Source organism: Amblyomma mixtum, chromosome 2, assembly GCF_055824585.1.
Source record: "Amblyomma mixtum isolate Tamu chromosome 2, ASM5582458v1, whole genome shotgun sequence".
Lineage (NCBI taxonomy): Eukaryota > Metazoa > Arthropoda > Arachnida > Ixodida > Ixodidae > Amblyomma > Amblyomma mixtum.
In genome coordinates this window covers 132406482-132550660 of record NC_143013.1, presented here as the reverse complement: position 1 = coordinate 132550660, position 144179 = coordinate 132406482, and the positions used below count along the sequence as shown (strand labels likewise).

Below are 144179 nucleotides of genomic sequence, written 5' to 3'. Positions count from 1 at the left end.
AGCAAAAAATTACGATAAAATAACAAAATGAAAGCACGGTGCCGGGGGAACACTGAAAGAAAAGAGACATCGTGTACTGAAACTTACTGCAAAAAGAGCTTTGCAAGCTTGTCAAGGTTAAGAGCAAACAAATAACGCGGCAAAAAGGGGATATAAAAACAGATCGACTAAAAGATGAGGGGAGTGTACAAGGCTCCACACTAAGACAAGCACGTGGTGAAGAAAGACAGAATGACAATGGGGAAACTAAATTTAAGGGCATGGCAATGGAAGTAAAAGATAGCAGAAAATTAGGCCGAAAACAGATAAGGGCTGTGATACTATACATAATCAAATGAAAAAAATGAAAAAGTTTAAAACTAGGAACCTAGGACACAACGTGAATGGTTGCGACGTGAATGGTTTTTCAATAGACATAGAAGACCTTTATTATTCAATAGACATAGAAGACCTTTATTATTCAGTACCTAATGGAGAGTTGCTCTCGGTGCTCCGAGAAACAACATGTGAAAGTGGGGAAATAGCCTTCCAGAACGGCGCGGGAACCAGCAGCGATTCTTTCCTGTCTTTGGTGGAATTCTACCTTGCGTCCACAGCTATCTTTTCAGAAGGACATTTCTATATTAAAAAAAGAGGCATTTGTATAGGTTCTTCTGTTGCGCCTGTGTTATGTGACCTATTTTTATCCGCGATTGACAAACGCATTCAAGCTAATCTTTCTTACCTTCCTGTTTTAAAAGTGTTCAGATACGTTGATGATTTCCTTATTATTTTTAGAAAATGTCATGGAAGAAATTGCGATGATGTCAAGGAAGTGTTGAGAATTTTTTCAGAGCACGGTGCCGGGTTAAAATTCACTTGGGAATCACCTACAGATGGCCGCATTCAGTTCTTAGATATTAAATTAGATTTCACCAACCTTAATATCTGCTGGATGTACCATCCACGAACCAAAAAACGTCTGTTGCGCTTTGACAGCGCGCATTCTAAAGTTGTTAAGCGGGGTATCGTGTCTTCCTGTCTCCACGGAGCAGCTACAAAATCCTGCACGCACCGCATGGCCGCCAGCATCCATGAGCAATCCAGGCGCCTACAGGAGGCTGGATTCCCCGTAGACATTCTACTGGCAGTGTGTGAAAGCCTTCTGCAAAAGCTGAAAGCCCCCAAGGTTTCCTGTAGTGAGCAGGGGAGTGAAGGATAAAAGGCAAGACTCCTGTCCGGGTAATACCTTATTATCATAGGTTTTCACATAATTTCAAGAAGCTGGCAGCGCGTTATAATGTACAAGTAGTTTTTTCTGCCCTATGTAAGCTTTCCAAGGTCTGCACAAGAAAATGGTAAAGCGAGATGACTGCACGACGAAACATCACACAAAGTTTACGGAATGTAAGGCGAACGTTGTGTACAGAATTCCTATCAGTAGCGGGCGTCATTACATTGGGCAGACAGAAAGATGCTTCAATGACAGGGCCAGAGAACATAGATTATGCGTACGCAACAAATCAGGAAGTAACCTGGCCGACCATTGCCAAGCATGTGACACAGAGCAAGAGAGCGGATGCTATCCAAAAATAGATAAAACAGAATTCTTAACATCAGCTAAAGGAAAAACAGAGCGTGAAGTCATGGAGGCGTATTTTATAAGAAAAGCTGGGAAAAAGTGCGTCAGCGCACCTTCTATTCAATTACTGGACAGTGAAGTTGAATTCCTTGATGGCTATCTGTAGGTGTGAACCATGTGTCAAGAATGCTTATGGTAAGCACCCTTTCTTGCTGTTGTGAACTGGAACGGTTCCGCTTTTCCTTTGGGTTTTCCTGCTGCTTTTATTCCTTGGCATTTTATTGACTTTTACTTCATTTGTTATTTCCATTTCTCATATTTGCATCCCCCCTCGTTGTTTTAGCGTGGAGCCCTCTACACTCGTGTTTTATACTTCTGGTTTTATGCCTTTTCTGTTTAGGTCTTTCTCTATCTTTTCATATATATTTCATTGTGTCCTAGGTTCCCAGTTTTAAACTTTTTCATTTTTTTCATTTGATTATGTATAGTATCACAGCCTTTATCTGTTTTCGGCCTAATTTTCTGCTATCTTTTAATTAAATGTAGTTTCCCCATTGTCATTCCGTCTTTCTTCACCACGTGCTTGTCTTAGTGTGGAGCCTTGTACACTCCCCTCATCTTTTAGTCGATCTGTTTTTATCTCCCCTTTTTGCCGCGTTATTTGTTTGGCTCTTAACCTTGACAAGCTTGTAAAGCGCTTTTTGCAGTAAGTTTCAGTACACGATGTCTCTTTTCTTTCAGTGTTCCCCCGGCACCGTGCTTTCATTTGGTTACTTTATCGTAATTTTTTGCTTATTTTTCACACGCTGTAATCCTGATTGTGCTCTTTGCGTATGCTCATCGCTTGATGGTGGTGATCGGCTCCTATATATTAGACGTGGTGGCTTTTCGAAAAATAAAGTTGCAAGTTAGCGCCTGTCCTGTCCACTTCTGTGTAGTCCGTGTCCTTTTTGCGCTATGTTTTCTAAGAACTGTTACCAACTAGCCCAAACCAAGCTACTGTTACATCATTATACGGGCCTTGGAGTACTGGTATATTACTTTGCACAATGTGGACGTAATAGTATTTTTTATTCCATAGCTTCATAATTAGCGCATTAAGGGATATAACTTCTGTGCCCTACTGTAACTGGTACTGAATGGCTAACTGGCTATGACATGCATGTCAAGAGTTCTTACCTTTTCGGATTAAAATTCGATTTCAACGAATGCATTCGGCATACATGTATCGACGTTTGTCGGTTTAAAACGAAATGTGCTACCACTAGTTAGAACGAAGTTTATTTATAGATACTGCGATCTTGTACAGATCATAGCAGGGTGGGACAAAACAAAATACAAGCATATAAACACACACAAATTCACAACATTTACAGGCACTTTTCAAACAGAAGTAAAGAATTTTGATTAACAGTCTCGCTATTAAGTTTGTTCCAATCAGTCTTTGTCCTCGGAAAAAAGAATATTCAAAGCAGTTATTTCGCGCGTTCAAAGGGGTGATTGTTAGCGCATGTCTTTGTGTCGTGTTATAACCTGAGGAGTAAGAAAAATAATTAGAGGTATCAACTTTATAATGTCCTTTTACAAGCTGGAAAAAAAACTTTAATCGACAAACACGATTGCGCTCAGTGACGGGGGTAACCCACTTCGCCTCACGAGCTCACTTACAGATGCACGGCCATATGAGTTAAAAACAAATCTAGCTACTTTATGCTCTATTCGCTCTAATTTCTGAATGTTTATTAACGTGAAAGGGTCCCAAATGATTACGGCATATTCTAGTAACGGACGGATGAGGGAATTGTACGCCAATAGACGAACACTACGTGGGGATGACTTCAGGGAGTGCCTCAAGAAAAATAGTTTCCGCATTGAGTTTGCTACTACAGCGTCTATGTGTTTTGACCACGAAAGGTTATTAGTAATCCATAGGCCCAAATATTTATACTCTGTCACTTCTAATAATGATATGCTGTTAGTACCGTACACAAAATGAAGAGGCATTTTCTTGTTTGTAATTTTCATGAAAACGGTTTTCTCAAAATTAATGCGCATCATTTGTTGCACCACGCAACCACCTTCGCTAGGTCATTATTTAGACGCACCTGGTCGTCAACTGAAGACACCATTTGATACAGGATACAGTCATCCGCGTACAGCCTCCCGCGAACTGAAAGATCTGCCACAATGTCATTAATAAACAAAAGAAATAAGAGTGGTCCCAAAACAGATCCCTGGGGAACGCCAGACATAACCCGGACACTGCTAGAAGAAATATTGTTCAGAGTGACGAACTGACATCTGTTCGAGAGATAAGCTTTAATCCATGCAAGTATCCTGTCGTTTTTAATGTAATAACTTAATTTATGAATTAGTTTGTTATGTGACACCTTATCGAATGCTTTACGGAAATCCATGAATATTGCGAAGTTGGGAGGTACGTCCTGTTACAAAGAGCTTTCATAGATGGTGAGGGGCAGGTTCACCGGCGAAGGAATGAAGCTGTTGTGCACGAAACAACGCGCCAGGAGGCCTGGCGCGGGAATTGGCGCAATGACGTAGTTAGGGACGCTTAACGCGTGTAGCCTACCCTTGAGTGCCAACAAAACGTATCGCTGAATGTTGTGCTATACGCTTTGTCTAGCAGCGAAAGCACCGAGGTACGCTCAGCGCGCTGGCAAGCACGATTTTAAAGGAAAGCAGCGGAAAGGAGTGGCACGTGACTAAAGCAGGCAGCAGCCGGATCGCGGCGTCGAGCTTGGTGAGAAGCTGGGCAAAGTGGGCAAAGGCGGCGGCACATTTCATGGCCGCACACCTGCCCACTGCGAGAAGGTATACTGACTTTTACAGTTTAATGTATTGGCATTCCTTTTGGAATGTCAGTATATTTGGGTGTCACACACGCGCACACACGCACGCACGCACGCACGCGCACACACATACATACGCACGCACGCACACACAAACACACGCACACACACACGCACACACACATGCGCGCAGACACACACACGCACACACACACACGCGCGCACACACACACACATGCACGCACACACACACACGCACGCACACACACACACGCACGCGCACACACACATACACACGCACACACGCACACACACACACGCACACACGCACACACAAACACACGCACACACGCACATACACACGCACACACACACACACTCACACACACACACACACACGCACGCGCACACACACACATGCGCACACACACATATACACGCACGCACGCACGCACACACACACACACACACACACACACACGCACGAACGCGCGCGCACACACACACTCACACACACACGCACACACACACACACACACGCACACACACACGCACGCACACACACACACACGCACGCCCACACACGCACGCACACACACACACACGCACGCGCACACACACACACACGCACGCACGCACGCACACACACACACGCACGAACACACAGAGAAGAAATAGCGTTTCAGTTAAGGAAAACCGAGCTTTAAAGGCGCGCTTAATGAAGTTTCAAGTACTGCGAGGTGTCCTTGTTGCTTCGCGCTGCCGCTTTTCTCTACAAAAAGAAAGGCGTTGTATGTCATCCGAGGTGAAATCAAGAGAAAGTGATCATGGGCAGGGCATCTAATGCGAATGCAAGACGGTAGATGAATTTTTGGATGAGTGAGTGGATGGCGGGTGGCGCGTACGTGTGTGTGCGTGTGTATGTGCGTGAGTGGAGGCAGTTGGTCTCAGAACTTCCAGAGTTATCAGACGTGTCGCGGCTGGACAGCTTATTTCTGCTTACATCCGAATACACTGCAGCATTATGATGCCAAAAAAAAAAAAACTAAACTCCTTTCAACATTATGGAACCTTCGTCCTGATCGGTAGACTGTATTTTTTTTGCGACGTGTGCAGCCAAGTTTCTTCAATCAGGGCGTGTTGAACAGGCTAACGTCGAAGCGTGAGGATGTGTCTTGCAGGAAATTTTTTTTATTTTAGCTGAGAGAAGGAAATCATGCAATATTTACTTTGAAGAATGGGATTTTTCTGCACTTTCTGTAACGTTTGCGTGCAAACGCTAGCGATTTAGAAAAATTAAGGTTTGCTTATGCACCTTTGTAAAGGGCAGCTGAAATGTTTTTTTTTTGAATTCGACATTATTCAAAAATTCAAATGTTTGTAGATAAATCATAGCAAGTAGTTAATTGGTAGCACTGAAAATGTTGCGGTAATATCCGATTAAATCCCCAGCGATGTTCAGGCTTCTCCTCACTGTGACAGAGAAGTGCGGGGAAACTGGTGATGAAATTTCAGGTAGCCGCTGCCTACGCCCGATTGCTACCCTTTGTTGCACGATGCTGCCAAATATCGCTTCATGGATTCCGCCTTCGGTGGCGTTGGTTTCCTTGGTTGAAGCGACCTTTTCATCGCTGAAAACGGAGCGCCACCGTACGCGACGTCATCACTGCGTCCTCTGCCCGTGGCGTGCACTACAGAGAAGCCTGAAGGCCGACGCGACTTTATTCGGCGATCACTGACGATATTTTACCTGCAAGATTCACACATCCGACTCCTTTAAACTCGTCAAATTCGAAAATGTTTGATTTGCCCTTCAATTACCAAATTGCACGCATTTCAAAACCAATGCGGCCAGCCTGAAGCGTGCTTCTACACAGCTGTAACGACCTCTATATCCGACAAGCGCGCTCAACACGTTAGCGCGCATGGCAGGGGTGACAGCGTGAGCTCTGCCGCCACTCGGTTTAGGCTTAGCCTGACATTTCTTGCTGTACGGAGCCGACGAAAAGAGAGTTTTGAAAATCTGAAAATTGGAATGGATATTGCAAGCAGTGAGTTGCTTAAGTAAGATCTAGATTTTAGTTAAGCAGCTTGCAGCTTGCGGCGTCTTTATCGAATCCTGCGCTCGTGTGTTATTTTTTGTTCCTCTGCACCTAATTGCAGCGATCACACTGCAAAATTTACATTTTCGCTACTTCGACATCACTCCTTCTGGTAGTTGTCCTATTAAATATATCTTGAAGTTAAGACGTTCTAACAGTGAGTGTACGTCCGAGGAAACACATAAGAAACTTTTTTCATGGCCAGAAAGGTGTTGGCTTTTTTTCTTTTTGAAAATCTGAAATGCTTTGCTACTTTCACTCAATATGCTGGCAAAAATTTCTAACAAAATGCGACGCACCGTTGTTTTTTGAAACCAAGCAACAAATCATGGTGTTTCCACAATCTTCTGAAAATTTTAGGTAGGAAAACAGAGTGCATGCAAATATTTCAAGTGGCACTGGAATGATTAAAAATGTTATTTTTTGCCAGAACTAGAGCAGTAAATGATACTGTAAAGTAGGCTAAATCGCCATGAATATGCAGATTTTATTGAAGAAAACAATTAGTGTTGAGTGAAAACTTTCTCATGGGATCACCGTTTTTCGACCGTTTTCTGCAGTAGACATAGCAACGTCTTAGGCAAGTCTTCCACGGTAGCGCGCAGGGTTGCATTAGATACACTGAACTGAAACTGCACAGACTACATGCCAGTTAATGTAAGGTTTCACAGAAATCCGTGTGAGGGAAAATTTTAGCGAATGACAAAAACATGCGCTCGCCAGCAGATGCGGAAAACTAGAGAAATTGAGGCTTCGGTGCCCTTACGGTGCGTTGTTTGGAAGAGGCAGCATGTAGGGGCGCCTAATGACCAATGGTTCAAGGTTCAAGGTTTATTTTCAGTCAGGTACACGGCTTAGGCGAAGGGAAAAAAAGCCGCAATTGCGGCTTGACAAAGCTCCCAACGCCTATGTTGCTTCAGTAGCAGTTGGGTGGAAAAAAAGAAAAAGGAGAAAAGTAAAGAAAGAAAAACGAGACATTGCGCAGAAAATACAATGACCAGCACTTTTGGCTCCTTGCAATTCACAAGCTATAGGGCCAGACACGAACGAACTAAATGCAAATGATTTGTAAGGAAACAACATCTAATCGTGGATGAAAACAAAACCATTTCGCAAACTACGCTGTAAACACACGCAAAAACAACACACTGAAGAAACAGATTTCATATGTAGTTCACCATTACGGAGCAAATGGCACCATTAGTGAACCCAAACTTGTTCAGTAGAGAAAGAAGGAGGTATCGTAGAGACTGCGGACCATAATCATGTTCTCGGACGCAGTACGTGCCAGTGTTCATGGTGTCTTGTTAACCGGGGCACTGGGTTGACACTCAGATTAGTCATATTTAATATTTAATATTTATATTTAATTTTAGTATTTCATTTTTAATTTTAATTTTAATATTTAACATTTATTCATGCAACATACGCCAAGTGCACGTTTTTCCCCATTCACTACATGACATTCTGTCATGACATCAACGCGTGAAATCTGTGCCAGTTTCGGTCACTTTGTTTGTCGTCTGTCTTGAGTCCTTTTGCGAACTCTAGCACCGTTGACAGCGAGTGCAAGCCTTCCAAAGAGTTACGCAGACACTTCATGACCGGTCGAAGCATTTTCAAAGGCTCTCGTGCATCAGGGACACCACATATTCGGACTTCATATCTGGTAGCGGATAGCTATGCCCTCATTTCCGAGAAACATCTTGGAAGGAATCGTGGCTAATTCGCTAAGCTGACAGTAAGTCGAAAACTGGTTACTATCACACGGGGCACGTCGAAGGACGGATAGCCACAGCGGCAGCAATTGTGAGATTGAAATCATTAAGGGTGAATGAGCATGCGCCAGCACACAATGTAGAGAAAATGAGAAGCTCAACGACCACAACTTATATCATTTACACCTGCTGGCTAGTTTTGAGCAGTGATGCGGATGGGTCGTTAATGGGCCTTCAAATGCCTAATGAATGCGTAAAAAATTCCGCATGCTCTTTCTTGCCAGACATTGGTTCCAGGATAGAATGCTTTATAACGTGTTGGGCGCAGCCTTCGGAATCTTCGGCCGGAGACTTGGCCGTCGGCTGCACTTCAGCCAATGTCACCTATGCGCACTTGTTCCGTGCTCTCCAGGCACCCCTAGAGCGTCAGAAGCCAGGAGCCATCTACCAAGTGACAAAAGGAGGGTGGTAGTTTGGTGCCCAGCTTTCGCCGGTTGCATGCCAGAGAATGGGTCGGAGTCAATGTTCACAACCAAAAAAGGTGTATAAGCGAAAAGACGATACCGAGGAAATTAGAATCGCTCGTTAGAACAACATACAAAGTGGGCTATAAAACAGTGCAACACCTGCAACGTAAGACTTTACTGAGGCTACAATACAAAAGATAACTTGCGACTAAAGTGCACTTATACAGGAGAGAAGCAAGCAAAACAGAACACAGTTTTTTCACCGGACAGTGCCACAGTCCGGCGAAAGGAGGGTCACGATGGGCAGTTTCGAATACTCCCTCGCAGGTGTGTGGCTGGCCGACAGCGCTAAACGTCCTTCTTATCAGAGTTGTACGTAATGCGTTACATATAATTGATTGCTTGTGATCAATTACATTTCCTTGTAGTTTTGTAAATCAATTACTTTTTCAAAGGTTAACGTTCTGCTTAATTTAAATACTTTGTCTAATAACAAATTAATTACAAACGAGCGCCGTTTTTTGTGACCGCAAGTTCGGGTAATTTTGAAGTGCAACACTATTAACACAGCGAGCCCTTTGTGCAAGTAGGTGCGGCTTCATGATAAGCGGACAACGCACCTCGCGATTTTATTTTCCACGATACATAGAGCTAAGCCCGATTATTTTACAATGGTGCTTCCGCTACAACTCCACGCTGGCTAGCAGCATATGGGCATGCCAACTTGTAGCGAGCCTTGACTAGGAACATTATGTGTGCTATCTCGACGGATGATCTTTTTGATGTCGTGCCAGATATTATACACGCTAATTGAATTCGAGTGGTGGAGGACACGTCTTGCCGGTGTTTATTTCTCTTTGTCTTCAGAGTCGAGACACCATAAGGGGCATCTTGTTTTTTAAACAGCCACACGTAGCCTTTGTAGAGCTGTGATGGCGAGTTCTAGTTACTTGTTGCCAGATTTTTGACTGGGAACCACCACGTATGCGATATCGAATCTTGGTGCTCCGTCAATAAAATTGGTGGACAGCTAAGTGTGGGCTATAGTTTGCATATAGCATCAGCAGCTTTTTACCAGAATTGGTTCAATATGCAACTGCTTCAGTTCCACTAACATCTAGCTGGAAGCTGAAATGCAGCACACATGGTCTTTCTGCACGCACATTTGCAGGCAAATTGGAACGCTGGAGCTAATCGGTGTGGAATTAGACATATTAAAGCCGTATTGCACACTTAATGATTTCGAGTACAGAGTCTTCTGTTTAATGTTCGCGAGTGTATTAAATTGCGTCTGGGCTAGGGCAAAGGTGAATGTTTATAGCCGTCCACCTCCGCGTGTGTACTCTCACTACAAAGAACGAGTCTGCACAAATAAAAGTATGAGTACTTAATAAATACTAGGCTGCACTACGGTGAAAGCACCAGCAAACAAACGCGAACATTGCAAACCCTGCCCACAGCATCGTCCAGAAACGGCCAATTTCAATTTCGACCCATGCGGGCTGCCATATTGGACCCCCACTATGGGCTGTTACTTTGGCTGCTTGGGCTGCGCATGAAAGGAAAATTTTCTTTCCTCCATGGGGCTGCGTCTCAGCGTGTGTTGGAGTGTAGCTCGTCGATCTGCCGGCACCCGCCCGCAAACCAAGGCTGCCGAAACGTAGGAACGGTTAGCTTGAAGCCGCAGCCATATGCATTTTGAATGGCGCAAGTGGCTAGAAGTGCAGGTGGCCAAAGCAACCATCCGGCATCTACTGCTTCCAAGAGCAACCGATCACAATCGGTGAGTGCCAGTGCTACTTACTACTAAAATAATGAATAAGCGTACTAAATAAACAAGTATTGTTTGTTAACGGCTGCCTAGTTTGTTATGGTCTCTGCAAGTTACTGCGGGCCACCTGACGTTGAGTGGAATGAAGGACCGGTTGGCCGTTGATAGAGGCGTCGTTGGAGCTGCGCGCTGCCTTCTACCCCCGATGAGCTAGAGCTCCGAACTTGCTCGCGAGGGATCCGGCAATCTAGACCCGCGCAATTCGTCTTTGGCCGCATGTGACGTGTACCGTACGTGCTATCACTTGCAAATCCTTCGAATTAGCTTCATCAGTACGCAGGCTCTTTCCCATCGGTGGCCGCATCCCGCATAGCCATACCACTACACTGTGGAAGTGACTCGGTGCGCCAAGAAACGCAAAGCTGGAAAGAACGAGATTGGTAGACCCTTCACGCCTCTTGCGTAGGCAAACACGATTCCATGCAGCTGTGAGAGCGCAATTTGATTATGGGCGAGTCAGTGTTATTTGACAGTCTGCCCAGTCACCTAAATAAATGTGCGGCCGGCAAATCCTGTCGTCTCAGAAGTATTTTGCGCAGCTAGATTGGCTTTGCGATCGGATTTGTGGGGCTTGTGTTCGGGCAATTAACCAGCATTATCGCGTCTGTTGAAGGCAGAAGCAACTGTGGGACACATTTTACAGCAGCACTACAGTGAACTCATGATGGTACATATCTCCTTAAGAGCTGTGGCGCTCAATGCATTCCTGCCGGTCTTTGAAGGAATCTTTAATTTAATGCCCTTTTGCATGCTATCTCTTTTTGTTTCTCACATGGTGAGATTGTTTTTCATATCCTGCTCGTGTAGTAGTGGACAGATGACACCAAACTCTGGTCAAGCACAACAAGTGCCCATATTGTATGCTACTTCATTAGAACAAAGGCCTCTGATGTTAAAGAGGCAGAGGCGTGCAAAAGCCAGGACCCATATAACGAACTGCAGTGCAGTTGGTGGACCAGGTGCTGAGTCATGAAGCAGCTGCTAATATTGTGTATGTGAAGGATTTCGTACAGGATACTCGACAATAGACCACATTCACATTATCAATCAGATGGTAGAGAAATGCGCAGAATATAACCGACCCCTGTATATAGCCTTCATTGATTACGAGAAAGCATTCGACTGAGAAGAAACCTCAGCAGTCATTGCGGAATCAGGGTGCAGAAGAGTGTTATGTGAAAATATTGGAAGATATTTATAACGATTGCACAGCTACTATAGTTCTCCATAAAGTGAGCAATAAAATTCCAATAAGGAAAGGTGTGCGGCAAAGAGACACGATCTCGCCTATGCTATTCACTGCCTGTTTACAGGAGGTATTCAGAGGCCTGGAATGGGAACAGTTGAGGATAAGAATTAATGAAGAATACTTAACTAATCTGTGATTCGCTGATGACATTACCTTGCTAAGTCACCCAGGACATGAACTGCACAGCATGATCAATGAATTAGACAGCCAGAGTAGAACGGTGGGGCTAAAAATTAATATGCAGAATACCAAAGCAATATTCAACACTCCAGCAAGAGAACAGCAGTTCGCAATTGGTAACGAGGTGCTGGAAGTCGTAAGAGAATATGTCTATTCAGGGGAAGTAGTGACCGCTGATCCGGATCATGAGAGGGAAATAACTAGAAGAATTAGAATATCGCAGGTTCTCCGAGATCATGAATAGCAGTTTACCAATATCCCTTAAAGGTGCACTGAAGAGGATTCTGAACTTGTCTTTTTGCCGCGGGAACTCGATCTACACGTTCCTAGCATTCTTAGAAACTGCAACTTATTGCCCTGTATGGCCGATTTCCCTAATTAAATCGAATTAACGTCCGGCTCCCGCCCTTTTTTTAATTCTGCCTCGTACGATGGGCGGAGTCGACCAACGCGTGAAGTTCCTTTCAGCCAGCTCCGTGGAGGCTTTGCTTTCGCTTTATTTTGTTTTTTAGGTTTTCATGAATAAATAGTTTCATTCGCAGATAATATAGCCGCAAAATAAGCCCGCAGAAATAAAAATACGCGCGGACTATTTGCGACTACGGACTACTACGTATTACTCCGCCGATGACAGATCGGCAAGCCGCCACGGGACTGGGTGAAAGGCACTCCACGCGTTGGTCGACTCCGCCCACCGTACGAGGCAGAATTCAAAAAAAAAGGGCGGGAGCCGGCCGTTAATTCGATTTAATTTGGGAAATCGGCCATACAGGGCAATAAGTCGCAGTTTCTAAGAATGCTCGGAACGTGTAGATCGAGTTCCCGCGGCAAAAAGACAAGTTCAGATTCCTCTTCAGTGCACCTTTAAGAGAAAAGTATACAACAGCTGTATCTTACCGGTACTGACCTATGGGGCAGAAACGTGGAGGCTAACAAAGAGGGTTCAGCTTAAGTTAAGGACGACGCAGCGAGCTATGGGAAGAAAATGATAGGGGTAACGTTAAGAGATCGGAAGCGGGCGGAGTGGGTGAGGGAACAAACACGGGTTAATGACATCCTAGTCGAAATCAAGAGGAAGAAATGGGCTTGGGCAGGGCATGTAATGCGAAGGCCAGATAACCGCTGATCCTTAAGGGACACGGAGTGGATTCCAAGAGAAGGCAGGCGTAGCAGGGGGCCTTCAAAATTAATGCCGGCCAAAGGCCGATGTTAATAATGTGAGACGTTTGGGCTCGTTTACGGAAGCCTTGTTCACTGAACTGAAAGCCCGAAGCGCGAAGCTTTAGTTCGTCGAAGTAACTGCTGTAGCCGTCTTGCTTGCTCAGGAGGGAAATTACCGTCGTTGCGATTTAGGATTTTTCTTCCGTCTGGATTATCAGCGACTCCAGATATCGACATTACAGTCGATCACCTTCTCTAGTGATGGTTGATGCTTCGTCCCAGGCGACCTTGTGTGTCGCGGTTTCTACGTGTTGCGCAAGAACGTTACATGCAATCTTCTTATACTCGACGTCGTTCTTGTGATTTTTCAATCGTGTGCGGAAGTTTCCGCTCTCTCCGATGTAGGAATAGTGACAGTTTGCTCACAGCGATTGTATATGCGACACGAGGAAACTTATCTTTCTTTAGTTTGCTCTTAACGCTTACCAACTCATGCCATAGCTTGCGCGCTGGAACTTGTGCGACATTTCTGAGGTCGTCCAGTACTAGCTTGAGCACGAAAACGGCATGGCTGCACCACTATGTTCGTGCATGTGTGCATCAAAGCGAAGTGGTAGACGACGAGAAGCACCAGCTCTAGCCCCTCTACACCTATGTCACTTGCTTTGACCCCTGGCACAAACCACACAAGATTTTGCCTACACAATATGCAGACGAATGTCCATGGTGTCAGGATAATCCTGCACTAGAACATGTCACATGGACCTGCCCTAAGGCAGACTTAGAGCCAAGAATAAACAACCCGGGTGTGATGCAGTGGGAGCACTTGCTGGCCAGCGAGGACGAGGAAGCGCAACGATTCCTTGTGCGCCGAGCCACGATGGCAGCAGTCAAGTGCGGCATTCTGGACCAAGGATCGATCACGGCGCCCAGTGACCCGTAAGGATCAAGAACACTTGAAATTTGCCAGCAATAAAGTTTTTTCCAACCATACATCCTGGCCGTGTCGGGCGCACTGGCCATCTGAGCGCAGCCACACCACTCGAGTGTGAGTGGCCGACCCTTTACATCGTCAGTGCTTAGAATGTGCGCCAAAGTCTCGCTCTCGACCGGCGCATAAGGAATAGAGGCTCGGGCTCGGCGAGAAGGACCAACCGGTCCTGACGGCCTAATGACCGTCGTAGAGCGGATTCCGCGAAATGCTTGGGGTAGCCGCACACGTTGAGTTCTCGGCGCACTTCGCGTAGGTCAGAAGTCCGATCATTAGCTATTGAGCAGAATTTTCTCGGCACGTAGGAAGAGGTAAGCAGCGGCGCGCCGTGGTTCGTGCTTTCCATTTAGCGAACAAGGCTCGTACGGAAGCCGAAACGTCTGACTTTTTCAACAACAACCTTTGGGTTACGTTGCTTTTCCTTTTGACACGAATCCACTACCCGACCAGACGACATGTCGTCAACCTTACGAGATAATTAAGGGGGGGGGGGGGGGACTTTTTCACCTGGTGTGGCATGTGTCTTTCTACAGCACATATCAAAGAAACAAACTAAAAGACCGTCTTTAAAAATTGGCTGAGCAAGTATGTACGCATAACAATAAGCGGCTATATAGAAGCCAAGGCAGCTTGTTACGCATTTTATACACATTTTAAGCCGCCGCGGTGACCCATTGGTTATGGTGGCTTACATCGATTATGGCAGTTTCACCACAAATTGTCACTTTATCTTGTTAGGGTTTTCAATAGCAATTTGAAGTTATAAATCCTGGTTTATTCTATATGACAGTGGTCTGCTCCTGCATGTACATTGAGGCAAAATCTTTTCGTCTCAGTCATAATATCTTAGCACATTTTGGTGAGTTTTCGGTCCCTCTAAAGTGAATCTTAAGCCTGGTAGGCACAAGTGTGACGAATATTTTTTTCATTTTGGGGCTTTTTGCCGTTTTATTAAACCTATGTATGCTTTTAATGGCTCCCTTTGTCTGATACAATGATCTTAATCGACTGCGCTCGAAACTAAGCAGTCGTTTTTTGTCGTAAAATTCTTCATGAAAAATTCTCAGAAGTTTTAGCTGCCTTGAGGACATTGTCAGACGTGTACTCTTGCTGGTGGCACTCGCACGTTTTCATTTTAACCTACTTCCGAACGCGCCATCCGACTTCTGTGACCCGCTTAATACTTAGAGTGCAAATAGCAAGTTTACGCTTTTAACACAAATACGCAGGTTTAGTTGGTCGCACGGAGCGCTTTACCGGGAAAGAATAGGCATGCGCAGAACGCTACATACATCACGGTGTCTTGCGGGCGTACGCACGCTACAAATTAGAGTGCGCACGCAGTGCACACGGTACGGGCTGCGTTGAAAAAAATGGCGGCGCGGTGCTCACCTGTTTAAAAAAAAAATGGAACTCGCTGCTGCATTCTTCGAAGTGGTAGCTAGCTCTGAATGGTGGCGTTCACTTTAATTTGCCGCATGGTCGCCCACATTACGGTACAAGCAGCATGCAGCTCTGTTTTTTCAGATAACTTGGATAAATTCGTCTGGTAAGCTTAATTATATGCGGTGTACGTTCGTCATAGCCGCTATACCTGATTAAGCAGTATGGCAGATTTTTGCCAGGTTTTTGATTTTCTTGGATTTGTATACTTTTTCTTCTTAGAGCAAAGAAAGATGGTAACGCTGTGAAACCACGAGAAATTACACAAGGCGATGTATATACACTGTTTTCTTGAAAAAGTAATCCAGCGCTACATTTCAAGACTAGGACACATATAGAAATAGACAAGATGGGTGCTTTTGATTACTTTTTCAAGAAAATAATGCATCACCAAAAAAGTCCCGGGACGCGTTTTGTTAAGGTATTTACACAATGCATACAGATAGCAGGTGGAGTCTCAGCGCGCTGCCCATCGCTAGGCAAGAAAGTGCCATAAAGCACTTTCCTAGCCTTTTTAAAAACTTATTTATTAGATAGACATAACGTGGTGTTCGTGGCTAATGCATTTTCTGATTTTACGGTTACTAACATAGGTGTCCCTCAGGGATCGATTCTTGGCCCTTTGCTCTTTTTAATCTACATTAATGATCTGCCTGACGCTCTTACTAACACTCATTGTGTATTATACGCGGATGACACTACAATTTCTTGTGATAAATGTATAATCTCGCTATCTGCCAAATTAAATGCCTCTTTGGTTAGCATTATGTCCTGGTGCCATGATAATCACCTAATTATAAACCCTGTTAAAACTAAGTTTATGCTTTTTCGAACAAAACAAAAAATCACAGCACACTTGCCTTCATTATCGCTTGGTCATGTTTCTATTTCCCCTTGCGACAACGTGACTTTCCTGGGTATTCAACTCGATTCTCAACTGAAATTTCATCATCATTTGGACCATGTGAAGAAAAAAACTGCATTTGGAATTCGTGCATTAATAAAAGCTCGTCATTTTTATCCATCATCAGCACTCTTATCACTTTACTTTGCTTTTATTCATGCTCACATTAATTACGGCATTGTAGTATGGGGGAACACATACAACTGTCATTTGCACTCTATCCAGCACATTCAAAATCAGGCCATTCGTATCATTACCGGCAGTTCATACCTTGATACTGCTATCCCTTTGCTTCGTCAATATAATATCTTATCCGTTAGAAATTTATTTGATTACAACCTAGCCATCATGTTTTTTAGATTAATGAACAAGCACTTTCTTTTGAATTTATCGACAAATGTTTTTTGAAAAATTGTAACCCTACGAGATTTGCGCCTCAAAAATTTTTTTTGCTTCCCCAAGTTTTTACTAATTATGGAAAACGTCATTCTCATTTTGCATCCATTTCCCTGTGGAATAATTTAACCCTGAGTTTAAAATCGCCTATGTCTTTGTCTATGTTTAAATCGAATTTAAAAAGTTTGCTTTTGCAGCAAAATGTGGCGTGAACTGCTTCTATTCCCTTTAGAAAATTCTTGTCTTTAATAATTTGCTAAACATTTCCACTTAGTTTTTTTTTTCTTGACAACTGTATCCTTGTATTCTCAATTGTTTCTTTATATGTCTTTTCACAACGCTGTATTTTGTACAATATTGTTTATAGTGGGTTGTTATTCTTGTTTTGCTTGTCTGTTTGTTTTTGCCCTGCTAATCTATTTCATTCTCACTATATAAATGTTACTTATTTAAAATACCATTGTTATTACTGCTAATTGTACCTGTCTGTGATGCTGCTTGTTTTTTAATCAAGTTAGTATTAATCTACCGGGGGTCCCGTGACAGTCGCTTGACTTTGGGACCCTCGCCTGTATACTGAATTTATGTAACCGATTTGTACACAATAAAATCTTATCTTATATAAAAAAAGAGGGAACTGGCAGGAAATATTTTCATGGGGATAAATAGGTTCAGGTGCATGCACGTATATACGAAATCACAACGGTGGTAGGCAGCGAAAATACACAGTTTTAGGAGCAAACGGTGGTGCGCTTTCGCTTTATACTTTTGGTCAGCTGTTCTTAGGCTTCGTTGACTGCACACCGCTAAACATTTTTGTCGCTTTTTCAAAGATTTTTGCTTTCTTCATGCCGCTAAAGTGATCAGTCACTTGGCATTGGCGATGACAAAGAAGAACACCGTCTCAATATACCGCTTGCATTTTGCAGATTGCTCGAGCTTAATATTTAGACGGACGAAAGTCCTGAACGTGCCAAAAGAGGCGATGGGAAGACGCCATCAAACACCAGGAGGTGTGCGCCAACGATACCAACGGAAAGCCAATGTAATCAGCTCTGAAGAAGTCACAACGCTGACGCTACATAACCCGCCACCGACTGCCAGAGGCCCTCACTTCGCATTGGCGACGGTGAAAAAGAACACCGTCTGAATATACCGCCAAGTTGATAAAAGCTGTGTGTATCGCTGTGTGTGTGTGTAACAGGGTGTGTGTGTATCCTTATCTGCAGTAGCGAGCCTAGTCCCGATGGCAAATTAACTAGCCAAGATAAAAGAAGAGCTAAAGCAAGAGTTCGCTCAGCTAAAGAAAAACTTTAAGCAGTAAATCAAAGCTGCACGCTTGTCACTCGAAATGGACGTACGAGGTGATATGCGAGAGCTTTGGAATGAGCAAAGAAGCTTGACCGATAGCCTTGATTTTTCTCATGCTGAAATTGAAGCGCTAATACAGCAACTTGCAAAAGAAGTAAAAAAAACGCGAATCTGAGCAGTGATTAAGAAAATTCTGAAGCAAGGTGTGCGATTCTAGAAAAAAGAAATGAGGAACTTGAAAATGTTACTGGAACAGTACTCAAGGAGCACAAACCTAGAAATTCAAGGAGTAGAGCAGCAAGCAGCCGAAAGGATACCACCAATCCTTTCCAAAACTGGAGATGCCATCAGTGAAACTATCACTGAGAATGATATCGAAAGATGTCACCGTGACCCCGCTCGTTGCAACAGCAAAAGAGAGAATATAGTCATTCAATTTAAGTGTCATGCTAAGCCCGGCATTGCATTCGCAAAAGCCAAAAAGACTAACCTAATGAATAAAGACCTAGGATTTCATGACTGAAACTGCGTTTATTATTGAGCACCTCTGCCCTACCGCGAAGAAGCTCCTTACCGTGGCAAAAAAACAGAAAAAGGAACACGATTGGAAATTTGTGTGGGTTCGTGATGGAAAAGTATTTGCGCGGAAACATGAAACATCAAAAGTTCTTCGTGTCCAATGTGAAAATGACATTGAAAAGGTTCAGTAGGGCCGAAAGTACTGCCAGCCTGTTCTACTTCAACGTTCGAAATGGCTTCATAGCCTGCTGAGATTGGCGATCTTATCAAAACTAGAAATATAAAGTTTATCAAGTACTTTCACTTGAATACTAGATCAAGCCCCAAGAAAGAAGATGTCCTGACTACATTTCTTGCTCAATTTACGTTCACTTTCGACGTTATTACGCTAACAGAAACGTGTTCTACTGCAGACTGTGATGCCATATCAGACAAAAATTATCAGATATTTGCTTGGAGCCGCTCAAAATCGCGGGGTGGAGGAATACAGCTGAAGATCAAAAAATACATTCAGTGTGACCTACTTAAGCAGTTCACAGTGATTAATGACTGCATTGAATGTTTAGCTGTAGTTAATGAGCCCTGTATTTTTGCTTTAGTGTACAGGCCGCCACATGGGTGTGTGGGGGATTTTATAGATCGCCTTGAAGCCTTGTTCCAATTCACTAATAAAAATAACCGCGCACTAATTCTAGGGGGAAATTTCAACATAGACTTACTCAACTCGTCTACCTCGGAACACTTGTTCCCAACAGTACTCGCCTCTCATGGCTTCAGTAACATGGTTCACATGCCCACAATGATAACAATGAACTCTTGCACACTAAAAGATTTATATATAACAAATTTACCTGAAGGTGAAATTATAGGAAAAGAACTTTCGTGCAATATCAGTGATCACTTGCCAATATTCTTATTTGACAAAACGTCACCTAAACGCACCCATACCATAACCTTTCCAGTCAGGAAAATTTAAAACGTTAATGAAGAAACAATCGATGCTTTCCGTTTTAAATTTGCACTCAAACTGGAGTCAAGTTTACAGTTCGTCATCACCGGATGATGGCTATAATAATTTTCTGGTATCATACCAGAATGATATTCGCAATCATTAAATCTTGTTACCGTAAGAAGCGCACAAAGACACTTAAGCCATGGATTACTAAGGAGTGTTTAAAAATGATAAAAAAGGAAGATAGACTCTTCAAAAAAATTTTAAGCACACGAGACACTGAGGATTGGGAAATATTCAAGAAATATAGAAATAAAACAAATGCCATGTTGTGGAGTCAAAAACGGCAGTACCTATATAACTTTTTTGAAACCGGCCATAACATGAAATCAAAAATTATGTGGAAGAGGCTGAATGAACTGCTTAAACGAAAATGTTCTAATCAGGATCCCCTTGAAGGAATCTTAAATGGGGAAGTTATTGATGGACAACAACTAGCTGAAGAATTTAACAACCATTTTGTAAATCATGCAATCAGTGCCCATTGTGCGGAGCCGTAAGAACTGTGACTAGGAATCCAAATAGTGTCTTTCTTTGTTCTGTAGACGAGAGTGAAGTATTTGAAACATTCATGTCCCTATGTAACAGTTCTGCATGTGACATTGATAAATTTCAAATAAGGCCTATCAAGTCCGCACTGGACCTGCTAGCTCAACTTCTTACCTAAATCTGCAATCCAGCCCTCGCCACAGGCATTTTTTCAGCTAAGATGCAAATTTTCAAAGTAGTCTTCAAAGGTGGAGAGCTACCGCCCGATCACGCTGCTACCGATTTTTTTATAATGATTAGAAAAAATAGTTCACAATCGCATCACCAAATTTGTCGAAAAGTACAACATATTAACATTACAGAAATTTGGCTTTCGGAAATGGACATCAACAGAACTAGCCTTACTAACGCGGAAAGAAATAATATTAAAAGCATTTGAAGAAAAAGAAATCATAGTTTGTATATACATAAATTACTCAAAAGCCTTTGATTGACTCAATAACCAAAGATTGTTAAAAAAATTTGAAATATGTGGAATAAGAGGAACAGCTCTATCCCTTATAATAACATCATACCTTAAACACCGAATGCAAAGCGTTTCATTAAATGACTGCCTATCAGCGCGCAAACCAATTAATACTGGCGTACCCCTGGGAAGCATTCTTGGGCCTCTCTTGTTCAACCTTTACGTGATTTACATCACTAAAATTAGCCCTCTTGCTCATTTCATATCACATGCAGAGGACACCACCCTATCGTTTCGCAGCAGTAACTGTCAACTGTTAGAGGCAGAAACAAACAACGTCCTGCAAGATCTTCATAAATGGAGCACTGCGAACTCCCTCGAAGGTAACGCAAAAAAAAAACAAAAGCCGTCATTTTTTCGCCCAGGCAGTTTCAGAAACCGCACACATTGGATATTACATTAGGATCAGAAGCAGTACAAGTAGTAGACACACTTAAAACATTAGGGGTATATCTACACAGAAAGATGTCATGGGACAACCATGTCAATTATATTTATCAAAGATATCTAAATCGATTCGATTCGATTCGATTTGTTGGAGTTTAACGTCCCAAAGCGACTGAGGCTATGAGAGACGCCGTAGTGAAGGGCTCCGGAAATTTCGACCACCTGGGGTTCTTTAACGTGCACTGACATCGCACAGCACACGGGCCTCTAGAATTTCGCAGTCATCGAAATTCAGCCACCGCAGCCGGGATCGAACCCGCGTCTTTCGGGTCAGCAGCCGAGCACCGTAACCACTGAGCCACCGCGGCGGGGCAAAGATATCTAAATCAGTTGGAATATTGACAAAATTTCACTCGTTCTTACCGCAAGCCATGAAACTGCACATATACAATGCATTATATGTTGCCATATAAACTATTGCTTTCTTGTATGGGGGACAACAACCTCAACTAATCGAAATCGCATACATATACTACAAAAAAGTCTTTCGTCATATTGTAGGGGCCGATCCAGAAGCACATACGGAACAATATTTTACTCACCTGAAGATAACAAGTGTGCATTGCTTATACTTACAAATATTGGCAAAAAAATACAAACAACAACTCCGCAATAACCAACAAGAATTTAATGCAATAGCACAAATAAGCAAGTCAACAAGTTGCCGTGACTTGCGATTTTCACAACCTTGGGAAATTCCTTTTTCCCGGACAAAGCTAGGTCAACAGAATGTTGCACCACTCATTTTCAACAATAGTAAACACACTTCACTACAATCAACTTGACATCAATCTCACTAACATTTAAAAGGTAAAGCCTTTCCCTGAAGAGCTAGAATCAAGCCACTGAATGCATTAACACTTTCACAAACACTACTGTTTACTTTTAACAGATGTGATCATTCTCAGGGCCTTAAGCTTATGTTTTTGTTGCGGTGCAATTAATTATTTCACTGTTATTGTTATTTCCTAACTTACATTGTACATATTCCACTTACAATTGCACACTTTCACTGTGTGAATTGTTTTGTCGAGCTTGTTCTGTATAATTAATATTTATTTTGCTTTCATCTACCCGCATTATTTTCATACGTACTTATTTCTATGAACATTGCACTTAGAATTGCATATTGGGATTGTGTAAATTATTTTGTCAGATTTTCTGTGCATTATTAACATTTTTTTGTTATATTCTACCATGTGTAAATGTATCTATTGTTAAACTAGAATTTTGTCGTCACCAAATGCCATGAAAAGGGGGCTCGAACATAATGAGGTGGACTTGCTTCACTTTTTGTTCGAGCCCACTCCGTTGAACGGAAAAAACTCAATTTGAATTTGAATTTGAAATTTTGCGAAACATGCAGTCAACAAATAAACTGAAAGGTGCCACACAAGTCGTATCTCAGTCTGTTGGAAGGTTAGAATCGCGCCGCAGCAGAACCTCGGGCGTTCGTCTCTGCAGCATGCATATTTCATCGAAACCACGTTAACCTCCGTCTGCTGCTCAGTCGTCTAGCCCGTAACTTATTTATGCACTTGTAACTCACGAGTCTGAGATATTGGAATGCTGGGGACTTCGTACTAAATCCGTCGATTTGTCGTTATCTATATTGTACTGACAGCTCAAGAACGCTAATAGCCATGTTTACATTTCGTGCTGGTTTAAATGTCATCATGCCGGCTTCTTCTGTGAGCCAGTTATGCGCACTTCCTTTCGTTAAAATGGCAGAACGTTGTCAATGCCAACGCATGCAGCGCACATCTGTCACTACCGCCACCTATCATAAAGTACGATTGAGGTGTCCATATCATGAATAGGCTCCAAATTTCGTCTTCTGTTATTCTGACTTGCCATTCAATGATTCCTTGCAATGATATACTGAAATTCTTAAGTGAACTGCGATTTGCCGCGCACCTCTCAGTTTTTGTTGCTTGACGCGCAGTGTTTTCTTGCGCAACTCTTGAATGGAGTAGCTCAATGGGAAGTTTTCCTCACGGCTACTAATAAACACGATTGAAAGGTTGGTTATACACCGTCGGTTATACACCGTATATTTGAGCTTTTAGCTGGGGGACTAACCAGTATACCGCGAAGGATGTCTCTCTCAAGCACTGCACTGGGCTGCTCGAATCCATCGCACCGTAGTCCCGCTTCGTGCGGCTTTGAAGGAAAGCGGCAGAGCCGAGCATTGGAATTGTCATCTTGTTCTTGACAACCAACGACGCAAGCAGCATTGGCGACGGTGTTTCGAGACGGAGGGCTGCGTGGCAGTATTAACGTCCCCTCTTTTCAATGTTTAACCGGAAAGAAACCGCGACGCTTTCTTTAGTTATGTTACTACCAGCTCACACGGAGGTCCGCGCTATATGTCGAGTCTTGCCACGCTCCCGAAGCCGACAAGACAAAGACGTGGTAACAACCAGACAACATGTTTTGCACCATGAGCCGGCGCTACTGTACATAAAAAAAAAATCCAGCTCAGAAGGCCTAAACCATTAGCTCTCTGGGATTTCGAAAGTGAAAAGGAACGTTCAGATGGCGTAAGCAGGTCGCTAATCATGTGAGCGCTGCCATTTCGTGCCTTGAAATAAATTTCGCCGCAGTGCGCAAAAGTGATAAAAACACGCGCGGAGCCTCTGCAATAAGCACTTGGGGTGGAAGGCACCTCTGAAGTTACGGAACAGTCATTGAACGCTAGAACACACGACAGCAGGAACAGTGTGCAGAGAGTAACTGTTTGCAAAATCATTGCCTTCAGGACATTTGCTCATAGAGCCGTGTGCTCATCAGTCTAACTGTGTGCTGCTCCCAAGGACACTTGGCTTCTCAGTGCCAAGTGTATCGATGCTAAAAATTTGTACTTCATTCTAAAAAGAAGAAACGAAGCAATTTTGGCATGCTCCGCACTAAGGGGAGGTTTGCTAGTGTTTTAGTCTGTGATTTTCGCACATGAGTGTAGACGTCTTATCTCAATTTGGGTAAGAAGTACCGCCTGCGTCAAAAGCGCACAGACAAAGGGGTTTGCTTCTGAGCGGTTTTGCGGGGTTTGGGAGGATTGAGGACGCGATGCCATTCCTCTTTCGATAGGCTGCTGTCGCTGAGGATGCAAAACGAGGCATGCAGCAGGCTTCACATGCAAACTCCTTGGGTCGTATACTTTCGACCGGGGGGGGGGGGGGGGGGGGGTAATTGTGATTGGGGCTAGTCGGAATTTCATTTTTACGAGAGCTGTGCTGCTAAAATTGACTGCTAAATTTGACGAGTACACTAAGACAAACAGGAAAGGTTGCTATTAACCTTTCGTGTTTGCTTTCGTTAACTGTGCCCATGTGAATTTCAGCAGCGAAGCTCTTGTGACAATGGGTATTCAGACTGGCCCTTTCATACACGAATCTTGTAGAGATACATTGTTAGGCTGTTATTATGTATTACGGTGGAATGTTCAGAATTCTGAACATCTAAGACTTCTGCTGCGCCAAGGGACTGGAGGTTTTTAATTTGCGTTTGAAAAGCGACGATCAACATGGGTTAATTTTAAATATTAAAACAGGGTTCCGGGGTTTCGAGGCCGCTACAGTACAATTCTTATCTTCAGAGCTGCCATTGCACCCGGTTTAAGCATTCAGTAATAATATACGGCCTAGAACGACGCGCGCAATACATGTTCAGGTTGCACACGTACAACACTGAGCGTGTGATTGTTCTGTACTGCGTGCCGTCCTTCGCGCTGTTTAGGCATCCTGTAATACCGATGCCCCAAAGTGCTCAATTTAGCTACAAAACAACGAAATAGGAGCACAAATCCGTTCATTGCTAAGACTGTCAGAGACATAACGAATGCAGTGTCAAAAGAGATGCGCTGAGATTCAAATGCACAACTAGTAACTAGGCGCGGGAAGTGGTAAGGCAATACGTCTACTTAGGGCAGGTATACAGTGAACCCTGATCCGGATCATGAAAGGAAAATAACTAGAAAAATAAGAATGGGGTGGAGCGCATATGGCAGGTACTCTCAGATCATGAATAGCAGTTTACCAATATCCCTCAACAGAAAAGTGTCCAGCAGTTGCATCTTACGGGTACTCACTCACCTGCGGGGCAGAAACGTGGAGGCTAACGTAAAGTGTTCAGCTTTAGTTAAGGACAACTCAGCGAGCTACGGAAATAAAAATGAAAGGTGTAAGGAGTGTGTTGTTTGTCTTTCTGTGTCCTTGTCTCTTTGCGCCACGTTTTTACCTTTCAAAGGTGTAACGTTAAGAGACCGGAAGCGGGCAGAGTTGGTGTGGAAACAAACGCGGGTTAAAGACATACTAGTTGAAATCAAGAGGAAGAAATGGGCTTGGGCAGGGCATGTAATGCGAAGGCAAGATAACCGCTACGTCCTTAAGGGCGACGGAGTGGATTCCAAGAGAAGGGAAGCGTGGCAGAACGGCAGAAAGTTGGGCGAGCGGATAAGTTTAAGAAATTTGCATGGATACGGTGGCCGCAACTGGTGAAGCACAGGGTTAATTGGAAAGACATGGGAGAGGCCTTTGCCCTGCGGTGGGCGTAGTCAGGCTGGTGATGATGATGGCGATGAATGACCACTGGGTGATCGCAAGCAATTAGGATACTTAAAGTATCCCATGCTATACAGCCATAAGGGTTGGTTTGGCACGTGAAAATATACGAGTGGGGCATGAACGCGTGCCAGCATTAAGGCCAAATCATGGGCCCTTCAAGAGGAACCTACATCTTGTTAGCACAGTCCCAGAATATTTCCAAACTTAAGCAGTTAGCGAAACTTGTGATTTGCTAATCGTTTTGCTCGCGTTGTTCTGCGAATGAATACGCCTTTCAATACCAAATTCATGCATAGCTATGCACTTATGCACTTGTTTTGGTACGTGTAGGGTAGCAAACTGGGCACCACCTAGTTAACCTTCCTGCCTTTCCGTTTATCTTCCTCTCTCTCTCTCTCTTGACAATTGTCCGCTGTCTCGTATTTGTGATGCCCGCCGCGTGCACTCAGGGAAGCCAATTCGAAGTCTGCGCTTTTGGCCCCCCTGCATTTCCTCCGATTGCCGTGAGTAGGTGACACCGTCGGAAGGCGGAGGCCTTCCGCGTCTTACGCGGTTACACTCACGTGCCAGCGCGAGCAAAAACAGACCGAACGGGTTTGCCACGCGAGGAAGAGGGCTCGGCCGCCGACGGGCGAAAGTGGCCCTTCCAGGTTCTTCGCGGCGCGCACACACGCGAGCCGGGAGAGGAAAAAAGGAGCGTGCCTGACCTTGCTGCGCTCAGACGCCTCGTGAGTGCTGCCCCAGATGAATCTACATGTGGTAAGTTCGTCCCTCTCTCGATCGCGCGCGTCGTCCGCGGCACGTTGGCTGAAAACTGCCCCCTGTTTCGCTCCGTTCGTCGAGCTCTGGGAGAAGTGCCGTTCACGACGCCGGAAGGCACTGTCTCGCAATAGATGCGGCACAAGTTTGGCACCGAACGCTTATGAACGACGGAAAGAGCGCTTGTGGGTAAAGCAGTCGGTTGTATGTCTTGCGAAATCTGCGCTATGTCTGCTGCCCAGGATGGCCGTCTGCATCCGCGCCTTATTCGCTCACGCAACAAATATAACATCAGGACATCCTCTTACGACTACTATTCGTCCCGGGTCGTTCGACACGATCCTACCATTCTTTAAAAGTGAAGGAATACTCATGCCGCACTGAAACATACAAGAATTCTTTCTTCCCCCGTACTGTGCGGGAATGGAATGTCCTCAAAGCGAATATTGTAGAGGCTTCTACTGTGGAGTCATTTACGGCGTCGCTTAGGAATTCGTAACAATTTTGCAGCATTCAACAGTTCCTTTTTTTTCTTTCCCCAGTGTTCATTTTGACGCGAGGGGTCGTCTAATATTGTACAATGTTGTTTCTTTTCGTCGTTCATTTTTTCGGTATTGTGTGCTGAGTTGCGTGTACCTCAAGGAGGTTTTCTTTTTGTCAAGGTGTATTTTACACCCACTCCTGCTTAAGGCTTTGCAATAAAGCCAGCAGTCTTCTGTAAATAAATAAATAAATAATTCAGAGTTGCGATAAGTGGATCTCTTTATCTCAGTACCTGTGTCAATGTTCCCTACTGGAAGACGGGAAGTATGCCGCTCTTTAGCGGCATGCGCAAGGTTGAAGCATTATTATTTTTTATTTTTCTCATGGACTCATTATTTGTGCATCGGGAACTTCCCGCGCCGCCTTTCGCTTCAGCATTCGCGCCCCGCGCGAGATTGGCACTGACGAGCGTTGTCTCCTCTAGGCTGCGTTCAAGAACACTGCATGAGATGCCGCCAGATCTTTGCTCGTGTATCCTGGTTTATGCAACGTTTACGTCCGAGTGATGCAGCCTATCATTGGTTTTTGCACCGTATGCGATGTTGTGTACGTCCTTAGTTTGCTTGGCTGATATAAACACGTGTCCTGTAGCAGGCACAGTCGGTTATAATAGACGAGGGACCGAGACGAAGATACGCTTCTAGAGTTATACCGATATTTGAGCTAGTTCGTACAGAATCTTGGAAGTGAAAAACAGTGCCGAACACGACGATCTGCCCCACGGTGTGCGCGGAAGGTCACCGCTGCAAAAAAAAAAAAAAAAAATCAGTCTCTTTCCCAGCACCTTGCTGCAGCCTGCGTTGTGTCCAACAATAGAGATATATAGTGCTTCTGGCATTTAGGATGAACCTCGTTCTTGCACGCACTTCAAATTGCAATCATGCAAATCATGCAGTGCCATGCGCGAGATGCTGGATTGCGATCTCTTGCCTTCTCTCTCCGAGTTTCCACTGTCTGGCAACACGTGAAGGTGTAGAGGTGATAAGCGCAGTTATGGCAAGCGTCAGATGGCGTTAAGTTCGCATATATTATAGCGCATGAATTCGTCATGTTTTGAATCCTGAAAAATTAAGATGGATAAAGCAACGAGAGCAGCCGGTTGCTGTAAACTAGCGTGCACATCTGGAAGAAAAACTTTTGAGCTTGGAGTAACTGCGCGATTGCTTGTAGCATCGTAAGGATTACGGGTACAGCGTTCGAAACGTGCTCATACGTAGCTGGGACGACTACCACCATTGGCCGCAACAGCTTGTGTGACACCTTTCAGTGAGCAGAATGAACGTGTTGTTTGCCTCAGAAGCGAGGCCCACGAGGCTGCCTGCACAAAAGCCGACAGGTCTCAATGCCAGCGGGCGACTGCACAGTTGCGGGTTTTCGGCCCTCTCATTGCTTCACGCACTCTTGCAATGCCTGAACAGTGCCGAAAATGCTATCGTAAACGATGGATACCGCACATAGGGGCCGAAAGCCTTTGGCTATCGGCAGGAGAGTTTCATTAACAAACGGGTGCACGTGGCACTTAACCTTGCGACGCATGCCGCCGAAATGGAAAGAATTCGGCTCGAAGAAAGAGAGCGCTAAAAGCGCTTATCGATCTCATAGCTTTCTGACTGAGCCCCGGGACTGCCTGCTGACCGTCAGTTATATCGGGCAAGGCCGACGGGCGTGCAGGGCGGCGCGGAACGAACGCCAGGCATGCCCGCGGTGCTTGGTGCGAGAGAATGCGTGGTGCCGATGCCGCTCCTACAGTGCAGATGGACGACAGACACAAGGAGTGCACTCCTTAGTACAAAGGCTGCAATGTGGACCTGTGCACAGAGTAACTTAGGGGTGTGGCCCGATGTTTAGCTTAGGTTTGCCTCTCGCTTCCTGCTGGTAACGTCGGCCTGCTGAGAGTATCAATGCGCCACAAAGCTTCTAAAAGAATTCTTAAAACTCTGGTTCGTTCACGTACAAAGCGCGCATGCTTACTTGGTAAAAGCTGGTTGCTGATAAGGCTCGCCCTCCGTTGTGTCGCAAGCCCCGACTGCAGGCCTCGACGCAGTTTAGCCAGTGGCGTGACTGTGGTGGAATGACAGAAAGATAGGCGAGAGTCACGAGTGAGCAGTCCTTGAAGGCCCAGCTTGTGAATTGAAATTTCTTTGCTGATTCACAGGCAGGAGCTTTAGAGCCCATGTGCGACCTAATTTGCGTCGGAGATGATTTCTAGACCTAAATAATTTTGGTTTACTTCGCACAGTGCTTTTCTTTCCATGATGAGCGACTTACAGAGATTCTTCCGGGTCCACAAAAACACCTGGGAGCTGAAATGAGGAACGGGTATGAACCTTACAGCCAAAATTGCGAATGCTTCCTCATATCTGATACGCTAGTTAGGCTGCACGCAAACAGGCGCGCGTGAGAGAGAGAGAGAGAGAGCTCTTTAATGAAGAACACATTTTAGGCGGTGTGCATATTCGCTGGCATGCTGCTCTGCGTAAGGTAGGGAATAGGGGAGCAGACATGGAAAAACGATGGTGGAAAACAGTGTGGTCATTGAAGAGGGTTGCAACGCAATAGCTCAGTGTATGAGGGCTTCCTTGGATGAGACCAAAGTGAAGTTCTGTGCATGTACAGCGGGGTGATCAAGTGTTCGGCAATTTAGAGTTTGTCTAAAACACCAAGAGCCTCTAAATAGACAAATAAAAGTAACGTTGCATGTTGCTGCTGTCTGTAGCAGCCTAAAGGACCGAATACGGAGTCAACTGTGAGTGGTGCTTGTGTGACGGACTGCATGCATTGTTCGTAGTGCGCACGTTCTTTGGCTTACGCTGGACATTCAAGAAAATATGAAATACAGTCCCAATTCAGCCGCTGTTGTCACAATACGGACTGTCTGCTTGCTTGACACAGTATCGTAGACTGTTCGTAAACGCAATATTAAGAGGAAGGCGATGGTAAACTGTTTCTAGATGATGCGGAACCCCGAGTGGTAGTCTTGATTTGAGATTTGGGTCGATGCAATGGAGAAAAGGGCAATGGTGACTTGGCGAGTTCCAGAGGCGTTTCTTTTCATCCTGGGTACATCGTTTGGCGAGTTGGGACGCATCTGAATTTCTGAAGATATGGGCTTCCAGTTACGGTGCTCTAGACCTTTGCGGGCCGATTCGTCTGCTCTCTCGTTGTCCAGGATGCCGCAGTGATCTGGAATCCACTGAGAAATTGTACAGTAGCATTCAGCACTGTAGTCCAGGCCGTCGCCATTCTCCAAAAATGAATGTTGTATTCGTAAGCCATTTGTGATCCTAATTAGAAAGCAGACAGTGCATTCTGGCCTGTTTGGTTTGTCTTGAAATTTGTCTTCTTCTCGTCCTTAAGGTCAGCATGTGTTATGTTTTCCCTGTCCTTCTCGCCCGTACTTCACGAAGTTAGCTTGGAATGATCGCGTACCTTCGTATACACAAGCGTCAGATTTGTAAACAAAGGTGGCGCTGCGATCGACAGTGATGCGAGATGTAGGAAAAAACACAGCGTGCCAACACTGCGCCAAGGGGTGCTGCCTTCGAAACCAACTCGCGTAACGCGAGTACTGGAAAGCAAGTGCGTCGCTTCTGGTTAGAAAGAAGTTTGTTCATGCCCGGAGAGTAGTTTTGCACTTTTCAAACTGTTCGCCAGACGGAATCATGAGGCGGAGCCCTCCTTCAGCTTCCATCTCCGCTCCTAGTTTGCATAAAGAGCACAGCTACGGTGGGTGAGATGCACATGGAAACTAATCGTCTGCAGTCGCAGCTTATGGGCCGACACAGATACCCGATGGCTAAGTGAAAGAAGACGATGTGATGCATGGCGCGGAGCAGCTTTTTCTCATGACGAATCTTGGGCTACGGTTCCGGTTTTCTCCGAGTACCTAACTACGGAAAACTTGGGACAACACTGGCAAAGTGTCGAACCGGAACCGCAACCTAACCTTATCCGAAAACCAGAACCGAGCCTGTATTTTCGCCCAGAATAGAAACTGATTCGGCCCCGTACTTTTTTCGCCGTCTAAGACGGTATACGCGGCCGGGCGCCCTACCCCGGCCGATCGCGCAGTGTGCCGCGCACGATTTTCTTGTAGAGAGGTCGCTGCGTGCGCACGGCTATGTATGCACAGTTAATTTTGCGCTCTGTAAATGATTGTTCACAGTGGCCGCTTGCGCCCAATTATTTGTAGACAGAGGCTGGACATTTGCACGTGAGCGGAGCGAACTCGATTACTTTTTGTATTCTGCAAACAGTGTACGAAGAAATGTAGCTCAGTAAGGCATGTTGACGGGCTAGTTGGTTTTGCGTCTTGAAACTTGGAAAAAAAGACCACCTAGGCGCAAATAATTTCACAAGCACAAAAAGAGACGAGGAGACAGGCGCCTGTCCGTTGTCTCCTCGTCTCTTTTGGTCCTTGTTAAATTATTATCGCCGAAGTGGTTTTTTGTGTTTTTATTTTTCGAAGTTTCAAGTGTGCAAAGAAAGGACCGGGGAGCTCCCCTGTCCTCTCTTGCTTTCGCTCCCCTCTGTACTTCTGCTTTGTCTCCTGTCCATTTCCCTTTCATGCCCGCTAACTGCAGCACCGGTGCTTAAGATATGAGATAGCAATTGCCGCGGCCGGCAACATTCTTTTCCTTCACTTTTATCTTTTTTCTCTTTTCTTTAAAATAAGCCACTCCCACCATTACCATTAAACCACAAACACACGCACGCACGCACGCACGCACGCGCGCACACGCACAAACACACACACACACACACACACACGCGCGCGCACACACACACACACACACACACACACACGCACGCACGCACGCACGCACGCACGCACGCACACACACACACACACACACGCGCACGCACGCACACGCACACACACACACACACACACACACACGCGCACACACACGGAGGACCGATCTTCTTCGAGAGTGATTTGCCTTCGCTGATGTTTCCCCTTTTATAGGGGTTGGAAAGAGAACAGGTGAGCAAAAAACAGACAGATTGCACAGAATTAAGTAAATAGAAGTGAAAAAAATATCGATGTCAAAATAAAAAAATAAGCATCGATAGGAAAAAGGGGAGTGGGATCGCACGAAAAAATGAAGACTGCCCAGAACATGTACGGAGTAGGAAAATAGAATATCCAGATGCGTCCTCTCCTTTTGTTAAGCACCATATTCTTGCTTATTAACAATCGTGTCGAGCAGAGCTGAGATGGTCGACAGGGTGCGTGGCTGTGCAGCAACCTTCGTGGAAGAATGCGGGAACTTGTGGCTCCTCCTGGCCTAGAGGGCGGGGGGGAAATGAATCGTGACCCATCAATGAAGGGAGCAGAAAAATGAAAGAAAAAAAACTAAAGTTCTGTTTTTTTCTTCGCATTCGGCAATAATGCACCCGCCGCTGGTTTTGCCGCGGACGCGGGACTTTAACGACTACGTTAATGTTGTTTTTTAAAATATCCTGCAAGCGATCAGCATTTTCTTAAAAATCTTCGATTGCGAGCAAATTAGTTCGACTCTTATGGCCATCAGATTCACACGATGCCATTAAAAACCAGAATCAACTAATCATTAATACGTATTTGAGGAATCTCAGCCAACATCAGATCGCTGTAGTCTCATACTAATGTTCACAAAGAACCTATCGAACATGTACAAAATCCTAAAAAACAACTCATTCTCATAGAACAGAGCGACCGGCTTTCCAAAATTTCCCCAGGTAAAATATAGGAGGCCAAAAAATTTACAAAACCATGTTTTCCATTCCACAGTCAATAAACCCAGAGCTGTTGGTTGCTCACCATGCCGAAAAAAAAGCCAAATCTGCAAACACATGCAATCCACAGCACTGGCTCAAAGCACCCATTCCAATTTCAAATATTCTATCCAGGAAGATTTAAATTGCGATCCCAGCAACATTGTTTACATGCTGGACTGTGACTACTCTCGAATGCAATAGATAGGCCAGATAGACAATTCCTTCTGATTCAGGTTTAATAACGACCGCACACATACTCAATCCCTCCCCAACCTCCCTCTTTCGATACACCTCCGCGAGAAAGATCACGAGTTTGATAAACTTAAAGTAAAAATGCTACAGAGTTTTGGTTTGGTTTTTATGGGGTTTAACGTCCCAAAGCGACTCTGGCTATGAGAGACGCCGTAGTGAAGGGCTTCGGAAATTTCGACCACCTGGGGTTCTTTAACGTGCACTGACATCGCACAGTGCACGGGCCTCTAGAATTTCTCCTCCAAAGAAATTATAGCCGCCGCGGCCGGGATCGTACCCGCGTCTTTTGGGTCAGCAGCCGAGCACCATAACCACTGAGCCACCGCGGCGGCAAAAATGCTACAGAGTGACTTCAAAAAAGACTCGTGAGAGCTAAAAACGAGAATAATATTTTATTTTTATATTTAACGCTGTCCAATAAGGCATTAACTAAAGCCACGGCGCCCTCACCATTCTTCCGAGGTCAGAGGCCTGCGAAAATACAAAAAGCATCCCAGATTGCGTCGTCCGAGGTCATGCCTGTTTTTGCACGCCACATTTTGGGGATAATTCACCCCCAGTTTTTCTCGCGAAGGCCACATATGACTTTTTTTCTCATTTATACTTTGTGACTACTGTATAAGCTTTTGTTTTTACCACTGGTAACATTCCTTCGGGTGCCTCACCTTCGTCCCCGCCCCCCCCCCCCCCCCCTTCCGTCCCTCCGCCTTTTTGTTTCTCTTTCATAGTCCAGCCTTAGTGGCTAAACCAGCGGCGGGTGCACTGTTGCCGAATGCGAAAAAAAAACACTACTTTAGGCTTTTTTTCTTTTTTTTCTGTTACCTCTCTTGTGTCTAGGTTCTTTTCCTCCCTGTCCTCGCGGCCTGGAGCCAGAAGTTCCCGCATTCTTCCACAAAGGTTGCTGCACAGCCACCCACTCTAACGACCATCTCAGCTCGACACGCCTGTCAATAAGCAAGCATGCCGTGCTTAACAATGAAGAGGTCGCATCTGGATATTGTATTTTCCTACACCTTACATGTTCTGCGCACTCGCCATTTTGTCGTTCAGGTCTTACTCCCCTTTTTTCCTACCCATGCTGATTTCTTTATTTTTACTTGTATAGATTTTTACTTCTATCCACTTATTTCTGCACTAACTATCCGCTTCTCACTTACCTGTTCTGTGTTAAATCCGTATAAATGAGGAAACACCAGCAAAGACAAATCCCTGCTGAAAACGATGGGTCTTCCAAACGAGACCTCGAGTGAAATAAATATGTTTCCTTTAACAAAGCGTAGAAGCACTTCATGCTCTCGCAATTACACACACGCACACGCACGCGCACACATACACACACACGCACACGCACGCGCACGCGCACGCGCACGCACGCACGCACGCACGCAAGCGCACACACACGCACGCACGCACACAGATGCACGCACGCACGCGCGCGCGCGCGCGCGCACACACACACACACACAGGCGCGCGCACACACACACACACACACACATACACGCACGCACGCGCACGCACACGCACACACACGCACACACACACACACACGCACGCACACTTTTAGAGCGCAGCTCTTAGGCGCCCGTTTCTGTTTCGCGGCGTCGCCGTCGTCGTTGTCCGTTGTAACCGGCAGTGGAAAGCAATGGAGCGCGAGCTTCGAAAGGCGAAAGTAAAAGCCCAACCTCCTCCCCTCCTTAGCAACCGGCGCGCTGGTGGGGGCGCGGCTGTGCGTAGCAACCATGACGTCACACAGTAGCGGTAGAACCAGCCACCAGCGCGCGCTCGTGGGCGGTGGCAGCTGCACCTCCGCTCTTTCGCCAGACGTCTCGTTGCAGTCGGGTGAGTGAGACGCACGGCTCCGAAGCGGCCCAGAGATTCTGCGCCAGGCGGTTCGGGGAAGCGGCAATGGATTGACCACATGGCTTTCGCGAAGCGCACTTGAGAATTTCCAGTGTCTTCGGTATTTTTTTGAGGAATGGAAATGCGCAGTATCTGTCTCGCACATCTCGGTGGACACCTGAACCAGAGGGAAGGCGCTTAACTGCTCTCTTGGAACAGTGGACACCTCAATCGTGATTTAAGCTACGTGGCGGTAGTGACAGATGTGCGCTGCATGCTTTGGCATAGAGAACGTTGTGCCAGAAATGTTACCAGCTTTCTACCACCAGGCTTTCTTTACTTCCTCTTTCGTTACTGGTGGGAGATCCCATTGGTGTGCTCTAACGGCCTCTCTCAGTAACATTCTAATTGCAATCGCTACTATATAGATTTGTGTAGAACTCTTCGGCTACTATAAATATCTTATCCATATTGCTAATGACATTGCCCTTTTTGTCTCATATCGCATACATGTGGTTTTTACCTATGCCCAGTTTTCTCTTCACTGCTTTTAGGCTACCTCCGCTCTTTACAGCATGCTCGATTTTCTCCATGTTAAACTTTCTGATGTCGGCTACCTTGCGCTCTACATCTCTACTAGTTCTATTCTGTCTGTGAAGTTAGACGCCTTCATGTTTTGGTGTTTCTTAATCAGATCTTCAGCATCCTGAGATAGCTTTTCGGTATCCTGTCGAACCATCCTACCGCCTACTTCTACAGCGCACTCCGTAATGATAGCTGTGAGATGATCGTTCATTGTTTCAACATTATGGTTGTTACGTAGTATGAAGTCTATTTCATTTTTATTTCATCATTGGGGCTTTTCCACGTCCACTTCCCGTTGGCTCGTTTGCGGAAAAGGTATTCATGATCCGTGATTTATTTCTATCTGCGAACTCTACTAATAACTCTCCCCTGCTATTCCTAGAACCTATGCCATAGTCACCTACCGACTTCGCATTGAAGTCGCCCATCAGTACAGTGTACTGTGCTTTTACTTTGGTCATTGCCGATTCCACGTCTTCATAGAAGCTTTCAACGATCTGGTCAACACGGCTTGCTGTAGGCGCGTACGCCTGCGCCATCTTCAGCTTGTACCTCTTATAAGGCTAATAACGATAGCTGCCACCCTCTCATTAATATTATAAAAATCCTCTATGTTGCCAGATATATCCTGATTGGTGAAGAATCCCACACCTTCTTCTCGTCTATCTTCTAATCCCCTATAGCACAGTACGTGCCCCCCCCCCCCCCCCCCCGCCCCGTTTAGTACTGTATACGCCTCATTTGCCCTCCTAACCTCATTAAGCCCTATGATATCCCATTTAATACCCGCTAACTCCTCCAACAGCACTGCTAAGCTAGCCTCACTGGATAAGGTTCTTGCGTTAAACGTTGCTAGGCTCAGTTTCCAAAGGCAGCTTTTCCGGAGCCAGTAATTCTAAGCACCCTCCGCTGCGTCACAGGTCTGACCGCCGCCTTGGTCACTGCAGCCACTGGGGACTGAGGGACGAGGGTTAATTGGGTTGTTCATGGAAGGTTGCGGTTAAGTACTAGACCAGGGTGGCCAAATCCTGCTTCGGTTCTATTCACCGAAATCAGGCCGCACCCCAGGCCTGTTAAATAGAATTCAGCGCAAAAAAAACGGACAAGGGACGAAGTAAGGGACACAGAGACGTTCACGAGCGCTAACTGCCAACTGTTTATTCATGCCGAAGTAGAGGGGATATATAGGAAGGAAATGGCGAGCATGCGCGTAGAGAGGTACAGAAAATGCACATACGTCAAGCAAACAAGTTAATCAAAAAACGAATCTAAAAAAGCTTATTCAGCTGAGTATATGTATACAGACGTGTGACTGACACAACGTTCGGACAACTTTTTGATATAATAAGGATTGATAGGAGAAGGATATAATAAGGATATAAGGATAAGGATATAATATCCTTACTTTGTCCCTTGTCCGTTTTTTTGCACTGAATTCTATTTAACACGCTTCACCAACTTACGCGGCAGCTTGCTCTCCTGAACCCCAGGCCTGGTTGTACTGTTCCATCGACACACGGAGTGTCCTCTTTTTTCTAAAAAAACAAAAACCACGGTGCACGTGGAGAATTGCGATCTCCAGGGCCTGGGCCTTGCTAGGGCTAAGCCTCAGCGCGAGGCCGAGAGACCCAGCGTCGCGAAAAACGCGACCAAAAAAGCCAGCGCCACAGAAAAGTAAGCCGGGGAGGGCCGCGAACGCGCGCGGAATGGAGATGGAAGGGCACACCTGAGTCTCCCAGCACCGCAGGCCGGACATACCGAGTCGGGGAGGCGCCGCGGCCGACCACAACTGGGTAGACCGCTGGAACACGGCGGCCAGGCAGATGTCGAGCCGCAACACGTGGCGGCTCTTCCGAGCCCTCATCAACCCAACACATACCCGCACAGAAACGCAGAAGCAACTACACAAAGCCATGCACTCATTCCAAGGAAATACAACGCAGTTGGCACAGGCGCTCCGGGATCGCTACCTGTGCACAACTCAGGACGCCCGCAGATCGGCCTACTCCTACGCTCGCAGAGAAAACTCGGAGTTGGATAAGCCTTTCCAGCTTCACGATCTGCGGGCAGGTCTGGCCAAAATGAAGAGGGGCACCACGCCGGGCCGGGACAAGGTCACCGTCAAACTTTTGGCGAACCTTCCTGATTCAGGAGGAGGATGCCCTCGAGGTCATCCTCCGCAAAATCATGAAACGAGCGCTGGACCTCCCGGTCTCTACCTCTACCAGCCGCCTTTTGGCACTGGGGATGGTTAACACTTTTAGGGAGCTTCGGGAGGCCCACCTCAACAACCAATACACTCGTCTCACAAAGACAGGGTCGGGTCGCCGCCTTTTAGCCCGACTTCACATCCAGCACACTCAATTCATAGAGGAGAGATGCCGCCTTCCCGTACACTGGAGACGCGCCCTCCACGTGCGGCCTCTCCCCACCAATATGTCCAAAGAGGATCATAATGGCAGGCGCCTGGCGCGGGCGGAAGCCTTGGACCGCCATTTTCGGAGCAAACCAGGAGTCTTCTACGTGGACGCGTCCGGCCCGGACCCCAGGGGATGGTACACAGCCGTGGTTGTCCACGAGGGTAAAACAGTAGACGCCCTTACTTTCAAGGCCGAGTCAGCAATTCACGCAGAAGAGGTTGCCATCGCTTTGGCAGCCTCTCACACCTCCTCCAAATACATAATCACCGACTCGCGAGGGGCTTGCCGTAACGTCACGCAAGGGTGGGTTACTCCTCTAGCTTATCGCATTTACCAAAATTGTAGCCGAGACTCGGATCCCGCGAACCGATCTCTCGTTTGGGCTCCAGGTCACCAAGGCGTCCACGGAAATGAGGCAGCCGACGCCGCCGCCCGCGCGCTCTCTCTCCGGGCATTTCCCACGGGACCCGACGCCGACCAGGACACTGATTTCAATCCGATTTATACTTTTAAAGAAATATGCGAGTATTACAAATCCACGCACCAAACTCTTCCCACCCCGTGCAAAGGGCTGGGGAAGGTCAACGAGCGGGTACTCCTGCGCCTGCTCACCAACACGATGTTGTGCCCGGCAACTCTGAAACATTTCGATCCTCAATTCGACGGGCGGTGCTCACACTGTGGGGAGGTGTCTGACACTTACCACATGGTGTGGGCCTGCCAGCAGAACCCATCCCTACCCCCTATCCCAAACCCCAACCGAGAGGACTGGGAGGCGACCCTGTCCGGTTGCTGCACCCTCGAGGCCCAAAGGGCCTTAACGCAGCGCGCCCGGGCTGCGGCAAACGCCAATGGGGTACCTGACTAGGTATCCCACCTAGTGGTTGTAAGGGCGTGACCCTTCAAGTCACGACCCCCAACACCTCTCCCTATGATTTAATAAATGTTTTCACCACCACCACCACCACAGCAGGGCAGTGAATCGACAAAACTATCGAACTTGGATTTTGCCGGTTTGGTGCCTCAAATATGTGGACAGACTTTGCAAGGGGTAATCCAAATAGGTGGCAACCACCCCAGGTACCGTTCTTCTTTGTTTTCTCATTGACAAGCAGCTCTCTCTAGTTCCTGGCCTTGCGTACGCCACTCGTGGTGGTTTCCTGAATATTAGTGACAACCTATTACTGTGTCTGATTAAATTAAAATGACGGCTTAGTATGTTGTTTACCCTGCAAGCCGTTGCGGAGTAGGTAAGGATTAGGTTTGTTTTGCTGTCTTTTTTCACCTTGTTCTCTGCCAAGATGGACTAGCGGTCTAGGTTGCGAGCGCGTTCAATCGCGTCGTGGACTATTTCCCCCGGGTATTTATCCTTGAGGGACGCCATTTTGTATTTTCATTTTACTGGACATATGGCTGTTTTTCATTACATGCTGGGATCTACCTGTCGGATAAGTTTCAAGAACTTTTAGCGCAGTGCACCGACCCACAGGTCTCTATCATTTTTCATCAATATATCATACTGCAGAGTGCCAAACGCGTTCCTAAAATCACTAAATAGACCAAGCGTTAGGAGTTTGTTTTAGACGTTTTCGTTTTCAATGATTTTATCTTAAATATACAGAAGTGCTTGTTCAGATTTTTTTTGCTTAGAATCCGCACTGAGCGTCTGCTATTTTTTATGTTTGTGAAAAGCCTGCATGTCTGTCATTAATAACACGCTAAAACATTTTATAGAATATAGAATATTCTATAAAATACTTTAAATATAAATATGTTATGAATTATATAAATATGAATATTCCATAAATTATATACGGAAATTAGCCTCTAGTTATTGATATCTGCGGCGTCAACACCCTTATACAAGGGGACAACGTTTGCTACCTTAAGCTCTTCCGGAAGATCTTCGGAAATCTCAGGTTCTGGCAGACTTGATGCCATAAGAAACATAAGAGGGTTCTCACACAGCTTCCACCCTCGTAGTTCGATGACGTTTCACGTCACACCAGCGGTAACTCAGGACGTACAACGTCCGCTGCTTATGAACTTGGGTGGCGCTGATGAAAACTCTCAAGGTTAGGTCACTTGTAAACATTAATACCCCCGAAACTAGATCTGACAGCTGTCGCCGTAGCTGAGTTGGTAGAGCACCGGATGCGTAATTTGGAGGTTGCGGGTTCGGTTCCCAATGGCGGCATGTGGTTGTTTTAGAGCGCAGCTCTTTGGCGTCCGTTCCTGGGTTTCGCGTCGTCGTCGTCGTCGGCGTTGTCGTCGGCCTCGTAACCAGCTCCGCCCCCCTTTCATCCCCCCAGCGCTATCGGCGTCAGCGGCATCAGTCAGTCGCTGCTATCTCTTCCCTCCTCCCTTTATCGTGTTCTCCGCTTGCTGCGCGCGCTTCTGCCCCCATCGTTTGCCGCTGGGTGTACACGCCGCCCCCCTCCCCCCTCTTCCTGCGAGTCTCCGGTTGTTAAAGCGCCGGCTCGAACTTAATTCCTTTCTTCGCTCCTCCTCCAATGCAACCCCTGTGCGGTGGCAATCAGAGAGCCAGATTGGTGGCGGCGGATCTGTATATGTGCACCGCCCGAGCCGAAATTGCGAATACGTGTGAAAAATAAAAAAACAAATTCTGTGATAGCGCATACATGTGTTGCTCGATTTCTTTGCCTCAATCTATCGAAAAGGTGAAACAGCTTATTTGATGCGCTCAAATTTCGCATTAGGAAGTAACGTAATCGTCGGTAATTTTTTCTCTTGCTTTTCTAATCAATTATCCTTAAGCGATAACATATTCAGTAATATTCTCCATTGAGCAACACCATAAAATAAATCAATCTATAAAAATCCCTTGTGTTTCTTGGTTTCTGTGGCTGTTGGCTTCTCTCATATTTATAACGAACCCCTCATTCCCTTTCCCTTGTCTGCGTAATTGCTTAACGAGGGACTCGGTTCTGCCAGCCTTGATGCCATAAGAAGCATAAGAGGGTTCTCACACAGCTTCCACCCTCGTCGTTCGATGACGTTCCACATTACACCAGCGGTAACTCAGGACGTACAACGTCCGCTGCTTATGAACTTGGGTGGCGCTTATGAAAACTGTCAAGGTTACGTCACTTGTAAACATTAATACCCCCGAAACTAGATCTGACAGCCGTCGCCGTAGCTGAGTTGGTAGAGCACCGGACGCGTAATTTGGAGGTTGCGGGTTCGGTTCCCAATGGCGGCATGTGGTTGTTTTTCTCTTGCTTTTCTAATCAATTATCCTTAAGCGATAACATATTCAGTAATATTCTCCATTGAGCAACACCACAAAATAAATCAATCTAAAAAAATCCCTTGTGTTTCTTGGTTTCTGTGGCTGTTGGCTTCTCTCATATTTATAACGAGCCCCTCATTCCCTTTCCCAGGTCTGCTTAATTGCTTAACGAGGGCCTCGGTTCTGTCAGCCTTGATGACATAGGAAGCATAAGAGGGTTCTCACACAGCTTCCACCCTTGTCGTTCGATGACGTTCCACATTACACCAGCGGCAACTCCGGACGTACTACGTCAACCGCTTATGAACGTGGGTGGCGCTAATGAACACTCTCAAGGTTATGTCACTTGTAAACATAAATGCGCCCGAAAACAGATCACACACAGACACGCACATACACACGCATATATTATATGTATATATATTATGATATATCTCTATATAACATGAGTCGGTTTGGGATGTTAAACGCTTGTAAAGAATCAACCATTTTCTGTCACAAAAGGAGTGATAGGACGTGCTCCAGACTGAGACACAGTTTGGTGTACCTAATTTTCCTACAACTTGAAGACCAGCGTGTCTTTCCATTAAAAACTAAGCAGTTGTGTCATTAGGTACTTGAAATATGGGTGGGTGCTGTACGCCCTCGATAGTAGTAGTAAAATTAAGCATCCGTGTCAACATGGTTTTTCAACGTTGATTTTAAATTAGGAAACACAAGGTGCATGAAGTTGAAGGCGAAAGCGGGATGAATAGCTGGAAAATAAACGGACGCGAGTGGGGGTCATAGCGGGTCGACGACCTCCATGTACACAACGCGCAACGCATTGCGATTTGCTACACTATTTCTCCTTTGCGCGAACAAAACGTGCGCTGATGACGAAATAAAGGCGTTAAGACGAGAGTGGTTGCCCTCCGCAAGAGCGCCAAGGTCGGCGCTGATGTCGGCGAGCGGGCCTCCGCTTCGCGCGGCAGTCATTAGGGGACCTTGCCTCTGACCTTGGCCGAAGACGCGTTGTTCGCTGCGCTGTCCTGCGCGCCTTTCTCTCTGCTGTTGTCCGAGTGTTTTGATGCAACGGGGAGGTGCCACAACAGATATGAGAGCTGCACATTTCCAGGCTACTCAGAAGAGAAGCAAAAAAACGACTGCTGACTTTTTTTGCGCCGATTTTGTTGGCAGTGCTAGGCTCTCTGTCTGCGCTGGAATTGCATGTAACAGCCTTTTTTTTTATTTGACACCTCAAAGGCCCCTGGTATGGGGCATTGCATGACGGGTGGGAATGGCCGTTAACTATGGCCGTGATAGCGTTCTTAAAATCGATGGCGTAGATGTGATGCACAGCGTCGTGTGGTAGATCGTTCCAGTCCCGGGATGACGTGACGAAAAAAGATCGAGAGTGAGCGGTAGTTCTTGCGGTGGGGGTGTAGAGGGCCTTATGGTGGTTAATACGGCTTGAGAGGCGATAAGCAGGCGATATGACCGATTCTCCTAAAGATGAATGAGAAAACATATGAAAGAGGCACAATCGAGAAATTCTTCGTCGCGTTTCAAGGGTGGGTAAGTTAGCTCTAGTGTGGTACGAATAATCGAAACAAATGTCGAGAACAGATATGCGCCCAGGTACTGCTTAGGCAGTTTTCCCCTATACGAAATGAAATTTCAGTCCTCAGGAATAACGCACAAATGATAAGGAATATCAGGTCGCTAAGAAATCAATCAGAGTTCTTGCGAGATTGTTCTTTGCCGAACAACCACCCACAAGTGATGTAGTATGTCAGGGAAACGCAATGAGTGCCTCCTTTCTCAAGATAAAAATATAAAGAGTTGAGAGGACGCGTGGCAATGCAATGCAATGCAATACAGATAATACAGAGAGTGCTAAATGATGTACGATCCACAAAATTTCCCAAACTGATCCGGCATGAAGAACACAAGGTTGCAATCTTTTTTTTTGTTACAGTGGGAGGGGCTAGTGTCCTAAACTCTTAGAAAAAAGGTAGTAGCACTTACTAACTTTTGGGGTAGTAACTGGTTGTCGCATATGTTACTACCCTGTTTGTAACTGCAGTTAGTAACAGTTAATAACCCATTGAGTTAGTAACGGCTGCTACCCGCAGTTATAGTAACGGGAAGGTATAAGTATTTACTTAAAAAATGAATATAAATTCGCTTATCTCGCTAGATTTCATCATACGGTGCACTGGCGTGGCTTGTCAAATTTATGCGTACTCGAAAAATGAAAAACCTCTTGTAATAAAACAGCGCAAAGACACAGGACGAGAACGGAATATCCCTTCTCGTCCTGTGTCCTTGCGCTGTTTTATTACAAGATGCTTAACCAACTCGCCCAAACTGCCATTTTACTACACGAAAAACCTTCATAGTCAGTTTGACTAATTTCGGACTCCAGACAGAGCTACTAGAGCGTGCTGGCCGTAAATCACACAGCTAAGTTTAAGCTTATCGCGCATTACATGTAGAAAGTATGCGAGGTGATGGCATCAACAACCTTACCGTGCGCACACAATGGTTGAGAATGCAGGAAAAGCACACATAAGAGAAGTTTATTTGGACTCTCTATCAAAAAGGGACATCCGTGCCTCTACAAAAACAAAGATACATTGCGGCAACTGATGTCGCCCTATGCACACACACTCACAGGGAACGTAAGTGTCCAGAAACAAGAAGTGTCCAAGAAAGTTCTAGTGGGTCCATACACAGGGAAAGCACGCCGGGCTGAAAACCGCGCACAAAAACCCGCGCACAAACAACGCGCACGAAGAACGCGCATCACACACGCGCACCACACACGCGCGCCACACTTAATATGGCAGGGGCCGCACCGTAACACGGCCCCTGCCTACGACGATGAAGCGGGTAGACCAGCGCCAAAGGAACTGGTGCTCCTCCAGCGACACGAGGTCCACGCACGCCTGGGCGAACATGCGCGCACGCACCCGCCGCAACATGGGGTACATGGCCCTCTGCGGCCGTCCTTGTTGAGCCGCTGCACCTCTCTGGCGCCACAGTAGAACGCCCCGACACAAAGAAGCATACGCACAAAAGGGTCGCGGAACCTTGAATTGGGGCCAAGGGTCGCCCCGAACATTCGCGACATAAGGACCCAAAATGTCCTAGCTACCGAACACTCAAAGATCGCGTGTGGCAAGGTCTCTACAAGCCAGCACTGTGGACATCAGGAGGAGGGGACCGCGACCCAAGCCACCAGGCGATCTGCCGTAGGCAGGGCCCGCCAGCCCCCCAGCCAGCCGAAGTCTCACACGTCTGCGGGAAGAGATGAAGACGTCAGGTCCCGCCATCGCACCTCTCTGCTTATCGCCAATTTCTCCTGTGGGGCTTCTTTGGTGGCCAGGAGTTCGCATATCCGAGAGGCGGGAGTTGAAAATAACTCTACCTCTGCAGTGCTACGGTGAGGGACCTGAACGTCTGGCAGGTTCTCTGGTAAAACCGAGGCGGCTGCAAGGCTTTCCGGCCAACACTCTGCTCAGAGAAAAAAAGGTAGCGCGACATGCCGAGTAGGTAAGCCCCTACCCGGGTAGCCGGCCTGGTTAGCCAGGTCATTGGTGGCCCGCATATGGTGGGCAAGTGGGGAAGGCTGAATCCCCCCATGTTAGTGGGAAGCCGGAGGAGCGCGCGCGCTACAGACTCCGTCTTTCCTGCCCAGAAGAACGAGCCACATAAAGTGGCGAAACGGTGAGTGAAGGTGCGGGGTGGGTGGGTGACGCGAGCGACATAGTACAGTGGGGCGCACACCGACGAGCGGATGATAAATGCGCGTTCCGCGACGGAGAGGCGGAATGGCGCCGCCAATGTCAACTGTTTCTCGGCGGTCTCTCTAAGGCGAGTCCACGACTCGCGAGCCGGCTCACAGGACGCGAGGAAATAAACCCCCAGAACTTTCACGGCCGAAACCCACTGTAGGTCGCCCAACAGGTCTGCGGAGAACGCGCCAAAGCGCAACGCTCTACTCTTGTCCCTGTTCAGCAGGGCGCCGGACAGCTCGCTGTACACTTCAAACAGCCGTAAAAATGCACGTAGCTGTCCTCGTCCCGCAGGAACAGGGACACATCGTCTGCGTATGCCGAGACCTTCACCTGGCCGTGGACTGGCAGTGGGAAACCGCGCACAGACGGGCTCCCGGCGATGCGACGCAGCAGTGGGTCTAGGCACAAAACAAAAAACATGGGCGACAAGGGGCAGCCCTGCCTAATCCCTCTAGAGACACAAAAAGGAGAGCTGATCGCTCCGTTGACTGTCAGGCGGGCCGTAAGCCGTGAGTAAAGGAGCCCGACTCTCGCTATGAAGGCCGATGGAAAGCCGAAAGCCTCGAGAACACCTAGCAGGTACCGGTGCTCGCTACGGTCAAAAGCTTTGGACTGGTCAAGCGAGACAAAGCAGCCCGGGATCCCCGCTCTCGAGGTGAACGTGAACAAGTCACGAGTAAGTGCGAGAGCGGAGGGCACCGAACGGCCCGGCACGCTACACGTTTGCGCAGGGCTGACCACCGAGGGCAGAATCGCGCTCAACCTGTTCGCCAGCAGTGACGCTACGATCTTGTAGTCTGCATTGAGCAGAGTGATCGGGCTCCACGCCTGCGGGTCAGATGGGCACCCGCCGGGCTTCAGAATGAGCGCGACTCGGCTCTTTCTGAAAGACGCTGGTCGGGCTCCGTCCGTCAGAAAGCTGTTGATCATATCGAGCAGAGAACCCTCTAAAACGTCGTAAAGCTTTGCGTAAAAACTGACGGGGATACGGAACGCGTGGTCGCCTGCCCGCTCGACACTGGAGGCGAACAGCTCGGACACGTGGCGTGTGAGGACGTCGCAGATGTCCGTGGCGCTGCCACTCGTGGCCCCGTTGGGCAGCGCGATTTACGCAATGAATGCGGACGCATCCTCCTCGAGGGCGCCAGCGCGAACCTGCCGCAAGATGGGTCGGCTACGGGCCTGCCTTGAACTAGGGCCCGGCTGGCAGCGCGCGACGACTGCCGTAACAGCGTCTCGTAGCGAGCTTTCAATAAGTTGTAGTAATCGCGCATAGCAAACGTTAGCGGCGCGCCTCTCTTAACTATGCGGATCCGAGCCAGCGTCTCATCGAGTTCGCGAGTGATGCGCGCTCTTCGCCGACGGCCTTCCGCTATAAGGAGTGCACGCCACTCGCCCTTCCGCTCGTCCCACGGCACTGATGCGCTAGCGCGCGCGCCCGGAGCACCCAGCGCACGCTGCAATAATGTGACACTCGACCAATCTGTCAGTACGCTGGCGTCACACTCACGCACTGCACATGTAGGAAAATCTTTCTCAGTCTTATATACTCCGTAAATCAGACTCTCATTTACGGGCTAGTGGCACTTAACGGTTGAGCTAAGATACCAGCGTTAATTATGAAGTTGAGATTGTAGAAACAACTTATTCTATGTAACCATATGCCCCTGCAGAAATGTTTAATTACAAAACCAATTTATTACAACTATAATCTGTGTCAGTTATATTCTTTGACTTTATTTTAGGGTTAAAGGAACGGTTACTAACTAGGTAGTAACCAGCGTTCATAGTTAGTAAAAAGGTAGCAAGGGTTACTATTACTGACTATACCTTGGAGAGCGTAGTAAATAGCTGATAAAACGTAGTAAAACGAAGTCAGAGTTAGTAACTGCTGCACTTGGTACCTTTGTACTAACTTTTTTTTAAGCGTGTATATTGTGCTGAGTTCGTCTCATGATGATGATTATTATTGTTATGAACAGCCCACCGCGATGCGGAAGAACGCGCCTTTTCCTAAATAATGAAAACTGGCCGGGAGAGAATTCAGAGTCGGCAATGTCAGGGGATAACCAAGTCGCTGTTCTGAGCACAAAATCGGCTTTGCTGACTTTTACATTCGCGAAGAAGTTCTCTTGTTTCTGCAAGAGGCTACGGAAGCCTGACATCAAGCTTGCAAATTATGAATGTGATTTTTAACCGAAAGCAGCAAGAACCGTACCCATAACAACCACAAGCAACCTCAGTCCCTACGAGCATCCGGTGCCTCCGACGACTTCATGGTTTTGTAGTCAAACAGGCCCTGCAAAACCGACAGATGACAGCAGAATCACTCAATCACTACATTGCGTTGTCATGAACATTCGAGGCAAATGATATTCTTCTACGCGGAACAAAGAACCCTTAATCACGTGCGAAAGTTGGCCAGTCCTTTCCGGCGACATTTTGAAACTCTCGTTCTCCTTCGTGTCGCGCGGGAAATTTCCTTGCGCGTTGGTAGCCTGCGGTGGGGGGGCTGAATGGGTGCAGCCGGGGGAGGAGCTTCGACCTTTCAGCTTGCGAAAAGTGATGAAAGGAGACGGGAAAGTGCGAAGACACTGAAATTCAAATTTGGGCTAATGAACGGTTTAAAAAATTCTTGCCAGAGGATATTCGTGAAGCAGCCTCCTGTAACATTCCATGCATACCACAACTTTATTAACAGCCCCCTACAGAGCGACAACCGTGAAGAAAATCAGCAGCCCCGAGCTACTTCGCTCTGCTCGCTCAAGGCCAGTGAGAGAACAGTTTTCGACTTGGACATAGCGGAATACACAGCACACGCTTCGTCAGAGTTTGATGAAAACCTGCCGTCTGACTTTGTTATGCAATTTCATATTTAATGAGAGAGGAAAAGACTAAGCCACACGTCGTTAGAATACTGCTTCATTTGTCTACTTGATTTGTTAATTTTGTAGGAAAAAACACAGCGAGAAAAAGGATGCAGGACGAAGAATGGGAAGTGCACAACGCAGGAGATGCGTATTTGTTCGTGCGTCCTTGTTCGCGCTGTTTTTTTTCTTTCAGAATGAACGTCACCTAGCTCGCCGAACTTGCCATCCCAGTACTTGATTTGTTTTCCCCGTTGTCAGTGTAAGTTCCTCGTGCCTTCGTATCCCTGTGTGTTTGTGCGCTGATTACTGCAAACAAAGAAAATGTTTCTTTCCTGTGTTGTTACTTATTTCCAAGTGCTGATGTGATGTGCTTTGCCTATTAATGTCCAAATGCCAGAATAATGTGTTGCTGCCTTAGCGGGGCCCGAGCCGTTGTAAAGCTGCCAAGCGCAGCTGTTACTTCGAGCCCCTGCAGTAATCTGTACCGTGATGACAGAATAAAACTGAATTAAGCTGTACCATTGCCGCAGTGTGTAGCCCTCTCTTCCTGACATAGTGACGCCAGGGCAGCCCATTTACAAAGCCAGAGTTGCGGTATCTTTGAGTGAATGCATATGAAACAGAGAACCAGAACAGCCTATTGGACTTCATCTCGCATACGTTTGAGATCGGCAATTTCTGAGTTCAAGTTCTTTCACTGTTGCTCTTTTAAGCCGAAGCGCGGAGCGACGAAGACACCCGTCATCAGTACGCACCGGGCGGCTTCCGCCCGTGCTTACGTCACCTGACTAAACGCATATTCCATCGCAACATTGCTGAGCTCTTGTTTGACCAGTGCCTCGTTCCATGGCGCGTAAAATTGATAACCTGGGTCAGAGCACGAGCGGGCGCCGAAGACGTTTATGGCCTTGTTCACTAAACGACTGGCACGTTCCACGGGATCGTACGCGGCGAGCACAGCGGTGGCGGCGTCGTTCACGACACCTTCACTTTCAGGACGTTGCGTATTCCGCCGTCGCGGAAGGTGTTTGTCGAGCAATAAAAGCGCCGGCGGGGGCGTGTTTACACAGCGCACGCCCGGTCGGAAATCAACCGCCTTGCGCGGCAATTTCTCCTTTCAGCCGGTGCTGCGCAAAAAATCACAAATGACACGAAAGTGCCCTTTTCCTGAACCCATGTCTTCACGGGCAATGTTTTCGTATGTAGCTTGCAGAAGAAAGTCTTAGTGCACGGTGAAAGTAACATTGTTTTGCATCCGCAGAACGACATCTCTTGGCAACCCAAAGTACATACAGGTACATTAGAATGCACATTCGTACAGTATGATTAAAGGTGGGCTTTATACCGGGTGTTCCAGCTAAATGTAACCAACCTTTTAAAAAAGACGAAGTGTCCTAGTCAAGTGAAACCAACTAAAGGTTGTTCAGAGTCGCATGGCCTAGTCTTGACTATATCTTTCATTCTCCAAGGTAATTAATTAGTTAAGGTTAATTAGCTAACTTTTTAATTATCGACTTCAGGAAAAAAGTGTCAATGAAAATGTTTTAGATCGCCTCGAAAAACCGCTAGTAGTGCTGTTTCCATCACGGTATGATTCACGTAGATTCATTTATTGGCCTTAAAAGAAAGTTATCACGTGACCAGCTGCTCGCTTGCATCTCTGCCCCAATGTGCAACCAAAGTCTCATCGAGGAGAGGATTTCAGGAAAATAGGATTTTATTCTCTAAGGTGCATCTTGGGACGTTGAAGTGGCACGATTGTCACGTGGAAGCTTTTTTTTTATTGTCCGAATTACGGTTAAAGGCCGGTAAAAAAACTGCTTTACGTAAAGAGTACGTTGCTGCAAATGTTTCAGTCAGCTGTTTTCCAAAGCGATCTACAACTTTTCCATTGCCACTTTGTTCATCAAGTCAATAATTAAAAAGTTCGCTAATTAAGCTTCACTAATTACTTAACTTTGAAAAACGAAAAAATACTGCAGACTAGGTCACGCGACTCTAGAGAACCCTCAGTTGGTTTCAGACGGCTAGGGCATCCCGTGTTTTTGAAAAGCTTGGTTACAAATGTAACCAAGCTGGTATATGTGTCGTATGGTCTTTCGCATTGCATGACAGCAGTATTTGTGTGAATGGGTGGAGAAGAGGAGAAGCTGCCGGGACCCATTAACAATATCGCGTAATGCCATTCAAGCCGCTTCTTAAGCGTTCCCCGGAATTTTGCGCTTGCTACGACCCTATCTTTCAATGGACGGGCAGCAAAACACTGCCGCATCAGCCAGGAAACGTTGTACTCTACATTTGTTTTTGCTTACAGGCACGAGTTGACGCATTAACGCCCGACATAACGGGTAAAAAACAGAGCGCAAAAATGCGAATTTTAATTTCTGGCCGCATATCTACTTGAACTGCTAGCGTGCTTGAAGTAACGCTCTTCTCCGGCATATTTATCAACGCAAGGCAAAAGTATAAGCAGCCACAGCTGCAGTAGGCCCGCGCGTCGTGTATAATCTTGCTCTAAGGCAAAACAAAAGCCTAAAATGTATGTGGTCTTAATGCTGCATTCAGAAATGATAGAGGAGTTTTGGATTTTCCACTTAAATTCCTTCATGCGCTTACGTGTTAGCACATGGTTTTGTGGGCCTTAGGCATTCAGATATTAAACAAATTAGCTTAAATCAACTAATACATAATTATTTTTTCTTAATTAATGTCAAAGTTTTTAAAGTTTTTCCGATCAAGGAGTCATAATGATGCAGTCCTGGAAAGTCGTAACTTTTATCTGACGTTTTCAATGGGTGGGAATTAACGGGTTAAAAAGCGCAAGTCGAAGAAGCATAGTTCTCACGTGGCGAGCATCATTTGCTGCCCAGCTGGTTTGCGCACGCGCAGGACATGTGCCTCACACCAAGTGGATAATGAGGGAAAGGAATGTAGGGCGCATCGCCGCGTTTTGTCACGGTAGAGGTAGCCTGCCTGCTTAGGCCCGACAGCGCTTGCGTGCCGAAGCGCGGTCGACCCTCCCACAACTTCCGTGTACCACCACGCGCATAAATCACGATCAAACAGGTGCAGCATCCCCGATGCTTGTCGGGTATTGCCAACCGCACCGGAGCGAAACCAGAAGCTTGAAAGCAACCTCCGTGGAAGACTTGGATATTAATTTGGTAAGGTAACAAATGGCTGAGTGAGGGTTTGTCTCATTTTAATCGCCTTTAAATGGCGCGTACTTGCAGTCGAACACAGTATCACGGTGACCGCGACTAAGTTCGTACGTCACCCCATTGTTCATTTGGTGCTTTCCCAGTGAGCACGAGAGGACAGTTATCCCTTATAAAACCGGTCTATAGACAGTCTAGAGACATTGTATTGACTCTGTTGACTTCCTATAGATATTGGTTTTTGTCTATTCATCGTCTATAGACTGTCTGCAGACAAAAGTCTACTAAAAGTGTATTACAGATTGTCTATAGACTGTCTATTGCATTTGTATTGCCTATAGACTGTTCTCTAGGATTTGTCTATAGACAGTCTATTATAGACTTTATAGACGGAATTCTATAGACGCTCTATAGACTGTCTAAAACTTTTTTTGTAAGGGATCGGCCTGCTACACCCGTTCTAGCTGTGGTTGCCACGACTCTAAATCATGGTGGCGGCTGCCATATCTCCAATTCTTGGTGGCTGCTTTGGCATGGGCCGATAGGCCACAGCGGTGGTCGCTGCTTCCGACTGCACCGCGTCCCTGCCCGCGGCGCTGGTACCTTTCCACCGGGGCTGGCAGCCGGATCGCGCGCGGCTCCCAGAAGAAGCGCTTGTTAATGATAGGCTGTGCGCGCGCCGGTGCGTCGGTCTCCCCGGTGACGACGATTGCGGCGTCGCAATTCGCAGGTCGACGCAGCCGCCGCCGCCGTCAGTCGACGGGAGCGCGCCAGCAGCTTTGCGCGCGTGCCTGGCCTCCTGCCTTCGGCGGCCGAGATCATGGCTTCGACGAGCGCCGCACCTCCCGACGCGCACAGCCAGCTCGAGGCGACGCTGCATGGAGCCGATGTGGCCGTCGTGGTGATCTACCTGGCCTCCGTCCTGGGCGTCGGACTATGGGTGAGTGGGAAATTGGCACCCGGCTCGACTATCGATGCACGCGGTAAAGGCGTGATGGGCATGCAAGCGCGAGAGCATGCTATTTCCTGGGCTGTTACGAGTAAACGTCAAAATGATTACGCAACAAGAAAACATGGATTACCTGCGACTGCACTCACCTTCTGCCTGTCTGGCCAGCAGATCGAAATTACTTCATAGCCATTTCATTAAGGTGTTTGCTGGCAGTAAACACGCTTGGTTGCCGCATGGGTTGCCGCTGCTAGGCTCGCACGTCTCAAATTAGGGTATGCTCGTCAACGAAGATTCATCTGTGAGCTGAGCTTGAATGGAGATTATTTCGATCAAAAGCAAGCAACTCGACAGGGGTATAAGAAGACAGGGACCACAGTATCACAGTTTTTGTGAAGTTTAACGTCTTCTTTCGTGTTCGTTTCATATCGCGTCTTTGGTAGGAAGATGCAACTGTGTGTAGTTACGTGATGCCACACTATCGATTTTTAAGTGCGTTTTCTTTCCTTTTTTGCTAGTTACCGCAGCATTAACAAAACTGTGAACAAATCTGTGAAAAAAAATTGACTCCACCGCACTCGTGACTGTAATTTTGATTGAATTATGTGTAGCTCTCTTTTTATACTTTTGCACCCCTAACAAAACTCGTGACAAATACGGGACTTATCGGCAGGAAAATTTTACCAAACTGAATTTACTGGACCTACACGCATACAAATCGATCCTAGACAAGGATTTATTTGTTTATAAATCTGGCACAAAAAACTTTAAATGTGCTGAGAGTGACAGCATCCACTTTGCCCATCGTTATACGTCTGCTATGTTCAGCTTCCTGTCCACAAATTCTCGGAGTCACTTTCATAGTACATTGAATTCAGTGCCGGTAGTCCGCGCTGTATATGTTATTAAACTTCTTGATTTATGAACACATTACAAATGGCCGAAAATTGCCGACGACGTAGTGTCGTCGACTGTCGACGACTGTCACCTAGTGTGGGGTACAACTACTTTGTCAAATATTACTAAACTTCACCTCCTACAAAAAAAGGCAATTCGTATAGTTGCAAACGCTGCATACGATAGTCATACTGCACCTCTCTTCAGGGAACTAAATATTATCACACTTCCTGACATTTATAAAACAATGCTCCTTAAGCGTTATTCTAACGGAATTAAACAGAATAAAAACATTTTAGGCGGCATAGCAAACCTGACACCTAAACGAAAAACACGGAATACCCGCAGTACTGAACTGTGGGAAATACCTCGAGCACGCACTAACTATGGATACCAGATGCTACATAATATGCTCCCGTCGCTTCTAAACAAACGAGTTGCTTCATAGCCACAATACTGATTTTTTTTGTTGTAAATATATCATAGCCACAATAACTGCACTTTCTACCTTTTTCTGTATTACACCGTACATTGTATAATTCATTGAACAGTCTACTAATCTTGTAATTGTTTTGCTTATGTCCTGAATTTGTGCCACATCCTCCCATGTCTGATGCGTTGTGTTTGTATCCTAGTTTTGTTGCCAATGCCATGATTTTTAGGGGCCGTGAACCCCGTCAAGCCCAGCTAGAGGCTTTTTGTTCACGGTCCTCAGCATCTGTAATGTTGATGTTGGAATAAAATGATGATGATGATGATGATCCAAGCCAAAGCCGTAATGTTTCTGCGAAGAGGCTCGCGTGATACACATGAGGGTAGGAATACGTGTCCGTCGTCAAAGGGACTGTGAGGACAAGTCCATCCAGTTATCGTTCACTTTATAAAAGATTCTGCGGCTCTTTTAGGCCACGACAATGTCTGCCTGTCTGCAAAGGATGCTTTTGTTGTTGAGAAAACTGAAATTGAAATTCTGCTACCACTCGATTTAAACTTGTGATGTAAACGCCGAAAAGGATTCCGTGACCACTGTTTGGGATTCGAGTGCAAAACTGTTTTGGTGCACTACGGTTTACTTATGGTGATGGCGAAAGCTGTATTCCATACTTTTAGCTTTTCTCCCTTATAAAAGCTTTGTTTCACGGAAGTGTAGTTTTTTTTTTTAATAGAGCACGCTAATCTATCCACAAAGGTCAATATTAGTTTAGTTCTGATTTGCTATTGTTCACAGATGCCAGAAAAATGCAGTACGCCTGAATGAATGAATGAGTTATTTTTTAAAATTTACAGTTTCATGGTAGAACCGAAAAAAAAACTTGCAAGCGGCAACTTGACTTGTCCTCAACCTGTCTCGTGGCTGTAGCAGCAATATACATAGAGGTAAACACGAATGTCACAAGCAGAACTTATGTGACAAAAAAACAAACAGTATGCATGCTGTGAAAAGCGAGCAGTTCAGTCGACAGGAGCGAAAAAACAAGAAAGTAAGTATTAGAATACAGATCTTAAGATAAAAAATTCAGGCTAAAACTGGTTATAGAGAGATTAAAGGCTGAGATGATCCAGAATACCTAAGTAAACTCTTTTTAGAACAAAAACTAATATCAAACGCCGTCTAGGATGATGCTATTGAGTAATTTAAAGTAGAGTGTAAAAAAATCACTTGTTTTGCATAGTCGGTAAGCGGGTGCGGCACAAACCAATATTCTGGAAACCTTTTGCTGCAGTAAATATATTTCTTTCTTTTTCATGTAGGCCATAGAACGAAATGTGTGTTATTTCTACATTACTTAGCGTAGGTCAGTAATCAAAGAAAATGGTAGATTTCTGCAACTTTTATTAACTCTACGCCTTTAATCCCGAATTCATTGGAAGATATTGCTACTAATTTTTATCATGACGTCCGCTACTGAAAGAAATAATTCCCGGGATCTGCAGGGTATGGCACCTGACGTGCTCCCTGGCGGAACGTGTTTGCTTCTCGCCGGTCGGTCAAAGTTAGGTCGCTTCGCGTAGGATTCAGCTGCTTTTGGTCGGGTTCAATGGCCGACTTAAAAACCACCTCTGGAATTTCTTTCCTATCGTCTCTTGCCTATATTGGCCACAAGGTTCACTCTTTGAGAGATCATTCTTTCCGTGCTTGTTGTTCTGTGCACTTTTTTTTGCCACTGTCGCTGGGCCAACGTGGCGTACATTAGCTACACGCCTGCACGTTATCAGCACTAAAAACGGTACACCGAACATTCCTGCGCCTTTTCACATTGGGCTCGCGCTGGGTAGCCGGGCCGCTCGGTCGATATTCTGCCAGGGCTTGTAGCGGCCGACCTCGTGTAGCTATGTGCGCAGCTGCGGTTTCAGATCCGCCACAGATTTCGCCGCCTACATACGTCAACACATCCAAGCGCTGTGTTTGTGAAAGCGTATGCGCCAAATCGACCGCGAAAGGGGCACTGTGAACAGCTGTTGCAGAGGCCGTGTTTTCCAGGAAATAAGATGTCCCTTGCTCGAGATAAACAACACATGTGCTGCCACCCGCACAAAGCGCCCCAAGCGGTGCAGAAGCGTCTTCGCCGGTGCGGCTCTCCCCATCTAAAAGTGGTCTATAGACAGTCTATAGAGTTTTTATTGACTCTATTGCCTTCCTATACAGATATTGCTTTTTTTTCCTGGTCTATATACTGCCTATAGAGAAAAGTCTACTAAAAGTCTATGGCCATAAATCTTGTCTTGTCTATAGACCAGAATTTTGAGCCTCTCCCGGGCGCGGGCATTTTTCACCGACTGGCGCGCCGCGGTGCGGGCGTTTCTTTGGGGACTGCGGGGCTGCGGCAGTTCCGCGGCCGCGCCTGCATATAGCCGCTCTTCGGGCGCGAAAAAAAACATTGTCGAGCATACTTCCGCGGCGTGCATGTGTTGCAGGAATTATTTACGTTATCAAAGCGATAACACTGACGCGTTTTAATGACATTTAGTTTGACATTCAGGTTAATTGTGCCGGCGCTTAGAACGCGCTCGTGCTTATATCGAATTCCGTCTTGGTGCTCCACCGCAAATAAACTCTTTGTTCAATATCAAGTATTAGGTGTGCGGCTAGCATGCAGTTCCAATTCCCATGCACTCTTATTCCTTCCTGCCGGCCGGCCATAAAGCCCCCCACCCCCTTCCACAAAACAGGGCTTTCTTGTCGCCGCGCCAGTTTATCAGCAAATTACCGCTGTGAGCTCAACTGAGCAGCGCCAACAGAAAACAAATTTTGTCATTGTATATGCAACCTGGTGCATAAAAACGTACTTTCGCTTAATTTCTAAAAGCTTGAATAGCTATGAGCAGCTAATCCAGCTTTTACTAATTCTGAGGTCCGAAGTCGCGTTATTTTATTCAGGAGCTCTCGCCGCGTGTGAGAGCGTTGCGTAGCCGTTTGGCTAAGTGTGGAAAATGCAATGAAATCGCGCACAGTATTTTCATATGAATAAGGTAGATACCGCACGCTGCGGTGGCTCAGTGGTTACGGCTCTCGGCTCTGGCCCAAAAGACGCGGGTTCGATCCCGGCCGCGGCGGCCGAATTTCGATGGACGCGAAATTCTAGAGGCCCGTGTACTGTGCGATGTCAGTGCACGTTAAAGAACCCCAGGTAGTCGAAATTTCCGGAGCCCTTCACTACGGCGTCCCTCATAGCCTGAGTCGCTTTGGGACGTAAAACCTTAATAAACCAAACCAAACTAGTGTAGATACCAACAGCAGAAAAATACTCTAGATATAAACCTTTACCCCCCAGATCCCTCTGACATGCGTACGGAAAAAGCAGCTGAAATCGGTAGTGGTCGTGCTTACAATCCTGTGCATGAAATGTGTTTAATGGAAACAAGAGCAAGCTCAGCGCAAGGATGCCGAACACGTACTGGTGATCGAAAACACGCGCTCAGTCGGGACAACCTTCAGTCTGCAGCTCGCCTATCCAGTTACTACTCCACTGAGTCAAACCAAGAGATCTACATTCTGATGTATAAAATTATCATAGATGATATCGCACGTAAAAGGCGACAACAAACGACACGACAGCGCAGAAATCTGCTTAGAAGTGCCGGTTTCCAGTCCGTACACTACCTGGTCGACTACCCTCGGATGTCACGTTAACGAGTAACTGCGCACAAGATAGCCGCAGTACTGTCTGGAAGAGGGAAAATGAGTAGTGACGCACAGCACACACCCTCATACGTTAGCTGATGTAGCACAACAACGGCAGAAGCGAACATGTAAACATGCGTTCTACGCGCGGCGCCGGCGCGACCCGCAGTCCCTCGGGCCGCGCGCGCCGACAGATGGCGACTGGTGTCGAGAGAGGAGCGCGCCCGCAGCCTGCGTGCGAGGGTAAAAAAATCTGGTCTATAGGCTTATATGGCATTTGTATTGCCTATAGACCGTTCTCTAGGATTTGTCTGCAGACAGTCTATAGACTTGATAGACAGAAGTCTATAGACACTCTACAGACTGTCTAAAACTTTTTTTGTCAGGGTCGACGGCTATCTACGAAGTGTGAAACTTCAAACTGGGCTTCTCAAGACGTCGCTATGAAAAAATGCAAGTATTTTCGCTATAAGGAGGGTGTGACCTCTGCGCGACCACAACGCCAATATCGCCGTAAAGCAGCTCACTTGATAACCCTTGCATGAAGACGCTTCATCTTTTCGGTGGTTGTGGTGCATACAGATTCTTAGTGACTTGGCACCCTGCGTCTTGAGCTGATGCCTTTCCGTCCGTAGAGTAGAAAATGTCTGTTGTCTTTGTTCCAATGTTACTCGGATCAGAGATAACCGAATGGCATAAACGCATCGGATACGAAGTGTTGACGCTGAGAGATAGCGTATGCCCCGCTTCTGTGATGGGCGTCCACAGTGTGCCTTGTGTCTTGCACGGCGTAGTACTACAGTTGCTACGACGTTTAGGAAACCTCTGCTCTGACTACTGCAAAGCTCAAAACATGCGCGGGTGAAAAATTTGAGAGCAGGCGCCGAGGAATAGGTTAAGAGGAGAGGTTAAAGGACAAACCAGCCGAGGATTAGGTTTAGCTTTGGCTATGGTGTCCTGGCACAAAGACAGTTTGCAGCCTGAGACAGACCCGGTTTTTGATCAACCTGCGACGCACGTGATATGGCGCTTTCCTGTCCATTTTTGGTGGTTATCTCGCCCAACTTTGACTCGAGATCATTATGGTTTCTTCCTTTTTTCTTTATGATGCGTAGATACCACCTTTTGCTGCTACAGGTGTTTTACAGTAAAACTTAATTGCAAGTTTCGCGCTCGTCGTGTGGAGTTCTCGCTTTCGTCCTGTCTGCAGGCGCTGTTTTTAACTAAAATTATGTCGGACCAAATGGCCGAATACCTACTTTTGATGAATGTGGACAAGTTTTATGGTTTTTGGTATTATGAGGTTTAACGCCCCAAAGCTACTCAGGCTATGAAGGATGCCGTAGTGGAGGGCTTCGAATAATTTCGACCCCTGGGTTCTTTACCATGCACTGACATCGTACAACGCACATACGGCTCTTGCGTTTCGCCTCCATCGAAATGCGACCGCCGGGCCGGGATCAAATCCATGTCTTTCCTGTCAGCAGCCGAGCGCCATAAATACTGAGCCACCGCGACGGCTGTGAGGCAAGTTTGGAGTATCCATTTCTACAGCAGCTGAAGTTAAATGCCTGCCTATGCAGCAGTTCTCCATAGCCGGACCCCGTAACACGAAAAGCTCCAAAATCTCCACGAGAGCCTCTTGTTTCACGAAAATGCAGCTACACTGGTTGCGAATCGGTCGCCTCCCGCTCCACTCAGCCTCCTCGGGCCTCTGCTTTCCGCTCGCAAGTTGGAGAGAATGCCCTGGGCTGTCCTTGGGGAAGCGACATGTGTGGCCACTGCCCGCGAACGGTCGGCCTTTCTCGAAGGCGTCATTTCTCTCCGCTCTGTGGCCACGGATTCTGAGTGCTTTTTACGCACGAATGCGTTCAAACCACAACGAGTTGGCACTCTCAGACACGCACTAAGTGCGACATGCGCGTGTGTATGCATCACGCAAGCTTGCTATATTCTCGTCAGGGCCTGCTTGCATTTTAATGCATATTTCGTTTTAAGACTTAAAAAAAACGCAGCATTTGTGCATTGTGTGCGGCTATGCAAGTCAGAGAATAGCCGCTGTGTTCCCACGTTATCAGCTTTTCAAACACTCTATAGCAAAAAGGTTGCTTTCGGCAGCCTTCAAAGCTGGCTGCTTAGCTTAAATCGGCTTCCCCCGTTCACTGGCTAAATACATTCCCTCTCTCTAGCTCTTCATCATGGTATTACTTGTAATTCAGCCACATATATTTTTCTGCGCCGCCGCGGTGGCTCAGTGGTTATGACACTCGGCTGCTGACCCGAAACACGAGGCCTCGATCCCGGCCGTGGCGGTCGAATTTCGGTGGAGGCGAAATTCGAGAAGCCAGTGTACTGTGCGATATTGGTGCACGTTAAATAACTCCAGGATGTCGAAATTTGCCAAGCCCTTCACTACGGCGCTCCTCAGCCTGAGTTGCTTTGGGTCCTTAAACCAACGTAAACGCAAACATACAAGAAAACATATATTTTCTATCTAAAGGTGCGTTATCAACACCGACTACGCCCACTGCAGAGCAAAGACCTCTCCCATGTCTCTCTAATTACCCCCTCTCCTTTGCCTGATGCGGCCACCGTATCCCTGCAAATTTCTTAATCTTATCCGCCCGCCTAACTTTCTGCCTCCGCCTGCTACACTTGCCTTCTCTTGGTATCCGCTCCGTCACCCTTATAGACCAGCAGTCATCTACCTTTTGCATTACATTCTCTGCCCAAGCCTATTTCTTCCTCTTGGTTTCGACTAAGATGTCATTAACCCGCGTTTGTTCCCGCCCACTTCCAGTCTCTTAACATTACACCTATCATTTCTTTCCATTGCTCTCTGCGTTGTCTTTAACATAAGCTTAATCCTTTTCGTTAGCCTCCCCGTTTTTGCCCCATAGGTGAGTACCGGTAATATACGGCTGTTGTTTACTTTTCTCTTGGGGCATATTGGTAAACTGCCCATCATGATCTAAGAGAACCTGCCATATGCGCTCCACCCCATTTTTATTCTTCTAGTTATTTAACTTTCATGATCCGGATCAGCGGCACTACCTACCAAAGGAGATGTATTCCCTTATCACTTCCAGCACCTCGCAACCAACTGTGAACTGCTTTTCCCTTGCAAAACTCTCATAAGACGGTTTATTTTTTCAATGGCACAGATGCCCATAGCATAGAGCATAAAGAATGCTCATGAAAAAATAGCTCTCGAACCTACGGCTGTAAACATTTTAGTGTCTGTTCACCGGTCACACCCAGATTTAAGAGTATATTTTGATTAACGCTAAAAAATCGAAGTTTTTGCTTACGTCTGACGTGGTTATGCCTGCGGTCTTTTACGCAGCCTAAGGTAGTGAGGAATGGCGTGATGCTAGCCAAATAAAGGTTGCAGGATGCTCTTGCGTTTTGGGAGCTTTGGCGTCAACATTTACAACTGCTGTAATTTCAAGGTATGTACAAGCAGACGAAGGCAACGAACTATTGCAGTTTTCCTTCAGTTGCTTCGATAAAGTACCGACCATGTTTGACATTTATCGTTTCCTGCCATCTAAAAAGCGTAATGGGATTACTGAAAACTGGTAGGGAGACGCGGAAACGACAACAATAAAGCAAAGACGCAGCACACAGTGCGGACGGGGGTCTTAACTACGAAGGCAAGCACGAAGCCGGCTGATGACCAGGTTTTAGGGGACTATGATATAAGTTCTAGCAATAGCGGAATGGAGCGACTAGTAGAATTGGCTGAGCGAAGCAGATTGCGAAGTGGTCATCCTTGTTTCTCTTCCTCAGGTTCGGTGTTAAATCGCCCCTGAAAATGACGCTCGTGTATTAAATACTCTCATCCGTCATCCTTCTGAGCTTAGGAATTTTGAATACCTTTTCCGAGAACGGGGGAACCACATTTGGACTGCGAAGACCCTGAAATTCGAGATTTTTAAAAATCATATTCGGCTCCCATGGGATGATGAGGTGTCGAATTTGCTTAGATTTTAAATGGGAGTGAAAAAAACTTAGGCACCTTCGCTGCGTCACAGGTCTGACCACCGTCTTGTTGAGTTGCACCGCAGCCGCAGTAGAGTGAGTTTGGGATGAAAGTTGATGGCAAATTTCTTAGCAACCCCAGATTTTCTTATCAGTTATCTTATGGCGCCTAATTGTACTAATTCCAGAGCACGACTGAATACCTACAGAGGCAAAGAAGAACGCTTGATTCTGAAATAATGCTCAGAAAACAGAAGACATATTAACAGCCTCGGAAGAAAAATGAAGGTTACGATAAGCAGTGAAGCTTTGGGAGGGAATACGTACGCAGGTAGTGACCGCAGCTCCAGATCTCGAGATTTATTTTGCCAGGAGAAGAATAATGGAATGTAGCACATGCGGCAGGCACTCACAGGCGATGAAGAGCAGTTTACCGTTGTGTTATACACGTAATTGATTAAAAGACTAGCGCACAAAACTAGGACACAGACATAGAAAGAGACCGGACAGCGCTAGGGTTAGCGCTTGTCCTGTTTCTTTCTATGCGCTCGTTCGGTTTCTTTCTATGTATGTGTCCTAGTTTTGTGCGCTAGTGTTTTAATCAATGATGACACACCAGCTAGCCCCGCTTTCAGCCTTGGTTATACACGTGTGCTATTACGTGTGTTAAACAGAGCGTAGTGGCCTGGATTTCAAGAGAAGGCAAGCGCAGCAGATGGCGGGGCAGCAGTTGAATCTAAGATCTTTGTTGTGGTCAGATGGCCGCGGCTGACATAGGACATGATGGCTTTCTAACTATTTCTCACAGGTCACACTAACTGGTAGTGTAAAAGAGTGGTTGACGAGTAATCGCGTGTTGGCGCCTTTTGGTCGGAGGTGCCATTGCTCTATAAATATTAATTTTCATCTCTCAATCAATTAAACGCATGCGGTAACTTTCTGTGAGAGCGCAACACGCTTTCATAGAAAGATCCGCAGAATGCAGGTACAAGGTATAGGAAGTTTTGGCCGGCGTCTGCACCTTCTTTAATTCAGGTTTAGAGCTTGTTCGCTTCCTCTCTGCCAGCCTGCGCTAACTGCTCAAGTCTTTAGGCTGCTAGAGTGGTGCAAAAGTGGCTCCCCGGAAGGGATGAAAACACTGTGGAGGGAGAATAGCACAGCTGTCGTAAATGACACCGGTACTGAAAAGCAGTCATCGCAGATAGCGCGAAGAGCTCATTGCTTTGCTCTGCACGGACTTCACGAGGAGCAGTCAGCAAAAGTGCTTCGCGATTAGCCAGAGAGTAGAAAATGACCGTGTAAAATCAGTTTTGTTCAACACTAGCAAGCAGGTGCTTCTTTGCTAACGCGGTAGAAAGCCTGGAGCAAGCCGCAGTTTCATACAGGATTTTGTGCAACCTAGAAGAAGAAAATATAAATAATGCACCCAGGTAAAATACGCTTGGAAACGTGCATCCATTTATTTGCGCCGAAGGAAACTTCCGTGAACATCGGTTTGGGCCCCAGTGCGTCGACAATTACGGTGATGTTACGATGTGTCTGCCATTCCTTTGACGTGCTGAAATGAGCGGAATACTGTACTTCTAGCAGCATGCCTGTTGGTTGCAGAGGACTGCCGTTGTTTCTTCAGTGTAGGGAGCCACACAGATTATTCGAGCTCATCTCTGGAATGGCGCGCTTGTCACTGCCTAGTGGGCTTGTGTAACCACGTTTTGCTTCGCGACTTTATGATGTAGTTGCCTCCACTGCCTCAGCCATTACAAGTGCGTTGCCCGGATCAGTCGTCCCGTGATTAGAGATCCGAATACGGTCCAGGTGTGCGCACGGAACGTTCCATTCGTACGAGCAGCAGCAACTATTATATAGTTGGTTCTTCCTTGTATGACGTAGCCACGTCGCAAACAGATGTTGTTGGACCCAGGAGAAGACAAAAAAATTTACCGACGATTACGTTACTTCCTAATGCGAAATTTGAGCGCAGCAATTAAGCTGTTTCACCTTTTCGATAGATTGAGGCAAAGAAATCGAGCAACACATGTATGCGCTATCACAGAATTTTTTTTTATTTTTCACACGTATTCCTTTAACAAAGACTCCACTAACAGTTCTTGACAGTCATGAAGGAAGCTTTGTGGTCGGAGAAATAGAGTGATATATGTTCGACTTGGTACACCAATGCTTGATTCTCAAAGACGAGATCTATACAAGTGCCTCGCGAGGTTGTCACAGCCGTGGGACGCGTTACGAGCGAGAGGAACGGGATGTTCTGCCGCAGAAGTGTTAGGAAATTGCTGTTTGTCTTTATGTCAACATTAAAGTCCCCCACTACTAACATCGGCGTGGATCGATGGACGGTTAATGCGAGTTGCAGGAAGTGCACGACGTCTTTCGTGAGTGCGGTAGGGGCGAAGTAGGCAGCTACTACCAGCAAGCCGTTGGGCAACTTTGCGGCGCACAGTTCGCCAACTTCATGTGACGTGCCAGACATTTCGACTGGTATTGCAGAGAGACCTGTGCGCAAGTAGATAGCGACTCCCGCCGCTCTGTTGTGGTCTCTGCGAGCACCACAGCAGTATAGGAAATGTATGATTTCGAGAGGCTCTTCGGGATCCATCCAGGTTTCAGCAAAGCAAAGTACAGAGGAATGACGCAGAATGTGATCGTGGTGTACGTCCTTGGCATGTGCGGCAAGGGAGCGTACGTTAAGAATGTGGTTGTGAATGATGAATCAAGTGCTGCCAGCGAATGACGCGTCCATTGGCTGTCTGCGTGTGTTACTGATGTGTGGTTAACATGTTAAGCTTCGCCTGTAAGAGTGGAACGCGACAGCGTCTTGCAACGCTGCCAGGGAGTCCACAGAACGCCATCGCCAATTCGGCTGTACGCCTTGCTGGACGGTAAATTTATTTTTTGAGGAAAGGAAATGTATCTCTCTCGCATATCTGGGTGGACACCTGCACCTCGCCGTAAGGGAAAGGGGGAAGATGGGAGTGAACGAAGACGCCGTATTAGCTAGACGCGCCTTTGTTCATTCCAAACCATTCAGCTGGCATTACGGAGTGGCTAGCGTGCTCGTATCGCACTCCGGAGACCCTGGTTCGATTCCCCAACTCGACCAATTTCGTTCTCGGTTTTATTGATTTATGCGGTCTAACTAGAAAGGTTAATTAGGCTATTTCATATTTATATTCTTGTATTTCTATTCATCGTGTTCTGTCATTAACCTGTCAATTGTTGGAACTGTCTAGGATGTTCGACACAACGTATATGAAACGAGCAACGTCTTACTGAGTGGGGAAGTGCGTGGTGGTGGAGGGAACGCGGCTTCGTACTTATCTGTTTTTTTTTTCAGCAGCGTCTCCTTCCGCGGACGCTGTTGTCGCTGCGGCGCGCGTCTTTTCTTTTCTTCTGACCTCTTCATTCTCCTCTATATTAATTAGGCTAATTGATTAATTAAGCAATTAACTAAACTCAGTCGCACTTAGTTGCAGCATCACTATACGATCCCTTTGATTGGTTGCATGGTTACTAGCCAAAGTACAATTGGCCCCATTTGAAATTCGCGCACTGTGACGTCACGAGCATTTCGACCAATTGAAAAGCGTAACATTGGGGGCGGAGCTGGTTACGAGGCCGACGCCGACGCCGACGCCGACGACGACGCGAAACCCAGGAACGGACGCCAAAGAGCTGCGCTCTAAAATGATTCTGCATTCCGTCAGGGCTTGATACTTTTGGTTCTCTGTGGAGGAGACGTGGCGGCAAGGACGCGGTTCAAGCCAGAGCTTGAGCCCGCAGGTCGCACCGGCGCATCGATGAACGTTACAGAGTCCAAATCCTGCCATGCCTGCGTTTAGCTTGAATGCCAGCTTTTTGCGGATTGCGCTAGCAGTAGTGCTAACATTGGGAGGATGCCTGGTGGCAATTCAGTGGTTACCTTGGTGAATCTAATCCGAAGAGCGGAGAGAGCTGTGGTTTCCGTTTCGTGTGTAGGTTTCTCGAAAGCAGTGGGAGTCTTCGGACTGTTGCGACGTGACTTCGAAGTGCAGTTTCGATTCGAAGCGAAACAAGGATAATGTAGAGCCGAGCGTCTCCTTCAGCCGGCTCGTTCAAATTCGCACTCGGTGCGGGTTACACGTGCGCCGCTCAGAGTTCACTCCGGCAGGTTGGCCACGTGCCTACGCTGGCTTTTATTTCGCCGCCTGCGGTCGGCAACAGCTGCGGCCCTCATCGCTGGCGGTAACGCTATCCGACAAAGAAGCGAGCTCTCGTGCGAAGCTAACAGTGTCCCCGAGAATCCGAGACATCGAGGAAACGAGCTCTGCTGCGCCGGTGTTGTGTTTCAAGGCCTGGTCGGGTAACACCGCTTTGCTGTACCGTGTCTCGGGGTTCCAATTCGTCAGCTGGCCGAGGGTGATGTAGCCGCGCCGCTGCGCTGCAGAAGTCGTGAAGCGGAACAGAAAAATCGAATTTCGCTAAGCAACGCGAGGTTCGGGACGCTGTGACATGTGTGAAGCTCACTCTCTATTAGTTAATTATACACTGATTTTTAATGTCTTAACATTACTGCCCCACCGCGGTGGCTCAGTGGTTACGGCGCTCGGCTGCTGACCCGAAAGAGGTGGTTTCGGTCCCGGCCGCGGCGGCTGAATTTCGATGGGGGCGAAATTCTAGAGGCCCGTGTACTGTGCGAGGTCAGTGCGCGTTAAAGAAGCCCAGGTGGTGGAAATTTCCGGACCCCTTTACTACGGCATCCCTCATAGCCGTGAGTTGCTTTGGGACGTTAACCCCCAATAAACCAATCTGAACATTACCTCCGCTATGTCGTGCTTCAGGTGTCAACCATAGCATCGATACTGGCTCCCATCCACGCCTTCGACATAGACCATATCGCGTGTGAGCAAGGGAGCGTCGCGTCATCACCGAGCAAGTAGACAACATGTTAGCGCGCCACATTATCCAGCCGTTGAATAGCCCCATGTCTGGTCGTGCTGGTTCGCAGGAAAGTTGGCTCCATGAGATTCTGCGTACATTACCGTCGCGTGAACATAGTGAGCTGGAAAGATATCTACCCTTTTCTACGCATCAATAATGGCCTCGATTTTTTACGGCGCGTGGAATTGTTTTAGTCATTCGATCTGCGTTCTTCATATTGGCAGATCCCTATAGCCGAATGCATCCATTAAAAAACGGCTTTCTTCACTTGCGGCGGTTTATATGGATTTAACGTGATGCCGTATGGTCTTTGTAATGCTCTCGCAACATTTTAGCGAATTATGAATAATGATTAGCTTGGCCTGAAATGGAAGATGTCTGTGTGTCGCGAATCGGGGTAACGCGTCCCCGACTGCTGGAGGGGAACGCTTTCGCGTGCAGGTTCGAAGAAAAGAACGAACGAATCAAACAAAACAAAACGAAGCCGTGTTTATATTTTAAAGGAGAGGAGCCAATAAAAGAAACAAAAACACCAAGGAAAACAAACACTAGAAATGCGTACAGGGACAAAAAAGAAGAGAGTTCACCGGCTACAAGGCGTCCCAGGAGGAGCGGGAATGCCTTGCAGGTAGCACAGACGCGGGTTGTCGACTTGCGATGCGTCGCTGGCGTTGCGTCCTGGGAAGCGGTGGTAGAGCACCAGGAGATGAAGAACGGAGATGGGCCCGGGAGACGCTGACGAACTCCTGTTTAGTCGCCCCCAAGAACTGGGCAGCTGCAGCAGGGAAACCGTAGCCAGGCCCCGTCGATGGCGTCCCGATTCACAGTAGGCCTATGCAGCCCATCCAAGAAAGCCTTGGCTGCTGCCTTTTCCGACCTCGAAATGGATGCAGTAGGCCTGCATCGTTGATTCAGGGAAGTCCACGGCAGCACAGACCCGAAGTCTGACGGCTGCCACCTCCACGCTTGAATGAGGCTTAATGGTCTAGCGTCGATGCAGCTCGGATCCAACGTCCAACAGCTGCCACTTCCACGCTTGAATGACCAGACTTGTGCTGCGGTGTCTTCCTCAACACCTCGGATTGCTGACACGTAGCTCTACGCTCCTCGTGCCTGGCTTGCGCACACCACTCGCACGTGCACACGCGCAACGCTGAGCTGGCACGCACGGCCCTCTGATGTCCGACGCACCACTGCCGCGTTCCAAAAATCCCTCGACAGTGTGGTGTGCACATCACACTGTGACACTTAGAAGATATCGTCGTGTTCTCGGCCGACTACCTCACACATATAATTCGCCTGCGGCCTGTTTCGACATGACTTGCAACCGCAGGCCTGCTGCTAAATTTGAAGAGATTCCACATCAGCGCTCGCGCACTTAACATACTCGGTCGCGTCGCACTCAAAGACAGCATACTCCGAGACCGGGCAAACTTCCGCACAGGCATCGACTTTGGGAAGCCGTCTACGATCAAAGAACTGCGGAATTTCATCGGCCCGTATTCGGACTTTATGAGCTTCGCCCGGAATTTCGCTCCCATTATTTTTTTTAAACTTTGACGCGGCATCCTCAAGCCCAGAATTTCATGTCGACATAATCCTTTCAGAGCGATTGCGCTTTCTTTAAGCTACGTTTGTTTCTTGCTCAGCCCCCTACGATTAGCCATTACGACCACTGCGCCCCAACAGTGGTATACACACGGATGCTAGTGGCGTGGGCATTGCTTCCATATCTACAGCTCTAAAGACGAGACAGAAGGAACACACACAAGTCACACAACAGGGCGCTGTTACTGACAACTGAATTTTTAACGGATCTCCAGCATGCCCATGCACTTACTGGCTTCCAGAAAGGAAGGAAAGCACAAAAAAAGCATGCACGGAAGCAACTACTGTTGACGGAAAAGTGGCACGTATCAAATCTCGCAATTAAAATATTTCATTTCCTTTTGGGACAATGCTATTGAAGGCGCGCTTTACAAACATCCTGCAATCTTGTTATCATATGTGCCTCCATTATTTCTCTTGTCAGAGCGTCACGATTTTTTCCTATCACGCTGCATTCTCTGTAGAGCGGTTCACAGGCTTCATTATTACTTTCTCTGTTATGTGACTTGTGTGTGTGCCTTCTCTCTCGTCTTTAGCGCTTTATATACGAAAGTTAGGAGCGCTCTGTTGTGTGACTTGTGCGTGTTCCTTCTGTCTCGTCTTTAGCGCTGTGGATATGGAAGTTAAAAACCAACTCACCCAACATATTGTATTGTAGCGTGGGCATTGGCTCTGTGCTGTCCCCATGAAAGCACAGATTGCATGAATATGTTGTCACCTGTACGAACATGCTGTCCAAAGCCGAGGTCAATTATTCCGTCGGCGAAAAACACTGTTTGCCCATGCTGCAAAATTTCATTCCTACCTGCAGGTCACCCATTCGACGTAGTTACCGATCAGCTTCCACATTTACGGCGCGAAAGACAGGATACGAGAGGACGACAGATCACAGCGCTGTGTTCTGTCATCCTCTCTCGGCCTGTATTTCGCGCTGTGACTGTTGAATATCGTCACCGACTCGCCGAACAGCTTGCTTTAGCGATTATCACTCTACCACCCTTGAGGGATCCATCGGGTAGCTTTGGCGGTTGGGCCTTTTGCCATTCGAAACTTCTACCGCTCTGGACGCAAGCACTCCAGTGCTGACGTCTTCTCCCGGTTTCCGCGACCCTCTCCGACACTGACCCCGTGCTGTCATCGTAAACCTCCCCAAACGTGATTTTGGAACAGTACCAAGACACATGGATTGCTTCTCTTGGGAACCATCTGACCGATTGCACCCCTTCAGCACGCTGCCGCTCACTTCGGCGTCAAGACTGCCATTTCACTTTCCATAATTGCATACCCGAAAGTTGAAAATGGCTACTCATCTTTTATCGCCACTTACGCGCTGACGTCTGCGCGTCTTCCAATTATGATCACCAAACTGCTCATGCTGCTGCTTTAAAAAGGAATACGCGACTTTGCCACCGGCACTGCTGGCGTGTAATGTATAGCTTTGAACTGTAGTGCATTCGCTCAAGCTTTGAATGCAAATGCAGAAAGTCACCACCGCAGCGCTTTTCTGGTCTATCACAGCCCTGTCCGTCCCTTTGATCGCTTGGGCACCGACCTTTATGGGCCCCTGCTGCCTTCCACTTCTCTTCACCGCTGGGCTGCCTTCGCCATTTACCAGCTAGAGCCTGAGAGGTGGCTTACATAATTCTCCACCAGCTCTTTACCAGCCTTGGCTCCCCTTCGAGCTTCTCAGTGATCCCGGCCCTGAGTTCTTATCAGACGTCGATCAGGCGTTTCTGGAAGAATGCCGTATTGTGGAAGCATGGCTTGCCATCCTTAGACAAACGGGCTCACCGAACGGTTCAACCGGACGCTCAATGACTTGCTGTCACTGCAAATCAGTCCCGATAACTTTAACTGAAACTTAGCACTTTCATTCATCACATAAGCCTGCAATACCGCCATCCAGTGCACCACTGAATTTTCTCTGTTCTTTGCCATTTAAAGAGAAGTACTTAACAGCCTGCTTGAAAGAATTCCCCCCGGCCATCATGATGCATCAGCAACCGAAATTGCCCAGTGTACTGGAGAACGCTGCCGACTCGCTAGCTTTCCCACGTCCGGCAATAAAAATCGAGAAGAAGCGCGCCGCGATTTTGATCAACATCCTGTCACTCTACTTAACGGCTCACTTGTTTGACTCTGGAGCTCTTTAGAGACTCCTGGCCTGTCGTCCGAATTCCTTCCAAAAATCACGTTCCTTACCACGTTGTGTTTGAATCTCCATCGGAGAATTATGTAGTCGTACCCTTAATACCATCCTGTGATCTCCGCTGTCGTGGTCGTGGAACTGTTCACGGCATCCACCTGAAGCCGTAACAGACACTGTGATGTGCATCATGCCTTGAGTCGCCAGGGTGGCTTCTTCTTCCCCGGTGGCCTTTGTTACGTAGAAAATTTTTCTGCGCTGAAGCGGCAGTACAAGCGCCGAGCGTGAGCTGCTGGTTGGGTTTGGAACGACAGGTGGCTGTCAGTGAATGCTATTTAGTGCTTGGTGAGTAGTGCCAATTAACCCAATTGCACCCTCATATTCTCAAAATTTATTCTTCTGGTGTTGTGTGATACTGCCACCCTACAGAAGGCCTCCGCCCACTCCTCCACTTTTTTTAATTCTCCATTCAGCCCCAACAATCACTTCCACCCACCTTTGCCCTCCATCCACCTTCACAGTCCAGAAGGTTTCGCCCACCACCAATCAACCCACCTTTAACTTGCCGAAGATTTCCCCTGTCCCCACCATTCACTCACCTCCGCCATCCAGAAGTCAGCATTCACCACCCAGACACTAAATTCCACCCTAGAAGCGTCTCCTCCCACAAAAAAACCCACGCTATAGTGGAACGTAAATGCGACAGCGAAATACAATTTAGAGCCTCGACGATAAGGCGATCATTGTGGCAGCCAACTGTTCCACCAGTGCTGATAATGCAGCAGTATTAGTGGAAGAATTTGCTGCTAATGCAGACTGTCGAATAACCTCATATACACATGTGCATTTTTTATTACTAGACCGTGTTTATTTGTAGCAAAAAATTAGGTATGCACAAGTTCATTGTCCCTAGCGAAAATCGTAAAAAAAAATGCGCAGAAGAGGAGACAGAAAAGAAAACAGTTTAGACATACGGTGCTGTGTCGCGCTTAGCGGAGCATTTCTGGTCTTCCCTGTGTACGTGATTGCTGAAAAAATACCGTGCATTTAGCAAAGCAGCAGCACCATCTTCCATTCTGACCTACTGTCGCTGTGCTTGCACGCTAGAGCCAAATATATCAGGGTTTCAGGGAAGGCCGCCGCTAATTTTTAAATACAAGTTTTTTGATCCATAAGGATGGCTCCCGCGGCATACTAAAAGCAGTGCTAACGCACAAAGGAAAACAGGTGACTATCACTGATTAGTAATCTGTCTGGCAAATTTGTAATAGTTTACTTTTTACCTTTCAAGCTTGGTGCCCGGTTTCAATCAGCTTTGTAACCGGCCTTTACTAACAGCCGTATATGTTTTTAAAATTTTTAAAACGTGATTATCCACTGCGCTGAGGTGAATTAACATCGACCATCTTGCAACAAAAGACGGTGAAGACAAGTTTTTTTTCAAGAGTTTCACATAAGATTTTCTACAATTTTTAAAATAGCCTTTTTTAGAGAAGGGCACTTTTTTTGGCATAGCATTTTCAGCGATGTAGCGCATTACAATACAGATAAAGCGTGAGAACTCCGTCGACCTGTCCGTCTGTCGTGCTCGCGCTATTTTTTAGCATCTTGAACGTTCTCAAACTCACCCAACTTTCGACTTCACTTAACATCTAATAGGCTGGTGAACTAATATCGAGTAGGTAACTTTTTAAATATTAGTGTTAGTATCTATTTATCGAGTTGTTTGTTGCACATCGTGAGTAATATCCATGTCAGTTTTGAAATTTAGTAAATGCTGCTACCCTATACGCTGTGGCTCAAGAAATATTGCCCACATCGCGCGTAGGAATACATGCGCTTTAGTCAAGCTGTCAGGCAAAGAAACGCCACGGGTGCACGCAACTCGTCGAAGTAGCTAAAATTTGGAGCTGAGGGTATCTGCGTTTTTTACATTATAGGAACTGATATGGATATTACTTACGGGGGGCTACACACCTCTCAATAAATAAGGATACTAATAGTAATAGTTAAAATGCGAACTATTCAACTTTAGTTAAGAAGCTAGTTAGCTCGTCTTAGTAGTATAATGATGCGCTAAGCCGCTGACACTGCTATGCTGAAAAAGGCGATCTTTTGAAGCGAAAGCTTCACTACGGGACCTCGGGCTTCAATCACGGACTGTGTAAATTTGACCTTCAGCCGAGTTAGAGGTAAAACCATGCAAAAGAGAAAAATAAATTGATACAATATCCATGACCGGGTGCCGAACCCGCGACTGCCCAAATAGACCTCCTTTAAGGGCCGCTCAGCGACACCCCTAGGCTATCGCTGCATTTTTTTTCCTTTATTGCATGGAAATATTGCCTAAAAGAAAAATCTAAGCATGCTTACGCCACAAAACTCTAGGCCACCATACCACTACATTACCCCACCTTCCAGCCCATCAAAAGTCTGGAAAGCACATACATGCATCCAGATAGGGCAGCCAGCTAGGCGGCTCTTGCAGGGAACCACAGATTTCGACGACCGTGGTGATTCGGCGTGGCGGTCCATCATGCGGCTCTTCCGGAGACTAAATAGTCCCAGCAACGTAAATAGATCATATGGCACAACACAGTTTTTCTCCACAGGCAAAACGGATGCTGTAGGGTGTGATGTCAATGTCTTTCTTAATTGTTCATTGTAATATGTCTCAGAAAAACACAGCATCAATTCACAGAATAAAACAATGGTCTCTGGTGTACTGCACAGGCGGCAATTCACCGTCCATGGCGCAAGCATCTCCTTAGTCTGAAGCAATGCCTTAGCCGACACGCCTCGTGTTAAACTGCACCACACTCTCGCGCTGTGCACTGGAGAGCGTCGTATTCACCAACTTCCATCTGCTCCGTCCCGCGGCACTGCCTGCTCACCGTCGTCACAAATCTGTGCTTTCGCTTCGATTCGAGTGTAGTGAACATTCCTTGTCGCTTTTAACTCAAAAGGACATTTAAATAAACTTGAAGGTCATCTGCGGTGAAACATCCGGTATGACTAGCATCGCACCATATGCAGTCGACAATAACAGTGCTTGAACAAAGGACCTTGCGGGGACTAATTCATTAGAACTATAAATATCGAAATATACATTTAATATTCCGTTCTTGTTATTGTATAAGTACTGAGGGAATTTTCATTTGGTGTTCACTTTAGTCGTTATTCCGATCCATATCTTACCTTTCGGGCAATCCTTCTCCACTTTGTGTCTGTGGACCTAGAGTTGGAATTGAATTCAGATAATTCGAAAGCATTGTGTTTAAATTTTTTTTTAAAATAGACTTTTGATCGTTACTTCGGAGCGGGCGTGTAATTCTATGCGGAAACAAGTAAGCAATAGACGGAAGGAACTGCTGCTGTTCAGGCTACTAATGCGATGTCTGTACTCACCTCCGTTGAAGCCACTTCGCCGTAATGTTGCTTCAAGGAGACGGAAAGCTGTTGGCGCAGCACCGTCAATGGCTCCGCGATATGGGGAATGTACGCGGTGTTTTCCATGAGAAGCACCCGCTGAGAAAGCAGTAAAACTACGCTAACGCTCCTGTTTCGCAGTTCCGCAGAGCAGCAAAGTACCGCCAGCCTCAGCGCTCCCTCCTCTAAAGCATAGTTCCACGTGGCATGACCGAAACTCGAACGCATCCGCATGCTGACTGCATCGTAGACCTGTTTCTCGCCTTTGCTACTCGACAGAAGTGGCCGGTGAATTTCACACGTTGCAGAGTGCGGGTCTCGCTTTCCTCGGCCACTCCACTGCAGTCGAAAGCATCTGGCAAACGATGCATAATTCGATAACTGCTCTCCTCGGTCGGGACTCGTAAGCCTTGTTACGTTACGCATACATGCACCGTTGTGTCCATTAACCTCGCTTAATCACGCTGTCTTCAAACGCAACTTAGCATGATAGTGATGTAATCAAGGGTTCGACAGAATCCTGTCTGGCGAGGGAGAGGCATAGTGGTAAAATAAAACATACACTCGCCAAAAGATGGTTTGAAAAAAAGTTTTTTAAAAACCATCTTTTGGCGAGCGTATGTTTTATTTTACCACCATGATAGTGATGTCGTGTGATATCGAAAATTTCGAACTTGGATCTGTTGGATAGTTGGACAGTTTATTAATGAAATACCGGAGTTTGTGAAATTAGCACCGTAGAGTTCATCAAATATTTTTATTTTTCGGAGATTAGCATGACGCTAGAAATTCAGAAAAAGAACACACATTAGTACTAATGACAAAATATGTCTGCCAGAAAAAGGCGAAGGAGGTGCTTGCACGCTAGCTGTTCTAGAGAGTCATTATTCGCATCTTTCGCTGGGTAGCATAAAAAAAAAAAACTACCCTTTTTAAATAGGAGGGAAGTTAAATTCGCCTGAAAAAAAAAAAGAAGTCGGCCCTAGGTAGAGCGCACTGAGTAAAAGCAGAGATTTCGCACGTAAGGTGTGTACAAAGCGCCTGAAGTGTGTACAAATCTGGCAGCCTATCTGAGAATTTTTTAACACGGCAATACATGAGCGTGCCCACGTACTTGATTCAAATGACAGAAAAGGCGCCGAAGGGAAAACTCATCCTGTAAACGCTTACACATGTTTAGCGGTGAAATTACCTTCGTGGATGTAGTTAGATGATGGTGATGATGTTTTAGCAGTGAGCTGTCGTTCTCTCGACGATGCTGTTTGATTCCTCAAACAGGTTTCACCTATATTACCAACCCGCCAATGACGGTTCGTTTTGCTTTAGTTTCACGTTGGATAGTGTGCTTGACAAAAGTCCGTCGAGCAGCACGCTGACAGTAGCTGAAGGTCGCGTGGAGCCAGGCCTCACTGCTATAGCCGCCGAGTCTCTTTCCTCGCGAAGCTGTGGAGCGTGAAAAGCCGGCTTTCGCAGAAACTGGTCCGCATATGTGCGCCGAGCAGTCGCTGCAAGCACGGATTTCTCACTTCGCGAATACTCTTGCACCATGACGGGAATGCAGGTCTAGGGTGTGTCGCTGCCTAACGCTGCAACGCCCGAAGTGTTACGTGAGAGAAGCTGACTGCGAGAATGTCAGTAGTTCTCGGTTGATGCAATAAAAAGTATACAATCTACAAAGTTTTACACTAGGTAGTAGGTGCTGCTTTTAGACGCCAAGAAAGCGCGTGTTGTACAAAAGACGGCGTGCGATATGGAGAGAAAAATATTAATAACGGCCCACGTGGACTATCTCCAACGCAAGAACGCGCTTGGAAAGCTTTAACTGACAAACGAGACTGTTCGTAACGATTTCGGCAGTATGTTGTTTGGCGTGTACTGAGAGAAGAAATTAAACTTGAATAAGTTCGTGATTTGCGTTGATGCTCTGCAGCGCGAGCGCGCTTGGTTGTTGGCGAAACGGGAGAACGCTTGGGAGGCATTTGTCTGACACGACTTGAAGGAGACGTCTGACTCAGTCGGCTGGAATGTCAGCGCCGCACAACGGTGGCGATACCAAGGCATAAAGCGCATGCGTAGTAGGGAGCAGCGCGGGCGCCGCCAACCACGTGGCGATGTCTAGGATGGCGTCATCAGGATGGCTGACAGGTATAGTGTGACAGTTTTCGCGGACGGACGGACGGGCACCGATGAACCATTAAAAGCTTTCGCCTTAATAAAGTAAAAAAGTCAAAATTCACGACAAATTGAAAAAAAGCATACGATGACCTGAGGCGCAGCCACAATCCCTTCACCACGATACAGAACGGTTCTCGAAGGCGGTGGTACTTTCGGAAGAGCAAGCAGGTCGTCGAGGGAGATGCGATGTAGTCGGGGACTTGGAGTACCGGGAGTGCTTGGAGGAGTTCTACCCCCAAAAATGGACTGAAGTAGGTGACGAGCAGACGTCTTTTTATAGACTTTGTGGCGAAAGTCGAATACCTTTGTGGGCACTTTCTGTTGTTCACGAATCACCTCACCCTTTAAACCTAGCTCACGTTCACATACCACTTTTCGACAGATTTTGTATTTATTTTATTTTTTATTCAATTAAAAAACCTCTATCTAATTATGTATGGCGTGCAGAGGCTACTATGTTTTATTGTTTTATTTTGCCCCACTCATTTCTTGGCCTTCCTGTTGCAGCGGGGTGAAGGTCATTTTTGTAATGGGCCGCGGTGAGGGTCACCAATCGCAACTCAATACAGTGTATCACAAATAAACAAAAAGAGAGAGAGAGAGAGAGAGAGAGGAGAGAGAGAGACAGGTACGCCTTTGCATTCATAGTGGTAGGGGTCGCATTCAAGGCCGAAAAAGAAAGATACAAGCAGCAAAAAAACTTCGTGTAGACCCTCCTCTCCGTCTGTTTCTGTCTCTTGGTTGACCAGGGAACCATGGGCGGCTAACACCTCTTCTTCGTACATGTGCTCGATGAAGAGAACTACGTCCCAAAGCTTAAACAGCGTCGAGATTGATAGAAGTTTTAAAAAGAAAGTTTTCAGCTACAGAAAGCTTATCTTAGGCTTTCTGGGCGGGCAAGCAGGCGCAGACGAAATGTTTGGTTTGGTTTATGGGGAAATTTAACGTCCCAAAGCGACTAAGGCTATGAGAGACGCCGTAGTGGAGGGCTCCGGAAATTTCGACCACCTAGGGTTCTTTAACGTGCGCTGACATCGCACAGTACGCGGGCCTCTAGAATTTCTCCTCCAAAGAAATTCAACCGCCGCGGCCGGGACCGAACCCGCGTCTTTCGGGTCAGCAGCCGAGCACGATAACCACTGAGCCACCGCGGCGGCCGCAGAAGAGTGTCATAGAGAAGCTATACAGAAATCACTTTTTTTTTTCTGTTGGTGACGAATTAGGCGTGACTCAACTTAGCTGACATTCACAAGGTATTGCGAGCGGCATCAGCACTGCCCACGAACTTGGAGCAGACATGAACTTATCCTATGCCGAACTGCTCACGCGTGCCCGACGTGTTAAGAGCTGCATGCACCGGAGGCTGCTCCGACCGTGAAAAAAACGGATGCGTGTTACGCTTGCAAAAAATGGTCGTTTTGCCGAAACTCCGACTAGGCGGAATCTGAAGCGGACCTACTGCGGGAATAGTAGGGGATATTAAAATACCCATGAGGCATTAGTAACAGTACATTGTTTCTGGAGGTTACTGACACCCCAAGTCATAAACAGAAAAAGAGAAAATGGGTCGTATAAACTTAATGCGTCTACTCTATAAATGGGCAGGTATTTGGTTTGGTTTGGTTTGGTTTATGGGGTTTAACGTCCCAAAGCGACTAAGGCTATGAGAGACGCCGTAGTGGAGGGCTCCGGAAATTTCGACCACCTGGGGTTCTTTAATGTGCACTGACACCGCACAGTACACGGGCCTCTAGAATTTCTCCTCCAAAGAAATTCTAGCCGCCGCGGCCGGGATCGAACCCGCGTCATTCGGGTCAGCAGCCGAGCACCATAACCGCTGAGCCACCGCGGCGGCTAAATGGGCAGGTATTGAACGCAGGAGTATTTGAACGCGATGGCGGTATGTGGCTCGTTTAAAGGTAAACCCGGCGCCGTCATCGTCATCGTCGGCAGCGTCGTGAACGAATAATGCCCACAGAAGCACCCTTCTTAGGTTGCGTGATCTTGTGACGTCATCACAGCCCGCCCACAGGACTGTGAGCGAACTGCCCGCTTTAGCAGGTGGCAGTTAAACTAATTATAGTTCGCGAGAGGTTGCTGGGGAAGAGCACGTACCTCTCACAAGCCCCAAAGGTGGCAGCAGCTGCCATCACAGGGCAGTGGGGCATCGCTTAACCGCTGCACCACTGCTCGAAGAGTGGCATGAGGAATCACAGCGATTTATGAATGTAAATTAGAAAATAACCAGTTCCGCATATATGGATAATAACCCACTGAAGCTATTACATCATAGCCTTACGGTGCAACCTAAATGTCACCTCCGGTTTTTCTTCCAACAATTTAGTGCGGTGAAGCCGTCTACTCAAGAAGGTTAGGCCGTGAGATTTGTGAGGCCTATTACATAAACAGGGAAGGTGATAACTGTGTTAGCACGACATCACTTGCCCTGTCCAAAAAAGAAGAAATGTACCTCAAGAGCAGTTTGCCACATTTTGATTAGTTTGTACTTGAATTGTTGTAACCCATTGTGCGCATGCGCCGCCGAAGTGCATTTAAGCGCATGCACCTTGCTGTCGCAGTACAACCTCAGTTGATGTTTAGCGCTCGTCCTGTCTCCTCTGTCTTTGTCCTAGTTACATGAGCTAGCCTTTTGATTAATGATGAGACACCAACTAGCCCGCTTTCCGCCTTGATCTAGAAAAAGCACAGCGTATAGCTGCTAAAGGCTATCATCGGGTGTGTCTTCAAAGTGTTGTGTCAGCTGCAACTCGTGGTCGAATGACGGTATGTGGCAAGCATTAACCAACGCGCAGGGCAGCAAGGGGTCCATATCGGTGACTCCATCGCCTGCACGAGTCTGTCCATACTGGTACTGCGTACCAATAGTTTACGAAGAAATCGCTGGCATAAGCAGTGATTACTGACTCGTAGCACGGGGATTCCTTCGATCATGAATATTTCCAAGCCTTAGCGGTTGAGATGCTTCTGTTCCGCAATGAAGGCCCACAATTCCAGCCAAGAGGAGCGCCCTCCACTTGCGGAAGTTCTCAAGCACTTTCTGCGCAGTGTTGCCGATGTTCTTCGGAAAGCTGAACAGAACTGAACAGGCGGTATCTGTACATATCTGCTTCTAAGAAGACAAAAAGTTGCACTCAGGTGGCAGCAACACGCGAAGGTGAGGGGGAGAGGGAGGACAGACTGCTGCCACAGGTTAACCTCGTTGCGTCTTCTGCTGCTTTTTTTTTCTGCACACGCGCACACACGTTGTCACGTGCCCTACTGGAAGGAATTGGTGAGCGCTAAAAACCGCGGAAAAAGGACGAACACACAGGACGAAGCGCTTCGTCCTGTGTGTTCGTCCTTTTTCCGTGGTTTTTAGCGCTCACCAATTCCTTCCAGTATGTATTTCCAAGTAGCCCCAGTAGTAGCTCTTTTGATGTGCCCTACCGCGCAGTGAAACGAGTTCGATTAAACTGAGACAACTGATACAAATAATGCAAATCATATTCGAAAAATGCCATGCAATTTTGATCAGCGAGAGTTTTTGGGCTTCATATTCTGGCAAGCGCTATCTGTGTTAAGAATATAGAGAAAGCTGTGCTGGGTATTCAATCATCAATTGATGTAACAAACGTAATCAGAGCTGCATTCTTTGAGCGGACATACAACCGAAACATGTCACGGGCTGCGCTTTTGCATGCGGCAAAATAAACACTCGCTGATAGATCAGTTCCTTTGCATGTCCTCAGGGGCGCCGTGACGTTAGCGAAAACCCGAAGCCTCTTCTCTCTTAATGACTACTCGACAAAGAAACAGCGGCTTATATAAGTCTACTTTCTTTTTTTCCCGACAGGCCTCCATCCGAGGGAGACATGACTCGACGAGCGACTACTTCCTCGGCGGTCGCAGCATGCACTGGATCCTGGTGAGTGCCTCAGAGGAGAGCGGGGACGAAGTCTCTTTTGAACTTTTACAAGAGATGGTTACCTGGTCTGACACAGTACTTTACTGTAAGTCGCAGAAAGAAAGCTCTCAACTGCGCACAGTGCCCTTGCGATAAACGAAAACTCGTTGCCTTTATGCATCGGAACCCAGCTAACAATATATTTAGATCTGTATTCATGCACCGCATTTGATAAGGGTGAGATCAGAGCTACAGTTGTTCTACATGAAACAGTTCTGAAGAGCCTGTGGTGGGCAAAGCGGAAGAGCAGCGTTTTGTTAGATTGTAGCACTCAGCGGTTTCTTTCTATCAAATAAAACATGCAGCCCCGTATTGCGCGAGGCGGCCTTTCTCACGAGGAGTTTAACGACGTTGCACGAGTAGGGCCCGTCGGTGGGGATGTACAGCGGAGCACATTCGTGATCAAAATATTCAGCACTGCGAAAATCATGTTAATTACAACTATTGTTGCGTCGCTGGGCAAATTTGCACAGCTCGAAGAAAATCGGAGACTGAGGACTAGTCGGCGACGTTGTAGACCCATCAACTGTTCTTGTCCAGCTTGATGGTGTCGGGCTGATGTCCTATGCAAGGGTGCTTAGTACAAATAATCGCAGCGCTTTAAATAAACCAGGCATGAAATTGAGCAACGCGGCAATCCACATCTGCTCTGAAAACTGCTGTCGCATTCTAGTCAGGGCATACAGGGCTCCACTGATTTCTGTTTTCTCGGGAATTGTACTGTGGAAACACAGTTACCAAGTGTTCTCTTTTCCATTCGGCCGGAAATGTACAGAGCCTGCGAAAGTGGACGAGCACAGGAGTCACTACCTGACCGTAGCTAGGTTAATTATATATGCCTAGTTTTTGAATTATATCAAGCATGCATTTCACCCACACCCACCTATGTATGATGGCCATCAAAAAAAAAAAACAACCCTGTGCTCGCAGACAGTCTTTGCACCGCAATGACCCCCGCGATGAAAGCGCCTTTTTCAGAACATACCCTCCAAAAGAACACACATATAATACAAGACACACTACGTACAACACGGGCAAGATGCGGACAAGCTACGGTATGCAAAAGTAATCTTTCCTAATTCCAGATTTTCTCAATCATCATCCTACCCTTCTCACTATGGTAAACGAATCGTCATCTCTAGGAAACTTAAAAAAAATAAGTGAAATTGTGCTTGTTATCAATTCAGACATGACTGTTTACCTTGAAAGTGCAACATGCCTTCACTGTTTCTGTTATTTGTTTGTACCTTTCGTTTTAAGTGTATGTATATACTTTATGTAGTTTGCTTACCCTGTGTTGCCTGAGTGTTTTGTGTATTCAGAAAGGGGATTGACACTTAGGCAATCGTTGCCTTTTTGTCAGCCTCCTCGACAGGCCTTCCTTGTATTTATGTCAAAAACATTCATTCATTCATTCATTCATTCATTCATTCATTCATTCATTCATTCATTCATTCATTCATTCATTCATTCATTCATTCATTCATTCATTCATTCATTCATTCACGTTTGTGTTGGACAAGCCTGTCGGCTGCTGTCTGACGCGTGCTCCTCGTAAACGCAGGTCGGTGCCTCCCTGTTCGCCAGCAACGTGGGGACGGACCACTTCGTGGGCCTCGCCGGCTCGGGCGCAGCCACGGGCATCGGCGTCGCCGGCTTCGAGCTCAACGTAAGCTTTCAGCCCCTGGACAGCGAACGACTAAGTTACTCCAGGGACCAGATTTGAGCCGTACTGATATGAAGAGCGATGTCACTCAGTTCTGCGTGAAAATAAATATCAAAGTAGATAACGTCAAACGCACTGAAGAAACGAAAAATGCTAAAAAGTCGCTTGCATAAATGAGATTCATGCGACTGCCCAGGTTAAGTTTTTGTTTTACTGATACCAATAATATCAGGACACTCATGAATGTGTACGAAATGCCTAGTCTCAGATTGTCATTCTGCTATCTTTAGTGAGTAACACTACTGTCGTTTCGTAGTCCCTTCGGACAGTTCACCGAGCAGCGAGTAGAGTTCAGTTTGAATACAACTGGGGAACGCACTACTGCGGAGGAATCGCGAAGGGTAGGGTTCCTTTGAGTAGAATGGGTCATCGCTGAAATGGCGTTCTTGTTTTTGTGGCTCTAACGTAGCGAAGTGATTCTTTGCATCCTTATGCGATGCTTTTTGCGGTTCTAACAAGAAAAAAGGCTCAAGCAGCTTGTTGCAGTGAAGTCCAGTGGCTTCTAGCATGAAATGATGAAATGAACTCGATACTGCAGGGCATTCGCCCTCGTGGTTACAAGTATTGGAGAGAGAGAGAAAGAGAGAGAGAGAAGAAGTGCTGGTAAGATGAACAGTTTTGAGGAACCGCATTTTAACGCTGAGCTTCGCTGCCACTGCCGCAGGCTCTCTTCATCGTCCTGCTGCTGGCGTGGATCTTCGTGCCGGTTTACCTTGCATCCGGCGTGAGTACCTAGGGTGGTCACTTTACCAGTCAAGGGTATATTATTTAGGAAAGTCCTGCGTAAAGTACGTGAGTGCAGTGAATGCAGTAGCGATGAAGTCATATTTGGCGCTGAGTTGTGCAGAACGTGTATTCTAACATACTGTGCCCGTTCAACAGATCTTTTGGTAATGTGCGCTTTATGTCAACATTGCTTCGGTATAGTGCTAGGTCAGAATCCACCTTCACAGTAAAGCAGCCTGCAGGTGATTAAAAAGTGTTGGCATGATTTCAAGATTCGGCTGTTGGCAAGATGTAGGCATAGTATGCGCTCCGCGTAGTATGCGGAGTGGCTTTCCAGTCTTTGCGTTGATTCCTCCGATGCAGGACACGCATTAATTAGTTGGTTTATGGGGGTTTAACGTCCCACAGCGACTCAGGCAATGAGGGACGCCCCAGTGAAGGGCTCCGAAAATTTCAACATGGGGCCCTTAACGAGCAATACCATCGCACAGCACACGAGCCTCTCGAATTTCGCCTCCGTCGAAATTTGACTGCCGTGGCCGGGATTGAGCCCGCGTCCTTCGGGTCAGGAGTCGAGCGCCATAACCACTGAGACACTGTGGCGGCTTCACATCATTAATAAAAAAAAATTGCTTGCGCCAGCAGCTGTTACTGGGGGGGGGGGGGGGGACAGGCTTCTTGATTCTGCAGAGTTGCTGCCAGAAGTGTTTAAACAAAATGTTACTTATTGTCAATCCGATGACAAGAGCATATACATTTGATTTTAATTGCCCTTTTCTTCTTTCAAATGACGCGTCAGGCATTAGAATTAGAAAATTTCGTAATTAGAAATTGGAAAAATTCAAAACTGATTTTCTTCTAGGTGTTGTTTCGGTTTCATTGACAAAGGGTGGCAGTGTAGAAGAAACGGGACAGATTGCTTAAGCCACGTGAGGCACACAAAAAAATCTGCAATATAGTCGCTGATACGTAATTTGTTATCATTATTGCTTTCGAAGCGTGCTGGTCTAAGTGTTGTGATGAACTACACTACGGATCTTGGACAGCATGACGAACTAAACTTTTGCTCCTGATACTTACTCTTTGTATAAAAACAAAAAACTACCGGAGGCACTTAAGGAAATTACATGCCAGTAATTCAAAACCATTGCAATTCTATTTCCGATCTTTACTCTTTCCTCTATGGCTGGTGCAATTATAAGTATTAGTAGAGACTAGTAGTGGTTAAAATTTCGTAATTTCCGGCTTTTGATGACATCAGATCGTTTCGACCAACTACAAGTTTTGTAAAGCAGCCACTTTGTGGTAGACTCTGAGTTTTCGTGCTGATGAACCATGTAATTTATTCGCTTTAAAAAGCAGAACTTGCAGGGCACACTTTCGCATTCGCAGTGCAAGAAAAAAAATTGCGCAAGTTGCCTAATCTCACTGGGCCCGAAGGTACTGCTTTACTGAAATGCAACTGCTTAAGCAGGAGCGTCATTAGCTTGAACAGCACGATCATCATCATCATGACGTCTAATCACCATGGTGACGATTAAACCGTTATAGCGGTGCGCGGTACACATATATAAGGAGCCACACGATTGGATAACCAATGTGTTTTCCATATATTAGGGGGCCGCACGAATTATTAAACAACGTCCGAAATACCACTTTGAAACAACTGTAAAACATAGTAAATATTTTTTTCGCCTCAGCGCGAGCTGTTACGATCACCTCAAGAATTGACAGGCTATCACGAAGGTTAGCATCATGATCATCAGCCTGACTAAGCGCACTGCAGGACAAAGGCCTCTGCAATTTAACTTGAATTAACTCTCTTCTTTGCCAGCTGTATCCATCGTATCTCCGCAAACTTCTTAATCTCATCCTCCCACCTAACTTTCCGCCGTCTCTTGCTACGCTTGCCGTTTCTTGGAATTCACTTCGTTACCTTAAACGACCATCGGTTATCTTGCCTTCGCATTACATGCCCTGCCCAGCCCACTTCTTCCCCTTCATTTCAACTAGGATGTCATTAACCCGCGTTTGTTCCCTCACCCACTCCGCCCGCTTCTGGTCTCTTAACGTTACACCTATCATGTCTTGCTTCCTGAGAGCGACTGGCTCAAGGGACCTGTTGAGAGTGTGCCCCTCGCTCCTTCTCTCTTTTCCTTTACAATCCCCTCATACCTCTTCCCCAGTGTAGGGTAGGCAACGAGGTCTGGTTAGCATCCCTTTCTTCCCTTTCCTCTTAATCTCTCTCTATCTATCATTTTCTTTCCATCGCTGGCTGCGTTGTCCTCAACTTAAGCTGAACTCTTTTCGTTAGCCGCCACGTTTCTGACCATAGGTGAGTACCGGAAAGGTACAGCTGTTGTATACTTTTCTCTTGCGGGATTTGGTCAAATGCCATTCGTGACCTGAGAGAACCTGCCATATGCGCTCCACGCCATTATTTTTCTTCTAGTTATTTCCTTCTCATCATCCGGATCAGCGGCCACTACCAGCTCTTCCGATTTGCAGCACCTCGCTAACAATTGTTAACTTCTGTTCCCTTGCGAGAGTGTTGAATATTACTTTGATTTTCTGCGTGTTATTTTTATACACACCGTTCTGCTTTGCCTAACTCATTGGTGGTGCTTTTCAGTTCATCTCCTGAGTGACTTAGCGAGGCAATTTCATCAACGAATCGCAGTTTACTTAGGTATTCTCTGCTAACTCTTTTCCACAATTGTTCCCAAGCCACTCCTAGGAATACATCCTGGAAACAGGCAGTGAAGGATAGTCGCTTTTAACAAACGACATCCCGTTGTTATGCAATGAGCAGATGAGCGCACGAGCGCAGTTCTTCTCATTGGAGAAAACACGAACTGGAGAAAACCGCACAGGAAACCGCGCTTACTTGCAGCTAAATTTTATTCAGATGAGTCTCGCAAGGCCACCCAACTAGTCCCAACGAGAAACAATTCCTTAATGTTATTTCGCTGAGCCCATCTTATTTCTCTGTTTATTCTTGTCCCATAACTCAGTGTCTCTCCGTCTGCATCTTGTCGATAGTATCAGGCGGCAGAGAGCCAGGTGGGCGGATGAGATTAGGAAGTTTGCCTTTCGGATTCTGCCGACAATTGCTCCACCGTAGCGACACTTAGATATTAATTGAGGGCCACAAATCTGAAGTCCACTGGATTACTCGTCTGCATAGCTCTAAACAGAGTCACCTATAAGAGTTCTGCTGTCATATACTGGTGTCCAAATTCGAGTCCTGGAGAAACCCTAAAAGAAGGCGTGCTGCCTCCTTTCTACATGGTTTTCCACGGGGGTAGAAAATGCCCTGAAGGGAACTGTGAGTGGCTCCTGTCATCTTGAGGCAAGCGAACAACACACCTTTCCGCGTTGTACAATGGACAGCAGTTAAGATAATGCTCTATATCCTCGGACACACCACATGTGGAACAAAACGGAGACAATGCCAGACCCGTCTTATACATCCACATTTGATACGAACAGAGCCCGTGCGAGTGCGATGTAGTAAGGCGGCCTGGGATCTTTTTAGTCCCTTGGTCACACATGACTTATTGGAAAGCAGGACAGGAATAGTTGGAGACCACGCAGCTGACACTGTAGAGGAGAGCAGTGGGAGGGGCCTTTGTCTTGCAGGCGACATAGTTGGGCTGATGACGTTCATGAGGTGTGGGTGGGTTAAGAATCCTTGTCTTGTCTGGTTTGCATCTTGCCGCATGTCTCTTTTCTGCCTCCTGAAAGGTGATTCCGTATCCCTCGCAGGTGTTCACCATGCCGGAGTACTTACGCAAGCGGTTCGGCGGTCAGCGCATCCGCATCTACCTCTCCGTGCTCGCCCTGCTGAGCTACGTCTTCACTAAAATATCGGTGAGCGAAGTTGTTTTTCTGCGCTTATGCTGCTATTACTGCTGGTTAAACATAGGAAAGCAATTTGTTTTCTCAAGGTTGGTGATTAGGTCGAAAACCTTTAATGTGCTTAAAGGTGCAATGAATAGGAATCTGAACTCGTCTTTTTTGCCGCGGGAATCTACACGTTCCGAGCATGCTTAGAAAGTTAGACTTATTGCCCTGTGTGGCCGATTTCCCTAATTAAATCGGATTAACGTCCGGCTCCCGCCTTTATTTTTTGAATTCTCCCCGTACGGTGGGCGGAGTCGACCAACGCGTGGAGCGCCTTTCAGCCCGCTCCGTGGAGGCTTGCCGCTCTGCCATCGGCGGAGTAATACGTAGTAGTCCGTAGTAGCAAATAGTCCGCGCGTATTTTTATTTCTGCAGGCTTACTTTGCGGCTATATTATCTGCGTATGAAACTATTTATTCACGGAAACTTAAACAGAAACAAAATAAAGCGAAAGAAAAGCCTCCACGGAGCGGGCTGCAAGGCACTCCACGCGTTGGTCGACTCCACCCACCGTAGGGGAGAATTAAAAAAAAAAAAGCCGGGAGCCGGACGTTAATCTGATTTAATTAGGAAAATCAGGCTTACAGGACAATAAGTCGAAGTTTCTAAGAAAGCTCAGAACGTGTAGATGGAGTTCCCGCGGCAAAAAGGCGAGTTCAGATTCCTCTTCACTGCAGCTTTAACTTTTGGCTGAAGGAAAATGGGCGCACGAAAGAAGAGTCGCGTAGCGTGGAAAAAGATTCCTAGTTCTAGCTTCTCCGAGCATTATAGGTGAGTCCTCGATATACGTACAGCTTTGCAAAAGTGCTCGCTCAGACCCGAAACTGATGAGCATCTAGCGCTAGGACTGTCGCGGCAACTGTGTCGACTAAACAGCGGCATAACTGACTAGAGTTTTTGTAACTACACCTAGAAACAATTACAGAGGCGAAGTTGAGATGCGTAGAAGTCCAGTGGTTGCTAAGGGAATAATTATTCTCGAGCGTCCACCGAAGCGCAGCCATAAAAAAAGCTCTAAAAAACATTCCCCTAACGATATACCCACTTCGAATTGTTAATTGATTCGGTCTTGCCAACTTGCTGGCCGTCCTGGTTAGGCAAGTTTGTAGAGTCCCTAATATGAGGTAGTCCTGGGTTCCATCTCCGCATTTTACTTTAACTACGAAGTTTCTGCGAAAGTTGTATGTCTCATTTTCAACCGTTTGGCTGTCCCAGTGCGGACGCTAACTAGTTACTACTCTTTAAGGGCAAATCTATTCCAGAAACATTGCATTTATTTTAGTTACACGGCATATGATAGCAGAGGCAACGTCGATAAGCGCTGGTCTGGCCTATTCCTAGTGCGGCCAGAAACAGTTCCTGGAACTCTGCGCATAGTGAACGACTTTCTAGCAGGGACCCATCACAAAGAGCAGGAAAAAGATCATATTGTAAATCGTTATGCCCAGCTTCCATGAAGACAGCGCTTGTGGCGGTGGGGCATGCTTCGCTTAACTCTTCTCAGCAGCGCCTCAGCACCAACACGATCTGTTAAGAATATTCACTCAGCAACACGATGCAAGAAGTCCCAGTGTACGCATGCATTTAAAAACGTTTCATTGAATGCTCGAGAGGAACCCCAGGCTGCCAGCAGAATTGCTTTAAGCAACGCTGAAGCCAACTAATGTCGTATACGCAGCGGCTATGCTTTTCACTGTGCTGGCCTCGTGGCAGAGCGCCAGCCTCGGCTTCGGGAGGTGGTGGGTTCGACTCCCGCCGCCGGCCGGGTACCCACCGGTTTTCTCAAAATGGGTACAAGCTATGCCCCGGCCTGGTGCTCGGCTTCCTAGGGCTCCATTGCTTGGGAAAGGAGCCTGCGCCTTCAAATCCCGTCACTGTGAGCAGAGAGTCACGTGGACAAAGCGAAAGAGAGGCAGGAAGCTTGTTATGTGGGCCACAAGTTGGGCTTCTACCGGACGAGGCGGATTTAGGGTTGCTTGACGGGGGAACTTATCTCTGATCCGTCAAGGCAACTGTTTCGTCTACGACCCTTTTCCCAAGCATCTCACCCTTGAAGAGCCGAGCACCAGGCCAGGGGAAATCTTGTACCCAAACTGGCATATCAGAAACGGCATTTTGGACCGCAGAACGGGAGGGAAGCCGGCGGAATATTCCGTCGAGCTGGGGCAATACATGGTAGCCTAGGACTGCAACTGACGCCGATGTACGCTGTTTAGTTGGAGCTTTTCCAACAAGAGGACGGTACACAGCTGTGCCGACGTCAACTTCTCTGCCAGCTTATGCGCTGCAGTCGGCCTTGGCATGCTTCACTTTTGCATACCGCGTGCGACTGTTTCATGTGGCTTGTAGATTAGTGTTCCCTTCAGCATCACATGCTTTTTTCCATTTCCCTTGAACAACAAATTGACTATCCGGCACCGAATACAGCTGTAGTTGTTGCACTACGTGCAGTTAAAATACTGCGCTCAGGCGCAAGCCAGTGCGTTTTTGGATACGTCCATATCTCTGCTATAGAGCCGCAATTTTGCTGGTGCGACTGTTTCATGTGGCGTGTACAATCGCGTTCTTGGCATTTTTTCTAAATAGGAAAGTACTTTATCGGTTTATTGATTCAATAAATATCTACCTTAAGGAAGCTAGGCGCTACTTTATTCGCATGCTGAACAACTGAGGGTCGGTCTTTGACTTACAAAAGGTGCTGAAATTTGTGGCTGTATTTCACACAAGCGAGTGTCTCGAAAATTTTTACTGGTTTGTTATGCAGAAATGCTATGTAAATAGAAAACCAGTCTCGGGCAAAACTATGAAGGGCACGCGTCAGTACGGGTGATCACAGACTGTTATGAATGCCATTAATATTTAAGTTGGAATGCAGCATAGTTGCGCATTTGGTTTTATTTCGAAAAGCTCCAATTATTTACATGCACTCAGAGCTCATTAAATGTGCGCGCAGTTATTTCACGTCCAAGGTGCCATATTACTTTTTGAACTGACCTAGCGCGCAAGCAGTTGCTATCAAGACATGGACGTAACGACGTAGTGGATTCGGCGGCTGTCAATGACTCCCTGTTTAGGGCACGTACAGCTTATTGGGCCACGTATACAGCGCCGCGTAGCGGCTACGTTATTGTTCCGTCCAGAATTTTGTTTTGTGGAAGAAGGCGCTCTAGAAGTACAAAGCAAATGGTGAGAAATTTTATTTCACACAATTTAGGAGCCTCGTGTCCGTATTGCACGTATATGCAGTCATGTCTGTGCCCTAGAATGACGTCGACCTAGTCTGCGGCATGAACGGCGGCACTGAAATTGACGCTTCCTCTGTTGGTGTCTCGCACGGCGACACAGTTTGACAGCGGGTCAAGGACATGCACCGACGCGGTACGAGACAATGGCCGGCGCGGCCTCTTTACGCGCTTGGGGTGTGACCTGCGATTACTGTGGGCCGAGCAAAAATTCACGTATTGAAGAAAAAAGCGAAATTGGTCGAGGGCCAAAAAAAAAAAATAAGCCGGAACTATGCCTACGACGTCGCCTGCTATCATGGTGTGGCTTGTTTTGTGCAAGCTGTTGTGCTTTGTATTTGAGACGGCCCTTTCTAGTGCGTTGAAAAGGAGGTGCTTTTTTCTGGGGAAAAAAAAAAAACTGCAGCTCCACAGAAGTTGAAAAGCAAAGTGACAGAAACGGTCAGCACGAGCGACAATAGCCCCTGTGTGGTTCCTATCACTATGTCCTACGCATCCTATTGCGCTGCGTTTTTTTTAGAATAAAGCAACTAATGAGTCGAATAGCTTAATGCTTCGCGTTTTAATCTTGTCTTTCTGCAGTCAAATTTTCATTTCAGAGCGCTGTTTTTGAAAATGCTTTTTAACCAAGTAGCTTGTCTGTGTAGTGAAGAATATAATTAAATCTCATCACTGCGACAAGTGTAGCAATTTCTGAAGGTTCGCAGCTGCATTAAAAGACACATTTCGGAGTTTATGCAGGAGATTTGAATCTATATGTGATGCAGTGAAAATTTTTTAAAATTTTGAACCTGATGCGTACATGTGCAGGGGTGTGATATGAGAATGTAATGAAGGGACTAGCAATACTCAAGCTCGGGCTGGGGCCTTGGCTTTCACATGTCCTGCCCACTTCAGTTGTCCTTTCGCGCAATACGGCGTATGCAAGTCATTTTTACGTGCTGAAGAATTCTTAAAATCCCATGATTCTTATTTTCTAGTAGAGTAAGGGTCGATGTCATGAAGCTTGGCTAGTGCTGTATTCCGACTCCCACAAAATGCAATACAGCAATCGCTCTTGTCATGTGAGTTTGGTGCTATCCGTGGAGTCGCGTAGGACATCCTACTCTTGTTTAAAAGCTGTAGGGCTGGAAAACATTGCTAGTTTTTTTTAGTACACAGTACATTTGCATTCGTAGGGTTCGAATTTCAGCGTGTTGTCCGGAGACGAGCAGCAAACTAATTAACAACCTTCTCTACGAAGTAGCTTCCGTTTTTCACATTCTCAAGTCCAGCACAGGCTGAAGTGTGGACGTTTACGTATACACACGCAACATGAAGGTTTTATCCCACGTGTGGGATGCATTCGTGTTCTTCGTTAGGAGCACGAGATTATCAGAATAAATTTGAGAACAGTCCTTCTGTAAGCACTGTGGAGAGATTTTGAATGAATGAACTCAGCGTAGCACGCCACATGGTCCCTCAACGTGCCTGAGCGCGTCTTCCTGCGTTGAGCTGTGTTTCTACATTGGAGGTCTACGGTACGCATCTTGCCCAGAACCGAGCATAGTCTGCAAATTTTGTGCTTGTCAGCACTCCAACAGCGATGTTCTTAAAGTGGCTTACGTTAGCCGAACACATTTTTTTCTACTACAATGGACTTGCTTTTAAAGGCTTCTTGTGGGCACGTTTAAGAAAAAATAATGCTTTAATGCGGGAGAAGATAGTGTAAACACCTAGCAACAGCGAGACCTTGTCGTAAGCTTTCCTGCACACTGGAAATGGCAGTTTTCTGACAGGCGAAAGAACTGTTTGGACCTTGTAAATTGTAACGCAAGTATAATGACAATACAAAAATGGAGAAATAAAACTCTTGTTGAATGATGAGACTAATAATAATTGGCTGTTTCATTATTAGATAAAAAAATTCGAATTGTGGTAAGTACGAAAATGAGGAAACGATTTAGAGAACGTGTAGCTCCCGACACATTCTGGATAGCTCGGGAGAAGACAACAGTTAGTAACCGATAACACGCGTGCTTCTCGCAACCGGGATCTGTTTCATGTTTGCTTGATTTATCTATTCTCAGATGAGGAAGCAAAAGAAAGAAAACAGAAATCGACACCACCGCACTAATGTTTTCTTCTAAAACGAGGAGCTATGGATAACTGACGTGTGCACACGAAGACACAAGACAGTATGCAAAGTGGCTTCCAAAAGCAGTTTCATCGGCTGAGCGAGAGTAATAACGTAAAGTGAAGTGATAGACATATATTACTTCATTCATAAGCATGATTGGCTTCTTTTCGGTGAAGTTTAAATTGATCAAAGCACTTGGAAAAGAAATGATGTCCCGTCAACATTGGGTTAGCAGCCTCTACGAATGCACTGAGCCAGATTTTTTTGCAAACAATGGTAGTAAACCAGGTTTATAGGTTTTCGAAGAAAAATTGCGTAATGAATTCCCGTTTACTTTTCACAGCACTGGAAACCTACGATACATTTAACTCGCCCAGAAGACAGCACACATTCTCGTTGATCTGATCCAAACCTTTAGAAACAACTTTGAAGTTTCGTTCTTCATGCGTGGTCGCGCATTGCTTATTCGGGGAAAAGGCTTGCAGGCATTATCACGAAGAGATGTTTAGTTTGACCATATTAAGTTTCTCTGAAACAAGAGAACGAATCAATGTCTAACACTTGCACAGTTGCAGGGCCTACGGCAAAATACATTAACGGAGTCGGAAGCACGGAGTAATCTGCACTCTTCCGGCACCAAACGGCCGGTACCTCTTCCATGGCAAGCTTACCCACCCCGAGAAACCACTGGATCTTAATAAAATACAGGACCAGTGTTCAGGACGCCCGACCGTGAGCCAGTTAAGCAGGCTGCCGCCTGTTTACACGACACAGCACAATCCTGTAAAATGGAGTGGCTCATTTAAACTTTAGAAAAGTCAATCTAACGGTGTTTTGCAGCAACTCTGCAAACTGATGCGGCGTGTTTTTCTAGCTACGAAAGACGCCGCATCAGGTCACCATTAAGAGCAGAGGATACCGGACGTTCTCCAAGCACTGGCGTGAGACGGTTGAAGCGGGCCGCGTAACATTTACTGTCCATACCCGACTAACCACAATGCTGTGCGAACTCTGCAAAGCTGATGACGAAGATTCTAACACGATCGCGGATGCCGCGTTTCGATAGAAGCGAAACGCAAAATGCACCCGCGCGCTGTCTAGTGTCAGTGCACGTTAAAGATCCCTAGGTGGTAGAAATTATTCCGGAGCCATCCATTGCGGGACCTCGAGGTTTCTCCCTTTCTTCTTCACTCCCACCTTCCTCCATTCCCTCATAGCGAAGTTTAGGTGTCCACCAAGAAGTGAGACAGTTACGGCGCCATTTTCTTAAAGAAACCCCACTAATTTAACTTCATGGCGAAGGGGAAAACCAATAAGGCTGGGCTAGTTTAGTCAGAGTGCACAAAACGAAAGCCATCTCTACTGGAGATGGTGAGCTCATAACTTTTGCATTTGATGCCGCGAATTCATCCAGTCTTTCGCGGACAGGCACATCTTCAATAACTTGCGAGCTCCACAGCTTAAAGCAGCTCCCTGCTGCGCACAAAGTGAAAAATGCTTGCGAGGGACAGACACGCCTTTAAATTAATTTGAATTGTCAGGGTTTGAGCTAATTTCAGAAGTCAACCAGGTGCTCCGTGAGTGAAATATCTGAGCTTTCTAGCCCTTCAGAGCTGACGCAGACCAACGTAAGCCCCGCTAAAGGCACAGAATCCTCCACAACACATGAAAATGGGCGCTTTGCTGATTAAAGAGCCGATGACAATATGGAGGAACGCATGACTCCTTTAGTGCACGTTGTACCACACGTTACTGACGCAGAAAACTTCGCCAAACTGCATTTTAATGCAACGTGACGTCCTCAACATCCTCTTCCTCTTAACGATACAAGTTTGAGCGCTTTTAAGAAGCTTCTCAACCAGAAATGAAGATCATTTTCTGTACTCATACCATGTATCTTGACCAGCAGCGACTTTGATCCGATATTAAAGCGGCAGGTATTTTTAGATCGGTACCTCTTTTAGGTATGGAGATCGAATACGGGGAAGCAACCTTCGCTGAGAGGTTCGCGAGAGAACTGTGCTTTCAGAACTCTTGCGCACGTAGCTCAATTTCGTTGCCGCTTTAAAGTAACTGAGAGCAACTGTTGCTCGATTACGATACAAATCTGGAAGATAATACACTTAATAGGAGTGCAATTATCTCCATTGCATGCAGTCACCAATTTCTCGCTTCTTTCTGAAGGTCTATTTGTGGCGCTCTTAGACATGACTGCAACACACACACCATGACCCACATTTTATGCTCGTACGCTGTTCGCACGCCTCCAGATCGCACCGATTCTCAGTGATTACCGCCATTGTTTTAGGCCAGACGGATCCTGATAAAAGAATTTGTAACTGTAAAGGGGAAAGAGCTGCTATCTAGCTCCCATGGTTCATTCATCGCCTGATAAGAGTGCGGCGCATCAGGAATTTCGCTGATCTCGTTTTGTGTAAGAAACCAAGTTTTCTTTTCGCGGAATGGTGCAGTCCGGTGTTGCTGGAAACACTTTCGTTCTGCAAGCACTGCGCTCAGCACAATATTAAGTAACTGCTGCACTTTGCAGAGGGGCACGGAGGGTTTCTCATCATCATTATCATCATCCTGACCACGCCCACTGCCGGGCAAAGACCTCTTATATGTCTTAAGGGTAGCGTCTTCAGGGTCCTTAAAGTTAACGGTAAAGATAAAGGGTCCTTAAATATTCCAAGAGAAGGGAAGCGGTGGCCAGCTGCCTCCACTGTATCCCCTCGAACTTCTTAATCTCATCCGCCCACCTAACTTTCTGCCGTCCCCTGCTGCGTTTGCCTTCTCTTGGAATCCACTCCGTTGCCCTTAAAGACCACCGGTTGTCCTGCCTTCGCATTACATTCCCTCCACACGCCCACTTCTACCTCTTGGTTTCGACTAGGATGTCATTAACGCGTGTTTGTTCCCTCTCCCTCTTCCGGTCTCTTAACGTTACACTTATCATTTTTAATTCCATAGCTCACTGCGTTATCCTTAACTTATCTGAACCCTTTTCGTTAGCCTCCACGCTTCTGTCCTGTTGGCGAGTACCGGTAGGATACAGCTGTTGTGCACTTTTCTGTTGAGGGATATTGGCAGGCATATTGGATTCATGATCTGAGAGAACCTGCCGTATGCGCGCCGCTCCATTCTTATTCTTCTAGTTACTTCCCTCTCATGATTTAGATCAGCGGTCACTACCTGCCCTAAGTAGACGTATTCTCTTTCCCCTTCCAGCACCTCGCTACGAATTGCGAACTGCTGTTCCCTTGCGAAGGTCTGTAGCATTGGTTAACCATCTGCGGTCAACCACATCGCATTGCTTCCTCATCTCTGGGACTAAAGAGCATAGCCATCTGTTAAAAAGAAACTGTTCGCTCCAAAATTTATGGCTCACGCGAGTAAACTGAGCAAACTGAATGTTTCCTGTCCCTGATAACGTAAAAGACTTAAACCCGGAATTAATGTTTGAGCGTTTTGCAGTCGATGTGTGTGGCTCATCCAAGACGAAAGAGGCTCAGGCAGGACGCGTCCTGTCCTGCTGGTTTCTCTCCCCAGTACCGGGCACCAACTGTGCAAGCAAGAAACTGTTGCTGTAAATCATTGCTCTTAATAAGGTGCCTCGGCAAGCGGCTGGCTTTATGCGTCACGCACACCTGCTCTTGTGGCCGAACAGCCCTGCCTCTCGTTTGCGCAGTGCCCTCGAGCACTGGCCTCCTTTTAAACAACAGGTGCGAGCTTGCTGTCGATCACACTGCTGGGCATAATGAAACCTTCTGAAATGTTTGCTGATATTTTGTTTCTAGCCAGAGCAACCCCGCACTCGTTTGACCTTGTTTTCTTCTATGTTGCACGTTGCAGGCAGACCTGTACGCCGGTGCGCTGTTTATCCAGGAGTCTCTGCACTGGAATCTTTATGCCTCCATTGCTGTTTTGTTGGGCATCACAATAATCTCAACTGTAGGAGGTCGGTGCTTCGTACACGCACGCTTTTTTGCCATTGCTTTTCTTTGTTCATGCTCAGTTTAAGTTGTGTGCACACATGCCTCGCATGCTGTCGCACGGTGCTCAAGACGAGGTTTATGTTTGTTTCTAGGTGTCAGTGTACCTAGGGTAAGTTGAAGTAAGCTGTTCTGTTTCAGAGCGCTAGCAGCAGTATGCTAGCAGCAGTTGTTGATACAGCGTACTCTGTTTTTGTACTAGCAAAGCAATGCACTTTGGATGCGATAACTGTTTATTCTACAGCGGGAAAAACAGCATTTTTGTGACTATTGTAGCAATTGAGGGAAGTCCCAGTTCGCAGTTACGGTCTAGAGGGCGGCTTGGAAGTAGGAAAATTAGCCCTCTGGTTGATGCTTTTCATTCAACTAGTTAGTTAGCTGGGGTATAGCTGAATATACATGTAAACTCCGATGAATAATTTTTTACTTAGGACATAATTGTTCAGGCACAAAGATATATCGAACAAATGTAGGCATGTGACTTCAATGAAGAAGAAAGAGTTATGTGGCCGAATGGATTTGCTGCTTTCTTTAAATGCGTCTTCAGTGTGTACGAAGGTATGGTGAGTAGATGCTAAACGAGAAGGAGGTTAAGAAAACTTGTGTGCATACCACCTGATTGGTGGAACAAGCTGCAAGCTTACAATGGCTAGGAAAGCCGCGCGAGCATGGCCAGAAAAAATTTTGAGCTTTGTGTAAAATATTTAACTGCTGGCCAACAAAGAACTACGGCTGTGTTTCACGGCGAAGTGATAATAAATATATATCAGTGCGATTAGCATTGCAGGCCACCGCTGCTGGTATTGAAAGAGAGGTGCAAGGAGTTGAGGGCACTCGATGCAATATTCGACACCCGAAGTCACAATCCACAGCTACCTTAGAACACCCTTACCAATTTATGCGATATTACGAAAACGTACTTCCACACAAAGTAGGCACTAGCGATACACATACGAGAATATCTCGCTCTAAAGGAAAAATATAACAGTCACAAAATTTTATGCATGTCATTTGAAAGCACCATTTCACATAGGAGGTACTTTAGTACGAGATAACTGAGCGAAAAAGCAAACATGACGCATTGCTGCACTCTGCATAATTGTGTACTCTGGAAAGTTAAAAAACTGGCGTCGCGGTCGAAAACCTAATAAACGAGGACGACAAAACTACCTTTATATGCACCAAGTCTATACGGCCACGAATACGTACTTCAGTGAAAAGTGGAGCCGAGTCATTAATAACAGACGTTATACCTGATTTCGCAACAGTCATTGCACAATGTCGTGATAGGTTTTTGCTGGTTCACAGTGGGATCAGCAGAAACTTGAAAGCTGCACAAGCTTGGAACGGCGAATTTTACAAATAAATCCTTCCGTGCAAAGATTCCAAGAGGTTAACACAATGGAAAGTGAGCTAAGGAAGAGAACGTGGGATAAATAAACAACAAGCTGGATCTTGCAAACCGTATTCTTAAGATGGTATTCATGCAGGCAGGGAAATTCTCTGTAAAAGTGATTTTATGCCTTCTTCGTTTTGAACGCATTCTCCTTAAATCAAGCTGCATGCTCATAAAAGAAGACAAGCCGATTCTGTTGCAACATTCTATTTTCTTGCACAAAACTTGAGAAAGTGAGACACGAGCATTTCCCTTGATTTTACCAAAAACGTGCTCCTTGCGACGATGACGTGTTCTTTGCAGACAATGCAATAGTGAATAATTCATGAGTCTTTAGCTTGCTCAAAAAAGCAGATATTTTTAATAGCCTGCATTCATAACAACAAAAAAAAAAACTCCGAGCTGCTGTACCTATTAAAACAGACATTTCCTGCTATATTTGATGCATGGTATCCTCAGCCGGTTACAGGCATGAAATCAGAACACAATAAAAAACTCGTATTCGACCACCATCAGCAAAACTCAGTGCCGCAGTGCAAGAAAATGATCTAAATGAGGAATTAAAGGGTAGGACGGCCCTTTCATCACGTGCTGCTGGTAAACCGGAGGTCTACTGCGGATATTTAATTTACCATACACATATCGACGGTATCTCATGTGAGTGAATTTGTTGAGAAATTCCACAGTGGTGCCCGTTGGACGGAATTTGTGGCGCACGCATTTAGTTCTGCCTTCGGCAGGAGGCTACTACAGCGTGAGATAAATTATATCCACAAGTAAGCTTAGTGTAGTATAGACGAAAAAGGAGAAGGAACTGAGTTCCCTGTTTGCACAACCGCAGTCCAAAATTCAGAGTCCGCAGTATTCGCATAAAAAAAGTGTATCACCATTTTAGCCATAAACCTCGCACAGATACGTGAAGTCTGAATATGAGGACGCAGACAGAGCAGTGCCCCATGGAATCCGAAGCAATGCCCCTAGACGCGACGAAATTAAATTACTCTGCCCAATTCGCTTTACATAGGCTTATCACAGTGAGTTAACAATGAAGTTAAATGACTACGTTAAGGGAACAGCTCCAAAGTGAGTCACTTCGGCTACACCCTGCAAAGATTCACTTTTGGTACTTCCGAGGAACAGGCCAGTGCCCTTTGCTCCTAAGTAAAATTAAAAATAGCTAAATTTGATGCTCACGCGTTAGCATTAGTTAATCTCGCTGTTTTGTGTTTTTGGAAAGCCTGCTTAGCGCGAGCCCAGCCGGTAATGCTAAACTTCATGCTCTACATTTTATCGGGCATTTGAACGCGACGCTGTTGATTGCGCAAACTTGGATGAGTTCTGGTAAATTTTTCCCAATCCTCTGAATCCACCTGAGTAACCATTGCTTACTTTTATATTTTACAATAACCAAAACAGGAATGATGTCAGCTGTCAATTTTTATGCCCTAATAGTTGATTATTCCTTTTTTAAGTGCACTGGTGAGCAACTGAGTTGAAACAACAATTATTTTATACGAATCCTGCAATATGGCGTACTACTGCTTCGTTGGTAGGCTTTTCTCTAATGCTGCTTCGCTTATTTATTTTCTCGTGCTGCATCCCAAATGACCTTTGCGCCCAACAGTACGTACAGTCGCGGACAGGAAAATATCAGCCACGCGTCAGTGGTCGAAGTCGTCTAACCCGTTACCTAGCGAAGAGTCGTTTGTGGCATATGCAAGTAATATTTACTTTCGCCCTTGCACATAAATCCGTACGATCCGGTGTTCCACAGGGTGTTCCACAGGAATATTTTTGGTATTCTCTATCTATATCTATGATATGGATATTGGCTCTTTGAGCATTTGCAGAAAATTCACCAATGGTGCAAAAATGCCAAATGGATATAAATAAGGAGAAAACAGTTTTCATGCGGGTAACACGCAAAAAGAACCCCTTTGTATTTCGCCACAAATTCGACGCCATTGATTTAAAAGAAAGAGAAGAATATAAGTATCTTGGTATTTACCTCACTAGTGACATGAACTGGTCTGCACATGTGGCCCATGTGTGCAACAAGGCTAATTTTAAACTATTGCCATCGAGGGAGAAACTATTTGGTGCAACGCCAGATGGAAAGAATCTTGCGTGTAAAAAGACGATGATGCCACTCTTGACGTATGCAAGTCTTGTCTGGCTACCTTTCAGCAAAAAATATATACAAATATGCGAACGGGTTCAGAACAGTGCGCTTTGATTTGACTATAATGCCTACACTAGAACACAGTCTGTTACAGAACTTAGAAATAAATCCGGGATCGTTGCACTGCACCAAAGAATGAAATACTGTCGACTGGTATTCTTTTTTCATAACCTGAATGGTAACTATACGGTAGATATTCTGAAACACATCTCACAAGATAGGCCACCACGATAGCTCAATGTTTGTGGCACTCGGCTGCTGAACCGAAAGACGCTGGTTCAATCCTGGCCGCAGCGGTCGAATTTCGATGGAGGCGAAATTCTAGATGTCCGTGTACTGCGCGATGTCAGTGCACGTTAAAGAACCCCAGGTGGTCAAAAACACCCAAAGCCCTTAACTACGGCTGCCCTCATAGCCTGAGTCGCTTTGGGACATTAAACCCCCCCAAACGATGAACATCTCACCAGATGTTATTTCTGAGTAAGGAACAAAACGTTCAAAACACATCAAACCACTAAAGTACGGAACCGATTGCATCAAGTACTCCTTTATAGTTCAGTCTATAGACGAGTGGAACAAGCTGCCAAATGGAATTGTCGTTCTTACATAACCAGTACCGTTTGAAAGTGTTTTGACAAAGTACTTGCTAAAGGTGTGATTAATTCCTAGTATGCTGTAACCAACAGTGGTTGTCGGTGCAGTTGTTGAGTTATGATTTGTTTCTGTTCTATTTTTATTAAAAGTCTACAGTTTTTTCCTTGTAAAGCAGTGTGTATAGCGCACCCTGTAGGATAAAACTGCAAGCACTAGCGAATGGTATAGTTTCATTGATTTGTTTTCATTATTCCGCTATGATTTTTATTTTTTAATGTGTAATAAATTTAATTCTATATTCCCTGCAATTCCAGTCCTGGCTCAGGCGGACAGTATGAATAAATAGATAAAATAAATCCTGCAAAAATTTATATTTACGTTGCTCAACACGACACAAGAGTTTGGACGCGGGAGCGTGGTCCATATTAATCTGTCCGCGACTGTACGTGAAGAGATGAATGGCATGCGTATACACCCAAGCGGAAGCTTCATGGCCCTTACCGTGGGGGTTCTGAAATTTAGCCGTCATTGACCTGAATACCAAGGCAACTATTTATTAAAGTATTTGAGGAAGAAATGGCCTCTGCAGCACTACGAGAATCCCACTATTTTCTATAATGCGAGATGCTTCACTAAGTTCTCACAGAAGGCGTCGCTCTTTCTGTTGTGCTTCAGCTTTGTCACTTTTTCACTGCATCGTGGCATCAAAATCGTTCATAATGCATTCTACTTAGATTGCTTTAGTTGAAGGCCAGTATTCAGGCTATCCTTTAAGCTAGCTGTTAACCACGAGGCATGGAAGTGTTGAACTTGCCACAAGATATGCTGGGATGTCGGCGGCTCGTTTTCTTGTTCTTGAATGCTGTGGCCGTGAGTGGGGGGTGGGGGGGGATGGGGGGGCACAATACTCTCCGAATTGCTTGCGGAGTGGATACGCTACGTGCCTGCTGCATTGGAAAAGCTGAATATGAGAAAAGCATGTCAAATTGCGGCGAATCGTGCTTAAAAGAGCAGGTGAAGTGGTTTTAGAATTCGCTGAGTTTAAACGAGCCGAATGCGTGAAACTTGCCGGTAAAGCACGCGAAATGTTTTTGCGCTAGAATATGAAATGGTGACGTAATCACTGACTAAAGGGGCATCAGCGTTCAAGCTTCTCTGCAGTGCACAGCGACAGGCAGAGGCACAGTGATGACGTCACGTACAGCGGCGCTAAGTTTCCAGTGATGAAGCAGTTGTTGCAAGGAAGAAAACGCATGCCGTCGAAGGTGAAGCTCACGAAACATTGCTTGGCGGCATCGGAAGACGCACAGCAGCATGTAGAATAAGGCAGTGGACATCTGAAATTTCGGCAGCTATGACGTCACCACGAGTTTCCCCGAACTCCTCTAACGAAGTGAGAACAATCCTGAACATCGTCGCGGTTTTAATCATCGGTGATTACGTCGCCATTTTAAGCGCTAGCGCAAAACTACATTGCACGCATCACCAAGAAGCTTCAGAGATTCGAATTCTCGAATAACCTCGAATTCTCGAAAAACCCTTTGTCCTTCCCTTTAAGTGGTCACGAGACGAGCAATGCAGAAAAGAATGATTGTACAGGCATGTTATTCTTCGTGTATTCGTGTTTGCCTCTATTTTAGGTGTTCGTCTTAGTAACCATTTTAGCATGATTCAGCGTAGAATGAACCACGTAGCCCCCATTCTTGCCTTGTCCGCAGTTAGCAGGCTGGAGGAAAGCTCCCTGAACTTCAGAGCCTGGGAGGTGAAAATATTACGGTTGCATTTTGTGTTTTCCTTTGCATTTTTCGAACTCTTACTATACACAAAAGTGATCGTTTCATGTTCTCATATGTGTCTCTTAATCTTGATATTCGAGTCTCATTATGCTCATTACAACATGGCAAAGCAACACTATCCTATATTTCTTTGCTTCGAGAAAGCCCAGGCATTAGTATATACCACAAGTAAAAGATGAAGCAGAGTTGATTACCGATGTATTTTAAAAAATGCATTCTTTTAATGATCTGATAGTTGATTGGATACTTAATTTCGTACCCATCACACTTTCGCCCATTGATGCGCCGAGGCAATAAATCTAGTATAAAACAAATGAGAGGGGGGGGGGGGGGGGCTCATATTTAGGCAGCCCGGCGATGATCACCGACGGATATAGTGAAATGAGGTGTCTCCAGCTGCCTGAACTCGCCAGCTGCTGCGAACGCTTTCTCAGGGGTCTAGAATAGGTACCGACAGGTATCTTCAAGAAAAGATTTCTTCATGGTTAACGTTAGACACTTGCGTTTCATGGTGCAGCCGCTGATTCTGCCGCAGATAGTGCTCGCTGTCGGCTTCCTTAGTATCCCTTTCTAGTTTACATTGAAACTAATCTGTAAACTTTCAAGACAGTTTTGCGAGAAAGGCATTCAAGTGGCACGCTTATTATGGAGCCATTCATTTCACAATATCTTAAGCTCACGCAAGGAAATCATCGTTGGGCAGAAGTTCGGAGGCGAAACCTGGCCATCACCGATGATGGCAGTCATCATGAAGCTTACTCGAGATATTTTATCGAGGATAGTAATCTCACTTTGCGACAGCATTTAAGAGAAAATATTCTGGCGCAGTGGCATATCTCATGCCACGCAAGTGATTGCTGTGCCGGAGGAATTTAAATAAAAAGTTATTACGTGCATTTCTCACCACTGCTTTTGCGAATGCTCATTTGAGCACTCCCACCCTTGGTGTACGCAGGTGGTCTATCGGCTGTGCTGTGGATTGACTTCGTCCAAGCCGTCATCATGGTGGCCGGCGCATCCGTGCTTGCTGTGCTGGGTATGTGTCTGTGCACATTACTGCGGTGGTTCGAAGTGTCTCGAACGTCGATCACATTTCCGATACTCGGTCGCAGCAGTCAGTCGTTACCTGAGGGTGAATGCAATGACAACCCGGTACTGAGAACTCGGAGCAGGTGAAATAACCCCACGTGACCTAAACGTCTGCAAAACTGCTTGTTATGACACCTTTCGTAACTCATGCTATACATTTTGACGCGGATACTGACCATTGAGCGCGTGGAAACGCATTATGTTCTGAGTGGGTAACACGTCCGATCGAAGACTGCGCAGAACGACCTATCAAAAAAGTATGCGCCTCCTTAGCGGGGTTATATTATAAGCCCACTATGATTTTTCTCTAAAAGAGTGGAGTGGGGTAAGGTACAGGAAAAAAGGAGGGTGTTCAGTGGAGATTTGTGGATGAACGCTCACTTGGAGGGCGTTTGTTTGGAGTGGCTACAAGTTATCCCTGGTCTTGTACCTTTACGTTCGAACAGGAAGCATTGTAAGAGCTGCTTACTGAGTACTTACATAGCCAGGGACATAGAAGATATTTTTGGCGCCTACTAATGAAGCGTCAAGTATTTGTTGTGTAAACGAGTTGCAGTTTGCCATATTGCCTTGAACACCAACAAACCGCACACGCAACCGCGGTGTAATTTTGTCTTCTGTCAGACGTTCCCAACTTATGCGCTGTAATGACGCCTCACATTGCAAAGCAAAAAGCTGTCAGAGTACCATAAAGCAGCCACTATGTTCGAAAGAACTGTTCTTGTCGATGCAGATGCTTTCCGGAGTTGCTAAGAGTGTAAGAAAAATTTAATATTTCCAGAATGTTCGCACTTTCCCAGGCCAAATAAGAAATCATGTTACCCACGTGGCCAAAGGTGCCATACCTTAAGCAGCACCCGCTACCCCACCGAATATTCCTTGTCGCTTAAGCACAGTTGACCATTGGTGTGTTGGGAATAATGACAGCTAGCCAGCGCGGGAGTATTTCGCTGAGGCATCTGGCGCTAACCCTATTTGTCCCGGAAAAGGATATCATACTGCTACCATTGCCTAAGAAATCGGAATGTCGGCTCTACAAACATAACCCTTCCCAATTTCATTTCTTACTGCGACAGTGTAGGTTTGGTTCGATTATTTTTCTTTCTCCTCAAGTTTCCTTCTTGATGCTCGTTTTTGCGTATTATGACCTCTCTGCAGACTGGCTCGTAAACCCTTGCGGATGAACGGTTTTGCAGAAAAGTAAATTGAATGTAATAAAAATGTAAAGGTATCGCGTGGAGAGAACAAAAGTTTGGAGAAGGAAAGGTTGCTTAAAAAATGTACTTCGCGGAAGCGTTCTCCGACGAAAGCGAAGCGCAACTCAAGGACTAGGCGAGAACGCGGGAAGACAGAATTCGCGTCTAGAGTGCGCTTGCGCCTATCGCGCCACAGTATGCAGTACCAATTTTCCACAGCATACTTTCACTGGGGAGGGGTGTATATACAAGGCTATTTTTGCTAATGCGGTTGAAGTTGCGGCAACGTAATCCACACTTTTTGGCCATGACCACATTCGCTCGTGCTTATTTGCAGCTTTCGTCGAGGTCGGTGGCTACAGCGCCCTCGTGGAAAAATTTGGAGCCTTGGCACACGAGTCCAACACAACCTGCAATGCGGTGCCAAAGAACTACATGCACTTATTCCGCGCCGCCGACGACCCCAGCCTGCCGTGGCCGGGGATGACCATCGGCCTTACTATCAACGCCATCTGGTACTGGTGCTCAGACCAGGTAAGAGCACACGTAGAAAAACCAAACGCTGTTAATCACCCCATCTTACCAAGGCCCACCGCAGCACACGTAGAGTGCTGTGCAGGCGGCAAACACCGCATGCTTGCGCAGAGACTTTGCTGAATGAAAGGTCTTGGAGTACCTGCGCGCTGTCGAAAGAAATACAGCTGCCGGTTGTAAAGAAATGTAGTGAACGTAATTTTTGTTAGGAGCTGTAACTCGCCCAGTGATCGTTTGTCCTGGGCTAGAGAGAGGAGGAAGGTTAAAATAGACAGCTTTTCTTTCCTTTTTATTAGCGAAATATGCCTCATATACATTGCGTAAATCAAAGAGAAAGTAATACGGTTCTCAGGAGAAAAAATGCTTCAATTTTCACTTTTTTCCGTATAGAAATAATGGCAGGTGTAAGCGCCAACTGGCCCTTTACACTCAAGGAGATATTTTGTCCTTTCGCCAGTAACGAACACCGTTAGCCACAGGAGGCGAACGGACGGAGCAAAAGGACAAACGGCATCCTTCTTCTCTACAGTCTTACTCTGCACCACTTTTACTCGAAAACTTGGATGGCATGCTTCCTGCTTGCGAAAGTGGGGCCTTTTTAATCGCAGTCCGCGAGAGTACGCAACAAGCAAAAACAATAGTCAGGCAAAGTTGCCCATGAAGTAGAACACCGGTGCAGCTAGTACATGGTTTCATAATGTCTGGCAGCGAAGCGGGGCTCGGGAGTGGAAATAAACGACCGCTAGTAGAGTACGCCGGGCTCGGTGATTGAGTAACGCAGTCGCCATTTTGGGCGAAAGACGTGACCGTTTACAAAACGGTTTACAAAGCGGCGAGGCACAAAGAAAAAATCACGCCTACGCGGAGTCTCCAGGGATCGAGTTTCAGAACGTTGCCGCGCTTACGGGAGCGCCGGTTGCGAAGTATCATGCCTCAGTACACGCACTGCTCGATCGCAATTTTTTTCGCGAAGAACGCCGCTAAAAGCGTGTCGTCTGTGTATGAAGGCATACAAAAGCCTGCTGCAGAAACGTATGAGAATAAAAGAGCCACACATCGTACAAATAATGAATGCACTTTTGTTAAATTGGGACTGGGCTACAGTTTCCTTTTTCATGCTTCATATGTAACCAGGAAGACCACCAGCAATAATTTGATTCGCTCAGTGTAAAGTGGAGAACTCTGTTTGCCTTATTTAATTCTGAGACAAGTAGTGTGCTTTTGATCTCTTAGGATATCAAAGTGTGACTTTCCAGCGTACTGTTTTCCAAGATCGACTGTGCCATGACTCACCTGAATTGTTGGTGTTGCCTATTAACTTCAAACGCAGAAGGCGGAGTGGACACCTGCGTGATGTTGTGGTGGCAGTTATAATATCCGAATTAAGGTTATCGCGGGTATACTTAAGTGGCGTGACCCGAAAGCGTGTAAAGAACGACATGCCTGATGAAATGTTACCAGTCCCTGTTTATCGTTTCTTATACTATGGAGGCAAAGGAAAGGACGACTCTCAGCTGTTTTAGATTCCTTTTACATAACGACACATTAACTGTTAAGGCATGGTTGAGAAAAAGAGACTGGTTTGCCCATGGTCGGTGGACTTCCTCATATGCCGCAAACCGTAAACCTAGACCGCATTCGTCTTGACTTGTGTGATGCCGTATTTTTCGTGGCAATCTTGCAGTGGAATTTAAAAAAGATCCTGCCAGTTACGCCATATTGCCACGTAGTGGTGACTGCAGTAGGGCGAGGAGGAAAACAGCGATAATGTCTTCGAAACGAAACTCTTTATTTGGGCTGACTTGCGCCCGCAAAGCACTGAATCACTCGGCGGCGGCGTACCAACGGGCGAGTTTCGGCGGTCGTCGAAAAGTATGCCCACCGCTCACGGCTGTGCTCTTTTCAAAGCTGATAGCGAAGTGTCGAGATAAAGCTTGGAAAGTTACTAGAACATTTTTGAGCTACGTAGAATCACTCCGCATGGATGCGATCAATCGAGATAAATCTAAGCGCGTCTTGCATCACAAACAAAGCGATAAAGCGGCCTGCCGGCAGCTTTGAAGAATAAACAAACAAACACTACAAAGATTTGTGGCAATATGATATATGGTTTCTAGCTGTAGATAATTAAGGGGGTGTGTCATGCGACTTATTCGTGTTACTGTCCCTCCGCAGTGTGTGAAAAGAGATTGACTGTAAGACAGGCCGATGTGGATGCTCGCTCAGCGAGGTAGTACTTCATCAAAAGTGTGACTTGATCAAAATAACTATGATGCTCAGAGCGATACACCTGAATGGATGTCTGCATTCAGTGAGCGTTTTTCAAACACAACGCAGCTTTGGTTTCCGCTGCTGCTTCCAGCGTTGTTTTATTGTCGTGCTGAGTTTATGTACCACTGCATTTTTTTTTACACTGGAGAGGAAATAAAGAAAAAAGTAGGATTCTAGTGGGTAGCGCTCAGGGCTCCTAATGAGTGGTTTGATTCCGACCATGGGCACAAAATGTTTTTCTTCTGTAGGTTATTGCTCTCTATGAAAGAACAGTTGCACCCCTACAATGCTCGCTTCGGACGAACAGTAGCGCCTCCCTGAGGGATGATTCATAGCAGACTGTCGGCTAACTCCTAAATAACTGGCGGTTGTGGCAAGGCATATTATCCCCGAAAGGTCTAACTTTTCACCCCAAAGGACGACAAATCGCTTAGAGTCAAACACGCTGAGAAAATGTCCGAAACTTGTGGGCCGATTTCAGTGCGTAAACTCTTTGCTTAGTAGTGGTTTAATATGCCAGACACTAACATTTTGGACCATTTGTTCTCAATATGAAAGGAAGCAGCAGAAAATGGGCGCAGATCTTGCCACTTCTCCAATAAGCACCCAATCATTCGTGCCGCAGGTCATCGTGCAGCGGTCGCTCTCTGCGAAGAACCTCTCTCACGCCAAGGCCGGCAGCATACTGACGGGGTACCTGAAGATCCTGCCGCTCTTTCTCATGGTGTTCCCAGGCATGGCTGCGCGTGTGCTCTATCCCGAGGTGATAGGATGCTCGGAACCTGAGCTCTGTCGCAGTTATTGCGGCAACGAGCGCGGCTGCACCAACATCGCCTACCCGCTGCTTGTGCTGCGGCTGATGCCAGCCGGCGGCCGTGGACTCATGATGTCCGTGATGACGGCCTCGCTGGTGGCCAACCTGGCTTCCATCTTCAACAGTGCTTCGACGCTCTTCACCATGGACCTCTGGAACAGCATGCGCCGCCAGAAGGCCTCCGAACAGGAGCTTGTCATCGTCGGCAGGCAAGCACGGTTTCGGTCCGTTTCATAGAGTACCAAACCTACAGAGCACAAGTTACGCCAGCTGGTACCAATGGAGGCGGACAACAGAGTAGATTAGAACAAGCCAATCTCCTTGGCCAAGGTTCTTTGTTCAGGTTGCCCCTATGAAAGCGGTTCACCAACTCTTCTCCGATACACATCTATGTGCGTAGAACCTCTATAAATACAGTTAGGCGCAGCGGTTCCGGCGCCAAGCTCCTAGTTTAGTGATGGTTTTCAGAATGGAAGCGGTATAGCTAGGAATGTCTTTCTGCTGGAGCGGTGGTCGTGAGGGCGGGAAGGGTGGAAATCTATTGCGTTTTTTTTTTTTGCGATTTACTTATGGCCGGAGCATACGGAAGACGTTGCAGTTTGTGCATGAAGAGCAGACAAGGGAAGGAAAAAGAGAAGCTCGTTATGATGTACAAAACGGAAGCCAACAGTCGCCTGTCAGCCACCTCAGGACGCAGGTTGGAAAGTAAATGACGAAACCGAGATGCCTCCGAGGTGACGTGGTGCAGATGGAAGATGGCTTCCACTTGGGCGAACCAGATCTGCGGACACTTGGGCCAGAATGTTGGTAGGCGGAGCTGGAGAACTGCGACGTCCCGTGGGCGCAAGGTAGCGTCCGGCGGAAGGTCGCCTGAGGGCGGTAGGTTGCTGGGGTCGGTCATGTCTTAGGCCGGGGGCCCTATAGCGCCCGGCGACGCTGTAAAGCGCAGGCGCTGAGATCGGCGTTACCAGCCCGCGATAGAGGAAAATAAAGATGGACAGCGCGTGCGCTTTATAGCGTCGCCGGGCGCTATAGATGTATCTTTTAATAATTTATGGTGTTCCTCAATGGTAGCTTAACAAACTAATTATATTTAAAGATAATTGATTACAAAACCGAAGAAAAAAACAACCACAAGCCGCCGGTGGGATCAGAACGCCAGACCTCCGAATTTAGCTTCCGGTGCTCTACCAACTCAGCTACGGCGATGTCTGTCAAATCTTCTGCTTTGTAGGGTATTTGTGTGTATTGTAACCGAACCTTGAGAGTGTTCACCAGCGCCAACCTCGTCAATAGCGGCGGACGTACTACGTCCTCTTGTACCGCAATTGCCCCGTAGGAACGCGTTCGAACGGTGATGGCAGAACCTGAGCGAGAACCCGCCTATGCTACCTACAGCAACAAGACTGCCAAACTCGAGGCACTCGTTAGCGACTGAGCGGACGGGAAAGGAAAAGAGGGGCTCGTTATGACATATATGACTGACGCCAACATCCACCGAAACAAAGGAGCATAGGTGATTAATTCTTTTAACAATTTGTGGTGTTCATCAATGGGAGCTCAATAGGGAAATTATTTTTAAAGCTGATTCCTTAGAAAGTAGAGGAAAAAGCAACCACGTCGTGCTGATGGTATCCGAAACCATGACCTTCTAGTTTCACGTCCGGTGCTCTGCCAACCGAGCTGCGGCGACGGCTGTCCAACTTCCTGTTTTCGTGGTATGTATATCTGTCGTAACCTAACCTTGAGATTTGACCAGCGCCACCCTCGTCCATACAGAAGGACGTAGTACGTCCTGTTTTACCGCGAGTGCACTGTAGAAACGTGATGTTGAGGTAAAATAAGGCCACGTAGTGGTGGCTGCAGTCTAGTGAGCAGGAAGACGGCGAGAATGGCTTCTACACAAAACTCCTTACTTGCGTGGACTTGCGCTCACAAAGAACCGAATCACTCGGCGGCGGCTTAACAACAAGCGTGCTCGGTGGTCGTCGAACAGAATGCCCGCCGCTCTCGGTCGTGCTCTTTTTAAAGCTGATAACGAACTTTCGAGATTATGCGTGCAAAGTTACTAGAACATTCTGAAACAACGTTGAAGCAGCTCCGCCTGGATGCGATCAGTCGAGATGAATCTGGTCGCGTCTTGCGTCACAAAAAAAGCGATAAACCGGCATGCCGGCAGCTTTGAAGAATGAGCAATGAAAGAGACAGTACAAAGATTCGCGGAATTATAGGTAAAATTTAATGTTGAGTCATTTGGGTTGCGCTTGAATTAAAACAGAAGGAAAACGGCACCAGCACAGGATGATGCTACACAGTACCAGTGTTGGGTACGATTAGATAGTGCAGTTGACGAAAGGAACGTATGTGTCTGCTCATATTAAAAGCTATTTCTCCTGACCCCGACAAAAAGAGAAACGTGTTTGTACCGTACTACTTAAGGTAAACCACCGAAAGCAGAAACATCGTAGAGTGATGAAAGCTACAACCAAAAATGGCGCAGCGCGGGTGTCACTAGCCAAATTCTCTCAGTCCCCTCTCCACGAAGGAGAACCACCCGTTACAGCGGCCCGGATATTTCCCATCACTGAGGCCGCCATCCTTCCTACACACCATAATAGCAAAGTCCTCAAGTACGCCCTTATTTGTACTGAAAGTTAGGTAGGCATTCGCAGATTTCGAGATGAAGAATTCTTTCCTCAAATACACGTGCCCATCCAAAATATCCATGTGTGCACCACAATCTCCGCATAATCCCACGGACACCATGCCATCTGGTAACAAGAAATAACCCAAAAGCACACGAGTTCTCCCGCGGCCAAATAATCCCCCCGGGACTTGGTGCTCTTTGGCGGAAATCGTAAAATGAACGCCAATATCGCATGCATAGATTTATGGAAGCTTAGCCTAGTGGATATTTTATAGTGAGGAAACAAAAATTTAGTGAGCGAAAAGACCAGACTGAGGATAGAAACCCAGTCACAGAGCGGCAGTCGATTCTACCCTCAACATTATCTTTCGGCGGTGTACTTTTCTGCACAGCCAGTCACTACATAAAGAAAAAACACCTGATCTCTAAGGGCTGTGAAAACTCTCCAATAAGCCTCTTATTTGCCTAGCGAGCTGCACGTATAAAGAAGGCACCGCATAACGCCGCACGGGAGCTCAAACAATAATCACCCTACAGTACGTACTGTAAATAAATTACGTGCTCGTACACCCTTTCTGCCCCGACAGCGGGAGACACTGACGAAATGCACGTAAAATGTGGGGTTGGCCGCACGCAAAAGTACTACCTTTATTCAGCTCACTTCACTTTCTGCAAAACTTGCTGTCCTACCACTAGCGAAAATCCTTCGAAAACCTTACTCCACTCCTAATCCGAGACGTACATGGCTTCCTGGAAGAGGACTGGTGAAAACATAGCTGGAATGATCCGACTGGGCGTGGGAAATGAAATTATTTTCCGCGCTATTCTTGACGTGCTCATCGCTACTACTTGTGCGCCTACTGGCGGCCACGGGAGCCAGTACTGACCCAATTTAACCCCCCGCCCCCCTCCGCTACAGTTCTGAGGAAAGAGTATCGGAGCACATTTAGTTTTGTAATTAACATTGAAGGAGTGATCTAATTTTACTCCCTTTCCCCTTTTATTTTTATTACAGATTCCGTAGGACCCTTTCTTCTTGTTTTTGTTACAGTTCATCTAAGCAACTGCACTCATGTTGTGTCTGTATTCTTGGGCTTCTCACCTTTGTACTCCAAGTAAACACACAGCATTGCAATGCATGGGTTTTTTCAGCAACGCGTGGCAACACAAATAACGAAAAAAAAAAACGTTTTTCCTTGCTGAAAAACTTGATGCAGTATAAACTAGCCTGACGGCTTATCTTCTTTAACCACAATACACCACTCTAGTGAGAGCGCTAGGGAGTGAAGACTAATGATTATTTTCGGAGTCAAGTGAACATGATGATCGAGAGCCGTAAATCTACTTAAATTCTTGCTGTGAATACTGAGTACCGCTGTGAAAATAATTTTAGAAAATAGAAGCTTCCAGTGATGGTAGCGTGTGGTTAGATCTTTGGAACAGTGCTGTAGTACGGCAGTGAAAATATGAGAGAAAGGAAGAGACACATGCTACACTTAAAGGATTGTATTTCTGACTCGCACTTACGCAAACGTGATGGGTTCGAGAGCGCGGAAAGAGGAAACGCTTGTCCCAGTAAATATGAAAAAGCGGAAGAGTTACGTCCGTGAAGTCTTTCCCCGGCGCTATTTTCAGATCAGGCTCTCCTGTTATCTCCCTCTCCTTTTCCGATTAAGCTGGTCTATCATAATAACACGCTACATAATTTATTTCCACTATGTACAAGATTTTCATGGAGCGGCCTCCCTTCATGGCACTCATCTCCGTCCTCGACTGGCGTGCGGATCTTCGAACTTTATCCGTGTCCTCCTCTCCTGGCGTGAGCAGGAACATAAACTGGCTGAAATGGCTGAACATAAATTGTTCTCTTGCTTCTCGACGCTCTCGGAGACAATCTCTGCGAGAAGGCGACTGCCTCTACCTTTGTAGTTCCCGGAACCCAACAGCCATTACTTCTAATATCCACTTCAGGGTGGCGCGCTCTGCTGTAGTCAGTGATCGGCCTTTGCTGCAAGCTTGCCTTCCCATTCCGTTCCGGCTCATAGCTGTGCAGTATGCGCCGTGCCCTGCCATTTGGCCCGAATGCACGTATATACACACACAGCTGTGTCTATCCAGGACCAAGGGCGAACCAACCGCGCACACAACAGCTGTGTCATCTGCGAGACAGTTTGTAGCGCTTGCGCTGCCGTCTCTCTGTCGCTGCCAAGGTACATCTCTTCCTGAAAACCCGAATGATCAAACTAGCCAAGCAGTAGAAGACATCTGTAGAGCTAGCTTGTGATTAACAGATAACACATCCAAACCTTCAGCACTTGTTTCTGGATCTTTAGTTTGACACTGGAATTACTACACACTGGTCATTCAATTTTCTTGCGGTGGAAAATTTAAAATTCCTTGAATGTACAACAAAGAACCTGCAATACCCTGCGGGAAGCCTCCTGTCTGGTCTCGCGCAGCAGCGGCTGCCGTGCCTCCGCCTGCTCTGCTGCTTTATGCTGCGTAGTGCTGCCTTCGTTCGCTCTTTCTTTCCATTATCCTTTTCTTACTCTGGTAATTGGTAAATATTAGTGGATAATTACCAGTTCCACATGCATGTGCATTAACCCGTTTTTGTTATCGCGCCTTAATTACCCTCAAGGCAGAGCTCAAGTGTCCCCTCCAGCTTTTTTATTTTCCTTATTTTAGCCCAATCCAAATGAAACTGTACCACCTTGCTCAGTTTTTTATACTAATTTCAACAATGAAATTACCTTTCTCATAAATTAGTCAGTTGCTAAGATAATTATTTTGGTATGTCATTCATTAGTACCGTGATGCAAAAAAAAACTTCTGAATAAAAAGTCATTTTTAATCCATGGCTACATAGCATGGTGAGTAGAGAGTACAATAATCAAAACCGTTTTTCCATTTTACCCTCATTAGTAATTTTACAGCACTTGGAATATCAATATTCAAGGCGTCAATGTAATGCAGCAATAAACTTCGTGAAATTATAAATTTTTCAAGTGCGATTGAACAAATCTGCTTCCATTATTGCACACAATGTGCCTTCAGCTTCCCTTAGCGAACAATATGACATCGCTATCTGTCCTCGATGTTCAGATATCGACATACTAAGATAACCAGATGTGCAAAATTTTCATGCCATTAAATTGTCTGCTCCTGCATAAATTCAGCCCACACGATGATCTGAATTCAATATTATGGTCAAATTGCTGATCTCTTGAAGGAAAAAATTGGTACAGTTGGAAAATAATAGCTGTAGATTCCACAAATGTCATTTTTTGAGAATCGATTTTGTGGTCACTTTTTCGTCTCAAAAACTAGTGTCCCCCCTTAATTACAATGCATTAGTATGTTATGTCGCCGGCTTTCTGTCATCAAAACCGTGTCCGCAGCGATTGTGGAAACTATAAAAAGATATAGTCTCAAATGGGGTTATAATCGAGGGAGGATGATGGGAGGATGCGGCGCAAAAGTTTTGGTCCCGATCGGATCATTAGTTATTTAATTAGAGCCAAAAAAGTGACCAAAAGTGGGCGTGTTCAGCCCGGGTGTGGCGCGAAATTTGAATTATCAAAAGTTCGGTGCCACGTAACACACCATGTGATGTACCACGTGATTAGCCCACGTGACCGGAAAGGTGGGCGGCGCCAACGCCCACCGCGAAATTCTAATGTCCGAAATGAACACCCAGGTAAAAAGGTGGAGGCTTTGGAGTTAATAAAAATGTAATCAATAACTAACAAATTATAGAAACGGCAATAGTAAATGAAGATGAATTAAGGTGCATTAAAGTGAATTAAGGTGAATTCATCATAAATTAAGGTGGATTAATGTGGGTATGATGTGACTCCATGACACATTGGAATGAATTAAAGGTGAACTAGAGGAAATAAATTGTGAATTAAATGAATCCATTCAGAATAAATGAATGAAGTATGCAATAAATGGGTTAATTGTAGATTAATTCTGTCAAAATGTGATTTAAATGATTTGAGTGTCAAATAAATGCGAATTATACAGTAAGGCGCATTAACTGCGGTTTAAGGTGAATTATGTGATTCGATTGTCAGAGGCGACGTCACAATCGACATAGAGGCAAAGAGGAGCAACTAGAGGCAAAAGGGACCAATCAGAGGCGGCGAGGAGGTGTCAGTGCTTTCGCATTACTCCAGTGTGGTTTCCGCAGTGCCCTCTAAAGTTTTTTGTGTTCGCAATGTGGTTTTGCATGCCTGTAATGCATGTGTGCCGAACTGCATACGGGAAAAAAGGCCTTTGCCAAGCTTCTTGCCTTTTGCCTTTGCTCTGGTTTCTGTAACCAGAATGAAACAAATGAAGTGAAATGAAAAAAATTGAAAATGAAGGAACACCTGGACAGTGAGGGACTTCGTAGTGGAGGGTTCCGAATGATTTTCAACCACCTGGGGTTCCATAACTTCAGCTAGCATCGCACAGCGCGCGGGCATTTCCGTATGGCGCCTTGATCGAAATACGGCCGCCGCAGCCAGAATCGCACTCGCGACCGTGCAATCAGCAGCCGAACGCCAAGGCCTCTGAGCCACCACGGCGTGGTATTTTTGGAACGAGTATTTCCAAGTAAAGCGAATTTACGCATAATCGAATATTTTTGGGCGCTCGATGAAATAAAAAAACATGTCTCTACATTCAAGCATGCGTCTTAGGGAGGTGCTTTCCTTTTCTCCTCACACATTCCTGAGCCATTTTCCTTTTTGAGGGCTGCTGGCGTGGTGGGCGTCGACCATGATTGAAATGAAGGCTTGTGATAAGCCCAAGCGTGATGACGCGGTTCTAGAACAGCTATTATATGCGGCTGACATCCGACCTTAGTAAGCAGATGATTTATTTGTGGGAAAGAGCTAGTTAGGCGAAGTCAGCCAGACTACCCTACACACTTTCTTACAGTGAAGGAGCGAGATAAGCCTTCATTAAGCGACATATCACGAAGCCGTTCAAAGTGTCAGGTGGTAACAGATGACCTCATATTGACGTACGTTGTGTGTGACCGTGGCCACACGATAACAGGAGATCCGGGTGGCATCAGAAAAACTAGAATTTAGCCAATCCAGCCTCTCTCATTAACGTTTGCGCTACATAGCCTGCTACGTAGAGAACGATTTTGATGGGTACAAAAAATCGCCTGACAGTTGTATAGTTTGACGAATGGCTCCTCGAAGTGACATTCACGAATAGAATGGAGTTCGGTACCTTCCTGCCAGCTCGATGGAGAACGAGCTCGTATTTCATCAACAGGTACCTGTACCGTTAACATAATGAAGAATGTTTAGTTCTCTTTATCATACATGTAAAACCCGCTTTACGGATTCGAGCCTTCATTTTTTTCCACAAAGTCGAAGGGCTGTTGGCAACTGTGCTAAGTAGTAGCTGTCGAGAACGAATAAAAATAATGTAGCATTTGTCACGTACCTTCACCGGTGTACCCTAAAGCAGTAAATATCTGCTTTAGCTGTCCTATTTTGTGACAGCCTACACAATAAATGACGTCGCAAGCCAAAATTGAGGTTAGCGAAAGGTCAGGTGGAATGGTGACGAGCAGCAGACGATCCGTGCGCGAGGACCGACTTAAGAACACCAGAGCCATTTTTGTCGCCATGAAGCAGAGGCATGCGGGAGTACGCTCTTTGTACAGCCGTTGGGTACACCTACTCATCTAGCCATCCTTTGCTCACTTTAGCCTTCGCGGCAAAAGCGGTGCATTCTCAAATGCGCCGAGTTCAGTCGGATGGTATGGCGGAGGTCTAACTACCGGCTTCAAAAAATGCGACGGAACAGCCTATATTTAATTCTTTCCTTTCTCCATGTGTCAATGGATCAATAGAAGTTCAGTAGCTAACAGACTGTTCGTAACAGTAGCTAACAGACTGTTTAATTATGCAATGTAATGAATTTTTAGCTAAGCTATCTACATGGTCCAAGTTAAACAGACTTCAAATCAGTTGCTCTAAAACTAAAGCTATTATATTCCGCGCTAAAAACAAATTGGTTGAAATAAATCACACTATAACCTATGAACACCAAGAAATTGAAATCGTTGACAAGCAAAAAATATTAGGTGTACATTTTTCCTCGCATCTAACCTGGGATGCTCACATTGATCACCTTTGTAAAAAACTTTCCTCGATTACAGGAGTTATATCGCGCTGCCGTACAGTACTTCCACCCAAGATAAAACTGGAAGTATATCATGCTTTGTTTAACTCCCATTTAAGATAATGTAGTCTAGTTTGGTGCACAAACACAAAAACCAATCTAAATAAACTCCTGGTTTTACAGAAAAAAATCATCCGTTACATAGCAAATATTGAGCCCATGGAAACTACAAAGGGTGCATTTGAATCATTCAAAAATTACGAGGAACTTTAGCGTCTAAAGTGGTGAAAGGCGAAAGCCTGAGTGCTGCATTCTGCGACGCGATTGTTCAGTTCACATTCTCTTGGTGCATTAATTAACTGCCAATTAATGACGCTTAATCTTTGCCTTGAGGAGTGGAACGCGACAGCATGTTGTAGCGCTGCCAGGGAACGCCACCACCCGTACGGCGCGATGCGTTGCCCTTTGAACGCAACGCTTTTTGAGGAAAGAAAATGGCGCTGTAATTCTCTGTCATCTCGGTGGACACCTGAACCGCACCGCACAGGAAGGGAGGAAGTGGAAAGAAGAAAGAGGGGCCGCAATGAAGAAAATGAAAATTGTATTTGAGGAAAAGAAATTGTGCAGTACTGTCCCACATATTTCGGTGGACACCCGTCAAAATTCTCACGCAGTGACGTCACGACCATTTCGACCAATCTGAAATTCGGACAAATTTGCTAACACGTCTTGGTCACGACAGTATGAGCCATTAAAGACTTTCGCCTGAAAATGTATCTGTCTCTCATATCTCAGTGGACACCTAAACCTCGCCGTAACGGGAAGGGAGGAAGATGGGACTGAACGAAGACACTGTATTCACTAGACGCGCCTTTGTTCATACTAAAACATCGAGCTGGCATGGCGGAGTAGTATCGTACTCGTCTCGCACTCCGGAGACCGGGGTTCGATTCCCGAGCTCGACCAATTTCCTACTCTGTTTTATTTATTTATCTGGTCTGACTAGAAAGGTTAATTAGGCTAATTGGTCAAGTAAGAAATTAACTAAACTCAGTACCACTTACTTGGAGCATCACTATACGATCCCTTTAATTGGTTGCATGGTTAGTAGCCAAAGTACAATTAGCCCCGTTTGAAGTTCGCGCACTGTGACGTCATGACCGTTTCGACCAATTGAAAAGCGTGACATTTCTGTCGACAACTGCTGCTTACAACGATGAGGCATTAAAGGCTTCCGCCTTAATATCGGTTTGGTTTGGTTTAACGGGTTTAACGTCCCAAAGCGACTAAGGCTATGAGAGACGCCGTAGTGGAGGAATCCGGAAATTTCGACCACCTGGGGTTCTTTAACGTGCACTGACATCGCACAGTACACGGGCCTCGAATTTCTTCTCCAAAGAAATTCAGCCGCCGCGGCCGGGATCGAACCCGCGTCTTTCGGGACAGCAGCCGAGCACCATAGCCACTGAGCCACCGTGGCGGCTTCCGCCTTAATATCATGAGTGTAGACAAGCTGTATGAATTTCGCCTATTACAGTAAGTCTACTTTTCCTCCCCTGAAGTTACTAACCTTCTAAAGTCCTTGGCATCCTTAGAGCGACGAAATATTAGCGTGCAAACAAGAAATGTTGATGCGTGGGCAGTTCCTCATTTTCGTACATTTTATAAATATCAGTCACTTACCCATAAACTCCCTACAATATTTAACAAATATGGACATACAGAGGGCTTGAACAAAAAACAATTACATTCCTATATCGTGCAGTTGTGATCCATTAATTTTTGTTTGTTGTTTCCGCATATGTGCTTTTCAGTTGTTTTATTTTGGTTTCAGTTCATTACTGGCTGCCTTATGTGATTGACATCATTATTACTTGTCACAGTAACTGTTTTATTATTTCCTAATTACTGTCTACTTATGTACTATTCATATATTATGTGTCTATTCATTACGCTGCTGCCTTGTAATGGTCTCTTGGGCCTCGTCAAGCTTTTGTGTAGCTTTTAGCCCAAGAGACCATCCAGTTGTTTTCTTGAAAATAAAGATGTATTGTATTGTATTGTATAAAACTAACCACATTCTATCATTCCTACTGATGTGGACAAACATGATGTCGTCAAAAAAAAAATTACCGACGATTACGTTAGTTCCTAATGCGAAATTTGAGCGCAGCAAATAAGCTGTTTCACCTTTTCGATAGTGAGTCAACCCCAGCTGCGGAGTTGGTTTCAGGGACAACGCCGCCGATGCCGACACAAACAATATGATACCCTCGCTTCCGCAGCGCTAAGAACCAGGTCCAGCCGTGGGAAGGTGGTCACGTATTCGTCGACGTGCCGGGGCCTACGTGAAATAACCGGCGCGTCGGCAACTGAAGAGCACCCTATCCGCCACACAAGAACAGGGGGGGGGGGACCCTTTCCTCCTCTTTCTGCATGGCGGCGACGGTGTTCTGTGCAGTCACGTTATCTTGACTCTCTAGCGGCGTCAGCGACATCCAGCGGTATCAGTCGGTCGCTGCTAGCGCTGGGGGGATGAAAGGGAGGCGGAGCTGGTTACGAGGCCGACGTCAACGCCGACGACGACGCGAAACCCAGGAACGGACGCCAAAGAGCTGCGCTCTAAAAATAGAGCGAACTAGGTTACTAAAACAGAGCGCCGCGAAAGATGCTAAAACCCGCTGCAGAATTTCGCAATCAAGGGAAACTAGGGGCTTCAACCATATAGACAGCGAGTGCATGTTTATGCCAGAATTATATTGAATGTCGCCATGCTACAGGGGAAAAGGTGTAGAGGGCAGGCACGTTATCTTGTCGTCTGCTGTTGTTTTTGTAGCACTTATCACGGCGATGGAACATCTATAGGGTTACATGCACTTCAATCCCTGCGTTTACACGCACATAGCGCTTGAGCTCAGGCTGCAGACAATCGATTCGCTTGTGGTGAAGTGGCGTGTCCTAGACGGTTCGTGTGCTCTGCGCAGGTGCTTCCTCGTGCTGCTGGTGGTGGTGAGCATTCTGTGGATTCCGGTGATCGAGGTGTCGTCGGGCAGCCAGCTGTTCGACTACATCCAGAGCGTGAGCAGCTTTCTGGCTCCGCCCGTGTGCGCCGTCTACGTGCTTGCCCTGGGCTGGTCGCGCATCAACGAGCAGGGCGCCTTCTGGGGCCTGATGACGGGCCTGGCCGCTGGCCTGGGGCGCTTCGCCTGGGAGTACTCGTACGCTCTGCCCCCGTGCGGACTCCCGGACCCGAGGCCGGAGGCCATCACGCGCATCCACTACCTGCACTACGGCTGCCTGCTGTTCGTCCTCACCGCTGGCGTCTGCACGGTCGTCTCGCTGCTCACCCAGCCCATCCCCGAGGACAGGGTGAGTGCGCTCTCGCTCATGTTAGAAGGACAACGCCCCGTTGCTGAGACTTGTGCCAAGCGTCTTTCTTCTGAAGTGTGTCGTGCAATATACACTGAAGTGCTAATCTTTCTTTGTTTTTTGCTAAGAGGATTTTGACACATCGCTTTTGGCTTTTGTGTCGATAAGGCCTGGAGCAATTCTTTGTGCGGCTTCCATCTGTACTGTACCGCGTGCGTTCATCGACAAGTTACGCGTTGTGCTGAAATATGAAGCTTGAAGGGAGTTTTTTAATATATAGCGGCTGGCTTGTTGGTTACACACCTTGACAACAACAGCACGGTCGGAACACGGACAAGAAAGACTACACAAACACAGGCGCTGACTGACAACATGGTTTATTGCCTTGAACTGGCTCATAAAGGCCCAGTACCGTGACAACACAGGAAAACAACATCTCACTTCCCGTGGCATAGTTATCTCGTTTGTCCATAACCTTCCCTCCACTCATTGGCATGCTCATGGGCGCTTAGAAAGATCAGCTCTTTTTTGCTAAGGTGTGCGGATGGCTTGCTGACACATTTATCTGAGAATCTTGATATTGCTTGAGCTTCTGCTATCACAAAGGAGTTTTTGTGAAAGAAGTTATTTGGGAGACCTTGAAATAGACTGAAAAAAAAAACCAGCAAACTTCCATAGCCTAGACTACAATGTCTCCTGTATGCAATTGTGCAAAAGTTTGTTGCCTCGGATCGATAGCGCCTAACACAATTTGACACGGAACTTATTCAGGGTGCTAAATTTAGCCCTTATCCGCTTGGTAAGAGTCACCCGCTCTAACGGAAACAGTGCAGCCGTTTGTCTTTAGCCCCATTATTTGCTTTTGGTCTGCGGCGAAGCTGTGACTCACTGCAACGATAGGGGGTGAAACACTATTACTGCATGAGCTGTGCAACAGCCGTGTGGCGTTACTCTTAAGGAGTTCGTATGGTAACGCGAAACGCGCTGTGTTAAAGCGACTACTGTGGGGCTGCTGGTTGTTCGGAAACAAAACCGCGGGTCGGTGGAACCATCCGGGGGATGATTTGGAGTGTTACGAACAATTTTATATTTAAGGCGGAAGCCTTTAATGCCTCATCGTTGTAAGCAGGAGTTGTCGACAGAAATGTCACGCTTTTCAATTGGTCGAAATGGTCGTGACGTCACAGTGCGCCAATTTCAAACGGCGCCAAATGTACTTTGGCCAGTAATAATGCAATCAAAGGGACGGTATAGTGCTGCTCCAAGTAATTGGGACTGAGTTTAGTTAACTGCTTAATTAACCAATTAGCCTAATTAACCTTTTTAGTCAGACCAAATGGAAAAATAACACCGAGTAGGAAATTGGTCGACTTAGGGAATCGAACCAGGGTCTCCGGACTGCGAGACGAGCACGCTAACCACTCTGCCATGTTAGCTCGATAGTTTGGAATGAACAAAGACGCGTCCAAGACGCGTCTTGGAAAAATCTAGAAACGCACAATCAGTAATGAACCCCGAGTCTAAAAATGAATGTAGATCATTGGTGAACATAAGTAACTGTGTTTCGCATGAGTATAATTTGCGGAATCCATGCCGGGAGGGATGAAAAAACTGGTTTGAGTCGAGAAAGTTGAGAGAGGTTGGTGAAGATAATGTGCTCAAGTACTTTGCAGGGTATTGATGTCAAGGAAATGGGGCGATAGTTAGACGGTTTGTGTGAATGGCCAGATTTGTAAATCGGAATAACTTTCCCTGTTTTCCAGTCTTTGGGTAGACAGCTCTTGTTAAGTGATTTGGTAAAAATAACGCTTAATAAAACAGAGCAGTATTCAGTAGTGTTCTGAAGGAGTTTTGATGTGATTCCAACGACACCACAAGACGATGATCGTTTCAGTTTACTAATGATGATTCTGATTCCGGCGGGATCAAAAACAATGGGGTCCATTGGAGAAAAATGAGCACGAGGGAAAAGCGGGCATTGAGTGGCTGAGGGACTAGTGAACGAGAGAGAAAAGGTGTTATTCAATAAGGCAGCACATAGATTTTCAGGGACCTCTTTGCCAGACTCGTCAACCAGGGTGATTGTTCGATCGTTGGAGCTCTTTACAATGTTCCAAAATTGTTTCGGATTCGTACTTATTAAGGAAGGAAGTTTGGTGTTAAAGAAATTGAATTTAGCTGTTTTCAGAGCGTTTATGTAGTTTTGTGCTGCCTGATTGTATATTGACCATCGGTTAGGACTACATATCATTTTTGCTTGGCGAAAGAGCCTTTTTTTCTTATTGGATAAGCGTTTTAGATAGGTGTTATACCAGGGGGCACTGGATGAGTGATGGATCGTTCTTAGTGGAATATACTTGTCACTGAGATGGAGAAGTTTACTTTTAAAAGATGACCAGAGTGCGGAAACAGAAAGCCTCGAGTGGATTAGCAAAATGTTATCGAGAAATGAGGAAAGCTGCATGTTAATAGCGTCAAAGTTGGCTTTGTTGTAATCTCGGATACGTTTTTTTTGTCGCTTTGCTCGCGTAGATGGCACTGAAAACGAGAAGTGTAATATGTCATGGTCGCTGAAGCCTGGTACGTGTAACACTGCAGAACTGATGTCAGGAGCTGATGTAGGTATTAGATCAATCAAAGAAGATGACGATGGTGTTACACGTGTTGGTAGATTGGCAAGCTGAGATAAACTGAAGGCAGAACAAACAGTGGCAAAGTTAGAAGCTTCAGCGGTAGTAGAACTAGCGCAAAGATTGGACCAGTTAATGCTTGGGAAGTTAAAATCCCCAAGCAAAAAATAAGTGCACCAGGAAACTGTACAGTGATTTGGTTAAGACAGTCATGGATACCTTCACAAAACGCCGTGCTGCAACTGGGAGGACGGTAACAGGCACCAATGACAAATTTTTTGAAAGCAACAGTTATACAGCACCAAACTGTTTCTAAGTCACAATCAACAGATATAGGAAAACACTGAAAACTTTCATTGATAGCAATTAGCACTCTACCACCCATTCTATCAGCTCGATCATAACGAAAAGTAACGAAGTGTTTATTGCAGTCGGACAGTTCATTTGACGATATTTTCTCAGAGAGCCAAGTTTCGGTTAGGACAACTATGTCTGCTTCAGATTCGTTAATTAGCGCATTAAGATAGTCCTTTTTATTGTAAAGGCTGCGAATGTTCGTGTACAGCACGGAAACTTTCGACACTGATCCGCTTCCCCTCACCCATTCCTAACTTTTGGACGAGCAAGTGTGGCCAGAACGTGTTGCCATGGTAGTTGGGGCCTCGTTATCAACTGTTCGGCTAGCGGGTAGTATCTAGCGTATGTTGTTGGTAAGCGCGTCATAAAAGTAGCATTTGTCTTTGGCAAGCAATTTATTGTGACGTAGCTTGTACTTAGTTTTGAGTGATTTCGCGAACTCAAGAAGTTTCTTTCGAGCTTGTCGAGTAGCTGGGCAGAAGTCCTCGCTCATGCTGAAATCGCTATCCTCAAGGCCGGACCGCTTGAAAAATACCAGCTCTTTGGTCTTGTGGGTTGTGAATTTAACAATAAGCGGCTTGCTTTTTTCGGAATCGTATCGGCCAATTCTATGAGCACGCGCTACCGCATCTGATGTTAGCTGCAGTACAAGTTCCTCAGAAAGTAGAGCTAAAAGTTTTTCTTGAGACTGCTGGGGTGTTTCTGATTCTTCGTCACTGATTTAAAAAAAAAATTAAATTATCGCGACGAGAATGGTCTTCCATTTGATCAAGTCGAGAGCGGAGGACTAGGAATCTTGTTCAAGGCGGTCAATGTTTCCTTGTGCTTCATTCATGTCTAGCTGTACGGTTTCCAATGAAGCGGTTTGCTGCTCAACACTTGCTAAACGTTCATTTATTTCACATATGGTGTTAGAGAGCAAGACCTGCTCCTGCTTGATTTCGATAATAGTCTGGGATAAGTTAGCTTGGTTTGCTTCTATCCTGATGCATCTCTCGTTGGTTTCTTTAACCATTTTGAGCAATTCAGTCATATCGTTATCTTTCGGTCCCGGGTTTTCTTCAACATCACCACACATTAGCAGAAAGAGCCAGCAAAATGAGGCTGCCAGTGTTCCAGGGCATGGAAACACAATAATAAATGGATCATCTGATTTAAAGCATTTAGTAGAGAGATATGGACGACTAACCTGCGCAAAGAAGACGATAACGTGTGAGTGCATCACCGTCGAAGAGGTGCTTCCATGCCCACTGAAGACGAACCGCTCGGCGTCCGCATTTAAGCCGTCCGTTTTTCGAAATGTTGATGTCGCTGCGGCTGGACTGCGGTGGATGAGGCCTGGTCTAGCAGTGCAGATGGCAAAAAGGCAGGGGAAGCCGGCGGAATGCGGCTAACCAGCGAAGCTTTGTCCAGGCAATTCAGTGTTCTTTTCACTGGAGTCGAATGTTCCGGCTTTGAAGGGCGTTTCCGCACCATGATTGCAGTAGCTGAAGATAGCAGAAAGCTGCGCAAATAAGACGATAACGTGTGAGTGCATCATCGTCGAAGAGGTGCTTCCATGCCCACTCACATGCCCACTAACATTCGAGCATAAACAATTAAAAATGTTAGCGGCTGGGGATGAAAATGCAGGCGTGGCCGATTAACACTTCCAAAGAGCGGTCTCTACGCATTCGATGCGAAAATCAACCGGTCAAGTATTTTTCTCCCCGACTGCATTATCTTTCAGCTTTGCAGTTCACTTTCCAGTTATCTTGTTCGCATTTCATTTGACGCAGACAGTGCAGCATGGCGCGTCAAAACGTTTTGCGATTAAGCTTAACCGAGCACAAATACCCTGGGTAGCGGAATGATGACGTTTGTTGCGTATACGTTCACAGAAGAATGAAGGTAGGTGGAGCTTGACAGCTCTGCGGGCGCTTTTCGAATAACACGCGCTCTTTTTTACAGAAACAATGATAGAATAGTTTGCAATGGGCTGTCGCTTGAGAAAACCAGAGCAGGAACGAAACTTCGCCGTGCACGAGCGAATTCTCATGGACCACTTAGCTCTTTCTGCAACAAAGTCTACGATGTAAAAAGGACGGTCGCAGATTCGGGGAAAAAGAAGGTGCAAAAAGAAAACGATTAAGTTATGCTTCAATAGTAGTCATTATAAAAAACTCTGCCTTCATTTCTTATCTGTTAGCAAAGCGTGACGCTTCGGCTACTGTCAACAAGCTTCCTGGTCTCTAGAAACCTTGTTTGGCAGTTATCAGCTCTTTGCTTAAATAGGTGCTTCGCTTGGTGCTAAAGATGAGCTGATCTCACTAAAAAAGAAAAATCAAAAAGATCGCGGAATCCAAGATGGAGAGAACTGAGTAGTAGTGGCTCCCCGCAGAATCATCGTTTAACGTCCTGTTGGCTATTTGCTTCGAATTGCAGCTGTATCGGCTGACATTCTGGACAGTTGATAGTACCAAGCCGAGGGTCGACCTGGATGAACCGCCACCCTCCAAGGACGAGGCTCTACCGACACACAACTCGCCACCAGCAGGTATCGTGCCATAGTTTTGCAAATGCCCATTAGTTTGCGGCTAGAACTTTAGGCAGATTGGGCCCCCACTGGAATATCTTGTTTGTTCTCCTGTGGGGAATTTTTGTGAAAGGGGGGCATCAGATTATAATGTAGAAGAACCTGCAAACTGTATCGCACATACATGTTTGAGAAGCTGGTGACGTGGCGCAAAATGAACCTCGCTACATGGAAACGCAAGGGAACTATAACTGCAGTGCGCCGCGCACGCAGCGAACTAGCGTCATTGGATGCTACAGGTTTGTGAATGGGCTCATTTTGTTTTTACTAACGCATTTTAATTGAGAAATGTAGTACATTACCCCCCCCCCCCTCCCAACTTGATGGGCACCATTAGAAGCAACAGGTCAATGAGAAGACTATGTTCACAAGTCATTTTTATCTGCACAAAGCAGGGACTGGATTAATGCGGTTAAAATTGGTTCTACATGTTTTGGAACGTTCTGGTAGCAAAATGGGCATGTCGCGGAAGACGAAAATGCAAAAAGAGGTGGAGTGAAAAATTTTCTTTTTAAATGACAGGTATTTTTTTGGAAAACGGCAAGGAATATAGTATAGACTGCGATGCTGTTGAACAAAACAGAAGCTATTATGCTTTGTTTTATGGAGGGTACACTAAAAGTCTAGACTTGTTGGCTATTTATGTAGTGTACTGTTCCTGTTGGAGCCAATCATTGCGATCCTTCTCAAACATTTTTTTTTACGAATGCGTTCTGTAATGCCCTAGCACACGCAGGCGGTCGCTGAGAGCTCAAAAAGTCGTTCTCTGGAGGTAAGTTGTGCAGGAAACCTTCGAGCCGTGGTCATAAGGTTGACTGCGTTTTCAGTCTCAACTGGAGCACCCGACATAATTGTCGACCATCTCAAGCACAGACGCCAGTTAGCGCGTCGAGACCGACAATGCTTGCACATCTCAGCAACACTGCCAGCTCTATGGACCAGTGCAATGGTGCCCGCTTTCAGACAATTAGCTGCTGGGTTGGATTCCCATGCTGTTCTCCGTTGGCTTGTCGAGTACATATATGACACTGTTTCCTTTGGATAGAGAAATCTCTTATTAAGATCCCAAGGGCAGCCCAACCTTAAGTCGCTCAGTATTCGAAGCGATGCTCTATGCGTGGATTTTAACCTCTTTGATGAAATATTTGGAGTAGAATTCGGCGAAATGCTTGTGGAATTCGCAGAATTTTCAGCAGCTAAATTTTTCGCTTTTTAAAAATTTTTAGATATTTCAAACTCTTGCAGGGAAAAGTGGCCTGAAATAGGGATTTTCGGTTGCACTAAAAGCAAATTTGCCAATTTGGCCAACTGCAGTGAAGGCACTCTCAGTTTAACTTATTAGAAGCTTCTAGTTGTCAGGTGATCTGCAAACAGGGAGCACTTGCAAATGACGAAACAACTGCATGCTCGCAGTGTCGTCTGGTGTACGGTCACGTGGTCAAACATTCTGTTTATCTTTTCTCACCTCTTGTTCTTTTACCAACGTGGCCAACTTCAGCGGGGCCCTGGTGGTTTAACCATTAAGAAGCGCCCAATAGTTGCATGCCGAGCCGCATGGCTTTCGGTGAGTTGTTTGCACTACGTAGCAGAACGTGAACTCCTTACAGTTTCTTCAAGCGTTGCAAAAAAAATTGTATATTTGGGCGTATTCGCGTACCCTTTGCGGTACGTGGTATTCTTTGAGCGAGGTTCTGTTTTGTTTGGTTAAGGTGCACGCAATAACTAAGTATTTAAGACAGAAACAAGAATAGACACTAGGTACGAGGGTAGCGGTTGTGCTTGGTATGGTTTGTAAGGATAATATACTCTTAACGACGATGCTTTTGCAGCCGCGGCGGACGGCAAGGATGGAGGCCAGAAGAAGACATCCTTCTTCAAGCTCCTTCTGTGGGCCTGCCGCGCGACAAAGAGCTCCGGCGAGCCCCCGGCGCGATTGACCCCCGCCCAGGAGGTAGCCAGGGCAGCCGAAGCCGTGCACGAGGACGATGTGCCCAGAAGGCTGTGCATCATCAACGGACTAGTGCTGCTTGTGGTAGCTGGACTCATCAACGGATACTACGCCTGAGGGCGTCTGTGGGCGTGGCACCTCGTCGGTCGCAGCGCTTGTGATATTTTCTGTAGAGGACAGTGCGCGTGCCGTTGCGCTCTTTCTTCTCTGCGTACGTGTGCATGGCCGCGCGGTTTATTTTTGTATCCTCACTTTTTAGCAGTATCTGGTCAAGACAAGCGATTATTCACCTCGAATTTTGATCGAGAATGTGCTCAAAAAGGCGCAGTATACATTGTCATGGAGAAGTGGGCTCCTTCTCAGCTCTACACGAGCCCCTGTTCTCCCTGCAGATGGGCCGTTTTCCAAAAGTGCCTACAGTATGCATTGCCTTCACTAACAAGTAGGGAGAGGGAGAACGAAAATTTAGCTGACCGGACCGTAATACTAAGCATCGACGGTGTCCTGTGCCAGAGTCACCGCAGCAAGCTGGCCCATCAGCTGGCGCGGGGTATCCGAGCCCGTAACGTCGGAGGAGAAGGATATGGAAAATGAGGGGACTGAATGGAAACGGGGCAGGGTTCGGGACAAGTGGGGCATGCGGGGAGTGTCGGATACAGGAGAGAAAAGAACGGGCAGGTGTAAGTAGTATGCTTAGTTGTATGTGTAGAAAAATGCGTAGTTGCGTGATGACAGAAGCCAACACTCACCGTAACCAAGCTGCATAGGGGATGCCTTTTTTTTTATTAATTTTGTACTTTTTGACTTTTTATCAAAGGGAGATTAGTAAAAGCAGTAGAAAAACACCCACATGCCGCCAGTGGGATCCGAACACGAAACATCCGAATTTCGCGTCCGTTGCTTTACCAGCACCGGTAGAGCACCAGTCGCGAAATTCGCAGGCCGTGGCTTCGGATCCCACAGGTGCATGCGGTTGTTTTTTTTTCTGCTGTTATTAACCTCCCACTCATAAAAACTACAAAATTAATAAAAAAGTTATGTCCTATGCTCATTCGTTTCGGTGACTGTTTGCTTCTGTCATTTGTGTCGTAACAAGCACCTCTTACCATTCTCTTGTCCGCGGAATAGTTGTGTGACTGTGAGAGATTTGTTTAAGCTTTAAAGTTTCCATAGCGAAGATTTATTTCTTGCTTATGGTAGAAAGTATTCTCCCACGTAGGTGGACGAAAATTTACTATACTTCATTATGGGCTAAGTGACGCAAATCTTGAACAGAAATCAAAACTAGTCCCTTTGTAGTTAAAGAAACTTAAGATTTTCGTGGAAAAATTGCTTAAGAAGTTCTCTGGACTACTTTATTTAATAACACTGCATTTGCAATTTTATGGCCGAAAATAGTGGGGTGGATCTTGACATGTGGTTTTATGACACAAAGTGAACAAGGGAGGAGGGATCCCCAGGGGGTTTAACCAACGTTTCGACTAGTGGACTTGCCTTCGAGTGAGGACAAGTCATCTTGTCGAAACGTTGGCTAAGCACCGACAAACGCTGAATAAGCACCCTGAGGCTTCCTCTCCCTTGTTTCCTTGGCTTGTGTTGTCAAGAAATTCATCTTCTTGTCCTCTTTCTACCGTGGGTTCTTTTGTAGTGAACTAAGCTCGTCAGAGCTAAATCTGCAAGGAGGACTTCTTTGGTCGCTAAGGCCTTGAAAAAAAAAACAACTATGCAAATTATTTTACATAACTTTGTACAATGTCAGATCAGGCATAGTAGCTCAGTCTTGCTCTAAATTCCACTTGGGCTTGCTGCTTGAAGGCGTAATAGAAAATATACTGCCATGCCTTCACCTCTCCTTCAAGATGAGGTGTGAGTGATATTCCTATCGCGCCTTTACCCGACATCATGACAGCGCCTATTCCTACTTTAACCGAGTCCAATCAGGCTTAGATAAGGTGGACTTTCTTATTGTCCAAATGATGGATGCGGAAGCTTTCAGTTATGAAGCAGAGTGACAAAGTTGTTAATTCCGTAGTAAGTCAGCTACAGTTGCGAAGTAAAAATAAAAAGGTGGCATTAGCAGACAGGAAACACCTGTCACAATCTTCTGCAGAATGGGCGCGATATTACGGGTAATATTAGAAAAAATTTCTAGATCTAAATTTTCTTTTTCTTCATTACTGTTTAACCTGCGGACCAGTAAGTCGCACTTAACACACTGTGGCTGGGTACAGCCAGTGTGGTGTGTTCACGAACAACTTCCTGAAAACATGCCGAACCGCAAAACATGCCGAACGGCATGGCTTGCTACCGCAGTTCATGCGGAAGCAAGCCATGCATAGACTACGGCTTTCGAGCGATATGCGCGAGATCGCTTCAGAGTTCATCGAATGGGATCATCGTATATGGTGTGGCAGAGTAAAAAAAAAAAAGTCCACTCTTCACAGTGCCGAAGTGCCGCCTGTGGCTGAATTTGCAAAGACTAACTGCCTTCAAGAAGGCGCTCACTGAGGCGGATCGATGCCCTTCAATTGACAAAAAACTAGGGGTGTGCGAATATTCGAAATTTTCGAATATAATTCGAATATTATATTTTTACTATTCGTATTCGATTCGAAATCCAAGTATTCGTATTGTTTCGAATATTCGACCCGACGCGAATATTCGTACTCAGCCGAATATTCTATTGCGAGCACCGGCGTTCATATCGGTCCGCAAGTAAGTCCTATTGACAGAGACATAACAATATGGCGGCGCCCAGAGCAAATATGAAATAAAGATTTAACTCTGCGAAAGGGTTAGGACACAAGGGAGACACATTCACGACACTTAGAAGCGCGCTTCTAAGTGTCGAAGCAAAATGGTGGTTTGAGCTAGTTGGTACATCTTTAAAATTTCACCAGCGCTGCGACTAGGAACAAGAAACAGAGAAGGAAGACAAGGACAAGCGTTGTCCTTGTCTTCCTTCTCTGTTTCTTGTTCCTAGTCGCAGCACTGGTGAAATTTTAAAGTGTCGAAGCTGCGCTTCTAAGTGTCGTGAATGTGTCTCCCTTGTGTCCTAACCCTTTCGCGCAGTTAAATCTTTATTTCTGAAATGAACCAACTAGCCCGGCAAATCCTTTTGCCCAGAGCCAATTGAGAGGGCATTTTTGTGGCTGGAGAAGTTGCTTCAGCTAGAAGGGAAGTAACTACTTCTGCCTGACCATGTGGAGCAGCCGGTTTTCCTTCACGGCAACCTTTTATGTTCCACTCCTCTAAGAATAATGTTCGAGATTTTGATACTTTTTGTGCAGCCACACACATCTTTTGTGTTTATTTCATCACTCATAGTTGAACTGTGATGTTCTTGGATGTTCAAATAATGTTTTATAGTGGTTAAATACGTCTGTCTTTGATTATTCGATATTCGATTCGATATTCGGAACCAAGTATTCGTATTCGATTCGTATTCGAAAAATTTGATATTCGCACACCCCTACAAAAAATGTAACGAGGATGGTACCACTGGGGGAGGCAAAGGAAGCGATGGCTTTAAAGCCGTTAGCTTCTTCTTATCGAAATCAGCTAACACGAACTTTGAATAAAACATGCGTCAATTGACATATGCTTGAAAGCAAGTGAGAAATGAAACTTTTCTTAGATGGGTGAAAATGTTTTATTAAGCAAATTACCTACGGCACTCTGATGCACCTGGCTAAGCTTCCAATCTTACAAACCTCAAATGCACCGCACTCTGACTACTTAAACCACTAAAGAATAGACTTGGTTGATTGCTCGGAGCCAGCCTGTGGCTTACAGATTTGCGTACTTCCCCTACATAGTATTTTCTACACGAATGTTGAATACACCGTACTCTTCGGCAATTTATGAGGCGAAAATGTTTTAAAAGGTCACTCAGTGGGTTCTTGTGGAGTGTTCTTATTTCACTTTCCTGCAGACGCAGCTAGAATTTGTGCAGTCAGTATGAGGGCTGCGTGCCCCATTTTTCTCTTTTTGAAATGGTCATTATTTTCAGTGTTCCTTCATTTTGAACATAATATAGCAGCAACACAAAATAAAAAGAACAAGGTTCGTGGGGGGCTTCGGTCCTTTATCAAACGTTTCGACAAAATGACTTTTGTTCGTCTGAGCAGTGCAGTGATCATTGGCAGGGGTTAAATAATGCTTTCACGTTCATTACCTTGTCGCCCTCCCCCCTCCACGCGTTCATCCCCACCACCGGTCATTTCTCCTCAGAGAGAAGGCCCTATTGAACCAGTCACAAAAATGAACACATAGCCCAGACCAATACAAGTCCTGCTGTGGAAACGGTTGGTTGAAGACTGAAGCTTTGCCTTGATCCTTGTTCCCTTTGTTTTGTGTTGTCGGAAATCCTGCGTTTCTACCTCCTCTCTACCATGCATTAGCCGTAGTCTCTGACTAGGGTCTTAATGAAACATTTTGTAAACCAGTATTCATATTCTGGTATTCGAAGAGCTTTTTTATGATGCAATGTCTACCGCGACTGCACGTCGATCTTCTTAGCCATGTGGTGAATCAGGAAACCTGTTGTGAGCTCAGTATTTCATCTAATAAAGATCTCGCGCTAAATACACTGAGTCGTATCTTATTATACTCCTGCTGGGCTAGAGTCGTTTAAAAGCATTCTCTGCCGGCAAATCTGCCATGACCGATTTAGCAGGTGCACGTGGCTTTGTAGGCCGTTAATATCAGAATTGCAAAAATTGAACGGCCGTTATAACAACGCTGGCGGGGGCAACGGAAAAGTGAGTTTTGCGCAGCGATGTCGAGAGAAATGGAGTAAGAGGCGCTCAGGAGAGGCAGACGCTAGCTTCATACGCAGCCAAACTCTCCAGGATTCGCACTGAAATTCACTGACGCAGGCACCCAGAAGAACTTGCGTCGAATTCCAAGGGCACACGAAGAGGCACTGGATGACTGCGAGGAGCAGCTTTTACTCACGAGCATATAAAACGACGTCACTAGCACGTCAGCTGTCGCGAATCCTAACAAATACCACGCCTTACGCTGTGGAAGCGCTTCGACCGATCGTTCTCGCGAATCAGTCAACGTGAGATAACGTTTGGGATGACTACAGCGTTCACTTTCGCCATTTGCGCCGGACATAACAGAGAGCTGAGATTAAGAAATTAAAGCCTTACCTGCTCCCTGTTTGCCAACAGTTGTCCTGCAATGTAAATAGAAAAAAAGAGTAGCTAGTGAGAACTATTTGGTTTTATTATTTATAATTATGAGGGCAGTGGATACAGGAATAACAAGAAACACACGAAAAGAACAACAAAAATAGGAAACAAACAAACAAAAGGAAAAATATCTATCGTTTGATCATACGAAAATGCGTGGGCATGACGCGATTGCATGACTCGCACAAGATTCACTTTTCAAGAAACCTGTTACACTTAGTAGACGCCTATGTAGTGCCAAGCCTAGTTCACGATAGCACTCATATATCTTCGACATCGCTTAGCACGCCTTAGTGTCTACTTAGCGCTACCTAGAGAGCACCCCACCCGTGATGAACGTTGTAGGAGCACTTACGGTTTAGTGACGTCACGTGCTACGTGACATCACACTCGCTCAGTCTTTTTTCCGAGTCACGACTTCATACCATCACGTGATATGTCTGGTCACGAGTCATAATGAACTCCGACGCATAGATCATGTATACGCTCTGTACCAAACTAACGCCGTACATCGCCGAACAAGCCGGTGGGCTCCTTAAGTTATCGCATAGAAACTGAGTGGGACTGTTGTCGTCAAAGCAATTACAGACGTTCCTACTCATACAGTGTTAGACAGGGTGTCCTGGAAAAGCTGGTAACCTTTCATGGCTGCTGTCGGCAAGGGAAGACCATTCCACACTGCTGCTGTACAAGGTAAGAACGGCTGAAACTAAGCGTTAGTTATACAAAACAGGATACTGATGTTGTAGGCGTAACCTAATCGCGATGCAGCCGCCGCGGTGGTTCACTGATTGTTGTGCGGGATTGCTGACCCGAAAAACGCGGGTTTGATTTTGTCCGCGGTAGTCGTATTTCAATGGAGGCAAAATATTAGACGCCCGTGTGCTGTGCGATGTCAGTACATATTATAGAACCTCAGGTGGTCAAATGTGCTCGTCGCTCTCTCTACGGCGTCCGACATAGCCTGATTCGCTGTGTGGCGGTAAACCCTCTAAATTAAACCAACTTATTCAGGATGACAGGTGATGCGGGGAAAGGATGTATTCACTACGGTAATCTTGATGATGAATTACCTAATGGAACACAAAGATACGAAACCTTTACAGACATGAAGCTGAAGATGGTAGATTGCGGCTTGATTTTATTGGATACGCTAGGTGTCCTGTGCCATCAGACTATCAGATACGCATGGTAGCATCAGATACCCGTCGAGCCCACCGACATACCCAAGACCGCCATCTCGACGCCCTTTTTTGTGTTTGAGTAGGTGCGGATGCCTTTTGGGTTCCGCAAATCTGCTCAAACCTTCCAGCGCTTCATCGCTGAGGTCACGCGGGGCCTCCCTTCGGTGTTCGCGTACATTGATGATGCCCTCATTGCCAGCCCTACACCTGAAGATCACGAGCGCCATCTTCGCGACTTCTTCCACCGCTTACAGCAGTGTGGCCTGGTCGTGAACGCAACCAAGTGTGTCTTCGGCGCCTCCGAGCTCGAGTTCTTGGGACATCACATATCATCGCAGGGTATCCGCCCTCTTCCGTCCGACGTCAAGACCATCGAGGATTATCCCTAGCCTTCAAAATTTCACCAGCGCTGCGACTAGGAACAAGAACAGAGAAGGAAGGACAAGGACAAGCGCTTGTCCTTGTCCTTCCTTCTCTGTTCTTGTTCCTAGTCGCAGCGCTGGTGAAATTTTGAAGATGTACCAACTAGCTCAAACCACGATTTTGATCCCTAGCCTACTACGCTGCGCCAGTTTCACCAATTCTTGGGGGTGGAGAATTTTTCCCGCCGCTTTGTACCACACTGCGCGGAGCTGCTCCGCCCGCTCACCGGCCTCCTCTGGTCCACCGGTCACGCCCTCCTTTGGCTGCGCCTAGGACACAGCCAAAGCCTGCGCACACGAGAAAGAAAATAATGACGGCGCGGAGCCGTCATTATTAAGCAGTGGGTAAAATTTGTGAATTGATTTTTGAGGAAAAGAAATGCGCCGTATCTTTTGTCCGCAGCGTCGGAACTACTGGAGCGGGGGTTCGGAAAGCAGAGGGTAAAATTTGTGAATTGGTTTTTGAGGAAATGAAATGCGCCGTATCTGTTGTCCGCAGCTTCGGAACTAGTAGAGCGGGGGCTCGGAAAGCAGAGGGTCAAATTTCTGAATTGGTTTTTAAGGAAAAGAAATGCGCCGTATCTGTTGTCCGCAGCTTCGGAACTAGTAGAGCGGGGGCTGGGAAAGCAGAGGGTCAAATTTGTGAATTGGTTTTTGAGGAAAAGAAATGCGCCGTATCTGTTGTCCGCAGCTTCACGTGATGCCATGGCAAGCAGTGCTATTCTTGCCGAGATCCCAGTCAGCTGCTCGTTCCTTCGTTCCTTAGGCATAAGCCTAAACTCCTTCACCCAACCCCTCATCCATCACTCATGATGCTGGAGACTCGCCTTCTTCGGCACATCGAAATGAATGCAGTTATCACCCCGTCCCGCCTTTTTCTCTCTCGCTATCGATCAGACTCTTCCTGTCCCAACTGCCCTTGTATCAATGCGGACCTGGCCCATTTCCTCTTCTGTTGCCCGGCTGCTCAGCAGTCTGGTTCCTACCCCCCCCCCCCCCCTTTTCTCTATCCATCACCACCTGGGTCAACTGGCTTGGCGCTGAAGGATAGGAAGAACAGCGACGTCTGGTCGCCCAGGCGGTTGACATGCTCGGTCTGTAAATTATGGCCGAATAAAGGTCTACTATTACTAACTAGAAGAATAAGAATGGGGTAGAGCGCAAATGGCAGGTTCTCTCAGATGATGACTGGTGGTTTACCAATATCCTCAAGAGAAAGTATATAACAGCTATATATTGCCGGCACTCACCTACGGGGCAGAAACGTAGAGGCTAACGAAAAGGGTTCAGCTTAAGTTAAGGACCACGCAGCGAGCTATGGAATGAAAAATGATAGGTGCAACGTTAAGAGACCGGTAGCGGGCCGAGTGGGTGAGTGAGCAAACGCTTGTCAATGACATCTTAGTAGAAATCAAGAGGAAGAAATGGTCTTGGGCAGGGCCTGTAATGCATTAGACAAGATAATCGCTGGTCCTTCAGTGTAACGGAATGAATTCTAATAGAAGGCAAGAGTAGCTCTGGGCGGTAGTAAGTTATGTGGGCGGGTGAGATTAAGAAGTTTGGGGGGTACGGTGACTGCAGCTGGCAAAAACGTGGTTAATTAGAGATACATGGGGGAAGCCTTTGCCCTGTAGTGGGCATAGTCAGGCTGATGATGACGATGATGGTAATAGTAACGTTAATGTATGACATTTGGGTTTCTACTCCAACCTCACCTGGGCGTAGACGAAAGTATTATTCTTTGCGATGCCGCAAAGACAACTGAAGTGGCGAAAACGAGCTTTCCATCCATACACTAGCGTTTCGCTGAGCTTAAGTGAAAGCGCCGAGCCCGAACAGCCGACGATGCTCGTGGGTAGGAAGCTCTGAAGAAGAACACAGCTTCTTACTTCTGTCCTTATTAAAAAACAAGCTGTTGGTGAATGTTGTAGCAGATAGTTGTGTCTAGGACGGTACTGGATAGGGTACACACACACTAGTTGCCGAGGACAGAAAACTGAATTCGATGCAGGTTACCAGAATAAACAAAATACAGAGAAAACTCGGACGTGAAACAGACAAACGGTTGGATGCAAAAAAACAACCTCTTTTGTGTGTGTGAACGGCTCGCTCGTTACGGTTCTCGGCGTAGCCGCTGTCCAGTTCATCGAGCGATCCCTGATCAAAGCTCTACCTAAACGCAACCAGTCTGTCCTGTTATTAGGTGCCAATCCTCTTTGTCAGTGACGGTGCACATACTTTTCATGCGTTATGTTCCGTCTCCGGTATCACGACTCCCGTCGGCGGGGGAGGGTAGTGGGATTTGAAGGTGGAGTTCTCTAAAGTGATGTAGTCATGCAGATGCACGTGCAAAAACCCGGATGTCATCGAACATATCTGGAAGGTTTGACACCTCGGCAAATTCACGCTCTTTGCACAATCATATTGTCACATCGTGGGTGAATGCAGTCCGGAGAGCAGGAAGACCGCGAAAATGGCGTCTAAACAAATCTCTTTATTCGGGCTGACTTGCGCCCGCAAAGAACTGAATGAGTAGGCGGCGGCGTAGCAAGAGACATGCTCGGCGATAGTCGAAATGAATGCCTGTTGCTCTCGGCCGAGCTCAATTCAAAGCTGATGGTGAATTTTCGAAATAAATTCTGTGTAAAGTTATTAGAACATTCTGGAACAACGTAGACTCGGTTCCGATTGGGTGCAATCAATCCAGATAAATCTGGTCGCGATTTGCATCGCAAACTAAGCGATAAAGCGGCGTGCCGGCAGTTCTGAAGAATGAACAAACGAACACTAAAAAGATTCGCGGCAATATTTTCATGGTCGCGCGCTTCGGAAACGTAATAAACGCCATTGAAAGTCCTTACACCACGTACATCTCGAATCTGAGCCAAACACGCTGATCCCGAACTGGAGACGGGTCGCATGGCTCTGAATCACTGATCATTAGAACTGGCGTTTCTGCGGGCAACAACCTCTTTGTGTTTATTCTTTCGTTTCCAATCGCGCTAACAGCTGTAGACCTAGTCCCTCTCTAGGCCGCTGTAGGTGTAAGCGTAGCACATGTCATTGCCTGTGCTGGGCCCATAACCCCATATTACGTTCGTCAGCTGCACAGTACGCCGTTGCCGCGCTTTTTACAGTCAAGCAAAGCACGCCCACAAAGTGTATATCAGCCTGTCTCCTTGTAGTCCACTTGAATGGGTATACTGTTCGGTTGTGCGCCAGGGTCTTGTGTCGCTTCTCTCTCCGCTGTTTCCCCTCCTTGTATTCTCGTAGGGTATCATTAAAGGCAGGGGCACAAAACTAGCACGTGTGTTGCGTTTGTATATTATTTTTTACATTTTCAGAACGCAGCCGATGTCTTTCTTCTCGCCAGTTGTGTTGTTGTTGTTGTGTTGGGGTTTATGGCACATAGGCAGCTAAGGCCATCATGCGCCAAGCACAAGGTATGGAAAATGTTTTCTGCGGGATTTAATGAAAATGTGGAACGTGATCGGTGGTGTAAAGGGCCTAAACAATGTAACTACCTAGTAATAACGGAGAAGACGAGATCTAGCAGTGGCTAATGATAAAAGCTTTAAAAAGGTCAGGTAGCCTCAGCGGCCATCCTTGGCTTGCCAAGGATGTCGAGGATCCCAACCAATAAAATAAAAACCTCAGCCTTCTTCACATGAATGAGAAAGTGGCTGAGGTGTATCATGCAATAGAGTGAACCAGTGGTTCATTAATTATAGTTTTTTCAGTATACCTGCTTCTTTTAAAAAGCTAAATATAGAAGGAATGTTAACAATGGCATTATCGTCTAAGAGAGTGCTGGATGAAAAGGAATGATTTCTCTATAAAATTGACTAAAGTACTTTTTTCTCAGTTGTTCAAGTTTAACACAAGAGATTAAAATATGGTTAACCGTAAGTTCGTCTCCGCATTCTTCGCAAACAGGTTTGTCTTTTTTTGCAAGGAGAAAGTTGTGTGTAAGGTGCATGTGGCCTATTCGGAGACGGCATAAGATGACTTCTTTAAAACGTTCCTGGTGGACACACGACTTAAATTCACCTAAAACTGGTTTTACCAAGTGCAGTTTATTTTTTACTTCACAATTCCAAGCCGACTGCCACTTTTTCCTTAGTTTTCTTTCTATTGATTTCATGCAGTCATTACAGGGTAGCCTCTTCTCGTAGCCGCCGACACCACCATTCCTCCCTTTTCTTCTGTCCTCGTCCCGCTCTTAGCTGACTCTGCCTTCAGCAGCCCTGTTCTCTTCACACTCACTACTGCTGCCACCCGCCGTCACCACCTTCTGATTCCTTTCGCCGTTCTCACGATTTCCGGTGGTCACTGTGCCATTTATGCCTCCAACCCTTTTGCTTGCCCGTCCTTTGTCCTTCGCGGCGAATGCCTCGGTCGTATCGAAGAACTGGACCCTCCACTTGCCTACGAGTTCTCCGATCACGGTGCATGTCCCAAGGTTGCTCTCCTGGACATTTGTGCGACCACTCCCGATCCGCTTCCCGCCGACGTCTTTCATCGCGCCATCGCTACCGACCTTCCACCCGTTCAACGTGACCAGCTACTGAAACTTCTCCAACGCTTCAGCACGTCTTTTGACCTTTCCCAACCTTCTTTGGGCCGTGCGTTCGCCGTCTCTCACGAAATTGACACAGGTACGCACGCCCCCTTGCGCCAGCGACCGTACCGCATCTCGCCCACAGAGCGCCGCGTCATCCGTGAAAATGTCGACGATATGCTACAGCGCGGCATCATACAGCCCGCTCACAGCCCTTGGGCCTCTCCTGTTGTCTTGGTGACGAAAAAGATGGCTCCATCCGGTTCTGCGTGGACTACCGTCGTCTTAACCGGATTACTCGCAAGGACGTTTACCCTCTACCCCGAATCGACGACGCACTGGATTGGTTGCAGGGAACGGAGTATTTTTCGTCCTTAGACTTACGCTCTGGATACTGGCAAGTCCCGATGGCTGCTGCTGACCCGCCGAAAACCGCCTTCGTCCCCCCAGACGGCCTGTATGAATTCAATGCCATGCCATTCGGCCTATGCAATGCCCCAGCCACATTCGAGAGTATGATGGATAATATTCTCAGCGGGCTCAAATGGGAAACGTGTCTGTGCTATCTGGATGACATTGTCGTTTTTCCAAAGATTTTTCTTCCCATTTACTTCGCCTCCAGCGTGTTCTCACGTGCCTTACTGCAGCCGGGCTACAACTAAACCTAAAGAAATGTGACTTCGGTACCACGAAGCTGACGATATTAGGTCCTGTCATCTCCAAGGATTTTCTTCCTGACCCTGCCAAACTTCGCGCCGTCGCTGACTTTGCCAAACCGACCACCTTAAAAGAACTTCGCAGTTGTATGGGCTTGTGTTCCTACTTCCGCCGCTTCATCCGGAATTTCGCCTTTATCATCGCGCCTTTAACGCAGCTTCTTGCTGGCAGCCCGAACCTCTCGTCTTGGTCACCCGCCTGCGATGCCGCCTTCGGCACTTTACGTCGCCTCCTGGTCTCCCCCCCAATACTGCGCCACGTTGATCCCGACTGTCCGACGGAAATTCACACTGACGCGAGCGGTGTGGGGTTGGGCGCAGTTCTTGCTCAACGGAAGTCTGGGTATCCAGAATATGTTGTCGCTTACGCCAGCCGCACCCTCACCAATGCGGAATCTAACTATTCAGTCACAGAAAAAGAATGTCTCGCCATCATTTGGGCGATTGCCAAGTTCCGCCCTTACGTCTACGGCCGGCCGTTCTATGTCGTCACCGACCATCATGCTCTTTGCTGGCTGTCCTCCCTCAAAGATCCCTCTGGCCGACTTGTCCGCTGGGATCCATTTCGGAGGCGAATATATCAGATAGCACATGGGATAGAGGCACTCTGAAATCTAGCGCATTTCGGAGGCGAATATCAGATCGCACATGAGATAGAGGCACTCTGAAATCTAGTGGTATATAGCATACCATCGGCTTTGGTTTCAATAGATATGTAAACTAGCTGTAGGTATTGAAAAGTTTACTGGTATTTGGTAATTAGATTGGTGACAATGACCATTTTCTACAATCTTCACGTTTCCCTTGTCATATAAACCACACGATAAAACATTTTTCGCGTACATCTGATTGTTTGGTTTCGAACAAAATGATTTTCTTAAATTTAAAGAAAAGATATGCACGCCTTCAAGTGCTTTGATGACAGTATAAACTTGCTATGTCAAGAAATAAGCCCCAGTTGGCAACCAAGTCCTTCCAACCATTTCCCATTGTGCGCAGCTACTACCCATGTCACATTCACACATTTACGTCTTTTTCAACGAGTAACATTGGCCGAAGTGTCACTCACGCAGTGTCACACGATGAGCTTCAGTTAGGCTCGCAGCAGAACGGACTTGCCCCGCCCTGAATTTGGCGAACTCACTCAACTTCGTCTGGCATGGTGAGTCTATAGTCTCAACAGCGAAGCTTAGATATGAAAAAAATATATGGAAATTAAAAGGTCTTAAAATATATCTATATTATTATTTTCTTGACAGTGATTTTACTAAAAAAAAAACTAAGCTTAGGAGAGAAATAATAGAAGCCTTTCATACTACTAACCCTGGTGACCAATGCATTAGCACTGCTTCTGTCGTACTGCTGGAGAAAGAGACAACATTCTTAGATGGACACGTGTGAATTCCTTTTCTTGTTCGCCTTACCTTAGTTTTCTTGGTGGTTTTTGTTGGCCTAGCCTTCGATTGGTGTTTCGTTAAATCAGCCTTTATCCACCGGTTTCACCATGTTACTGGCCTTTCGGCTTCTAGTTGTTTCTTACTTTTTGACACTGTTATTGCTACAATGAGCAAATTTTACGCATTAACCGCTTCATTGTTTTTATTTACTTTGACACTGCCTTTGCTAAGAGATGTTTTTATGCTATGTTCATCGTTTCCCTCATGCACCATCTTTCCTTTTGTCTGTGTCATGGTCTTTTCTTGGGTGTGATTATTGTATTGAAGGATATCAATTTTACACGTTTTGCTATCTGGTGGAATACCTGGCGGCGGGATGTTAACATGAACAGTGCGTATGTTTGCTCGTTAATTTTGTGATTGCCCAGCGCCGGTATAAATGTACCTGCCTTCTACGAAGATAAACCAGTTGGAAGTTGCGCTCTGTATATGTCGTGTGTGTTCCTTTGTTGTGTCCCGTCTTCTTCGCGCAAGTACGTACCCGTTCAATGATTTTTAAAGAGAACTTGTTTTAACCTATCAGCGACTAAAAATTGTCCGCCCATTTCAACGGCTATACTCTCGCCCTGCCAAGTGACGATGCCCATCTTCCGCTATAGGATTAAAGTGTCCACAGCGTTTATGAATGAAATTTCGGTGATAGTGGAGGGCGAATCCACAAGTTATAGCGAGAGCAAATGGCCAACGAGTGCAGTTTTCGCAATAGCTACCTGCAATCGACTTTTGCTTAGATCAAGGGAAGCACATACAATGAACTGGAAGCACACGAGTCACGCACACTGCCGCGCAAAGCATTAAGCAGTCATTGCCAGGTACTCCGGACGTTTTTGCTTTTTTTTAAACAGGTGAGCTAGAGGTATAGTTTGTTTTCTAATTTATTTATTCCCAAATTTAGTTGGATTCTATACTTCACGATTTTTACTATTTGTTCTTTATTTTGCACTTTTCAAACCTGTATTTGTTAGTGCATGTAAAAGTTGCATTGAAATAGGCAGCTTTAAACAGATGCACAAATGAGGACTGACTCGTTGCAATGAGAAAGTTTGCGCATAGTCTATCTCAATTCTGCTGTCATGTTCATGAGCACGCAGGGGTCAGCTAATCAACGACTTCTATAGGCGGGAGCCGGAAAAAATGTCCCCTGAAAAAAACATCCCCGGAACATATACCCCGGGAAAAACGTCCCGATTTGCGAAGTAGGAAAAAATGTTTAAAGAATGCAGCGCAAAAAGACAAGGACAAACGAAGAAGTGGACAGGACTGGCGCCGACTACCAACACATTTATTCAATGAAACGAGCAGTTTTTGTAATGCCATCCAAAACCCACGTGACCGGATAATGCAGCAGGTGTGGGAAATCTATCTAACACTAATACACATCATCGCACACAGCATGGAAGAAACAGCACATCGAGGCGACGCAACGTCACCCCGGTACCTAGAAACTGCATGGCTAAATGACCAGGATGAGCCAAAATAAACGAGCAACAAAAGAATGAATTAACGTCTACTGCTGTCCACTCATCGTGAGGCAATTGGCAGAAACAAAGAACAAAAGCCAAAACAAAAAAATACCGCAAACCTGCGTAAAAGTCGAAGCAAAGCAGAGTCAAAGAAACAACACAACAAAAAGGAACGCTACGCGAAAGCTGTGTCAAATGCTGAAAGCCATACAGAGTCTAAGAAAAAGTTAAAAAGTTCTAACGAACATGTCAAAAAGTTCTCAAGAACAAAAGTCTAGCAAAACAGAGACGTAATTAAAGCGGACCTAGAAAACTCAACTGCTTGTCTAAAAGTAACATTGAAGGGGTGCTAACGAACTTGTCTCAAGTTTTGGCGATCAACCGTGCCTATATGATGACCCTTTCTATTTCGGTCCTCGCACGTGCTCTGATCACCGTGCGCTTGAAGAATGGTTCGCACCCTTTGCAAATCTCGCAATGGTCGTCCAGGTGCCCGCCGCTTTTGTTGCGTACCTTCCGGCGGTGCTCAAGCAGTCTGCGTTGAGGCACCTGCCGGTTTGCCCGATATAAACGCTCCCACACTTCAAAGGTATCTCATAGGCGACACATGTAGCACACTGCGGAAACGGATCGACATGTCTTACAGGGCAAACCTTTTTCTTCTGCTTTGCCAGCAAGGTACACACTTTTGATAGTTTACACGGGGCTGAAAAGACAAGATTAACATTGTTTCTTTTTGCGACCTTATTTAAGTTATGGGACAGCTTGTGAAGATATGGGATTACGGCCAGGGGAGGCCGTTTAGCCTGCTCAGGCTTTCCTGCGTCTTTGCCTTGAACTTTTAACTTCTGGAAAAGGGTCTCAGAAACATTACGCACCAGTGCTGGTGAGTAGCCAGCACTGTACAGACGTTGGACTTGTTTCGCAACGCTGCTCTGCATCGTATGGGCACAGCTTTTCGTGAGCGCTGCCTAGATGGCGGATGAAACAATGCCTCGCTTAATCAATTTCGAGTGTGCGCTGTCATGCGGAAGAAGTCTCCTCTTAGAGCGAGGGTTATACGTTCAACAGAGGTGATTTTCTTCAAAGCTAAACAGCAGGTCCAAAAACTGTACAGCCTTGCCGCTCGGAGGTTCGCACGTAAAACTGAGTCCCCCAGAGTGGGATTTGAAAAGTACGACAATCTCAGTTGTAACACGGTCTACAGAACCAGGCGGGCAGCTTTTTAGGACAATCAGAAAGTCGTCCACGTACCGGTAGACGGAAGGGACCACAGTACTCGGGAGATCCTGGCTAATGCGCTGATCGGCGGCGGCCAGGTAGATGTCGCAGAGGACTGCCGCGATGGACGACCCGACGCAAATGCCACTCTTTTGCACGAAGTACTGACCACTGTGCTGAACAACTGTAGATTCAAGATAGAACTCCAGAAGGCGAAGAAAATTGTCACTGCTCACACCCGAGCTGTTCTGAAAGCGCACTTCACCCGAGTTTTGAATCACATCGCGCACAGCTGCGTACGGGCCACTGTGCGGAACGGAATAAAACAAGTCTTCTACGTCGATAGTGAAGCCAGTCGTAGCGTCTGTTCTGCCTTTGAGTCGCTGTATCACCTCTGACGAGCTCCTTACCTGAAAAGGGTCATCTATAGGCAGGCCGTTCAAGTGGCGTTGTAGGTATGCACCGACTTCAGCTTGCCACGTGCCCTTTTCCTAGATGATGGACCTCAGAGGGCAGTCGGGCTTATGTGTTTTGCCTGTGAAGAAGACTTCCAAGAAAGAGTTTCGTGCCTTCTCAGCCAATGATCAGATTCTATCGGGATGAAAACTCGTCAGTAGGCTTAAAGCAATTGCTTTATGTCTACTTGGCCGGAATTGGACCTTCTTGAAGTTTTTATCGAGCGCTACCATAGCCACAGAGGAGCGCTGGCTACTCACCAGCACCAGCACTAGTGCATAGTGTTTCTGAGACCCTTCTCCAGAAGTTAAAAGTTAAAGGCAAAGACGCAGGAAAGCCTGAACAGGCTAAACGGCCTCGCCTGGCCGTAATCCTATATCTTCACAAGCTGTCCCATAACTTAAAGGAGGTCGCATAAAGAAACAATGTTAATCTTGTCTTTTCAGCTCTTGCTGGCAAAGCAGAAGAAAAAGGTTTGCCCTGTAAAACATGTCGATCCGTTTACACAGTGTGCTACATGTGTCGTCTATTAGATACATTTGAAGTGTGGGAGCGTTTATATCGGGCAAACTGGCAGGTGCCTCAACGAGAGACTAATTGAGCACCGCCGGAAGGTACGTAACAAAAGCGGCGGGCACCTGGACGACCATTGCGAGATTTGCAAAGGGTGCGAACCATTCTTCAAGCGCACGGTGATCAGAGCACGTGCGAGCACCGAAATAGAAAGGTAGCCGCCGCGGTGGTTCAGTGGTTATGCTCCTCGCCTGCTGACCCAAAACACGTGGGTTCGATCCCGGCCGCGGCGGTTGAATTTCTTTGGAGGAGAAATTCTAGAGGCCCTGTACTGTGCGATGTCAGTGCACGTTAAAGAACCCCAGGTGGTCGAAATTTCCGCAGCCCTCCGCTACTCTCATAGCCTTAGTCGCTTTGGGAAGTTAAACCCCATAAACCAAACCGAATAGAAAGGGTCATCATTGAGGCGCGGTTGATCGCCAAAGCTGGAGACAAGTGCGTTAGCACCCCTTAAATTTTACTTTTAGACAACGAATTGAGTTTTCTAGGTCCGCTTTAATTACGTCTCTGTTTTGCTAGACATCTGTTAATTAGAACTTTTTGACATGTTCCTTAGAACTT

The 144179-nt window shown here is 46.3% G+C and overlaps 1 protein-coding gene across 3 annotated transcripts; it reads left to right on the top strand.

The window, feature by feature from the left end:
• The first annotated feature begins 26286 nt into the window (after positions 1-26286).
• On the top strand, positions 26287-129177 carry LOC149360938 (sodium/mannose cotransporter SLC5A10-like). Of its 3 annotated transcripts, none has more exons than XM_089572550.1 (13): positions 26287-26441; positions 51641-51850; positions 79010-79081; positions 80685-80789; positions 81511-81570; positions 85341-85445; positions 94692-94797; positions 101755-101835; positions 103422-103618; positions 106515-106912; positions 118470-118854; positions 124266-124377; positions 126246-129177. In XM_089572550.1, exons 1-13 carry the CDS (start codon positions 26427-26429, stop codon positions 126479-126481), a joined length of 2082 nt encoding a protein of 693 aa, XP_089428676.1. In that variant the 5' UTR covers positions 26287-26426; the 3' UTR covers positions 126482-129177. The 3 variants fall into 3 exon arrangements, with proteins under 3 accessions (XP_089428676.1, XP_089428675.1, XP_089428674.1); XM_089572548.1 differs by lacking the exon at positions 26287-26441 and adding an exon at positions 50853-50916; XM_089572549.1 differs by lacking the exons at positions 26287-26441; positions 81511-81570 and adding an exon at positions 50850-50916.
• Positions 129178-144179: the final 15002 nt, after the last annotated feature.

Bases quoted from the DNA above. Each gene is read 5' to 3' on its own strand.
- LOC149360938 (XM_089572550.1), top strand. The intron at 81,571-85,340 runs GTGAGTACCTAG...TATCCCTCGCAG, and splicing joins CGGTTTACCTTGCATCCGGC to GTGTTCACCATGCCGGAGTA. The intron at 124,378-126,245 runs GTATCGTGCCAT...ATGCTTTTGCAG, and splicing joins ACACAACTCGCCACCAGCAG to CCGCGGCGGACGGCAAGGAT.